Below are 137,229 nucleotides of genomic sequence, written 5' to 3' on the forward strand. Positions count from 1 at the left end.
AGGAAGGCATGGATCTTTGGGGAATCATTAGTTGCATTTGTTGTCTTCTTCGGTGTGTTCAATTGTTTCCCTGCTTGGATCACCATAAATTTGTATTTTTCACAGTGACTCCTTAAGTAATATATCACTCGTATCCTTTGTGCCACCGAGTCTTCTGCACCTCTAGATTGCAAGTAAGCCAGAGAGAACTATGTGACCCACAGGACGATAGATTATGGAGGAAGCATATCTAAAGAATGGAAGGGGAGAAGAAAACTAGATATGAGGTAGAAGATATTATTCTGGTAGCTCCTTTCGACGTAAAAATGATCACGCTCTCACTTTATTACACCTAAAGTAATGTCTAGTACAAAGCCTCCCGCGAAAAAGAAGGAATAGGTAGGTAAGAGCCCCTCAATTCAAAATATTAAAGCGAAGTCATCGTGCAATAATTCACTATAAAATTGTAGAACTACTTATCTTTTTAGAGGAAATACCCTCTTTAGACAGCTTTTGTACTAACATGTAGCTACCACTAAGTTGCTTTGCACATCCTCCATAACGGACCACAACTAAAAGATGGAAAAGCTACTTTGCATATCTTGCAACGATGATTACGACATAGACCACCTATATACTACCCCTAGATAACCTTGCTCACACTCATTTCCATCTATAAATATTCCTTCCTCCTTAAAAGAAAACCATAGGAACTACTACTACCATCATGGATGCGAAAAAGCCTTATCTAGTTGTGATCCTCATACAATTGATATATACCGGATTATATGTCATCTCAAAGGCTGCATTTGATGAGGGGATGAGTACCTTTGTTTTCATCTTCTATCGACAAGCAGCTGCTTCTATACTTTTGCTTCCACTCGCTATAATTCTTGAAAGGTAAGTCTATTTTCCTATAAACTCTTCTTTAATTCTTTTCCTTTCACTCCATTACTGTCATCATCTTTCGTTCATTTATCTAAGATAGCAAATGATATATTTATATATAGGAAAACTGCTCCACATCTATCGTTCTCAGTATTAGTAAAGGTGTTCATGCATTCACTCTTCGGGTATGTTCTCCCATTCACAAACAAATTCATTTTTTTTTGCTTCTTATTAGAAATTAACGTGTTCGAACTTTTAGGATTACATTGAGCTTTAATGTGTACAACATAGGCCTGAAATATACCTCAGCAACGGTATCTTCTGCAGTGACAAACTCAGTCCCTGTGATAACCTTCTGTTTGGCTGTTCTTCTCAGGTAGGCATCTTTCTTATTTAATTTATAACACCAAATGTATCTTGCTTTTCAAGGAGAATAAGAATAAAGTTATTCAAGAGTAACGATTCCACTATGGACTACTAAACTACGTTTAATGCTCATCGAATGTCAGTGGACCTCTGAATAAATAATCCTATTTTTTTCGACGAATGAATAGATTATTCCTATTGCTCGGTTTGTCCCACCTACCACAGTTTGCTCACATCTTTCAAGCTATGTTGGCGAATTCTTAGCCAATGCCCAATCGGGATATGAAACAATACTTGATACCATAGCGGTCTAGATTCTTAAGAAAATCACTGTAGACTGTACATTTGTGCTGAATGATTCGTCACAACATTATAGTGATCTTCCAGTGATGGTACTTTCACATGGAAGTGTTTTACGCATTCAGGTAATAATATGCGAGATTGTGGGGTGCAGTTCATCATATATATCTATATCTTGTAAAGAATGATTGGTAAACCACTAAACCTGAGCCTTTTCAATAAAAGTTCTGCTAAAACTTCCCTGGCGCAGCCCAATATAATTTTTTGCATCTAAACTGACATTCTTGAGGATATTTTCATGTTAGCATAATGACAAGATTTTTTTTTTTCCTATATGCAGAATGGAGGCTATCAAATTGAGGAGCTTGTCAGGCATGGCCAAACTCACAGGGATAATATTTTGCTCGGCAGGAATTCTTGTCATTGCTTTCTTTAAGGGACCCTCGTTGAACCCTTTAAATCATCATCAAGCTTTTGGTCAAAGTACCAACGTTACAAATCGCAGCCCGCCTCATTCAAAAGAGACGTGGATTAAAGGATCCTTTCTCTTGATTTTTGCTAACACTGCCTGGTCTCTGTGGTTAGTGCTACAGGTGAATACTCTAATGTAGCTGCAATATATAGAAACTCTAATGGGAAAAATTCTATACCATGATAAGGTTAGATACTTCCTTATGATCTTTGCTAAGACAATTTTGCTAACAGGGACCATTGCTAAAGGAGTATCCATCCAAGCTCCTTCTAACAACTCTACAGTGCATTTTCAGTACAGTTCAGTCATTCCTTGTAGCAATGGCATTTGAGAGAAAAATTTCTAGATGGAAGCTGAAGTTAGATATGGGATTGCTCGCTGTTGCATACTCCGTAAGTACACCAAAATATAGATTTTCCTTTCTGAACTGATCCTCTTACAAACAATTGCAAGTTTATAGCAATTGAATCTGAAAGATACTTCTTTTCTAGTTGTAAGTTAAGACCTTCGATATTTCTTTATTCTTGTCTTGAGTTCAAAGATATTGCTGAATGACAGGGATTTGTCGTTACCGGTGTTTCATTCTACTTACAAACTTGGTGTATCGAGAAGAAAGGTCCCGTCTTCCTTGCAATATCGACTCCGCTAGCACTTGTATTCACCATAATATGTTCCTCATTGTTCTTAGGAGAGTGGATTCACTTGGGAAGGTAATTTATGTTTCAGATTCAAGTATGTCCTTTAGATGTTTTAGTTTCATCACATCTCACTCTTTGAATGCATGCAGTGTCTTAGGTGGTGTCTTGATGGTTGGTGGTCTTTATAGTGTTCTGTGGGGAAAAGGTAAAGAGAGTAAGATGTTGGAGTCATCAGAAGGGGATGGAAAAGAGCAGGTTGCAAAGGAGCCATCATCACCATCTCACTCGGTTTAGGCCTACTTCGCATATGAAAGCAAATGTTATAGAATATCATGTAGTTTTATTTCCTCTATAGATGTTCGTAGATGAAGAGACTTTCTGCGTTATTTATATACTTCTACAAAATTATCACGATAGGAGTTATTTCACCTGATCTCTTCGGAATACATAAAAATAGACACTGCTACTTTCCTTTGACATCTTCTTCACCTATAGGTCTTAGCGCCTTACTAAACATGCAAGGGAGAAGTCCAACAGAACAAGATAAGCACAGGCATAGAGAATATGGATGTCACATTGTTGGCAACTTGGCTTAGACTATAACGTGGCACTTTGTACATAGTATAACAGTAAAACCAACAATAATGGCAATGACTATTGTAAAGCAATAAGATCAATAACTACTACGAACCATACAACGACACTGGGTGAACAGGGTTTTCTATTTGGACGAGAAAAGTGTTTTGAGATAATTGGTTTTGAGAAAGTGCGAGATCTGTCCGTGTTCTACTGCAGACTCCAGCTCAGTTTGGCAAATATACCCAGTTGATTGCATTGTGTCACAAAAGGTCAATGTATTGATGCAGTGTAAACTTTGTATCGCGCGGTAGAATTTCCAAGTATAAAGATACTAGAAATCTATAATGGTGAGGTGATGTTTGTAAGAAATGTGGTCATGAAGTTCCTTGTAAACATTCAAGAAATAGCATTGCTGCTGAAATTACTAACAGAAGAGGAGAAAGGCTTATTCGATGATGTAAACTATGTGCGACTGCAAGTAGGCACTCATCCATATGAAGCTTCCATTTGGAGAAGTCCCTCTCAAATGCCAGACCGACCAAAAAAATGCCTGAGTTATGCTAAAGAAGCAGGTAAGAGTAGTGAAGAGAAAGTTAGCAGGATACTCTGTCAGAAATATTCCCTGTTCATGTCTCCAAGTATCAGAATCTTAGTGACCATCTAAAAGAAACAGATCATAAGCCTTAAGTGACACCACCTTTTTTCTCTCTAAGATCAAGATGAATCAAAATGAATCAAACTGTAATTCTTTTACCAAATGCATGCACATAAATTTAAGGGATCTTCTAGTTTAGCACATAATTGATATATTTGTTTATTAAGGGTTATGTTAAGTCTTTCCACAATTATTAATTTGGCGATTGTATATTTTGTTAATCAAGAAGAAAAACAAAAAACGTGAGTGATTCTCGTAAAGAAATGTAACATGATAGGTTTTATTAATCCCGAGTACAGCGTTCATATAATTTACTGAAAAAAATATAATGACTTGAATAGACAGGGTGTGAAATGAAGACCTCCAATAAATTCTAATAAAGAAACAGTAACGTGATAGCTATGCACAAAGATAGAGTCGGTTGTTTTCTTATTATTTTTATCTGGATAATCCGCTTTCAAGCTTGCGCAAAAAATAAAATAAGAGTCAGTTTGTTTGTATACATTTAAGCAAGCCCGCAAGCTTAAACAAAAAATCTCTAAAGTTGATATCTATAAATAATTTTTTTATTGAGATACTTTTATTTTTTTGTGTATTTTTTTATTCGGGTCTGATTTATAATTAGTAATAAAATAATTTGGACGGCATCAACAACAAAATATATACAAACATGAAATTTAAAAGGACTTATATGTAATAAAAGAATTTTAATAAGTATAATAATTATTTTTGAGAGCTAATTTTTTTTATAATAATTATTTAGAGTTAGAGTTGATCTTATAAGGCAGAAAATTTCTGCATTTGATCCGCGCTGAGTTAGAATATATCTACTTCCATCCTTGTAGCTGGAGCAGCGAGAAATCTTAAAAGGTAAGTCTCTCGTCCACGAGGGTTAGAAACATGGTGGTGTAATATTTAGATATTGCTAACTTATTTTTAAAGATTTTTAGGTATAACATATACTTTAGAGATGTTAACCGAAAGTTATTGATTGGGCAGCAAATCTGAGTAGGATAGTTGTCAGGCAATTTCTTTTCAGGGCCGGAGGAACACTTTCCCCGAGAACTGTATACTCTATTATCCAACGACAAACTGGGGGCGAGGATTGCCTTCCAGTTGAATACAGCTCGTTTGCTCGTAAGAAAAAGAAGAAAGGATAAAAAGTATCAAAAGGTGCGGTGCGTTTATTATATGATGAAGATGCCACTTACTTGTAATCCCTTCGAGTCAGATAGATGACGAAGTGGGACACGTGGTCCGCCGTGGAGGCGACATGGTGGATCCTCCCGGCTCATGAGTCATGACTACTGTGCTGCAGCACCGTTAATAGGGACTTTTATGATGTATTGCTCCCAATAGGAGGGGGGCCTATACGTAAGAATGCTGTAGATTTATTATAAATTTTAGGAGTCATGCTGACTAGTTTCAATGGCGAGTTTTATAATTTAATCACTATGTTGCTGCCCCCAACTTGTATAGTGGTATCCGACTTGATACAATACATTATGCATGTAGCAGCAAAAAGGTTGGATTGGAAGTGCATAGATAGCAAACTAAAGTGAATAATTGAGTCTTTTGTTTGGGCATGAATATATATTTTTAGAATGTAATATTTTACCTCTATTTGTTAAGAAAATTTGAAGCAATATATAATTTATTCTGAAAACAACAATTTTAATTATTAGGTTCTTTTGGCATGTATACATAATTCATTCTGATTTTGAGCCTTTGAGGTGTGATAGGCTGATGGGCCTTTTCCTCTCGAGGCTTTTTAGAGCCTTGGAAAACTTGGCCCACTTCATAAAGGCTAAGCTCACCCACCTACCAAAGCCCTCTTCTGTGTCCATCTTGGGCCATTTCCATTGTTCTTTCGTGAAAAGTTCCGCGCAGAGATGCGTGGCGCAGTGTGGAAGAGCGTGGCCGGATTAGGAGATTCTTCTTTGCAGCGCACCCAATTTGCTCTGCTTCATTCCACCCCCTTCTCCTCCTCCAAATGGAAGTCCAAATCATCCTCCATGGTACGTTTGTTATTCTTTATCATGCCCCATTCGTGCACTCAAGGTGTTTGATGTTAGACCAAAGAGAGCAGTGTTGGAGAGAACAAGACAGGAGCAGTGTAGGAATAGGAAATGTCTTAGTCCTTTTTATGCCTCGCAGTTGTAACACTTACTGTTTGATTTATGATCTGAATATCTTTCAGGATGGAGTAGGTGGTCAAGAATCATCCAAGGTATGATGAACTTGAACTTGGACTTACTGCATTATCTATGTAGATTGATTAAATCGTTTTTATTGAGTGGGAGGTGCCACTCAATAATTTTCCTATTCCCTGTACCTTTAATGAGTGGCTGATGCAAATAGAACTGTATGATGTTACCTACCTAGTGATAAGAAAGGTTATTGAATTGATTGAGGTGAAAATTATTTTCCGGCAAAAAAAGCCGCTTGAGAGCATTTCAAATTACGTTAGTCATTGTCCAACACGCGACTCCTAGAAGAGTCCAGCTAAACTATGTCATTGTATCAATATTATTGTATCTAATAGGAGTAGGCTTTTGACAGACTTACCTCAGATATTCAGTTCGACAAAAGCGATCTGATGCAAAGAGTGCTCTTAAGAACCTACTTCTCAATGGCAAATCCTCAAAGCAGTATATTCAGGTAAAATCCTATGGTACTTCTGTCATTGTTTTACACCTCATTTTTTTGGATTGCAACTTAAAATCATGTCGTATGTGGTAATAATTAAATTTTACTTGCTTAGGTGAATAGATTGAATTTCATCCCATCATAACCCAACCGTGTGAATAGTTTCATCCCTTGTGAACATCATTGTGTTCCATGAGCCAAGCTTTCTTTTATCTTTTGTTTTATTTTTATTTTTCATCCTGACATCTGAATTTCACTTATTAGGATGATTTTGATCAACATCACCAACCAAAGCAAACAGGCAAATCAAAGTTCCATCGTTCAAGTCTTAGAAAAAGCCAGTGTAACACAAGCAAGCGTGAGTTTCCCTTAATATTCTCCAACATTGTGCTGGTTTCAGTTTCCAACTTGTATTTGATCAAATTGAATTTACAGCAGTGTTTACAACAAAGACTATGAATGTAGGCATCACTATCAACAAAATAGAATCTTATGTGAGGATACTCATCTAAAAGGAACATGAGTGAAGAAGTCCACTTTCTTATGGCAGACAACTGTACTCGTTAGAAATTTCCTCATAATTATGGTTTCAATATGTGAATCATTGTAATTAAAATTTCTGATAGCTAAGTCTAGGAGCTGGGATCTTTTATGTTTCCAACTTCATTGCTTTTACAAAATCAGATAACGAGGGAGTGTATTCTGTCCAGGTTGGCAGAACAAGAATAGCTTCAATCAAGATTATTGTGATGATCCTGGCACTCCATCCACCTTTGGTGGACGGAGATCATTTACCTGGAATTGGTCAGCAGAAAACCTTCATTTCCAGAGGTCTTGGACAGAATTTGAATGGAGAGAGAATTCACAGTGGACTAAATCTAGAGAGAAATTCTGGAATGAAAGTGATGTCGAAGAAGAATCAACCGATATAGATTTGCAAAATCATAGAGTTACTCTTGGATTGCCAGCCAGTGGCCCCATAAAGTTAGACGACCTTAAACGCGCGTAAGTCATGAGTATTTAATTATCTCGTTTTCCCTGTAAAATTAATCCTACAAATGCTTCTTGCTTCTTATATGTTTGTTTTCATCATTCTTTTTATTGTCACAGTTTTCGTGCATCTGCTTTAAAGTGGCATCCTGACAAGCATCAAAGTTCTTCACAGGTTAGTCTATTTATCTTACAGTAATTTAGTTGGTTTCTTGAAAGTAGATAGTTGGGTTTTTCTTGAAAGTAGTTTATTGTTGTAATCCTTGTCATCACTATGCACCTTCTTCCATTGATTCATTTTGGTACTACTCAAAGTTGGAAAAGTTGCGTCAAGGAAGTAACAATTAGTTTCGGTCAGCTGTTAACATGAACTTGTAGAAACTGGTACCAAGATCCTGGCCAAGTTGGATTAGGCAAGGAAATGGCCGAGTTTTTCTACTGTGTTACTTGTGAACTTATATGCCATCGACTTCTGCTCCTGAACGAGGTGTGCAAATGCAGGCCGCCCTTGCTGAGGAAAGGTTCAAGCTCTGTGTTGATGCATACAACTCCCTGTCAAGCGCCTTAAAGCCGAGCTAAGTCCTGCTAATGATATTAATATGCCTGCACCGTGAATTGAACATGTCCGAGTTTTAGCTGTTGATGGTATGGTTGGAGAGAGAGAGAGGCAAGAGAAGTATTCATACGGTGTGTTGCCTAGCAGTTGCCATTCAAGTCAGAACGTTTCATAAATGTGTTCATGAAATGAGCTTGAATTATCATGAGAAGTTCATAATTACTTGTTTCTGTGCAAGTCCCCATAGAACTCTGTCGTGTGTATTGGATTGCACGATTGTAAGCCACATAATTTTGGTGGGCCCCTTTTATCTTTTCTCCGCTGCAATAATCGCTATCAGATGTACACAATACAAGCAAAATTAGACCATACTGAAATGATTAGAAGCTTAGATATGGCTGTGTATAGAATATATATGCGCACGTCTGATGATTTTTCTTTTTGGAAATTTTATTTTACCCCAGCTTTACCTTCTAATATTATATTCAAATTGAAACTATGAATTTTCTATTATGTTTTATCAAATTAAACATTGATTTTTAAAAATTACTCATTAGAAATAAAATTACAGAGAATTTAATAAGTTTTTTAATGCATATAATATAATACCTATTGAATTTCGTAATAAAAATAAAAATTATATTTGTGTCATATTTTTGCCATTTGAACTTTGATCGATAATTTTTTTTAAAAACATTAAAAAATATATTAAATTATATATAATTTTATATTTAATGAGTATTTTAAAATTTGATCTCTTATTTAATCAAATACATAAAAAAAATAACTGTTATACTTCAATTTAGACCATAAAAATAAAGTAATATGAATGAAACAATATGTAATTACGTAAATCTAGACTTTAAACACGAGGTAAAATATATCTCATCTTGATTTTATTACTTATCTCATATTAATACTCTTTTTCCAATAACATATCTCTGTTTTCTCTCTCATTCCATCTCATTTAATAAATTATTATCTAACTCACTTTTTTTTTGTTATTTTATTTATCCTACAAACGATATCACACCTTCCTTCCTTCCCTAACTCGTTTCTATCCATCTTCACACCAAAATCCAAAATACAACTCCGCCATGGCATCACCGACGCCGACCTTCTTCCCGATGCCAGCGATCATCACCACCCTCCTCTGATCCATCTCTCTCTTTCCTCGGTAACTCCTTCTCGTTCTCCCTCCCTCTCTCAATTTCTTGCCCTCACATCTGTCATCGTTCTCCCACCTCTCTTCTCCCTCACCCTCGATTAGGATGACGCTGATGACCCGCTCTTGAACAGTCCGGCGCTAATCTCTCTCCTCTCAACCTCGTTTGAGCAACTCCAAGCTCTCAAGCTTGGCTCAGTTTACCCACCTAGGCAGCTCTGGCAATGTCACAGTTTATGATTAGATTAACGGGGTGAGCTTATAATATGCTAAAGGGGGCCATATACTCCCACCCCCGTCTTTCTTTACAAATTATACTATATAAATAAATGTAAATATTTTTCATTAATATCACCATTGGGCACATTTTAACTATAATATTATACTCTTAGTTGACCCCTTCTAATAATAATATAATATATCCTAGCTACGCCCTTACCGATATATTTTCGGCCTTTGCTTCCCGTGCATTCTTGCCTTATTTTTAGAAAGATATTTAGTTCTTTTCTCTTCATTTTGGCTACCATTAATGTTATATATAGTCCCAGAGCAATTAATCATGTGATTGTGATTGCATGAGAAAAAGACAAAGACTCTTGTTCTTCTACGGTTTATTTGGGTAACTGCTTCATAAATTTAAATTTGTAATCACGATATGAAAAGAGTTGCACACAAGGAGATTACGAAATTATTAATTACTAATGGTCATAATGCTTGGATCATTTAATTGTTTCTCCTAATGATATCATTATATCTCACAACAAAATTTTACGTATTTAATTCCATTTCAACTAAATTTTAGCTTTATTTTGCTTGACTATATAATACATTCATACTCTTTTGGATGTTCAACTAAATGTTCGATGTCACCCATGATTTACAATGAGATTTGTGAGATAAATTATTCATTTGGAATCGGTAGCAATTAAATGATTAATAGTTGATTTATTAGTGATTAGTTTCATACTATAAAATCGTCTCAATTTTGTTGATGTCTAGGAGACTTAGCCTAGGATCTCTACGTGGTCAACATGAAGATGACTTCAACTACAATTACCTCAGCCATGAGCAAACTAATTCCTGCAATCACGTATATCTTCATTCTCAGGTTTCAAATAGATTGTTTCTTTCAAAATTAATGTTCAAAATTACTTATTCATTTTCTCATTTAATGATGTATACCTTTGTGTCAATTTATCTATTTTGATCATATAATTTCATTCAAACATTACAATGATTTGTTCATAGCTTGAATGAATAATTGTGAAATATCAAACTTTCAATCTATGATTTATTTTGAACTGTTCGACAATTTACTTAGAGAAAATGCTAAATTGTTCATTTTTTTCGTGGATGCTCCAGATAAAATGCTGACTAAATCAGCAACTCAATAGAAAAATAAGATATCAAACATTTTGACATTTTTATCTTAAAGTAAAGCATCGACGAATTCAACATTTCAGTCTCGGATTGATGACATGGATGATAAGCTGGTAAAATTAGATTATTTCTTTTAATTTTTTTTTATCAAGTTTAAATTGTAGTACATTTTGATAAATAAAGTTTAAGTGAGAGTTAGTTTGGTCAAAAAACACTCAATCAATCAAATGCACAGGCCCATGCACAGGAAAGGTTCGTGCTCCGTGTTGATGCGTGGAACTCCCTGTCAAGTTCCACAAAGCACATGTAATGAGCTAAGTGCTGCTAGTGATATAAACTTACCTACTGATGAGTTGGACCAGTAGCAATATTTCTCATTAAACTTTTATAAGATGGGTGTAGTGTATGATAGTTGTGTCATGCATTCTTACATTTTATAGAAATGTATTGCTGGAATGAGTTCGAACTATCATTACAAATATATAAGAACTCTGTGTTTGTACCACAAATGCATTATTATGCTTGAACCAAGAGCAACGCAGCATAGTTGTTTGGAATGCATGGCATCGCGAATATTGCTAGGTAGATCATACAAGAAATAATGTGATGATTATTATTATTATTATTCTTATTGCTGACGGAATTGCCATACACTGATATTTTATTAAAATCCAAAGTCCAAAGTCCTAACACTTGCACAGTTTCGAATGACCATTGCCGATCTCTTCTTTATTTGTAAATGTAATTTACTTAAATTGTTTATTAAGTAATACTTCTATCTCCACCACTGCCTGCCACCTTCCTCACCGCATTAATTTAGATCACCCGGGACTCGAACGCCGATCTTCGGCTTAACGCTCCGGAACCTCCTCACGTCCTTCACCGCTGCCTTCCGGAACATTCCCACGTCCGACGCTCCGATCACCATGTGGTACCCCCTCAGCTTGAGCTGCTCGGCGTCGTCGTGCGGCTTGCCGAAGCCCCCGAGGTAGGGCCCACGGATGCCCTTCGCCGCCGGCCTGACGGCGAACACCCTACTCTCTGTCTCCCTCACCACTTCCCTCACCTTGCGGTTCCCGGGGTCAAGCAGGTATCCCATGCTCGCGCTCAGGTCCAGCGGCCCCATTTGCACCACGTCGACGCCCTCGACGGCGGAGATCTCCTCGACCTGCGCCAACCCGGACGGCGTCTCCACCTGGCACATCACCAGCAAGTCCTCCTCGCACCGCGCGAGGTAGCCATCGTCAATGCCGTAGCCGGAGGCGCGGACGATGGAGTAGGCGTTGCCGCGAACACCACGCGGGGGGAAGCGGCAGTAGGAGACGGCGAGCTGGGCGGCGCGGGGCGACTCGACCCCAGGGAACATGAGGCCGTCGGGGCCGAGGTCGAGGGCCTTCTTCGCCCAGGTGGAGGTGGACTCCGGGAGGCGGATGACGACTGGGGTCTGGGTGGCGGCGAGGGCACGGAGGCAAGGGAGGGCATCGGAGATCCCCCCGGGGCCATGCTCCATGTCGATGAGTACATAGTCGTAGCCGGCGAGGCCCGCGATCTCCGCAAAGGTCGGGGAGGAGCTCAGGAGGGAGAAGCCATATAGGGTCTCGCCGGCAGCGAGGCGGGACTTGAGCCTACGAGGGTTCAGACTCGAGCTCAGCTGCGCGGCTTCTTGAAACCGCGCGGCGGTCGCAGCAACGGGCTTGAGAGGGCGAAGAGAGGTTTTTATTTTGTTTTTGTGTGATAAGAGGAGAAATGAAGAGGGAGACTTAGAGGTAACAGTAGTTGTAGGAAAGAAGAGAAGGGAGTTGCTGTTGACGACGGCCATAGATCAGCTCTCACTCTTATTGTTCTTGCTATTGGAGAGGAGGCTGTTGACGACGTCCATCTTGTTCTGCATTCCTATTTATAACCACATTGGTAAGTCACATACGTACTCACGTTCCCTTCAATTGAAATCTCCACGTTGTTTCCTAAATGGGATATCATATTGCAGCAAGGCGGCTGGTCTTGGTTTGCTTGAAAATCGTGAGAACCAAACGTTTTAAGGGTATCCCACTGATGGCGCGGTCTTGCTCTGGCTTCTCGCTCTTCCTTTCGTAATGACTTCCAGTCTTCCACTTGTTTTCAGTCGTCGTCGATGTTGACAATGTGACGAAAACAATAAAAAAAGGTAAAGAGATCTAACTAAACGACTACAGTAGCTTCAAAATAGATCGACAGCCGTGAGTTACGTGCTTACTGCGGAGGCTTGCTGATGTCTGTCCATTTGCTTCCCATCAATCCCATCAATCCCACCAATGTTGAATATTCGACGAAAGGATTCCAGAAGCAAAAAATACTTCAAATTGAACATAAATATAACGTTTCATTGTCTTACAACATTGTTAAGGAGCGTTTTTATATAGAATAAAGTCCGTGGGACTCAAATTGCATAGAAATTTTGTTTAAAAAAAGTTTTAAAAATATATAAATTCGTATTCAGATTTTGGACATTAAATTATATTAATTGTTATATTGAATATCATTTTCTTTGTATTCTATTGTTCTCGCTCTCTTGAATCAACAATGTTTGTTAACATTTTTATTAGAAAATCAACAAGATTGAGAAGTCTCTTTACTCAAATTCTCCGGCATTCGCTCATTACATGCTTCCTGCATCACCAAGTTAGGACATATGATAGTAAAAGAAGAAGAGAGATCATTAATTTTCATTCCCTATTTTAATTTCTTCTTTTATGTATCCTCATATTTATTTTTGATAATTCTAGCTCATGTTCAAGTTGAATAGGGATTTTGACAGTCTTCTATTTTGCTGCTTCTTGTTTCCTTCCTTTGCCTTGACGTGGATGATTCTTAATTTAATATTAATTATGAGATGCCGTTTCATACTTTTTTTAGATCTCTCTTATATCTCTATAAATAGTGCACCTTTGCTCAGGTCTCTCTACTATACTACTACTCTACACATCATCATGACATCTTCTTCACTACCCTTATCATCACCTCCACCACCTTCAAGATCTGAAAAGATTAACTTTTACTTATGCTATGTTATTCTCGTTGTCAATCAGATGATGTACACTGGATTATATATTATATCCAAAGCTGCTTTTAACCACGGCATGAGCACCATTGTGTTCATCGTGTATCGGCAAGCGGCTGGATCTATCTTGTTGCTTCCATTTGCTATAGCTTTCAGAAGGTGATTAACTGCCATCTTTAATTATTTTAACAGCTGCTATATCTTTAGTACTAATTTTATTTGATAATGGTGTTAGGAAAACATTCATGAAACTCACATTCTCGGAACTGTGGAAGGTTTTCTCACTTGCACTCTTTGGGTATGTTATAAGGTCCCTTCTACCAACAAACTAATTAATTTGATGCGCTTTCACCAACTTCTTAATCTTTTTTCAGGATCACGTTAAATATAGAGTTCTCTTATGCCAGTCTGAAATACACTTCGGCAACACTGGCCTCAGCATTGACAAACTCAGTACCAGTCCTGACGTTCTGTTTCGCACTACTTTTCCGGTAAGCTATCTTTTCTATAGAAATTTTTTCTTAATAGATAATAAGCCAGTAAGCTAATCATAAAGTAGATAAAAAAACAAACTATCGTCGATATATAGAATAGATAATTAGGCTAACCATCCTAAAAAGATAGACCACAATAAATTTAAACGGTCCATCAAATATTAAACTCTAGCCCCTATGTGGCTATCGAGGCATATTACGTGAGAGGTGTTCATTTTACCCTCCATGACCCTCTCCTTTTTTATTTCTAAGTCGGCTTGTACACCTTTATACTTCAAATTAGGCAAAAGAAAGAATAACATTACTTTGACGCTTGTTTTTTGTTTTTGTTTCTTCTCTTTGCTTTATCTTTTGGTCTTCAAAAGCTGGGCTTCCAAACCGAAGCCACGGCTTAATTTTAATATCTGAAAGTTAAGCACCATGCGGGCTGTCTATTCAACTGATTTAGCCCGTGACAATTGATATAGGCTTGCTGTGGAAAACATACAGCAACTAACCTTGTATTTGGTGATTGATTTGCATATATATATATATATATGTACATGAAGAACAGAGAAGATCAAATTGAATAGCTCTTCAGGGATAGCCAAAGCTACTGGGATTGCTGTCAGCATAGCAGGGATCTTTGTCATTGCATTATATGGGGGACCTTTGATAAAGCCTTTGAGCCATCATCATGTTCTTGGCCAGAGTAGCATCTCCACCACTCACTCTCACGCATGGCTCAAGGGCTCCCTGCTTATGACCTCATCTTGCATCTGTTGGTCATTGTGGCTTGTCGTACAGGTTGTGTGGATCTACAAAACTTATTCTGATGAATTTCTACGTGTCCTTGTAATAATTTTTGCAGCTAGATCTTTTGAACTATTGTCTATTTTCATAATATTCTCTTAATATTTTTTGTGATACTTTGTCCCTCTTTTTATTATATTTTCTTTTCTAAATCAATATTCTACCTTATAAGAATTCTTTTAATTTTATTTTAAATTAAAAAAAGAAGAGAAAAGTTAAGAATAAATTAATATTATCAGAGAAATTAGATAGTTGAGGAGGACAAGGTGTGATAAAATATAAGTAAGAAAATCTATATAAAAAATAGCTGTAGTTCAGGTTCTACTTGAAATTAACCCTAATTAATACTCAAACTTGTTCATCTGCGTGCAGAGTATATACCTAACAGAGTTTCCTTCCAAACTCCTTTTGACAACTCTGCAATGTACATTTAGTGCCCTGCAGTCACTGTGTGCTGCATTGGTGCTTGAAAGAGATTTCGCCAAGTGGAAACTGGGATTTGACGTGGGATTAATTGCAGTCGTGTATTCTGTAAGCACATCAATCCCATGGATAAATAGTATGGATAAGTACATATATCTCCTTGGATTAACCATTATTTTTGCGACTTCTTTTGTGCAGGGATTCGTCCAAGCTCTTACGTTTTACTTGCAGACTTGGTGCATCGAGAAGAAAGGCGCAGTGTTCTACGCATTGTCATTCCCATTGGCTTTGGTGTTTACCATTATAGCGGAAACTTTTTTCTTAGGGGAGGCAGTTCACTTAGGAAGGTAATAAAATTTAGAAAAATTTATGTTTTACTTCTACTATCATTCGTATCTTTATCAGATTGATATGTAATATTTAACAACATTTTTGAGATATTAAAAAAACAAAATATAGGCAGTCTAATCAAAGCAAATTATAAGGTGTTTTTGATAAATTATTCTAAAAGTTTAATAATTAAGTTTCAATATTATGTTTTGGCTAACTGGACTAATACTTTTGAACATGCATGCAGCATCTTAGGTGGAATTTTTCTAACAGTTGGCCTTTACTCCGTTATGTGGGGTAAAAACAAAGACTACGTTAAAAGTCAACAGCCAGCAGAGAACCTGCGAGAATCAAGAGAAGCATCTATTGGGTGACAGTTTTGTGTGACAGAATTCATACTTGATTTAGGTAAAACAAATTCCTACGTCCGTCCAATAGACAATAGCTCAGAAGCATATCCAGTGCTGGTTTATGTTACCATTGATTCAGAACAGCTGCTCAGGATAACTGATTTAACTGTTTCGCAACTTCTTCAAATAATAATAATGCCAAATTAACAGGCAACAATATGTATTCAAGAAGAAATTACATCAAACATAGATCATGAGAGATTGATACGACTCAACATAACCACAACTGGGTGTGCATCATTTATTCATATCTATATGACCAACCCTATTTTTGCGCACTTCAATGTATGAATATAATCAAGTGTCCACTTGTAATAAACATGAAATGATATCTGTGATCACCAATGCTGCTAGAGAGATGATTGACAGAAGGATCACCAATAAGTCGAAATGTACCAGCATTGGCCTAAACAAAGCTAAATTTGAAAAGAAGGAATGGATACAAGAATTTGAGCTGAGATGGTTCAATGCCTAATTTGACCAAAAAAGAGCTGCTTTACAACGGAGCACATTATATCCAATACAATAACAGAGGTACCTTCAGTTGTGAGACAGTACAAACAAGAGGCTTAATCTTACAATACTTTCTGTTCAAGACGACAGCTTAGAATATTCTGAAGCTTGAATTTGTACAATCTGTCAAAGTATCATCCATCATTGGTTTTCTTTACTTTAAGATCAACCTCTAATTCTTTGTACTTTACTTCTAATGCTAGTCGTTCATTCCCAAGCTTTATACTTTCATTCTCCATCCTCATCTTCTGCAGTTCTCTGTCCTTCTTCTTACTGAATCGCTGCCACTTGAAACGTCGTTTTTCTAGCTCCATTATCTGAACTTCAATTTGCAAGTGCCGCTCCTCAAGCTGAAGCAAATGAGAAGTCACCAATTGCTTCTGCCTCAACATGGTATTAGATCCTTCTGGAAAAGCTTGGTTCATATCAACATTAATGCCCTGGGTATGAGACCTTCCCGTATAGTCCTGCAAACATGTTGAGTGGCCAAAACCTGCATCTTCATGGTCCCCTCCACACTTCAACCTTTTCGGGAAGCATGATCCTGCCCTATCACCGTGCAACACATGATGCTCTTCAGCATTATCTTCCTCATCATCACTATCAGCACTTTGATCATCTTCATTTGTATCTTCATTTAGACCCCTCCTAGGGTCATGCTCATCTCTACTTCTAAGAGCCAACTGCAGTGAACGCTGAAGTGCTGGATCAGCTGGTAAATTCAACCGGTTACCATTATGGTATGAGCACATCTCCTCATAGAAAAGATGCTTCGAGCTCAAAATCTTCCTTACATCATCCTTTAACTTATCAGAAAGGTGTTCCATATGATCCATAAGTGCTGGATTCTCCACAACCTTACATGATGTGCCCCTACCAAGAATATCTGTAAGCCTCTTATATCTCTTATTGAGATCATTAAACTTGTCTTCGCATTGTTGAGGCGACACATAACAGCCCCTCTTAGCCATAACTTTTGATATCGACTTCCACTTCCCTTTCTTCTGCAATATCGCATGCTTCCTCCTCCCTCCACTGTTACAATCAGATGCAACATCCTCTCCTATATAAGAAACAGCAGTTATCAAAAGTCTAACCATTCCATCAGTCCACTTCATCCGCTGCCATGGGAAACCCTTGTTCCCCTTTTCATTATGACTGTCAATGCCGTCCTCGGTGAGGCTTGGTTCATCTTCCTCACTCATATAATTCTTTCCACGCTCTCCTTTGCTGTAGTCCAAGAAAGGAACTGGTGGGTGGTGATCGCATTCATGCATGTGATTCATCGACAATGGGAAAGTATCATGCATCGGTGGATGAACCATCGAGCCCTGGTGGTGCTGGGAATGGCTTACTTGCTGCTGGGGTTGGTGAAAGTGTGGGTGTGATGGATGTGGGAGATGCATGTGCATGGATCCTTGCAAGTCCAGGGCACCATATGAAGCCCCTGGGATCATGCTTCCAGTTGGTATATTTCCCTCCATCTGATGTCCCCGAACAAATTTAGGTACCAAAACTATCAATTACTTCTTCTTCCTCTTAAGATCTCACTCTAGATATATTGACAAACTTTTTTTTTTGTGACTAATCAGGCCACAGCCCCTGTTTCATTGAAACTTAATCAGTGGTGATCTTCCACCGAGATACACCACAAAATCAGAAACAAGAAAACCTGTTACAGCAAATGGACCATCCAGCCCTGCTAACAGCTGATATATTGGCAAACTGCATTGGTTCAGGCCCTCTCAAATAAATCATTCAGCAATTTCAAGAAACTAAGTCAAGGTTTTGCATTTCTGAAGCTCCTACTGGCTCCCGACTACTCTTAGAACAGATCTTGAAGCTTAGATCAAATTCTACTCGGATATGACATCACGGAAGAAAGAACCAGACGAAGATCCCAAATTTATGCAAAATGAGAGCAAAACTACCATACCACAACAAGCACACTATGATCAAGCTCGGCAGCAAACATCCAAAAGAGATTTTCCTACTCCAACTGCAGATTTCTTCACAAAAATCTGAACCCACCTCCAAAACAGTAAACAAATTAAAGATGACTCCTAGCCGAACGGGAAAATAAACTTATCTGGGCTGGAATCCGGAGTCAAACCTTCGCAATTAGAACGAAACCCAAGTGGGGATTTGGGGATTAAGGGCAAGATTTTGGCGTAAGGTTGAGATCCGGGATCCCGCATAACACCTTCCAGTCTTCCAGTTTTGGCGTCGTTTAGCGGCCGAAAGAAAAAGGAGGGATTTTTATTTAGGGGCCGGAGGGATTCGGTTCAATGTATGAGGTGAGATGTTTGTTTGGACCCATTTTGCTTGCATAATTTTTGGGGCCACGCGACCAATCAGGTAAACAATTTGATGACGAACAAAAGCAAGTTTTTTTTGCCTGACTCTATATAAAGTTTTTAAGGAAAGAGAAAAGATCTTAGAAAAATATTCCACATTGGAGGCCTATAAATATATTATTATGTTGAAGCACCTGATCTACTTTGTTACATCTCTCAGAAATAAATTCGATTATGTTGTAGAGAGAATTGTATAATAGGTATTGCCACCATATTATAAGAGAGCAGAAAAGAAGAAATAATATAAGCTAGACACCCACAAGTCTTACACAAATACCCAACTTGTAAGAACTAGAGGCTCCCAGCTAGAGCGTGATGTCATCTGTTCAATCATTTAAGAGGCAATAGCATCATCAACTAAGTCGGCATCATAATTTTTAACTAAAACTAAAGATTCGTTAGAACAACAACTAGCTGATTCTTTTTAAAAGTAAGTTGGCAAATACTCAGTGAAGTTGGGAGATCACTTAATTCCTTAAAAATGTGTTTGCTGGTGATTCATTTCTACCTCTATAACAAAATTATCCAAACGGCTAGAATGCTTGATACCGTTGCGATCTGGATAGAGGTAATGTTCTCACTTATTGAGCTCTTAAAATGAACTCAGCAGGACGAGCTTTGTGCTTTATTGAACACTTGGGGTATGTGGGCCTTATTTGATTTGTACTTGAATTAATGTAGATTATACTAGTGATGCTGGATTAATTGAAGACGTGAAAAGGATCAATGAGGCCCACTAGAGTTCAATGGTTAGATGAAGAAGCAAGTTGATTAACTATTTGACTTAAAAAAATATGGAGCCTAATAATGTGATACTGATTTGACGCAATGACGACACTTATTTGTCAATATTAGTGGGATTTTATGCACAGCAATTTCTTTAAAGAAATAGAAGGGAACATTTATTTAACCTCCATAGTTGTAGAGCTTCTTTTGGCTCTTTGATGAGTGGGAATATGTGATAAAAAAAACCGAAAGAAAAGGAAAAATAAACAAATAAAGGTGAGGGCCCAAAATGAGCACCAAACCAGTACGAAAATCCGACTGGAAAGGGCAATTTGGGACTTGCAAGCTCTAGAAGAAATACATCCCACATCTTCTCAAAATAAAAAATACAAGAATATCTTAGAGTTCGCCAGGTGAGATATAAGTTACATCCTTTGACATCTCAACAGACAACTGTGCTTTTCTTTTACTCTTAAACAATTATTTACGCACGTCTTACACTATCGTTTTGTAGTTACTACCACGGTATGAGAGATCGATAAGAGTACAAATAATGCAACCTTGCTGCCAAACGATAGCAAACTGTTACTGAAATGATTTATGTTTTCCATAACTGTGAGCAAGTACAACTACAGAGAGATGTTCCCCAAGATCTAAAAGATATTCCAAATTTAACAACACTGGATTTTACATCACAAAAAATATACAAGTAAAAGGCTGATGTGAGCATTGCTCAACCAAATGAACATCTTACACCACCCAAAGAATCGCCCAAAATTCACTGAATATACAGGACAACAAAACAACAGTTACAACTACACCATCAAAAGAAGCCAAAAGAAAAATAAAAATAGTAACAATAATAATAACAGAAGCATGAAGATGACCAAACTCTTTTCTAGTCCCATCAAATCATCGGCGTCTTCGAGATATTGCTGGAGAACTAACAGAAGTCTGCTGCCTCCTGAAGCTTGGGGAGGAAACAGGACCCTGGATCGAAGAGTAAACAGGTTTCGACACCACAGGTACAGAAGTTGGCTGAAGTGATGATTCCATGAAACATGCTATGTTCAAGCGAGTTCTTTCCAACTCCCCCTCAAGCAGATCGTTGCTATATTGCTGTGTAAGTGCCTGGAAAAATATCACTGATGATCAATTATAATGCACACATGCATCACAAGATCCAAGAAAATGAAATAGCTTACATAAATAAAATAATGTGTCCAACTCAGTATCAGCTATCGAAGAACTCTAGTGCAAAACAGTACAAGCACACAATTATGAAGGAACCTTGGGCAACAGAAAGATGCTGTGGCCACATACATATATCAAAATCCTACAGCTAAATCTATAGGTTATCCACCAGCAAGCAACTTTGATTTTGATGAAGCAATCAAAAGCTGTCTATACATAATATAATTCTGGATGTCAACAACCACAACCATCACGGGAAAGAAATCATAGCTGAGAAATATGGAACGAGAACCTCCATTAAATCATCCCATGGAAAATATGATATAGAAAAATTGTTTAAGTGACTTCATGACTAGAAAAGATCTTACAAGCAAATCATCTGGTGAAATAGATGATCCTTGATGCCTATCATCTGTCATAGCATCTTCACTGCCACGAGTTGCTCGCCTGCGGTGCCCTGGATTCTCAGCCAACTCTGTTGTACTCTCACAGGCCTTTTCTAACAAAAGTCCTTGCAAAGACTTCAAAGCTTCATGTGCATCGGCTGAGAAATATGTGTGCAAAACTGTTTCAAAATATTCAAGCTGCAAGGTGGACAAAAGATCAATCTCAAAACTGATTATTGGGCAAATCATCACTGAGTTTTATATCAAGCAACAATCATAGTGAAAAGAGTATTGAGGGTGCACACCTCGAGCATAAGCTGACAGAAACCATTAGTATCCAGCAATCTCAGATCCTTGGTTTTGTTTTCATGGAAAAGGCTAAGAAAAGTGTCAATCAGGCCTTCTACAAGAATTCCCATTGTCTTCTCCAGCAAAGGCTTAGCACCAGAGTAGACCTGCAACAAGAAAGTATCATGCTTAGAGATGTTCAAACTGAGGTGATGATCAAGATTGTAACAGCTTCATGTACCATTTTAGAGTCCTCAAATAAGTATTAGACTTGGTGCAAACATAAGAAAGATGACGAGTCATGGAAAAGACATTGTTCACAAAGAAAAGAAAGCAAGAATTAGTAGACAGACTACCAAAATGAGATTAAACAACTGTGAGCTTCTAAACCCAATTATTTTGGTATTATCCACAGATTCAACACTGAAGTCACCAATGAACAATCACATAGAAATTATGAGCATAAGTTTAAAATTCATTAATAACAGATTACCAACCATTTTGAACTAAATCAAAAAAGTGTAAATGACAAGCCAGAGATAAGTAACACATCATGCACATTACCCTCTTACAATACAATCAAGAAATTTCAGCTATCGAAGAAAAGTAAGTGCAAAACCAAGAACAATTAAGAGTCAAAACCATGTAATATGACTCGACAATCAAGATTCAAGAGCATCCAGTCAGCAGAATAAGCAGCTCGCTACTCTGGCCTAACAAGCCTATTCTCAAATATGAACCACTTTGGAACTGTTGGAAATCTTGAAATCATATATATCAAAATAAGAGATTGTTAGAGCACATGAAGACCATTAACAAACCTCCGCATGCACAGCTACTATAATGTGCAGTAAATCAATAGTTGCATCTCGGATACCCTACAAAAAAGAGCACCAATGTTATTACTGAAATAAAACAGCTTTTCTTAAGCAAGTACCAGTTCATAAAAAAGCCATCTACCATATCCTTACAATCTTTCCTTTTTTTTAACTCTTTTACCTTCACTGCAGGTGCTCCTCCCCACTGGATCCCAGAATCCAGCAGATAATTCAAAGCAGCATTCCTGATCAAATTTGACTATAAGCAGAGAGCACAGTGTCAGCTAAGAGTACAGAAAGCCAATAACGTTAAAATATTTGAAAAAGAATATATAATTTCCAATAAGAAAGTCATGGAAAAGCCCAAGGCACAACCTTCAAAGAGTTCTATGCACAACATTGCAAATATAGTAACCACTAAGCAATTCTGCAACACCAATATTGTAGGCTCAATAAAAAACAGTATAGTTCTTGCAACATTATTCGAATCTCTAGCTTATAAAGGATATGAAACAGAAAACAAAGCAACAGAGTATTTTCAACTCTCAGACTCAGGATCATGCTTTGACCTCCCTAAAAGTCATGTACACACAAGTGCCCATCACAAAATTACAATTAGAGTGTCATGTGGAAATGCTTGTTTTCATTTGAGAAGTAATGTGACAACAAGACATGTGAATTTTTTCGGTTGCACCTTCCACCTTCCAATGCATTTCTGAAGGCTACACAATGACATGCTGTTGAATAATTCATCCTTCAGTTAGCAGATTCCAAATAAGAAGGTAAATGAAGAAATTTAGAATAGGGACCAACAAACAGATTATCATGTTGCAAGTAAATATAACTGCAGAATTATGAAGTTCTAAATTTCACTTAATTTTTGTTCTCCAAGACACTACAGCTTATATAAATAAGCAAATGTATGTATATTTCATAATGCAACAGTAACTTTAGTGGAACAATCTCTAAGATTTGATTCATACTTCATAGCATGGCGCAACAAGACCAAAGCATGTTCCCCCCAAAAAAATAAAAACATTAACATATTTGAACACTATCATATATTTCATGGATGTTCATCTCTCATACCTTTGAGTAGGTGTATTGTTCAAGAACTTTCTCTTCTAGAGCTGAAAAAGATGTCACCAAGTCTCTTATATCAGACTTCTGTTCATCGTTATCCCTGCAACAGGGAAAAGTGTAAAACAGGGAAATGATGAGAAGACATACTAGAAAGCAACACTGCAACAAGAGGAGTTTTGAATCAAAGGAAAATAGACCATTTGACAAAGTTGCAATAAGTAATTCAGTATAATATTTTTTTTCTCCCTTAAGCCCATGATATTCAATATATATGACCTGATTAGCCAGTCAAACTTTGAATGTGTCAGCTCATAGGGGAGAATTAGAAAAATTTACAGAATGAATGGCAACCTAATGTTTAAGGCTTTTAGCAAGGAAAAAATTTGAGAAGAATCAATAGTCACAGGAAATTTATATTAATGAAAGACAAATATACATGTAGCATACCTGTACTGCAGCCATATATGTTTGTACTTGTCGTACAATCCATGTGAAAGCTCATTTTTGCAGAACCCAATGTTACTTAGAACGATTAATAACTTTTTATGTGAATCAACAGCAGAACCTCCTGGGAGAGAAGATAGCTCTCCATCAACACCATTTGTATATCCATTTTGTAAGCGGTTATTCTCTTTGTTTGATCTAGTCTGAGATAGACCACCTCCAAACCGCTCAAGATAACCTGATTCACTTGCACAGATTGAAAACAATGTTTATGATAATGATCACAAATCTTATGCAAGAGAACATAGTCAATAAGCTGTTAGATTACCATTCCAGCTTTACCTGCAAAGTCCAGGAAACAGTTGAGAAATGCAAGTCTAACTGATTCTTGAATTTCATGAAATTGTTCAGGAATATCGAACGACTTAGTTGCTTCATTCCTCAGATCCTGAATCATACTGAAACAAAGACAGAAGAACCTTAAATATAAGAAAGAAATTTAGAAGCCATAGAATTAAGTGATGCGTTCTTTTTCTTCAGTCCAAAAGATGTATCAATCAGCACTCTTTCTGGAACGTGTGTTATATTGACTTCTAATAAGAATAGTAGACTGGAAATAGTTTAAACTTTAAGTCAAAATTTCAAGCATAATTTTTATTTACAAATAGATTGAATAGATCATTCATTAACTACAATGAATTATATATCATTTAAAATAAAAAAATTAAAGTTTAAAAGACAAGATAAACCGTTAAATGATCGGCACGTGCAAGTTGCAACATATATTCCTCAAATAGATATAATTTAATACTAAATCATCATACAGCCTAGACATGAAATATAGGATCCTTTCAGGGTAGTGATGTTACGAAGCTTTCTCTTCAAATTACATAATGTTTTTCAATCATGAAGATGTGCAGTGAGTAAAAACAAGTTCCTATCATATACCAGTGTTATAGATGATATATAGTCAAGTTCATTGGACATATTACACAACTACACCAAAGGTTGTCCTGCCTCCTTTTCTTTGTCAGGTTTACTGTTCCCTTTGAAAAATGACAACAGAACATGAGGCATCCCTGAGCAAGATACTATAGTAGTGCAAGCTATTAGTTTCAAAAGACAGGTGGCACTGCAACAATTTACAAATAAGTGGCAAAATATAAAGGAGTTGGACATTTAACGAAGCCGAAATAAGAAAAGAAAAGATAGGTAGAATATGAAGCTAGGTAGAATATGAAGCCCCAGGAAAAGACGCATGGACTTACAGATCAATCCGATCCATAGCTGAAATTGTCATTTCTCGAAATGCCAAGGGCAAGTAAGAAATTGCATATGGCGACTTGTTCCTCTCCAGAGTGGACAAAGTAATCCACATTTCATCTTTGGTTATTTCCTTCGTTGTTGCTCGCATCCATGAGCAAAGGCGTAGTATGTAAAACTTTGTCACTTCAAAGTGAAGGTTGCTCAAAGTTTTAACTGATAAAATAATAAAATAAATTAAATATATAGCAGAACTTGCTTTGTGCATCACTCAAGCTTTTATGAGATAGTAACAAGTACCAGCAGTTGGAGGAGCAGAATCTTTTCCTTCAAAAGCATGACATGCTTTAGCTATTTCTCTTATCGCATTACTCATGTATGGGCCAAGAATGTTCAGTTCTTCAAAATCACGAAATGTATTCTGGACCTGTCATTGGAGTAGAAACTTCAGCATCAATATCTTCCTAGGAATATTTAATATTAATATCTTCCCAGGAATTCAATGCTAAAGCAGTTTCAGAATAATGGTGTAGAACAGTTATTAGACTAGGAAGGGAGCATCTTAAAGTGGCGAGAAAAAAACAAACACTTGCTTAAAATAGAAATGAAAAATAAAGAGGTTACATTGAGAACATCTAACAGTAAAGTGAGCTAATAAAAAAGTTCTTCCTATACCTTGACCTGGTATGCAGATATAGTACCATGAACCATATTTGCAACTTCTTCAAGAGAATGACTCGAGTATCTCGCTTCACCAACTTTATCCTCATTCTTATTTGCAGAGGGTTTTGCATTTGTTTCAGAATCAAGGAGCACATTTCCAGTAGTGGCCTGCAAAAACTAGAAATTCTCAGAGATACTTAAAAAAGAGAGAAGTGACTTAAGATATATTTATACCAGTAAGCAATTGAATTTGAATCTTCTTTGCACTTTTCAGTATATCAGACCCACTATACAGTTAAATTTGTCCTACATTATGATTCACAAAGTTCTGTTATAGGTATGTCGCTGAATATGGTTCTTTTCTCCATACATGAACACAAATTAATTAAGCAGGTGATATTTGAAGAGCACATTAGTCAATATCCTTTCATAACTAGCATAACAGAATGATGGAATGAGCGTCAGAACTTTTAAAAGCCCTTGGGTTCTATCCAGTAAAAATTGTGAACCGGAGGAATTAAGGAGCACAACAAATTTGGTCATGGACTGTGGTGATTTCACTGCCAAAAATTTATTCCTTGAGAACTCCCTGAATTTGGCCTCCCTCTTTGATATCTTCTAGAGAGAATTTAAGCCTTATGAAAAACCTTCCACCTTCCACAAGGATTCAGCACTAAACTGATTGGAAAGAATAAATTGTAGAAACATACGAGAAGTTGCCATGTCAATTCACAAAAGGAAAAGAAAAAGGCTTGGTCCATTCTCATCCAAACAATAGGCTGAGATATTGTAAATTAGTAAAAAATGACAAGAAATAGAAGAGAAATTGGATTGACACATATGAAATTGCATATGGTAGATTCAAATAGCAGATTAAGTTGCCTTTGGGTATAAGGGGAGTAATGAAAGATCTCTTCTACTGTAGGACCAGAAAAAATATTGACAGATCTCTATTTGGCAAGAAGCTTAAAAGATGCTAGATCTGAATGATATTCCATATCCCTCCAATATATTTCTAGTTCCTTTAAACAATATGTACAGGTTTCAAATTTGCAAGTAATATCAACATCAGGAATTCTCACAAATGCAAAATTTAATAGAATAGATGTTGCTTTCCAAATAAACCTATAGAAAATGCATACTGATGATAACAGAATGTGAAAATAAAATGACATAGGTGATTTTTTGTTTTACCCATTTGTGGCATCCATCTCATAGTCATAAGGAAGATTCAGAGCCATTTCAATACAATGGAAAAAAGAAAAAACAATCAAATGATGCCAATAATAAAGTTCTATAAAATATTTCTCAAAAGAGGATGAAAAATAAATGACCTACTTCATCTTGAAGAAGTACTAGATATTAATCATCTAATCCTCAAATACATTTCTAATTGCTCCGTGTAAATTAATCAATTAATAAGATTAAGCTTCCAATTGTGCATCTCAACATTTACATTGATGAAACTAAACTATCCCAGCTTGCCAATTAAAAGCATAAGGAAGAAGGAAAAGGTCATCCAGTGTTAGTCAGCAGGTTGTGGTTTTCACAATTACTTTCCCTCAAACTAATTCACAAAAGCAATATATCACTTTCACTAATTCTGGAAAAGTCATACCTTTGCAAACTTTCCACTGAACACTGATAAAGCTAATCTCCAGAATGCTGGTATATACTGGATAAGTACAGCTGTTAACCTGCGTATATAGCTTCCTCTTAATGCATCCACTTCCTCAACCATGAAATTTTCAGGTTGTGAATCCACTTCAAGAACTTCACCTAAGGACGAATCAACTTCTAACTGGATAAAATACAAAGCACACTCAGCATGTCAACATATTGTAATGGCGTAGCAGAAAGAACAATAGAAACCACCTTACTTTTGCTTATTATATAAATTTAATGTGTAAAAGTGAAATATTTTCCATCATAACGTAAATGTTAATCAATCATGCATTTTCATGCTTAGACTAACAATTCACAAACCTCTCTTCTTCCTTTAGTAGTAATCACCATATTGATTTAACAATATCTTTGAAAAGAATAATAAATCACTACACAGTACTCTTACTGGCCAAATCGACATATCAAACATTTGTAGTCAATTAACTCACTAGAATGTTGACACCACAATGCTAAAGCATTTACCAATCTATTTGAATCTTTCTGGAGTTGCCTCCATCTTGCATCAGACTGCACTTTCTCTCTGATCTGGTTTTGCAGCACTTCCATCCGTGCCTCATGATCCAAGGTGCACTTTTCAAACAAACCTCGAATCCTGCGATTCTGATGAAAATATGAAGATATAATACCTTTGCACTCTAAATCAATGTTACCTTGGGATACATGGAATTTGAGCAGCTCTTGGAAACATACCTGGATATTGAGATAACGCCACACAGGATCTGAATCAGGCTCCAACTCTAATAGCAGCCTAACAATGTTCTCAAGCTGAAAGAAGCACAAGATACTAGTTAAATGTATGCTTTTATAAAAACCTCAACATGTAGATCATGAGAGGATGAGGGGTAAAGAATAAGCAAGCATGAAATATAGTGAAAAAAACAGAGATACTTGGAATAGTTGTTAAAACAATTCCTTTCACAATACCCCGATCAAGAAAACACACGAAAAACTAAGACAAGATAATGACTGCTGTTTGTCTATGCTACAATAATCAGATGGAAAAAATTAATTAATGTCAGATTACCCTAGAAATTGTAGCATATCCTTAACTCGAGGAAGCACTATGGAGCCATGACATAGCAGTGGGCAAGCCTAGTATACGACTGTTTTAATTGTTAACTAGCCAAAACTCCATTGTGTTGTTTCTTCCATAAACATTTGACAAGACTCGCCATTTTGATATCCCCTATGCTTTTGACCAACAATGGCCGTGCCACAGGTACGGAATGTGCCAACCATCGGCCAGCAAGGCACGTGCTGCGGCACTTGCCATCCACGCCTTAAGAGAGGGAGAGAAAAATATATGGGACTACTCATATTTGCCGTCGTCGTCGCCACTCGCTCCATTGCCCAAGCTCGCACCCCAGTCGGGAGCCCTAGCCCGAGGGAGGGAGGAATATACACACACACACAGGGAGGCTAGGACACCCGACGGGGGTACAAGTTCAAGCGACGATAAGCTCGATGATGAGGTCAATGGCGAGCAGCAAAACTATTAGGAGAGTGTCATATGACCTTAGATAAGTACTTGTAATTTTAACTTACAACTTGAAAACCAGCGGTACATATACATCAATACATGTAGAAAACAACATAAAGTGAAGTGATACAAAAAGTACATATCTATAGTGCAGTTTAGATAACGGTGGCGAAAATATTTCTTCCCAATTACCTGATCTTTGTTTGGCAAACAAATGGACATAAAAGATCTAAAACTGATTCCACATTAAATTGAGAGAGGGACATATAAAAAGGTCAAAAAAAAAGAAAAGTAAGAATTAGACAAAATGAGAAAATGGCCATCATTAATCATCTTTGTTACGTACAAAAAATTTCTCATTAATCATTAATCATCATTAATCCTTTTTCTAGTGATAGACAATACATATATTAGTACCAAATCCTTGGCTCTAAGGACTGCAACTCAGATTTTTAAAGCTAGTGTTTATATGGCATCATTGCATCTTGAGACTTGACTTTTATTAAATGAGCATAAATTAAACGCCCTCATGTTCTCATTTCATGTTGAATATATTGCTCTTATGAAAGTAGAATGGAAGAATTAACTTACATCCGCTAAGTCAAGCTGTGGATCCTCCATTGATTTATAAAGCATGCCCCTAAACTCCTGCATCACTTTTTCCACCTCCTCAAGAACGCGTTTCAATATTCCCACCTACAAGTGGTTTGACACAATGTAGTTAAACTGAATACATATTGGAACAAGATTTTTGGATAATGAGCACACTTGTTCCAATCAGAATGCAAGAATGCTGTAAAGCATAAGATGAAAAATTTACTAATGAAAACTAAAATCAACGGAAGGTTATATGATCAAATATTGACTTCAGCTATTACTCCACAACATTGTACATCGTTTCCTGAATTCCAAAAGGAATGAAATAAACAAATCACACCTGAAGAAGAGAAACCCAAAACAAAAATTACATCATGCTTGAGAGGATAGATCTTTTTGAAATACAAAAGGCTTCATTCTTAAGTTTCGACAAAATATGGCAGTATTTTTAGATCTTTTGTTGGTAAATATATTTTCTAAACAGACATTATCAAGATCTAAATATCTAATACTTTGAAATGTTGTAATCAGTATAAGCTTGCTATAGACCCAGTTTTTTGTCATGCTTATTGATGATGACAACAAAGCACCATGCATTCCTAACTAAACTTTTGTAGTTTTTTCCATCCTCTTAACAGCAAAATGTAAGTACTAGAACGATGTTATGACTATCCCTTCCGCCCACTTATGCCTAAGAGGAATACCATACCACAAGAAATCAGGGAAATTTAGTACTTCAGCCAGGAAACGAAAAAAAATATTAAGTATTTTCTTTTCACAAACAGATAAATTGAACAAAGATTAAAAAAAAAAGGAGCTGGAAAAGATACAGATCTTAGTATATTCTTTTAACATATATCGTGTGTGGCTAAGTCAGACCTTCGTTAGAAGAGACTCAAATGCTTCCAGAATTAGATTTTACTGTATGTGTATCATATTTTTAAGTTTATGTGCATAACCATTGGCCTTAAATGTCAATTACATTGAAATGTCAGACACAAAATTCCAAAAGCTATCAAATTACCATGCGAGACCTCAACGAGCATAGTACTGTAGCTAGAACTAAAATATTCAGAGAAAATATTAACATACATGAGACGGAAGAACAATTGACTTTGCTTTTCGGTATTCTCTAACAGCTAGATCATATTCGCCTTTGCTGATATTTCCACGAATTGCACTAGGCAGATTGAATAATGTTCGAAACCTTTGAAGCATTCCTTGAACTGATCTGATCTTCTCAGCTTGAATCTGATTTATCAAGTTTAATACACTCAAGCAGCCATAAATGAACTACAAACTTCAGGTATACAAAGAGTACAAACTAAACATTAGGTCCTCAACCTGCCGCTCAAACAGAGGTTGAAAGGCGCGGTTTGCCACAGCACTGATTTTTTCTGTGACGTCATGCAAGTGAGCAGTCCCTGCACCTTCAGGATCTTCCTCTATTTGCCTCAACTTCGACTCAATATCTGCAGATAGCATCACTAATTAGAGGAAGTAAATAGTTAATATTATATATGCAGTCAAGAAACATAGAAACAGAAGGCACAAAAATATCCAGGAAACATATAAATTCCTATCAGCTATTAGATACCATCGATCGTGGTTTTGCAAGAGACAAAGCAATCAAAATTCTCTTTCACTAGCTGCTTTTTCTGCTGAGTCCTTCCTTTTAGATCAGCTTTCAAGGTAAGGGCGCCTGATTCTAAGTCTGCAGCACTAGTCTCTTGGTGGACACGTGAAAGAAAAACCTTGGGATCAAAATCCGCGGAAGAATACATTACTTTTTCTGCAAAAGTATATATAAGAACCTATGTTAATCTAGACAACAGCACAAGAGTGAAATTGAATAATTAAAAGTAAAACAGCCCATAAATAAATAATATATCATTTTCTGTTAAAAGAAAGACTATCAGATCACAATGCGTATCTTCTGCTTATTGCGAGGTCTCTAATCATATTAGCATATTTAATACCTAATTACAAGTAATATTGAGATAAAGTTACAATGCAGCAAGGTCAAAAAGAAACATACAAAATGTCATTTCAAAAACTCCAAGCAAATAGAATGATATCCTGGAAGAGAAATGACAACAAAAACTCAGAAATCATAAAGAAATTGATTTTCTCTTGGTAAAAGATGGGAAAAAAAGACAAATGAGGAGTTTAAAACTGAAGGCATCCTACACCTCCATTAAAATCCGTTTGTAGCCAAAACATCCAAAAGAATTTCATGTTAAGGACTTGTTTGGTTGTTGACTTGTTTGATTGTTGCATAAGAGAGGAATATTTGCAAATTAGCCCTCCCTTATTCCCTAATTGTAGCTAAATGCACCTTTATATGTTTCTCTCTAAAACAGAGATGAAGGCCGGTCAATGGTGGTTTGTTCAATGAAACCATCATGCTGAATGATAACAACAAATCTCAGTTTTAGAAACTACAAGAAAGAAAGCATATAATACTGATCAAATATACCTCGAGTACTGGGATCCAGGATATCAGACTTTTCTCGTGAAATTGGAGAGCTCACTGAAGCTTCAGTAATTAGTCTCAAGGATTTGTTATCTATTACCCTGCTAGAAAATGAGATTATTAAAACAAAGAAAGGAGAGTAGTTGAATCATTCAATTTTTAACACAAACTATGTGATATATTCATCACAAACAACTTTACATCAATCATGATAACTGCCTCTGAAGGAAGAAAATATGTTATCCCACCTTCTATTGTCGAAAAAAATATGACATAGAACTCAAACAGAAGGTCAAAACATCAAAATAATTCTAGTTCAAAACATATATTTGTGGATTAACTTCTCTGCGACCGGACAAAATGGGATAAATGCAATACAAATCTAATAGAAGCAGCAATAGTCGAGATATACAGTAAGATTTTGACACTTTTTGCAGTGCAACAAATCAGAACTACAAGGGTTGAATATTCAAATAGAGGGAAAAATATGTAGCTGCCAACAAAAGAAAAAGGCAATTGGACAAGAAAAGCAATATTGGGCAGGAGAAACTATATCCCAAACAAATTTTAGAGAAAGCATTAACGACAAGATCCATGTATATGACAGGTAAAAAGAAAGAGGTTAACAGTTCTAGATTATTACCCTAGCCCTAGTGGATCTAATACTTCCACTCCTCTTGGTAAGGATTGTAGATTGGTCAGCCCCTTTCGACCCAGAGCTGCTGCTTTTTGCTCAAGGACTTGAGCACCAGGTGCTGCCTTTGTCTCGCGCATTTCTCGAACTCTACGAGCAAGCTGGACGGGAAGGGGATACAGAAATAGATCACTTATACTGAAGTAAGCTCCACCAAAATAGCACAACAAATGTCCCACAACTATGTATGAAAATTCATTCTCTTAAAAAGCTCCTAGATAAATGACGAAATAGCTAGATAGTAAGAAATTAAAAAAAAAACAGAAAGAGGACCAGAGAAGTAATAGAAGTGATTTCTTGTATTCATCCTTGTGAATACATGCTATAGAATCTAGACAATTATAGTTCGGAAGACAATGAAATAGAAATGAAGTTGACAAAAATCTACCTACTTGGAATAGTTTAAAGAACTAGCAAAATTGTGGCTAAAAACGAAACAAATTACCATGACGAATAAGGAATTACCTCTGCTTCGTCAACCTTCTTCCAGCTCCCCGGCTCATCCCCGTCCCATCCAAGATCACCATCATCCCTCGACGACCTCCGATCCCCTTTTCGGGCCCGATTAATCTGCGGAGGCCCGAGATCCTTGGACGAATCCTCATCCCCGGATGAAATGCTCAACAATTCGACCTCAGAGTCGTCGTCATCCTCTACGCTACCCCTAATCGGATTCCTCTTATTGGTGGGAGCGAGATTGGACCTGGGATTAGGGTTAGGGTTACGCTGGTTCTTGGTCACGAAGGGCGGAGGAGGAGGGGGTTGCACGAGGTTGACGACCGGCCTCGAGGCCTTCGGTTGCTTCTGATAGCTGAGATCGCGTTCAGCTTGCTCCCTTAAAGCGATCTGGAGGAGCTCGTCCTCGTCGCTATCGCTCGCCATGATCTCTTATTCCGTCTTCTTCCTCTGCTATCAACGTTGGGGTGTCGTAGACTCAGATCTGGAAATGGATTTCGATAAATGAGGGAGGAGATGGAAGGGGAGGGGTCCAGAACTCCGCTTTATATGTTCGCTTGGGTTATTTCGCCCGGCCTTGCGGTCACTGCCGTTAGATGACCGGTCTCACCAACAACATAAAATGAGCGGAGTCATAGTTCACCTATCCGTACCGTACTTACCGTCACCTCCATAATGCTAATGCGGATGGCAGCCGTAAATGATAAGCGTGTAATTTTCTGCTGTGAAAATTTTGTTTTTCTTCAATTATTACTAGAGTTACCAGAACTGGACCGCATCTGATTAGAGATTGAGTCACTCAGTCATTCAATCAGTTTCATCCGACTAGATATTGAGTCGCTAGTAGGTTAATAACCTGGTTCGATCACTGAGTCATCTTTTATTATGGACCTGCTATTTTATTTAGAATATTTATATAGTTCTAAATAATTTGAAAAACTAAAAAATATATATCTACAGAAGCAATACGATTGTATTTATTCCATTATTTGGCTGTTTTTAACTAATATATAGGTTTGATTACATCAATTATTTGCATGATTTTATTGGTTGATGAACCTTTACAATTTTTATTAGCTCAATTGCATTTCAAGTTCGATAACAAAATCAATCAGGTTTAGTGAGCAATTCACTTGTCCGACCATCTAATTCAGTCCGAGTTTGAGCATAAAAATCTTAATAGGCTAGACCTTTGAGATTCTTGCACTAACAAACTAGCCCTCATGATGCTTAAGACCTTCAATTTAGTATCTAATGAGGTGTCTTGGTGGGTTAGTCTTATGCGTCTAAAATATGATTTTATGCATATGTGAAAAAGAAATATATGCTCAAAGAAAGTGTCGTGATTCTCTTTCGAAGCAAACTGATTTAGCTCACAACAAATTATGGATAACAACAAGACAAAGTTGAACTGAATTAACTCAGTTAGCCAAGTCGAATAGGCTCAAATCCGACTAATATGCATAAGCAACAACTAATCCATCTAAGTAATGGGTAAGCCATATAAGCAATGACTCATAAGCAAATACATCAAACATTGGGTCTGGTCTGCATAGCAACTAATAAGCAAATAAACTAAAGAGTAAATAGATAACTAGCTGTGAAAAAATATAAATGCTCCTAACCACCTCTAAGCACCGAACTCAATGGGATTGAGTTCACCCTCATGGCTGGGTTATAACAAAAAACTTCTCCCATATTTAAGCCTATTATGAAGGATCCTTAGTTGTTCTCCATTCCACTTGCATGAAAGCCCTCTTACTTAAACATACATATTGCGATCGGGGCCAAGTATGTAGCCAAACTTATTGACCATGCTAGGTGAATCATAAGTAGATTGGTCTTTAGTTTGACGAGATTTCCTCCTATTTATTTTGTGTCATTCCGTTGCCGCAACATCCTTTATCCAAATCGATTGATTTGGAGACCAAATGGGAGAAAAATCTGGCCAAAACCATCATATGAGTTCCTTTATCAATTTAGTCAAAATCCCTCCCCAATCTATGTGAACAACATAGTTTTGTAGACTCTCAAGGTGGTGTCATGTATAAAGATGTGCATATGGAAAATCATCTAGGGTTGTCTCTTTACTTGGCACTGTCTTTGTTCTATCAAATTGATACATAATTTTTACTATCATTCCTGCATTGGTAAGATAGATGATAAAGTCTCATATATTCATTATTTGTATTTGTGCTAGTCAATTTTGAGATTTGAGTGTGATCACTTTGCGCATTTATTTTTTATTTTTTGAGGACCGGCTTTATCGGAGCTGGTTGATGACTGATGCACCGTGACATTCAAATGCTGTTATTTTTATTTGAGTCTTCCTTACTAACACATTCTGACAACTTGGGAAGACTTGCAATTGGCACTCTATCAGAAATAAAATGTAAGTGGTCATTGTTATCTTCAAGCACGCTATCTTTATAACCCACTCCTACATTGGGTCCAAGGACGCGCCTCCTTTCCACTTCAGCCTAACATTGAATGATTTTAAATTTCACCTCTATAAGTTGAAAACGGATGCGCATATGTCACCACTTTAAAAAAAAATGTGGTACTGGTTCTATTATTAAAGACCGCCCAAAGTCAGCTCCTTGTTAATAGGGCTAACTTTCTTGCTTGTGGCGATTTCATAACTACTAGTGTTACTTGCTCCTATAGGATCTTTGCATAATAATAGATTTACAGATTACAACATTATTGCTGCAGTAGACTCTCTTTCTTCGACAAATAATCTTTAAGCTTGAGCGATATCCATGGTGACTTGCTCATGTCTTTAAAGACATAAAACACCTCACTCGTTTGTTCCATTTTTTTTTTTACTATTCTTCATATTTATAAAGAATGTAATTGACAAACGAATTTGCTTACCTCAAATGTTCGTTGTAGCTTCACTCTTTCTAATCAACTAGGGATATTTGTAGATTGAAATGATTTAATCATTTGTAATTTTTTTTTGGCTTTATACCATAAATTTATGTATCTTTATATTTAAAAAAATCTGATATTTTAAATAAGTGGCCATCATAATATTTCAAAAAATTAAGTGGCAGTTATGTAAAATCCGTTTTTTTTTTTTTAAATTCTTTAGAACAGGAAAGAACAGCGTCACATGTTATCCGTCACTCTACCTCCTTTATCAGGTGAGTACTACATCTGGACATTGATTTGCTCAATAGAAACTTTCTTTTGATCTCCTTGAGTTATCGAGTACCCGATAAGCTACCCCGTAACGTGTGGGTTGCGCTCCCTTTTTCTTTTTTTTACCCCTGACGTGAAACGTGGGAGTCTAACGGGTACAATAAACTTTAAAACGCCATGCTTCATCGCTTGCGGGAAACAGTAATCATATTAGTGGAAACCTCATGTTAATTTACTATAATACCATCGAACAGTAACACCTGGAAACTTCCAATCAGACGGTAAAAATAGCTTCGTCAGGTGATCAATTGAAATGAAGGGTCCAGATGACTAGTAATTTATATAATTTAACTAGACTTTAAGGGCAACTTCGAAAAGGTGCAACAAAAGCTTTCTCGTCGTATCTCAGATTTGGTAATTTTAAAGCGCTCCAGTCACCTCCTTTGGCTTCTCGGCTTCTTCCCATCTCTCCTCGCGCGTTCTTTCGAATGATCCTTCGAATTCTACCTATTCTAGGGTTTCCAACATCTCAATCCCATCTATAGCGTGATGAAATATACGGTTTGATCGATTCAAGGAGCAATCTCTCAATCTATCTGTCTCTCGCGGCGCTCTTTTAATCGAAACCCTAGGTTTTGATTCGCGAGAGTTCGGATTTGATTCAAGGGATTTGGATTTATTGCATCTTTAATGGCGGATCGAGAGGATGAGGATCTCGAGATGGCCTTGCGCATGAGCCTGCAAGGGTCGCCACCTGAGGCGAAGCGGAGCAAGCCGAGGGAGAGCGCGGATGAGTCAGTGGAAGCGAGGAACCGGAGGTTGCAGAGAGAGCTCATGGCGACGGCGGCGGAGAAGAGGATTAGGGCCATGGCGGAGAGCAAGAGCGTTAGCCCTGCGCAGCCGGTGATCGCGAAGGAAGAAGTGGCGGGAAAGAGGAGCGAGGCGGTGACAGCGACTAAGGTGGTTGGATCCGTAGCGGACAGCTCGCGGCGGGAGAAGGTGGAGGAGAGAGAACGCAAGAGTCTGGATGTTGGAGTGGAGCTGTCTCCACCAGAAGCTAGTCAGTTGTTTCTGATGGTATTTGGCGATGCGGTGTCCAAGAACGTCCTGGCACAGTGGTGCAATCAGGGTATCAGGTGAGAATGTGGGATTACTCGTCACATCCGGTATCATTTTTTAGTTGCCTGTCATTTTCCAGTAACTTTTATCTTTTATTTCTACTTACTAATTTGTCTTTCTGGCACATTCAAATAACGTCTTATGTGGTGACAAAGTTTCTGGTTTAGGCCATTCAAATGACGTTTTATAATCTTACTTTCCTGGTCAATATATCTTCTTTCAAGAGATTTAAGAAAGCGGGATGGAACAAACACCTTCTCGGTTACCCTGGTTCATTAGGTATGATTAATTAGGAAAAGATGGATTTTCTCTGGAACAGATATTCAGTGAAATGAAAAAACATAAAGGGTAGTTTGGTTTCATGTGTTACAAGATGCAACGTCTATGTCTTCCCTATTTTCCTCCTATTAAAAGATGAAAAATGTGTTTTGACTTTCATTTAAGTAAAATGGATGTCAAGGTGCAGCATATAAGCCAACTTAGCCCTTGTATATAATATCTCATGGGAAAATGTAGTTTTTATACTGCACTTTATATGTGTAGATGCAGTTTTTTCAAATACATGAAGTCAAACAACCTTTAATTGTTCTGAGACATAATTAGACTAATAGCAACCTTTTGCCACCTGCAACTTCTCACCTTTAGTGAACCAGGTTGAAGTTGAAATTTTAATCCTTAAACTTAATCACGAATTCTCTGAAAGCATTGTTGCCTATTGATTCTGTTTTGTAGTTAGCAATAGATTAAAACAGCACTTCCAAATTATGATAAAATTTCCTTTTTTCAAGTCTTTAGGATGGACATATCAGAGTGGTTTTGCATTATCACCACACTTTGATTTTCACTCCTTCATAAAGCTAATTTTCATGTGAATTGATGCTTGTAGGTTTAGCTCTGATCCAGAGACATGCATGGGCCTAGTCCAACATGAAGGTGGTCCTTGTGGTGTCTTAGCAACCATTCAGGTACTACCTCTCTATTTTGCTCCTTTATCAGAACATAGATATATTGCAGATACTTTATCTGATTCTCGGGGCATCTGTATCTCTCATGAGGGCAAGATTTAGCTTGTCAAGTACTGTTTTCAGCATTGAGTTTTCTCAATCCAGTTTATGTTGGGAAATGGGAAGGAGAAACACTTTCATCCATACAAATCACTTAGACATTATTTTTATTTATTTGCTGTTTTCATTTTTTGACATTTTTAGAATACTTTTGTCTTGCTTAATTTCATGATAACGCATATGGTAGAAGGTCTAATTTTTTCCTTCTACGTAAATCTTCACATAGTTTCTCCAACTAGTCATTAATAATAGTCTTCTCTGATTTTTTTTTTCCGTGTAGCTTACCTTTACATTATTCCCTGTTCATGTTTTCCACCTGTCCAGCATTGTAATCCATAGTGCATGATTATTATCCTAATCCCAGTGAGCAAGTGAGAGAAGTTGCCACGAAAAAGCTGTTAATATTCTTGGACTTGTCTTATTTCCATGTCTCTTATATACCTTCATATGCCTATAGCGTAACTGTAGAATGCCCTTATGTCGTGTAGTAAGAAGGTTAAGCATTTAGTGATAAGAGATTGAAATCTGTTGCCGTTTTGGACTGAGTTTGCTCAAAACCTGATAAGTGTCTGGTAATTGATTGTAAAAATGTCATGTAATTATTCAAGGTTGGTCCAAATAGTGTATGAATTGATACAATGGATGAATTTAATACATGCTCAATTTCAATTACTGTGAAAGTTGTCATCTTGTATTGCTCGGCCTACTTGGCCTTCGAGCAGTATTAGTTATTGTTTAATGTTCTTATTGTCGGTCAATTATTTCTTATATTTAATTATTTGGTCATGCAGGCCTTTGTCCTCAAGTATCTTTTGTTTTTCCCGGACGATTTGGGTAAACATGGAGTTGGTAGCCCACTCTATACTTTAGGTCAAGGAGGATTTTATCAAAGTACTTATGTGGCAACTGCTGATATTGCCTCTCTAACCGAAGACAGAAAGGCAAGGTGATTTCTCTACCATATAAATGTCTGGCCAGAATGCATGTCTTTTGGCGTGTGCGAACTGAAATGTCATGTAATTGGGTATCATCTTTATTTCTACTTTGGTTAACTATCACTTGATGCCTGTCACATTGTGTATGATTTTTTAAAGACCAATCTTTTTCAATTGCATATACCAAATAATTTTTTTATTTGAGCTCTTCTTCCATATCCTTCATATCTACATATCTTTTTAGGGTAAAGATAGATCTAACCATTTGATATGCTTAAAGGTATAATAGGAGCACTTGAAAATTTAAGTGCTAAAACCAGTTCAACAGGTGGTTATTTATTTCTTAACAATAATTTCAGTTTAAGAAAATAATATTTTTTTGTATGTATATCCTTCTAAAAATATCTTGTTTGCATATATACCCTTTTGAAGTTAATATTTACACGTATACTCTTCTAATAATCTCTTATTTGTATATATATATATATATATATACCCTTCTAAGTCCTAACTACTTAACAACTTTTGCATGTAGATCCTCCAAAAATTCTTCATTTTCGTATATATATATTTTTAAATTTTATATTTAAATGTTCATGTTATTTTTTACAATTAGATTATCTTAATAATTTGTCAGAAAAAATACATATATATCATTAATTGAGAGTAATATATGTATATCAAATTAAGGGTATTTATGGCTTTTTATAGCTAACTTGATGGAAATTTAACTAACTTATTTTTTAATTACTTACATATATTTCTTTAATTAAAATTTTGATTTTAACTAAAATTTGATAACATATAGAGATAGATAATTAAATTTAAATTGAACTTTATCTTTAATAGAGATAGATAATCAAATTTAATTGAACTCTCTCCTGTAGAGATAAGGAATCAAATTTAAATTAAACTCTATCTCCTAGTATTAAGAAAAGAACGTGTCACCTAAGAATTAGATGCACGTAATCCTTTTGAAAAACTAGTATGCTATTTTGTTATGTAATGTGAGGTTGGAATTCGTAATGGATATAAAAACTCACTATTATAGCTATTATATTATGATTCTAAGTTTTAGAGGGGTATTGAAGTATTTGCCTTTTTATTTTCAATTTAACGTTGTCCCACAAGTTTTATATGCGAGTAATATCATCGCTGGTTTTAGTGGAAGATTTAATTGAGCAATTGTAATGAAACCTGAAACCTGTCATATTTACAAAGATTTTCTTTCATCGCTTTATAGTTTTCTACTCTCGAGTACCTATATGGTATCAGTAACTCTTAACTACGGCCTTCCAACTTGAACTTTGTTTCACATTAAGTAAATATGTAGACATCAACATAAAAGGAAAGGAGCAAAGAAGAAGATGTTATGAGCTGGAGTATCTAGCATTCCATACATGTATAATAGCATATGGCTGCTAAAGCAATTACTGGAGCTTATCCTGATTGTTGGCATGTATCTATGGAAGCCTTTGTGCTCAGTTCTAGATTATGCCCGTGGTACTAATTGAACTCAAATCACTCATTACACATGCACAGTGTATATGCCTAGGATTGTGGATGCCGAATGTAGTTTATCAGATAAGCCTTTCGAGTTGTCATGTGAGTGAGAATTGAGGATGCTTGTGTTTCCTGCTCAACATCTCCTGGTCTATAAACATTGGGTTGCCCGTTTTGGTTAGCTCGTGAAAAAGAAATTAAAGTAAATAGAATGAGAATATGAAAAAGAAATTCATTTGTAACATCACCTTCTAATGGAGCCATGGTTCAAAGTTTCAAAGTTTGTTTCGGCATTGGCTCCATTAAAAGATGAAATATTTCGGTCAGATTTGGTCCGCTTTGCTTCGAGTTCCATTGTGTCAATTTTGGACTTTTTTTTATAAATAGTCATATTTATCTTATTTTTCAATGCATTACACAAAATGTAACAGTAGTTTAAGCAATGATGTTGATGTTAGGTTAGGTACAAGTTGGATTAAGTCAAATCTAGCTTGGAATCTAAAAGATACTTTAAAAAAATTATTAATAGGATTGTTCCAATTGGATACTACTATTGGGGGTAGTAGTTTCGGATCCAATAGAATCGAAAAGGAAATGCTTTGGTGAAATGTCTCGGTTTCGGACGACACTTCAAACCATGAATAGAGCATAATGCCAAACTTGAAAAGGAGTAAAAATGAATAATAGAAGATTCTACAGTCATTTTGAATCAGTTATGTAGTTACCCATATGTAACATTATATTGTTTTTCTGCTCTTACCTAGTTATTGATAATGCTTCATTAGTATGCTAATTAGGATCCATGTGACCTTGCACCACATTAGCTTCACGTAAGCTTCTCAGTTAACAAAATATCTTAATCTCAGTTATCTTAGATCTTTACGTCATTGTTGTCTGCATGTCTCCCCCTCTGCATTTTCTTTTCATACCTTTGTTGATATGGGTTTCCTTGTAACTAACTGTCTATTTTTTTGTTCAACAGTGTAATTTGGTAAACAGTTCCTTGTCTATGACCAAATTTCCGTCATTTCATTTAACTTTAAGGGTTTCTCTCATTTCTTTCCTGGTTGACCTAACATTCACATGCAGTCTCTGAATTCTTCATAAGCATTATTTATTTGCCTTATTTGTATTTCCTTATAAGAGTCAACTATTTGTTACGTGCTTAGAAATCAACCATTGCTTGCATGCTAAAATTGTTTATTTAATATCCTATCCCTTGGTTGTATAAATTTATCGTATCTTACCATTTAAGCATTATTAGATTTTTTTTAGAAACTATTTAATTCCTTTTGACCTTTACATATCTATGAGAACTTAAAGAACAATCTCGTGTTGTCTGAGACTAGTAGAAATAAGTCAATAACTTGATTCCCATGATCTTCTTTACCTTTATGCTGCATTATTCTCTCATTCTCGAGAGTGAACAATGCATGCCTTGCTGGTCTGAGCCTTTCTTGCTTTCTTATTCCTACTGATTCTTGTGACCAGTTTTGTCCTCAATATCTCTAATTACTTGCTGAAATTCGCAGTACATCTTTCCTACAGAACACGAAAGTTTTTAAGAGTGTAAAAACTTTCTTGCTGCACGGATGGTAGGAAAATGGATAGAGCTATCATGATATATATTAATTAAGTCATCCATTGCCACCTATCTATGTTGGCTTTAGTAACTAAACTACCGTTATGATTGTCTTTGAGATGAGGGACTGTTTGATATTGCTAGACAACACATTGGTTGGTCATTCCCACTAGACCTGTGAAAATAATTAACTGACCAAAATTGGATGGATTCTAAGGGAGTCGATCTTTATATGGTAAGGCATTGAAAGAAGGAATATAAGAAAGTAGAGTTTTACTTGCTGATCCTTAATCCAATAAGCAACATCTTGAAGGAGCTCCTGAATAATTTTTAATTGTATATATTGACGTCAAGAAAATAAAGAAAGAATAATGACAGGAGCTGCTTGAGGCTAACCATTGGAATGTAATTTCTGATTGTTTGGTTTGCTGGAAATCTGAACATTTTGCCTCTAGCTATAAAACAAAGAAAGTGAACTGTATATGGGTGATGATTGCCATGCTACATACTATATATTCTGTATAGTTTTTGTAGCTGTTATGGTGGAGTTCACGATATAAATTTTTTCTTCGACTATCATGGGACTTGATTGTATTGCTGCCTGTAATATATGCAGCACCAGGGTTGTTCATGTATACATATTGGATGCCTCTGGTTGCTTTTCCATTTCTGAATGCCAATAACTGACTATATGTTTTGTTTCCAGAGCATTGGTTCATGCGATGGTTGAAATACTTTTTCTATGTGGAACCGGTAAAAGGGCTGTTGTTGCATCACTAGGAGGTTTAAGCCATAACACCGCAGGTGGATGTGAAGATGATCACAAAGAGGTGATAATTGTCCAGAAATCCTCTCTTGTCCATGCTATCTGGCCTTGTAGTTTACTACATCTTTAACTTATGCTGGTTAACAGGTTATCTCTAAAGTCTTGGAAGGCCTTTCAGTTGAATCAGCGACAGATTTGCAGAAAGTCCTCAGAATCAACACATATACTTCTCAGAGAACCGCTTTTGATCATCTTATGGCAGTCCTTCCTGTATTTCAAAGTCGCATGGGAGCATTGCTGTTTCTTATTTCTGCTCTACTTTCACGAGGACTGGTATGGTGTACATAATCCTCACAATACCGATACATAAGTTCTATCTTTGTTCTTTCTTTCACATTATAAGAAAAATACGATTCCAGAGTGCAGCTGAGTATTTGTGCAACACCAATTTCAAGCTATTCTGATGTTAACTAATGGCTATTTGCATGGTAGTTTGTTAAAATATCATGTCTCGAGCATGCCTATTGCTGAATCTCTTTCATACTTATGATGATGTAGGAGTCCATTCAAGCAGATAGGGACGATCCAAGTCTACCACTGGTCACAGCTCCATTTGGACATGCTTCACAGGTATGGGACACTTCCTGAGCATCTATATCATGAACTGTTTCTGACACATATCAAAAGGTTTCTTCCTTTAGTATTTGTAGTTTGTTCAAAGTGATATAGAAAATGATTGTGTCCTCTCACTCGATACAATCCGTGAATTTCTATCATTCTACCAAATTTAGCTGATGAGCCAACAGAATGTTATATACCTTTTCTACATAAACACCTCCCCCCAACCCACCCACTCCCACCCACCCCAATCACTCACCCACCCACACACAGAGGAGAGAGAAAAAAGAAGAAAAAAGAGAGTGAGAAAAACCACCTGTTTAGATCCTGTTGATCAAGTGGTTAGACAAAGCTTCCTACTCAGAAGATTACCTTTTTCATGGCAGAATATCCTGTAGGCACGTGTCATCTGATCAGTCATTATTATAAATGTTCTTTATTATTAACATCTTAATTGTTCTTTTAGGAAATTGTGAATCTACTTCTTTGTGGCGAGGCTGTTCCAAATGTATTTGATGGTAGGATGGATCTTGGCGGTGGCATGTTTCTCAAAGGCATACCCACAGGTGTCGAGGTTGGGTTCCTGACCCTCTTGGAGGCCCTAAACTTATGCAAGGTTGGCCAGAACCTGAAATGTCCAAAGTGGCCTATATGGGTGGTTGGAAGTGAATCTCATTACACTGTCATTTTTGCCCTCCATCCTAATGTCCAAGAGGAGAATGAGTTGGAAGAGCGGGAGTCAAGAATTAGGAGAGCATTTGATGCCCAGGACCAAAGTGGAGGCGGAGGATTCATAAGCGTGGAGGGATTTCATCAGGTTCTTCGGGAGACTAATATAAACTTTCCACCTGAAAAGCTTGATAACCTTTGCAGCGCAGGCTTTATAGTATGGAGTGAGTTCTGGCAGGCATTGCTAGAGCTGGACAAAAGCTTGGGAGGTATGAAAGATTCAAGTGGTTTAATGGGCAAGAAGCAGTTTGATATCTATCACTTCAATGGTATTGCTAAATCGGTCTTGAACGGGGGTATTACCACTGGAGGTGAAACTCCAGTGCAGAGGCCGCGGCTATGTAAATTGAATGTCGTGGTCCCTCCCAGGTGGACCCAGGAGGAATTTCTGGCTGATGTAGTCACTGCTGCTAGTGGTGAGTCAAGCGGAAAGGATGGAGTTGAGGTAAACCAGCCTCAATCACAGCATGCACCGCTAGTGGACTGCATTAGAACCCGGTGGCCACGTGCTATATGCAGCTGGGCTGGAGATGTACCCAGTATCGTCTGAAGAGTGTTAATTATTTTGCTCCAGAACAGCATGATATTGATGATATTGGCTCAAGCACATGTTATCGACTGCTAAGTTAACATCCGTCTACAGAGTTGCTGCTGCTGTAATCCAGCTTTTTTCGTTTATTTCCCATTTGTATGTTCTTTTAATGTGTAATTTTCAATTGCAACCGGGTGTTATATTTTTCTTGTTGCCTGCCAATTTTGTACTCAATTTAAGGAACTGCTTCCACCCTCGTCGAATCATAAGTTTGAATTCCGTATTCTGATTTACATTACAGGTGGCGTTGTAATTGTTTTCGTAGAAGAAAAGGTCTGCGGACTGAAAAAAACTGTCATCAGTTGTCTGATATGAGGCAAGAAGCCTGATAAGTGCTAGACATTTCCCTAGCACATATAATACGATAGAAAATACTGAAAATCTTTGCATCCATGGGCATTGCAGAAACAAATTATAGAACCAGCAAGAGCATAATCAAGCATGCTTGATACGTACGGAGGTGGATGTCGGTGTACTGATTGTTGTACCAGTGTATTACATACAAAGAATTACAAAGTTATATGAGCTCAATTTATCAAAAAAAAATTCAATGAATAACATCAAGAACATAACCTTCATTTCGAAAGGAACGGAGCCATAGCATCAAATACTCAAAAATCTAAAAAACTTATGACCTTCAAGAAATAGTTGCAAAACATGTTTCTCTCGACAAGTTATCTTCACTCTTAGAGTATCGTGCAGCACTGGTTGGTTTTCTTAGCCTGCTTGTAGAACATCTGTTGAGAAAGAACAATAGACTAACACATCACTGAAAAAAAAAAATTCTAACTAAATACATCATTGAACAGGTGCAGTTTATACTGCAGGAATCCACTCTGTTTTATCTCCAATAGAAGGTTGGTTTATTTACCCACTTATACTAAGGACATATCTGACTATGCATAAATCCACTAGTAATGCTGTATTGACAAGCACTAGCGCTACACTCTACTCTTCTATTTGGGATCAAAATGTGCCTTCTAATTTATCCCTTACAGAAGAAACTAAAGAAGTGAAGATGAAATTGGTCCAGACAAACACAACATAAAGTAAACCTTGCTTCTTTTTATGGAGCAACAATCTTGGAGGTGTGTCATCGAGGCAAAATCAAATAAGATCATAGGGCATCCAATTGCAAGCAGCTCAAAATGGAAAAAATTAAAAAAGATAAAAAGATAAATATACCAAAAAGTTAAAAAAATAGGGAAATTTATATATAACACCATGCTTTTTAAAAAATTATGATTTACACATTATATTTTCACTATTTATAAATTGAACTCTATGATTTAGCGAATATGTGTTTGTGAGTTAAATTTAACTAACACCGTGATAATATTTTATTAAGTAGAGTTTTTTTTTAAAAAATAACTAAAATATCTTTACTTCTAAAATGACTAAAATACTCTTAGTGCGCCTTGATCGAGAATATTTTCATAATTTTTTAGTATAGTTGACTTAACCTAGAGATTTAGTTAAATTTAACTAACAAATCTAACAGCAGGGTGTTTTTTTACACATATTCACTAAATTATATGGATCGTGCAAATAATAAAAATGTAAGGCGTAAATCACAATTTCGTTAAAAAACAGAGTGTTATATGCAAATTTTCCTACAAAATAATTCTTTAAGCTAGTGTCGTCATGCATTCTTACTTGGGAGGCAGCGCTTAGATCTGAACTTTTCTCCACGAGACTATCCAACTTCTCCCCTCTTTCAAGTACACTATCAATGGTCTTATGCTGCACAAAGCCAAACTTCATGCATAAATACAACCAGATAAAGCAAAAGGTCAAAAAGTTTAAAAGCATAAATAAATCTGGGTGTGCAAGAGCACAACTAACAATTCAAGATGCTCCATTGAGAATTCATCTTTTTTCCTAAAAAACCAGTTGTCAACCTGATAACAGTCATGATACATCATTACATCTTAGATGTGTAAACAAAAAGAAGAAAAGATACTCCTAGATGCATAATATTTGTATGGCTGACACGAAAGCATATTCTTTTACAGAGGAGATATTATAACATAATATTAGAATTTCAAGAAGGATATAGGCAACAATTTTCATCATGCCTACTTACAAGAATAATCTTCGTTTCATCCAAGTCCCTCTGAATTTTCAGCAACTTGTCAGCCTCTACCGGGTCCTAATAGAAAGATCAATGCACAGAGTAAAGACTTTGATCTATACAGATAATATTCAGAAAAAAAAAGATTGCTTATCCACTATGCATGTCTCAAAAGAAAATAACAAAAGAGAAATATATTACTATCCAATAGAAGTTGAATGTGTGATATCTTCTTTAAAAAAAGTTCACTATTTTCAAGGTGCAAAAAGGAAATAATCTTGAAGATAAAAATAGGTCATATTTGATGAATTTCTTCTGAATCTGCTTCTTTTAACTATAATGTGAAGCTTATACAAATAGCTAGAAGACTGACAACTCAGTAAGCAAACATCGTCACCATATCCAAAACAAGTGAGTGAGGAATTAAAATGGTACAGGTCCAAGTATAATATGGGAAAACAATGTTTTTCACTTTTTCTTTTTTCATGACAAATACAAGAGGCCAAACTTTGGCTGTGATTGATAGTACTGAAGTAATACTCCAACTTTAAAAAATTTAATGACAAAAAAAGTGGTAAAGTGCTCTTATATAGCAATATTTAGGCAGTCAGCTGCTTATTACAAAAGTCATAAATCAGTACGTAAAATATGATACAAACCTGAAATTTAGCTAAGGCATCATTTAAATATGGCCATGGTTGAGTGGCATCTGTTTGAGTTGCTCTCCATGACTCCCCAAAAGCCTTTTGATATTCATCTAATACCTTCAAAAGTATTTCTCCATATAAGTTGTAAGTTTAGGTCATACAACAAAGAAATGAAACAACCAGTTCCTACAAGTATCTATCTGGTCTGCACTAACCATCTGTAACTAAGGACCTGAAAGCAGTAGTCAGAGATTATCATGTGAGTGTACACCATCCAAGGAATTTATTCACCAACATTTAATATAATGCAGAGCAAGTAAAATGAATAGCTCATTACCAGCTACATCTCTTTTTCTCCTGATGAAAACTGATGGCGATGTAAATGTGATAAAGAGTGTCCGATAAGATACATAATCACACCAAATTGAATATCCCAAGAGACGCATAATACCTTGTTAAGGAGAGAAAATGCACTCCGCACAGGATAATGGTCATCCATAAATGCCACTGTACAGATGCCATTTTGGTTGTAAGAATGCACCTTATATTCTGCAAGACGGATCAAACAATACCATGTCAACAATTTATCTCTTTGATTTATCAAATTGAAGGACTTCGATGTTGAATTCTACATATGTTTATACCCATTTCTTTTCTCAAGCATAACTAATTGCAAACCAGTGGAGTCATCAAAGGTTAATACAAAAAAGTTAAAACCAGACATGGCAAAATTATGTGATCCAACTGCTGGTACTTTTCTACGCCTGTTCTTAGAATGCAAGCATTCACCCGTCAAATGAGTTGGTGTCAAAGACATCTATCTCATAAGAGAGAACAGTCAGATGCTAGTCCCATAAACACTAAATCGAACTCATCTCCAAAGGAACCAATAACTATCCTCGATCTCTCAAGATCTAAACTAACAAAACCTCCCAGAAATCCAGATCACAAGAATCGAAACCCTAGAGGGCGAAGGAACGGATTCGCTAGGGTCACCTTCGTGCTGCACGGACTGGCGTTGGCCCGGTGCCGTCCTCTTGGCGACGGTCCGGCCGACGAAGAGGATGAACTCCTTGGCGGCGTTCCTCTGGAAGTAGCCGAAGTGGCTCACGTCGGAGGCGTTGGCCAGAACTACCGGATCCGTCGATCCGCCGGAGGAGGAGTCCCCGGTGCTGGAGCATTTGAGGACCAGAAGGGCCGTAATCTTCATCGGATTTGAAGGGTGTCGTAGAGGAGACCCTAGTTAGAGATCACAGAGAGGAGAGGATTTCTTCTCTTCGATGGCTCGATTCCTTTTCGAATGAGCAAAGAGAGACAGAGAGGTGTCTCTTGGTGCGAAAGCTATGAGAACGTCGGTGGGAGGGGCATTTTGGGTAAGCTGTACCATAAAGCAACAGACTCTCTGCATTAGATAAAAAAGGAAAAGAAAATGGAAAAGAGAAACTTTACAAATTCACCACAGGTATCTGTCCCAGGTCTATTAGCATTTTCATCCTATGATTTGCAGTCCCAACCCCGCATTTTATTTAATTACCTAAAATTTAGTCCCACAAACATTAGCATTTTCATCCTATGATTTGCAATCCCACCCCCACATTAATATGTCAATGGATGCGAAATTCCGTTTATTATTCTGATGCACATTAACTTTTATTTGAACATTTCCAAATTCCAAGTTCCGGGTACCTATTTGTACGAAACGACGCAATAGATTTAGTGGAACATTATGCTTATATAGCGTTTCATTTTACTTCATTTTCTACAACCACATCGCAGAAGTAGTAGAAGAAACTCTAGTACACGTCTACTATGGAGACGAGAGGCCTCATCAAACCCAAACGCAAGCTCAAGCCCTCTCCCCACGGATCCTACGAGCGAGCTGGATGTCCTTGGGCATGATGGTAACCCTCTTCGCGTGAATCGCGCAGAGATTGGTATCCTCGAATAACCCGACAAGGTAGGCTTCCGCCGCCTCTTGGAGAGCAGCCACAGCGGAGCTCTGGAATCGCAGATCCGTCTTGAAGTCCTGGGCGATCTCGCGCACCAGCCTCTGGAACGGGAGCTTGCGGATAAGGAGTTCAGTGCTCTTCTGGTACTTGCGGATCTCTCGAAGAGCCACCGTGCCGGGACGGAATCTGTGGGGCTTCTTCACGCCACCGGTCGCGGGGGCGGACTTCCTCGCCGCCTTCGTGGCAAGCTGCTTCCGGGGTGCCTTCCCGCCGGTAGATTTGCGTGCGGTCTGCTTCGTTCTCGCCATGGTGAGATGGGGGAAATAACGAGAAGGAGTTGAGATTAGAGCCTAACTGGTTGAGGAATTGGGGATCTAAGCGATGGGAGTTTATCGTAGGAGAGGAAGGGGAGTATTTGTAGAAGGGAAAGAGGCGGGTGATGAGACACATTTCGAAAAAAAATTGGGGTTTGGAGCGGGAGCGAATTTGGAACGTCAGATGTTTCCAATACGAACGGTCCAGATTTTTATTTCAACAGAGCACACGGATCGTGATCCGTGGATATTTGGGTTGTTGTTCCGAATCAGTTACTTCCACGTCACCTAAATAGAATACCTCCGGGTTAGGCCTAAAATCAAACTCACTTTGTTTTCTTGTGATTTCAACTAACCTAAAACTTAAACTGATAAGTATTAAAAAGAAATATTAGACATAAAATTTCACCATAAAAATTAAAACGTCAAAATTATTATTCTTCTCCTTTCATCAAATATAATTATTGTATTATAACCTTCAAATTCTTCTATCTTCTGCATCTAAATTTGCAATCATCAAATATTAGTTATTATGTAATTCTAATAATGTGCATCCCTTTAATTGAAGAATAACGAATTTGCAATCATTTATAATTAATTAACTCATTTATATAGTTAAAAAATAAATATCTATATAATAATGTGTGAATAATAATTCAAGTAAAATATACAATGATTTTGATGATTTTCTCAAATAAGCGAGCTGAATTTTGTTCAATTTTGGATTAAAAATAATTTGATAGGCATATTCAAGCCTATTTTAAATTAAGTCCAAATAAAGTCTTCTAACTTGAATTGAATCTTAAAATTATCTACACCTCATATAATAAAATCAAATCATGCTCAAACTCAGCTTAAAAATAATTTAAAATTTGATAGATCAAACTTCACGTTTCAAATATGAGTAGAGCTCTAATCGGCTTTGATTATTTTTACAACCCTGTCTATGAATAAGTGACAGGACAAGTGATCTAATTTGTTGTCTTTTATATAATTAGAATCTTCATAGATAACCTCCCACTTGTATTTTGAGTGTCCCACATTACCAGTATTATAACAACTATGCCCAAGAATAAGGTAATTGGGCCGGCCTGTACTCTAGAAGGCCCAGATCTAAAGACCACTCCACGATGCACTCATTTCGTTGGACGGCTGAGATCGAAGTCCAGTCTTTTGACGAGCATTTCTCCCAAAGAAATCTCCAACCTTGCTACGTCCTAGGGTTCTTCCGCAATCCTCCATTAGCCCCGGACTCTTCTAGATCGGACCTTAATCATCCATCTAAAGAGAAGAGTAAAGTTATCTCTCGTGTCCGATTCGATTCTGTTGAGATTTTCCCTTCAAGATCGAGTAACTTTTTGCAGATTTGATTTAGGTTAATGATTTACTCTCTCTTTGCAGGAGCAAGTAGTGTTCAGATCTCAGTTTGATCTCCATGTGAGTATTTTTCCCCATGATTTGGATCTCTTTTACTTGAATTTTTTTTCCTTTGTTCAGCTTTCGCGTGGGTTGCTTCATTTGCAATCTCGTAGCGATATGCTTATTTCCTCTCGTTCGAAGATTGTAATATAAGGGATGATTGTGTTATATTGTATAAGAACCGCAAGTTATAGCCGATCTAGCTGTAAGTTATTGCAGATCCAATAGTTGAGGACCTTTCTTAATCCCGATCTATATTGAACATAGTTTGGTTACTTGACACTAGTATTTCTTTTAAGTTGATTTTGTCTTAATACGGGATCATGAATTCTTTGTTTGCTTATCCTATCGAGTACTCAACTAATTATGCTATATTTGCTGGTTGCATCACTATTCACCAATTAATGTAACTGCGTAGTAAGGCCTTTGGTCTTTTGGGCAGTCCTGTTTGAATTTGTAAGTAAATAGAAAAGAAAAAAAAAACACACTGGAAGAAAATTAAACAAAAGAAAGTCTTTATCCTTTGCTAGGGCTGTTAGACCTCCCTTAATGGGGTATTAGCAGATATGACGGTCTTTGACCTTTGGTAGAACTTTTAGCGAAAAAACAGAAGAGCTCTTTAGCCAAAAAAGAAAGCAAATAAAAGAAAAAGAAAAGGAAGAAAGAAGAAAGAAAAGAACAAGAACAATTGCTAAAAGATTGAGAGAAGATTGTCTTGGACTGGGAAATGATACTTAATTTTGTCGCTTTCAAATAAATGATTTATTGTGCTCTGCCCATGCAGAACTACTCTCTTATATGATGGCCTTTGTATTAGAATTCTTCAAGTGACTCTGTATAAAGAAAACTCTTTTTATATGATGGCCTTTGTATTTGCCCTAGATGTATGCATTTACTTGATATGCTTGATTATTTATTTGTATGTCAGGGCGGACGAGGAACTTGTTGACCCAAAGCAGTACCTTGAGGAGCGCTGCAAGCCAAAATGTGTAAAACCACTCTATGAGTACCGGGTATGTGTGGATTTTCTAAGTATGCAGTTATTAAATTAGAAACCTCATGTTCTTGGCCGGCCTTGTAGAAACATTAATAAGCATATGGAAGTACTTAGTGGCAGTTAGCATTATAAGAAATTTATTAGAAAGTGAACATATGTCTGTCATAATACATTAATCTATTTAATGCTGAGATATTTTGATAATTGTATATAAAGTAGATGGATAAGGCACAAACTTTATGCCAGTTTAGTTATATGTTATGATGTTAATCATCCTGTGTCGTGGAACTTGTTTGATATTCACCTCGTGGATTAACATGGATGTCTTACTTCCTCACATGCGAGGCACAGAAAATCTACTGAATATTGAAGGCACAGCAATTCTAGCAGTCTTTCTTCCTTTTTCTTGAATATTGAATGCAGATGTCAGCTATATAGCTCGAATTTACATCACCTGATTCTCCAGATGTTTCCTTGTCTGTCAGTTGCCTTATGTTATTTGTGATACTTATTTTTAGAAGAAGAGTAAACAGTAATGTAGTGGCTGAATTTTTGTATATTTTTTATTTTTTATTGTAATCTTAAGCTTAAAACTGTTCACCTTCTTTTGCTGGTTTGAAATGCTAATTTAAGCTGGAATGTTTCAATTGATGTAATGATTTGCAGGAATGTGTTAAGAGAGTTGAGAAGGACGAAACTGGGCACAAACATTGTACTGGCCAGTACTTTGATTATTGGTTATGCGTTGATAAATGTGTGAGTACTTATCCTTGTAATGTTTTACTTTCACCTCACCTCTTTGCTTATGAAATATCCAAGAAAGGGGATACTGACACATCATAGAGTAACAAATTGAGTATATCATGCCTCAGGTTTCTTACTTGTCCTGATTAACTTTTTGCTTGACATACAGGTTGCCGAGAAGCTCTTTGAGAAGCTAAAGTGATAAGAGGGATGCTATTTTTTGCTGAATGATGCCTCTTCTTATTGTGTAGCTTCCAATCTATCAACTTCAATAAATCCATCTTCTGATTTATTGCATGCGGAAGTGCATGTTGAGATTGTCAGACTTATTACTCAAATATTCTCACTTTGGGAATGATTTGTTTATCTTTACATTGCTTGATTAACTGTGTGCTCTTGTTCTCCCTTGCAACCCCCTCGAATAGTAGCTTGCAATACCTTGTTTTGTTCTCGTTATCCATCCTGTTCTTCTTCTTCTTCTTTTTCTTCTTCTTCTTCTTCTGTTCTTTCTTTTTGTTCTTTATTTGTTCTGGTAAATTATTCTCGTTGTCTCGGTCAGGAGTCTTTTAAATAAAGTGGTATAAAATCTAAGTCCATTTAATTATTTCCTAATGTTTCACTTGAGAAATTACACTCGTTTCAAGTTATAAGGCTCTAAGGCTTCCACTTCTTTCTGGTGTTTTTAGCAAAAACAATTCAATTATCCACGGCCTCCCTGCGTGCAAGTGATAGGTGATTAAATTCCCACGATGGCCACGAGCGTTCTATTTTTCAGGCCCATCACATGATCCAGCCTTTTGGAGTTGGGGTGAAAGTCTACTAATACTCACCTCGATTGAGCATAACCCATGGCTGTACGAATAAACCACTTACCACTCCATGCGAAGTTTCTTCGATTCCGGGCCCATCCGTAATTATTCTAAAATCACAGTAGCACATATCCAAAAAAAGCGTTGGAGAACCCGCTGCGCCAGCGCCATCTCCGCGCCGCGAAGCAATCGATCACCTGGGGTTTCCAGTTTTGCTATTTAAAAAAGGGGAAGTGGTAATGGTATCTATCAAAATCCCTAACTCTTAACGGCTTCCGAGTTCAAATTCTGCAATCCGAGCTATTACTCGGAAAGGTCGGTCTATTAATCTCGGAAGCCTTCTATTCCAATTGCTCTAATACGTGCCTACTTATTATCTCTCTCTCTATCTTCCGAATTATCTCTTTTCTTTGGATATTTTAGGGTTCTGGAGAGGAAGCGCGTTTTCTTCAAGCTTTGAATTCGAAGTTTAAAGCGCTTTGTCCTGATTTTTCTTCCATATTCTTGTTCATGAGTTCCGTTTTTTTAGTCAGTTGGACTCTTTTTTACGCATTCTGGCATCCGATGATGGATTTTAGCTGTTCGGATTCCCTTGAACCCGAGGATTCTAAGCTTGTGATGTTGATATAATGCAGTATGTTTCCTTTCCGAGTTCTGACTTGAAGAGTTCGAAGCAATCGACTTTTCCCGGCAAAGTTCTTCATCGTTGTGTTTATAGTTGGATTAGAAGCACCCGAATCGTGAGTTTATAGTAATACATGGCTTCTTCTAGAAGCAGTTCTCATCTTGAGCCTCCCATTGTCCAGCAAATCATCACCGAATTCTTTGTAAAAAGCCTCCACATCATACTTCAATCAAGGTCACCTCATTTCTCATCTCATGATCACAGTTTAAACCACTACAGTTCATCCCCTTCCTCTCCTTGTGTGCCATCGAGGAGCAGGCCGCAGGATAAGCGGTTCAATTTGGCCTTGCCTGACTGCCCTGCTGCGCTTGAGCATTTTGACATCTGGCGGCAGAGCAATTTTGAACCACTAATCATCGACATAATTTTGATGCATAGGACATTGGTTCCGGACAAAGAACAATTGCTGCCTGGTGGCTGCCTTGCACGGAACCTATCGGGAAATGATCAATACCGAAATAGTAGTGCTGAATTTGATGACTTACATCGAAGTGAAGGTGAGAGGATTGTAGAAAGATGGACTGTAGAGTATGAGAGTCGAGAGAGCAGCAGCAGCACTGGGAGGGAGGCGTATTCCGTTAGTATGAGAACTGGGAGCTGTTCTTCTCACTCTTTGGAAATCCCGAATTTTCACAAAAGCATCTACAAGAGATCAGTAGTCTTGCTTCGTACCTTGTATTCATTTGTTAGACTTTTACCTGCATACCGTCTTTTCTGGAAACTCTGTTTCTCAGGTCGGATTTACCCGCTTAGCCTCTCCTACCGGATCTCTTCTTTCGCTGAGCCTTTCACTCGGGCAGAGGATGCCAAGATGAATCACTTTGCGTTTTTGCCAATTGATACTCCTTGTGGTCGGTTGAATATATCAGTTTCATATCTTCCGACATTGGGAGATGTGAGTTTGGTGCCCTCTACAGATTTGTCCACAGATTTTATATTTGATTATGTTGGTAGTCCAACAACCCAGCCTCTTAAACGGTTTCAATCACTACCTTCGGCCGAATTGCCACCTGCTCATATTTCAGTAATCAGACGATGCAGTTTGAACAATGCTCCAGTATCATCATCTGTATCACCTACCTATTATGATTCCCATCCATTGCATCCACATCTTCCTCTTTGCAGTCGCATGCATGATAATTCTCTACCAGGATGCTCACTACCAAATAATGCAACAGCCTTGCACAAGAAAAATACTACTTTTGATGAATATCGGCCATCACCTCCATTTGCACAACAGTCTTTGCCAAACACTCTTTTACATACAAGGGATGCTCCAGTTACTATTCTCTCATCTAGGCCTGGAGGGAGTAGTATCCTGACTCCATCTCCTCCAAAGAGTACGAAGCACTCTTTTCCCTCTCAAGATGATAATCCCAGTATCCAAGTTATGATTACCTCTCCTGACAAGAAGGAATTTTTTAAGTTGGGGATGTTACAGACTGGCATGGCACTGCAGAAGGTATTCCTGAATTATCTGCAGAGGATAAGTATTGAATTGAAAATGTGTTCTATTATTACTTTGCTTTGTTAGAAGTAGGATTTTTCTGCTTTTAACTTTTGCTATTCTGTGAAATTCTTGTTCTCTGCTACAGTTGGTATATCTATGGAAGGATAATGTTGGACACTTTACTGGACTAAGAGGCATTTCACAGAGAATCATTTTTAGGACCCCCAGAAGGCTTCCTCCCTCAGATGAATTTGATGATTCTGGGGTTGTTTATCCATTTGCAGAAGATGATAGGGACGTCATAGATGCATGCAACAGGTGCTCTCCCATTTTTCTGGAAGGTTCTTGTTATTCTTGCCTGCTACTCGATGATGAAACTTGATGCGATAATATTATTTATAAGCTATATATAAGAAATCATTAACCTTTCTAGGATATATCTGATTTTGTTGTGTTTTAGATGCATGCAACAGGTGCTCTCCCATTTTGTGTTGCCCTCTCCCAATTTTCTGGAATGTTCTTGTTAATCTTGCCTGCTACTCAATGATTAAACTTGATGCTAAAATATGATTTATAAGCTCTATATAGGAAATGTTGTGTTCTAGATGCAACTTGTTAAAAGCCAAGGGTCTTACCCTATGGACCCCAAAATCGGTTGATCCGGATCGGAATGGTTTCGGCTAGTATCGGTCATATCGTCGAATCGGCTGAAAATAATAATATTAGCTGAAATTAATTTTTTTTAAGATTCAGATCAAATCTAAAATGTATCTAACCTAAAAGATATTAATAATTGATATCATCAACTGTTTTCTTTTTAAATTTTTAGTTTTTACTCTCTATCTCTCACAGACACTCTCCTCGCACTCGCACTCTCACTCTCACTCTCACACTTCACCGGGTTCATTTGGTGGCAGTTTCAGTGAGTCCCTTTGGTTAGTTCACACTTTGGTGAACTTGGATGAGTTTTTTATTTTTATTTTTTTTCTTCTTTTTTCACTCACTTTTTAACTCTTATTTTCTTACTGCTATAAAACAACAGAGAAGAAATATCTCTCTCTTCATCTTGTTATGCAGTAATAATTTACGAGTATACAAATTTATCAAATTCAAGTTAAAATTTATTATAATTTTAAGTGACTTTTTTCTTTAGTTTTAAAATTCATGTGTGACTAATTTTTATGTCTTATTTTTCTGTTATTTTTTATAAATTTTTAGAAATGTTTCTATATTTTAAATAATATTTAGAATTTTACATAATTAAAAATTGTCCGATCCGATACGAGTGGCCAATACGACCGATATAGTCAATACAGCTGATACGTATTGTTTTTTCTAATAGCCGATTCTAATCCCGATACCGAGTTTTGGAACCTTGCTTACCCCTGAATTACTGTATTGGATTAACTATTGTTGTTATTAAAAATTTAAGATAATTGTAGACCATCATGCTCTTTCTTTTTTCTTCTCTAGAAAGGATAAAATTGTTATTCCATTCCTAATCCATAACAAATATAGCATGTTAAAACTACCTTCGATTTTATTTTGCAATAATTAGATGCTGTAAGTATTTCAATTTCATTGGCTGAGCTGAGATGTATTTCTAGTTTATCATTTGTTGTATGCTACGTCCTTTTTTCAGCTTTGATGTGTTGCCCGCTACCACTATTTGGTTCTTGGATTCAAGTTTTTAGTAAGTTGTAAATGATGAATAAGTTTAATTAGTTTCAAACCATAAGCGGAATGGTGAATTAGTTTAATTACATTCATTTAATCACATAGAATGGAGTAAGGTATTATGTGGTTCCTCTTATCCTTCTTGTCTGAAGCTGTATTCTTTGCGTCCTGTAAAATGTATTACTATTATAGTTCAGTCTCCACATAATGAAGACTGGAAAGCTGCCTTTGGATCTTCATAGCTTGGGATGCTCATAAATTCTATTAACGATTGTTTTATGTGATATTGCTCTTTTAGGATTAAAATTTCTGAAGTGAAAGATCAAGAAGGTGAGAACTTGGAAGCCAGAAGCTCACTGGCAGTTAGATCTCCAGAATCTGCAATTGGTGCGCTTGTAATAATGCTTAGTACTGCCCCACCTCTGCGGCAAGACTTTTCCAGAAGATCTTCTCAAGCCCTCGGAGAAGAAACTCAGTTCCAGAGAACCAAGGAAAACAAGGACCAGGAAGTTAGGATGGAGAAGTTCGATAAACCTGTATCAAGTTTGGAAATTAAAGCTGCAGGGCTCCTCAAGTCATGGACTGCTTCAGATGCTATAGAAGTGCTGAGAAAATATAAAGAAATGAGAGACTTGTTAGTCAGGCAAGGTGGATCACAGTCAGTAATTATCAAATCTGAAGAGCCTGAAGAGAAATCTGCAGGAGGGGACCCTTCACAAACTAATGATGATTAATTGCTTCATATATCTATGTACAGCAATCCGTTATACTTACAGAAATAGAAGATACAACTGAGTTCCTTTGAGGTCCGAGTTATACCAAAGATAACATACAATAGGAAATGCATGTAATTGCTTTAAGTAGAATAGGCTACTTTATTCATTGTTGCATCCCCAGTTTCTTTACTATTACCATAATTCAATTACTAATTATTTTGCCAATGAGTTTTAGATTCTTCTAGTGATTTGTTTTGCTGTGTATCAGTTGTCAAACTGCATATCTTTTGTAATTATCATCCAATGGATTGATTCTAGAGATTAAGAAGGATACAACTTTTTCTTTTTTCCGGTAGTAGATGCTACAAGTTTAAATTTTTTTAATCTTTGGGGGGTCTTCTCCTCTTCTTTTCTTACACATTTTTTGTGTATTACACCATCTTCTGCAATCTTTCACATATTTGCAGCATCAGCTTTTCATTTTTCTGCTACTTTGTAAAAGGTTATCTAACATTTGCTGATGTTACTCTTAAAATAATATTCTTGAAATATCCTAATCCACTTCTCTCCTATCGCCTAAAAATTAGAGACATCTTAATTAAAAGATTAAATGTTATTAGAAAATTCTTTTTGAATTCACATTAGCATCGAATGACGAGCAGTTTCGGGAGATATTCAAAACCTACGACGCTACGACTCAATTTTCAAACATATCACGGAGAGCACGTCCTCAAAATATTTCACCAATATGTATATTTTATTTTATGTTGAAAAATGCTTTAATTTCATACCTTTTTTGTAGAGAGATTGATAAGTTTTTACTATTATTTAATTATTTATCATTCGATCCATATATTATGGCTTTAATGCCTAATTAAAATTAATCTAATAGTAATAGATAAAATATAAAATATAAAATATTTTGTTACTTTCATGAGTCACTTTAGCTAAAAAAACGAAAGATAAAGTAGGTGGAGTCGAGGATATAGAAGGCAAAGAAGATTGCCAGATGAAAATTATAGATAAAAGAGGGGCTAGATTACAAATAGCTATAGTGTTTTTATCGCAAAATCAGTAAAATATAGGGTGTCCTTTGAAACTTTTTTTTTTTTTTGGCAAATACTTTTTATGAAGAGACGCGCTTTCCTTTATTTTCACACCACCTTTCTTATTCTGACTCCCTCTCCTAACACGCACTCGATCCAACTCCCTTTCTAATGCCGCTTTCCTCAAACGAGTCCACCGCCACGACTCCCAGCTCTCTTCCTCCCCTTTCCACCGACCATGGACCCCACCGCGCCTCGCTTCCCTCCTCCTAACCCTAACCCTCGCTCCGCCGCCGGCCACCGCCGCGCACACTCCGAGACCTTCCTCCGCCTCCCTGACGACTTCCTCTTCGACTCCGACCCCGATTTCAACATATCCGACATCGATTTCCCCTCCCTGTCAGATGAAACCACCTCCGCCGCTGACGCCACCGCCGCCGCCGGAGAAGTCGCCGCCGGGAGGACGACGGGAGGGGCCCATTTGAGGAGCCTCTCGGTCGATGCCGCGTTCTTCGATGGTGTGGGGTTCCAGGGCGGCGGAACGAGTGATGGTGGGTCCGCGGAGAAGAGGCCGCATCATAGGAGGAGCGGATCTATGGATGGGTTGACCTCGCCGTTTGAGGGGGAATCGGGGCTCCTGGCATCGGATTATGCGAAGAAGGCGATGGCGGCTGATAAGCTCGCGGAGTTAGCCCTGCTCGATCCCAAGAGAGCGAAAAGGCCTGATTTTTTTCCCTTTACTTTTCTAATTGGATTTTTTGGGGGTGATTTGAGGGATCTTTTAGTCTTGATTACATATTTACATGTAAATGTTCGAAAAGTTTCGCTCTTTTTTTATTAAAAAAAAAAGAAAAGAAGAAGAAAATTCCTCCTTTATCGGCTTCCTATATATATGTGCTACTGTCTGTTATATACATATGTGTTTTGGTCAAATTCATCTTTGAGTCATTATAATTATGCGAATTCTTTTCTTTTAAATTGATTTTTAACTCGGAATGGATTGGATGCTCTATCTGTAAATTCTTTCGACTCTTGGAAAAATTCCCCCTCTTTTTTTTTAATTGGACTCAGTATAGTAGATCTCGTTATGCATGGACAGTTCTTTGTTTTGAGATAGCATCTGTTATCTATTTTGTGATGTAGAATTCTAGCAAATAGACAGTCTGCTGCTCGATCAAAGGAGAGGAAGATCCGCTACACGAGTGAACTTGAAAGGAAGGTGCAAACACTTCAGACAGAGGCGACAACTCTCTCTGCACAGCTTACACTTCTCCAGGTAGGATTTATGAACTGGTTTTCCTGATATCCTTTTCGTTTGAGTGGATGTTGATAGTGATCGGTAAAGCTCTATAAAAAAAATGAGTGTTTTAGTATCTCATATATCATTTGGAAATGCTTGACTGAGGTAGTTAGGTTTACTAATAGTGTTAGCTTTTCTTACCTGCTTATGTGATGTAGTAAGATCTTGTCTTGACCTTTATTCAGACCTCTTGATAGTGGCTCAGCAGTATGTCTTTGGTTATTCATATATGTAATGAAAATTCTTTCCCATAGTTTTTTCTGTGCTAGTTAGACAGAATGCGCATCTTAAAAGTTGCCAATGTGTTGCGGGAGCTTCTAATAACTGTGATCTAAGTCAATATGGAACTTAGAATGGAATCTTTCAAGTACTATAGGTTAAATCTTGGCGTACTAAGTTGCTGTTAGAGCCTTAGAGTCCAAGTGATTCTAGCAAGTATCAATAGATAATAGTATTATGGACTAAGAAGAATGTTGCAAAATATTTTGGCAATACCCGTCGATTACCATTAGTTTAGATAGTTAGTTTGGTCTAATACAATATAATCAGCAATGATGGAGTCAGCCTTGATTGCTAGAGGAACCATCAAGAGCTTTATTAACAAAATTATATATAGGGAAGGGAAGGGCTACTGACTATGATAATTTATTTCAAAGAGGAAGGAAAAAGATGCAGATGTCATGGCCCCTTTTGATCTATGTTAACTCTCCAGACAGCTGATCTTTTCATTTCTAGTATATATTTCTTTTGACCACTTTGAGGTGTAAGGAGTGGATAATCTGCATCTATTTTTAGCTTTTAGAAGGGAGAATTTTGTGCAAGGAATAGGGGGTTAGAGTTGTTAAACTTCTGATGAAGACATGGGTACACCGTAGTCATGATCATGTGCAATATAGTAAGTAGAGGGGAACCCAGAATATACTTCATATATCTTGTAACAATCCAATACTCCAAATTACTTCTAAGAGTAAGTGTTGAATCATATTCTTCTTTTAATCACTTGTTGGTAGTAGATTCTTTTTTTATTATTATTCCCATGAATGAGTGAACAAGAATAGTAATCTTAGGCCAACTTAAATCAAAATCTGTCAATATGTTTTTTTTTTCAGGATCTCAATAGTGTTACATGTCAATCTCACTGTTTCACGACCTGCTGTTCAGGTTCTTCTAGAATAGTAAAAGACAATCTGTCTTAAAGCATTGATATAGTTATATAGTTTTTGGACTCTGATTTTCTTTATGGTTAGAAAAATATCTTTTAGTACTTCATGAGATTTGTACTAATCTCCAATTTTCTATAACCACTAGAGAGACACTACTGGTTTGACTGCTGAGAACAGAGAACTCAAACTGCGGCTGCAGGCTATGGAGCAGCAGGCTCAACTTCGTGACGGTATGTATTTCTTGCGTTTAAAGTTTGTTGATTTTGGTTCTATTACCATTGATCCCTAGCACAATATAATGTTGAAGCTAGCATCGGTGGTTAGTGGTGTCACCTATTGTGCTGAATAGATGAACTTTCTATAAATAAAATTTAGAATTACATGTTTCTTTTGATCGTATGCATCTTTTGCACAATGAATACCTGGATAACTGGATATAAGAGGCACATTATGTATCTCTATACATGGTCATTGGTTTCCTGTCCCAGAAGCTTGACAAAGTTCCAGGGGCTTATGCTTATGTGAAAAGGCTTATAGTTCTTGAATTTTCTGTTATGCAAGTGTGATGTGTCAGTTATTTGCCAAGGGAAAAGAAACGTTAGGCATTTTCTTTAGCATCTAATGTTATCAAGTACTGGCCATGCTTAGCCAAATAGTTGCCATTTCCAGAAGTAATATTGGCCAGGGGTTTGCACTAGTCATTCGTTCTGTTACGCATGTCACAAATTCTAAGTGTTCATAAACTCTGTAAAAAATCTGCCATTTCATTATGATCTTTTGATCTCATACAGCTTTGAACGAGGCTTTGAGAGAGGAAGTGCAGCGGCTAAAAATAGCAACAGGACAACTTCCTAATATGAATGGGAATCTCTTTAATGGAGGCCTTCAGCACTCCATTCCATCATACTTTTCTCAACCACAACAGTTACCTCACCGAGGTGGTCATCAGGCTCAACATCTCCATCCAACTCAGTCTCAGACTTCTTCAAACGGTCAATCAATGAATGCTCAATCTCCAAATGATTCTATGGATTTCATGTGAGGACATCATCACTCATCAGTATTGGTTTCAGCTTCATGTGTACCAAATGAAGTCAAGCTAAATGAAAATAGTTTATGTGTACTATATTCATCGAGTATAGTTTGTTAGGAATTTGTTGTTCTTTGTATCATTATTTAACATTATATTTTGCAATGCAAGTTCTTGGACTGGAGCATTATTTGGGTGGTTTCACTATATGTCTGATGATCTTGTGCTTATCGTAATCCTGTGCTCTTGAAAATAGCTGAAATTTCAACATTCTAATCTTATTATCTGGCAACTGAGTCCTCAGAATAGTTTGATGCCAAATAAGACCAGCTGTCCTAATATGCATTCGATAGTTGATGCAAAAACCTTGGCTCTCAAACTTGTTTATAGCTGTCCACCTAACAATTTTCTTGAAGTGGGCCAGAGTACATGTGCTAATTGACTAACAATCTACTTGTACGTTAAAATGAGTTAAACCAAGTAGTCTACAATGGAACACAAAATAGTAGGTATGATAAATAGATTTTCCTTCATCTTTAGAATTAGAATATTTCTGATCAATGAGAGAGAAGATTAGTAAGACCTAGCTGTAATACGCAGCAAGCATAGAAACTAAACTGTTTCAACTAATGAACAAAAAGAAGGAAGTAAAAAAGCACCGCAAAGATCTGCCCAAATATCACTGCTAAAAGTACTCCTAATTAAAAGAGAAACAATCTTCATCACATTAGATTAAGCTTGTAAACAAAAAATAAAAAATAAGAAATAGAAAGTGATGCAACTATCTTCTTCTCTTATATTGCAGACAAGAAATAGTTCCCTCATAAAATTGCATCAATGGCTAGCAAGCAGCGAACATTACACTACAATACACGACCATATAAACTATGATCACCAAAAGGAAAGGTTAATTGTACTACAATTGAGCATACCAAACAAATAATTCGTCGCATCAAACAACAAGAAGCAAGCCCTTGCTCACCCGGTCAGTTATGCAGACCACAGAGGCAGTTCTCCTGGCCTACATCTGCTGCAATACAAGGAGATGGGATCTTTCCCTCCTGGTACCAGGTTGCACGCTTTTCAACCAGTTCATTTAAGAAATAATCAAGCTTCTCAATAGTGACATTGGGCATCACTACTACATGAGCAATGTTTCCCTCACAAGCAAGCTGCCACCGGCGGATAAACTCCTCGTCCTTTGGCCTCTCAAATACCACTGTGCTACTAAGCTCATTAAGCATGGCACCAATTCCTGCTCCTTTAAGACGATCTTTTAGGTAGTGTGCATTTCTCAAGCACTTTTGGACTTCCTTCTGAAACCCTCTATAGCCTTTCCTGTTCAGTGTGTACCAGAGGAAGATAGGGGCATGACCATTTCGGCTTCCCATGATGGTGGCATCCCTAGATGCAAGATACTCCACATTACTCGAGAGGGCATTGATGTGCCTCAATCTTGTTATCTGCACACCACAAGGCATAGGGCATCCAACGAACTTGTGACCTGACACACTGACACTCCCGATGGGTTTCTTAAATGTTACTTTGGGTGCCTGTCAATTATCAACAGGATAAATTAACTGTTGTTAGGGGTTAAGTACCACTGAAGGTTATCATAAACTCATTCATAATGGTCAAATGAATTGCCAATGGAGACACAATTGGAATTGCATAGCACCCTTCATTACATAAAAATCAAGTTTGGGTATTGTAATAAGAGGAGATTCAAAAATCAAAATGAAACGAGAACTTACACGTTTAACAAATGGCATCATCAGACCAAATAGAGCACCATCACAGTGAATATAAAACCGATCTTGAAAGCCATTTTCTTCAAGAGTTCTGATTACTAGGTCAAGATCATCAACTGCTCCCTTCACCGTAGTTCCTGCAGGGAAAAGATTAGAAACAAAGAATGACATATAAGGAAAAAATGAATGGTAAAATGAAGTATAGCTCACCAATATTGACATTTATGATTGCCGGTTTCTCTTTATTCTGAAGAAGTTTGGTCTGAAAGTCTGCACAATCAATCTCACCAGATACCAAAGTGTCTACCTTCACACATTCCATTCTATACATTCTTGCTGCTTTGAAAACTGAATAGTGGGACTCACGTGAGGCATATAGAATTCCATTAGGAAAGACTTCCCTCCTGCCCCCACAAATTGCAAAGCATAACTGAGATACATTCCAGATATAGTAAAGTACTACTTTATATTTATTACCATTAAATATCTACAATGTCCTTTGTCCACTAAAATTTCTAAAATGTCCTTTATATTAAGTTAAATAGCCAAGTAAGATTACTAACCCAACAAGAATACCATGCAAATTTCCTTCTGTGCCGCAATTTGTAATGTAACCCCAGTATTCATGTTTTTCTAGTTCCCAAAGACGAGCAAACCAATCTAAAACACCGACTTCAAACTGTCTGGAATGGACGCCATAGTTGCTCTCAATGAAGGGATCACCAAGGTTGTTGATGGAGAAATGCTGCAATTGGCCGAGAGCGCCGTAATCAAAGTCTAAATTGTACGGATAGCCTACAGAGATATCATGGTTAAACACAGAGAAGATTAGGCAACAGCAATGTAATATTGCACACCAAAATATTTGATGAAGCAAGGTAACCTGATCTTTGAGGTATTCAATTTTATAAGATCAATATCACCAGAAAGCATAACTAAGCAGGTTAGATTGGTAAAGTGAACACACTTCAGTTCAGATAACTACACACATGCATAACCTAAATCTTTGAGGTATCAATTTTATAAGAACAATATCACCAGGAAGTATAATTAAGCAGGCTCTTCAAAAAAATTTAGATTGGTAAAAGTAAAAACATTACAAAAAAAATTTAGTTCAGATAACTACATACATAACTAGCTCTTCAAAAAATTGCAAGTGAAATATGTTTGTGGATGTAAGTGCTTGCGACTGCCATAATAAAGCTGCCAGATGCTGAAGCATCTGTCAGCAATATTTTGTGGATGTAAATGCTGAGAGATACAGAGAACAGCAATAAACCAAACATAATTGATTCACCATCTTCACACTGTTAAAAGAGTTCACTTACACCACCAGGGTCAGATACTCACATGATAAAACTTTTTGAATGGAGATAGAAATTCTCTACCTTCTCACTGTAATTTACTTGCATGATACACGGCAGAATATATTCATCTTCTGCAATCCTTTTCCACTTATAAAGGCAGTATACGGTACTCAACAAGTCAAGTAATATCCTTACGCGAATTTAGTCATCTCTATCTACAAATTAGCTGGAAATGTAAGCATCAGTCCGAACAATGAAAGAAAAGATAGATCATCGTACCCAAATGGTGCTTGGTCCTTTCAAGGAGAGACTTCCGGTATCTCGCCAACACGCTCGCCATATACGCCTCCCTCTCTCCGGTGACCTCATCGTCGACCTCGGGCTCCTTAATTGTAAAGCACATTGTGTGCACATTCCTCCCTAAGACAATCTCACGCCTCTTCGCACTCCCCTCCTCACCTACCCCATTGGATTCGACCGGCAACGGGTCGGCAATCTCGTTCGGGTCGAAAAATTCCTCCGGCAAAGGCTCCGCTTTCTCGCCCAGATTCACGAGCCCATTCCCCACGCTTCCCACCATGATCTCTAACCTTCCAGCAAGCGATTCCACGTAAATCGATAAAGTTGGATCTTTGGAAGGGGAAACGGATCGAGATCGTATAAGCGACGGGAAAAGTCGAAAAAAAAAATAATCGAAAAAAGGGGGGAAAATTAGACCACCAGCTGCAGAGATGGAGGAGATGACTGGGCAAACTCGAGTATGCCTCGATCGCGGAGGAGAGGGGAGATGATAGAGAGGGAGAAACGGTGACGGCGCGAAAGGAGGGAGCGAGAGAGGCGGAGAGGGCTTTAGTCTCGGTTCTCTTATAGAAGAACGACGAAGAGATCCGAGACGAGCGAACACGTTCTCGATGCGAGTTATCGCTAATTTACCGGGATATCGGAGCTGAGATTTTGGTGGGATACAGAAATCCGACAAGAATAACGTGGTTATAAATTTGCAGCCGTGGGAGCCTTATCCACTTTCCAATCGTGAATAAAAACGTGGAATAGACGACCTCCGATAACGATCATCTTCGACTAGTACAAATATCTGGTCCTGTAAATTAAAGAATTATAACGAACAAAGCTTTGTGATAATATCACTTTCAATAATTTTGTATTAAAATTTAATTATATTAATAAACGAATAAGGTTTACAGCTCATTTTGGAGAAAAATATTACACATGATATGATATTAAAATAAAAAGATCTCAACTATTACTCCATTTTTATATACCTCCTTAATTATGTAAAATTTCTAAACTACCATTTTTGTTAGTTATCTTCTTAATTATTATTTTTTTTCTTTAAAAATAGATAATTATTATATGATCAATATTGATTTCTTTTTCTTAACACCTCAAAGGGTGAGAGATATTTAAATTAGTTAAATGACTGAATTTATAAATAGTGAAAATATAGGGTGTAAATTATAAATACGTGTTATATATAAATTTTTCAAAGAAGAATAATGATATTTATATTTGGGGTTTGGGCGAAGCCCAACAATAACACAATGGGCTAAAACTATTTGGGCCTTCATTAAGATAACTAGCCCGGGAAAAACGTATCAGGAGACCAATTAAACGCAGATATTATCGCGATACGCTACAGTGAAAGAGGACATATCCGCTGGGGCCCGCTTCATAAAATATGAGGACTCGGTATCTCGGGAAACGCTTTCCGACCACCAGAATCCCTCCGTGACGGCCTCACTTACGTCAATGTCACACTCCTGACCACTCATCTCCTGCCACGGTTCCCGATATTGTATATTTCTTTTCCGGCGGTGCTCATACTTGGCCGACGCCAGCGGTTAGCCCTGGAAACGGCGGAGCATCTGCATCATGCCTGCCTTTGTACTGAGTTCGAGATGAGATGTTTGATGAAATGCGTGAAAGAGTCGAGGAAGTGCTCCTTTTTCTGTTTTGTTAAGAGTTTGGGCTCTTCGAGTCCTTGGATTGGTGGGCTTGCAATGAATGACTAAGGTTCTCGTATTCTATCCTCAATTAGAGAAGGGAAAAACACTATTTTGAGCTTGTCCAGGAAAGTGTGTGATTTTGCTAAATTTTGATCACCTTGAAGGCATCATTGATTTGTTGGCTCAAGCAGATCACATGGGAAGGGGCTCATGACATGTACATCAAGCAAAGTTGGTAGTGAGAGATAGGCGCGAGCTGAAGTTTTTGTCACCATTAGCTTATTTGTTAAAAAATTTAAAAAAAATTGAAGTATATTGGATATGTTAAAGAGAAGCAAGAGAAGACTCTCATGAATTTTGTTGGTTTTTCGACTTTCTTTCTTTTTAGACTTATTTAACTTTATTTTGTAATAAGCATTTACATACGTCGTGAGATCAAATAGCAGAACTATGTTCCAGTGATCTATAGTATTTGGATCAAGCTGTACCTTATCATTTTCAATGATTAAGTGATTATTGATAATTAGATCTATCAGATTGCGTATTGATTTGGGTTTGATCAGCAGTCCAAGATAGTGCAAGAGGAATCTTGGCAACTCCCCCATTTTGAACTATTTTTGGATTTTTATTGCTGACAAGTAAGATGACCTAATACAGGCAACTTTTCTATGTTATCTTCCACTCTTCTCATTAATATAGCCTGCCTAAGCTCTGTTTTAATTACTTCATTTATAGCAGTTCTTTATTTTGCGTTCGAAGGGAATGATAACTTGTCCTAGAGTTGATCTGCTTGTTATGCTGTTCAATAACTTAACTGTTTTCAATAATCTTATACATTTTATATGTTAATGTGTTCAAATGAGGGTTATCTGTTAACAGGTCATGATGCAAAGTGATCATTTAATTACTATGTAGGAGTACTTCTCAGTGATATGTTCTTTCTCTACTCTCCATCTAATTTGGGGGCTTACACTCTATGGCGAACCCTATTTATTTAGGCTGATTTAAGCAATGAGCTTAGCAAGAAGAGAAGTTTGCTGATGTTGCAACTGGAAGTACTGCCAACAACTACAGTGACATGATGACTGCCATTATTAATTTATGCCTGGTATTTTGAAATGATGCATTGCTTTCCCACACCTCCCCACTCTCATGCTTGCATTTATTCTAAACTCTGCAACTACTTCCCAAAAGGGGGTACTGATTAATGAGTTGGACATTTTGTACTCTTCCATTAGCTTAAGAGAATATTTGTTGAACCAATGAGTAATAATTTTTTCATTGACACACTTCCATGGTGATTAGCAGGGAACAGGAGACCAAACTGGACACAGCTCCTGTGATGATGTGCCAGATAAAGAAACAGAACACGATAAAGACCTTGACTAGTGGTAAGATCTTAAACTATAGCAATTACAGCAAGCTTGCTCCAACCACCACCACATTGCAAACTGATGCATTTGGTGCTTAGTGAAGGCCATCAACATTCCCCGCTACCGACTTGTGCACTGAGAGTAAGGCAAGAGGGCAGCAGTGCCTTGAGGAAGCATCAGGATTGGTATAAGAAGCTAATGGCCATAATAAACCAAGTCGGATTCAATTATCCAGGGGCAATTTCACATGTCTGTGATTGATGATTCTATGATTCTTTGTTATCCAGCTGGTTTCGAGCTCTAAAAGGTAAGGATAGATTAACAAGCAAAATTAATGATCCCCCCCCCCCAAGGGCTAATCATCTTTGCCCTGTCATCTCTTATGCTTTGTATTAGAATAATCAGAAGGTCTCTATCTGCCGGCCTTGCTCATTCATGAGTCTCTAGTGGAGAGTGGATTGGATAAGTATTGTAACCTTGTCAAATTTAGCCCAATCGACGGAGTCAACGATGCATAATGGTGTAAGTCTTACCAAAAGAAACATCATTAGTAGTGTGTTTTTTAACATCCAACTTTGTTAATTAGTCCTATTCCATGACGTTATCCTCCGAAATAGCAATCTATTACTTGGCTGAGGTAGTACAGTCACATCTACAACTACCTCGAAACAAATTATTAATACATATTTAGTTATTCGTAGTTCTTCTACATGAAAAAAAATATTTCTTCTACATATCGACTCCTTAGGTTATTTATACACTGCTCGTCTCTTTCTTTTCCTTTGATTCGTTAATTGCTACCTACTGCTCTGTTCTCACTTTCTCTTTCTTTGTGGTTATAGCATTAAGTATTGACTTTTCACCTTTAGTCATTCTTTCACAATGATCTGGACAACCACTCACTGGCAAAATGTAGCCCGTATGTGGCCAATTGAAAGGAGAATCCAACATAAAAGTTTGCTAGTAAAACAAGGAGGAGTTGGAACCAAGAATATCTCAGTGGTCCACAACATTTTTGGTGCTTTCTTCTCAAACCTGTCGCTATGCAACAAATATCTCATGGTCTCCACTAAGCTCATAGAGATTAGTTATGTCAGTGTTTGGAGATAGTTTCCTCAGTAATAAAGATTGCAATTGCATACACCTTGCCATCCCCCGGCTCTGTTTTGCTCAACTAAGACTATGATTAAGTAAAATTTCCAAATCTTTGTACTGAATATAATTGCTTAAATGATGATCAGATATACATTTTTTCCCCCGAAATTACTCAACTCTGAACCGCAGTTGTGGGTTTCTTTGTCTTCAGATATACTAAGTATATGCTGTCTTGCTTAAGTATCAATTGTTATGCCTCTAATACTAGATGTTTAAAAATTATCATCTAGATTCATCACTTTGTCCATATCTCATATATAGTGCTTACAAATAAGTGAAGAATATACAGCAATTTCCTTGTCCTTTCTTGGTGTAATGGCTAATGTCAGCAAAAGCGAACTTTTAGGCATATACCATGTCAACATCTGCTGTCCACCTATGCTACAGGACAGCAGAATCATCAAAATCATAACGATGAAACTTTTTCATGATATTGTTTCACATACTAACTTTGATCACATTGAGTTATAAACTTTTGTTGATTTTTTCTTTTCTTGTGCAACATATAAAGCTTCCAATCCACTGCAGCATATGCCTCCACAAAAGCCAAGGTTTTTAGTGTTCGTGTGGCCCCTCCTCTGGCTTCATTAGACTTCACATCAGACACTTTACATGACATGGTCATCAGAGCCCACCTCTCAAAGTTCCCAACCAATAGGACTCCAACATTCTCTAGCTTAGTATATAAACTCACAAGCACGCAAGCTGTCCCTTGTCTCAAACTACACAAGATTCTAGCAATGGAGATCATCTCATACCCCCAGTCCCCTCTGTTCTCCTTCCAAATGGAGTATGAAGAAACCCACGCTCATCTCCAGGTCCATGAGAACACCACCATCCCCATCATCATCCATGGTGATGATTCCTCTAATGATTGTGTCTATATGGACACGACGGTGAGCTTCCCTGATATAGGCTATTGCGACGCCTCATTAGTGCATGACATGGTGTCTCATGACTCATCCCAAATGGAGAATTTGGTACCAATACAAGAGAACAGCTTGAGTGATCTATTCTTAGCAGGGGCGGAAGCTATTGAGGCCAAGAACTTGCATCTAGCCTATGCAGTGATCACAAAGCTAGATGATCTCCTCTTTGCACAAGACAATGCGGGCAACTCGTTGAACCAATCGGCTTACTACTTCACACGAGGCCTTCGCTCCAGGATCGCCGGTAACGACGCACACCGCTCGTCGTACTCCGTCAGCCATGCGTCGATGTATGACCACATGTCGGCCTACCAGATGGTGCAGGAGCTATCGCCGTACGTAAAATTCGCGCACTTCACTGCCAACCAGGCGATCTTCGAGGCAACCAGAGGTGATCGGGAGATCCACGTCATCGACTTCGACTTGATGGAGGGGATCCAGTGGCCACCATTGATGGTGGACCTCGCATGCAGGGGTGGCACGTCGCTCTGGATCACTGCCGTCGTTAAAGATGGAGACTTTGATCTCGTACGACGCACGGAGAGGCGACTGTCGGAGTTCGCCGACTCCATTAACCTCCCTCTTCGATTCGATTGGGTGTTATTAGAGAATTTAGAGGGAATCGAGCAAGGTGAAGGGTGTCTGATAGTGAACTGCATGGTTCATCAATTACAGTATCCAACTAGGAGTTACAAATCTCTCAACGCCTTGCTCTATGGTGTGATGAAGTTAAATCCAAAGATGGTAATTTTGGTAGAAGAGGAGTTGTTTAGATTTAAAAGTAGACCATTTAATTCTTTTGTGGAGTTCTTCTGTGAGGCCTTGCACCACTACTCTGCTATGATTGAGTCATTAGGGAATGGCTTTCATGGCGGCTACGAGGTGGGATTGAGGATGGTGGAGAGGGAGATGGTGGGGCCCAAGATAGAGGATTCTGTAGGGCAGTTTCCATTTAGGGAAGGTGGGTTCTTAGAATTGGAAGGGTTTAAGCCCATGGCCTTGAGTAGTTGCAATGTTGCACAGGCTAAGTTCTTGGTGGGTCTCTTCAGTAGAGGTTACAGAGTACTGCAGCAAGAGAAGGGCAGGCTGGCTCTGTGTTGGAAGTCCAGGCCTTTGACCTCAGCGTCCATTTGGGTCTCTTCTTGAAGGCTAAGAAGTGATCAAGTTGAGTTTGTAATCTATTTAAATTGCTTAGGGAAAAAAAATATTACTTTGATCTTTATTTAGATCTCCTGTCCGAGAAGTTCCAATGCAAAGTGTTGTTTTTATATATTACAGAACTTCTCTAATACAAAGTGTTATTTCTACTTTAGATCTTTTTTATTTCTTTTCACTCTAAGTGAGCACTTTATTATACTCTAAGTTTTAGTAATCAAATATATCCTAAAGAAAAGTCTCGAAAAAACTTGGCTACATAAGCTCATGCAAAGTGTGAGAACTCTGCTCATGGATCTAATTTTTCCTAGTACTTTTAACTCTTATTATTTGAACTAGGTGACCATTACATCCCCACCACTATCCAAATATTTGCTAAGTTTTCTCCTGCTATCTTCTACAATAACTTTCTCACCCACTTCCAACTAACTATTTGTATTGCAGGTCAACAAGCCTGACAAAAATTAAGCTACTAATTTCTTTAAGTAGCTTTCTTTTAAGCAAGTGCCCTGCAATGGATAGCAACTGCCCCAGCCCCTAAAGTCAAGTTGGTGTTTTTTTTTTAAGAATAAAATTATATAATTAATACCTTACATTTTAATTACATTATAAATAAATTTATCTCTATAAATAAGCCTTCGATTTGCTTAAAGGAATATCAGGATTTGACTTTTAGGATTCAGTGTTTTGATGTAATTGTTTTAGGCTTGATTAATTTGGTTATTTTGTTGAAAATTAATATTTGGCATTGTCTTTAGGCTTTTTACTAAACAAAAATAATGATTAGTTTAGCATTATATATATATATATAAATTTTAACTTAATCTTTCAGCAGTTAAGGAACAAATTAATTAAGAATAAAAATGCTGAACTGATTAGTATTTTTTTAAATGCTAATGAGTTTAATATTTTTATTAGGACTACTCTAAATTAGACCCTATTTAGTAATAAGTTTAAGAAATAGTCTATTTTTATAAACAAAAAAAAGACTAGTTTGGTCAAAAACTCGCTATTTGGGAGGTTTGATTTAGTTTTATAGTCAAAAGTAAGGTGTTATTTTATAATATATTTTTTTAACAGTAGTTGGCAGATTGGTTTAAACAAATCTAAATATCGGAATTCTCTCTCTCTCTCTCATTCACACACACATCTAAATTAGTTGATCAACAATAACAGCTAAACTTTTACTCTCATTGCTTTTGGTGTTGACTTCTCTGGACATCTTATACTCTAATAACGTAATGTAGAAGTTTTCTTTCTTTTATCTATTTTCTTTTTATGGCATGTTTATCTAGAACTCAGTCATAATAACAAGTTCATCCTTATGTTGGGATTTCTAGAATAGCTTGTCTGTTGTTCTTATTATGATAATTTTCTCATTACTTATCTGGAGTTAATTATCCTTCTACATTTCAACTTATTCTTATATATTTTAAACTTAAGTATTTAATGTAAGTTAAAATATTAGAAACAGTAACATAGCAGTAGTTTGGAGTTTGAATCCAATCAAAATAGTTTTTTTTTTTTTTGGTGAAGAAGATGATGTTACCTAATTCATACTAAACAAAGAAGTCACAGTGGCCTCAAAGTGGAGCCAATAGGAGTCGATGAAAGGGAAAGAAGGTAGAGGTAATTTGCAAGTTGGGAATGCACTAAGTGCAGTTTGATAGCTACTTCCAAGCTTATAGTGCGCAGGATATTGGTGTTCAGTTTACAAAAGTGTGGATTGTCGAATTTTGGTGTAAGATATTAATTATAGTGAATAAAATAAAGCCTCCACTGCTTGCAACTAGGTCACACACATCACCTCCTTGTATTATTTTAGACTCATTTATATATAGATAGAAGATTCGTATGAATCTTGTACATATTATGTGGGGGCAACATTTAAGAGTAGAGCTGCAGAGAAACGAGATCTTTGTACTCTATTATCTACTAACTCCTTTTCTGGATAGGATCGCCATGTCACTGGAGTAATTAGAATACATTTTTCTATGTGATAAAATTTTTGTTTTCTTTTGTGAGATAATTCAAAGAGCTGAATAGTTGGAGCATTTTAAGAAGTGTATGCTTTTGAGTGAAGAAGACAACCAAGAGTTATATATATTAATAATAAACTCTAGAAATATTAATTTTATATGAATGACAAAGGCCTGATCTCTCTGTCTACTACTGTAAATGAGGAAGAGAGAAGGCTCTGCTTTTACCCAAAAGCGAAAGGGAAATTGAGGAGAAGGGGCTAAGCTTTCCACGTCATGTGATGAGAGTACCGTCATTTTTGGACAAAATAATGTATATATATATATATTTATTTATTTATTTATGGCCGACAGCAGTGCCGCTGGATTTATCTAACAATGGCGTATCCATCACCTTAAATATTTTAGTAGAGCCATGACATGGAGGAGTACTACTACTACTACCTCTCAAGTCTCAAGTCTCAAGTCTCAAGCTCTGATAAAAAATATTGGAAGGAGTCAGTGTCCCCCATAGAAAGGCAAGCTTCTCATTGGAGAATCATGGCAAAAAGGAATCATTGCCTTTCCTCTAATGAGATTCCAACCCCCACTGATTTAGTCTTAATCCATAGATTAGACACAAATTGAAAAAGGAGAAGGAGAGAGAGAGAGAGAGAGAGAGAGAGAGAGAGAGTAAATCACCATCAGGGCTAATTTGGAATTTTTTTTCACAAAGGGGATGGCTAATGGTATCTTATTTACCAATTGATCATTTTGTGGATTTAGAAAATGAGAGGTGATATTAAATTTCTTATCTATTGCTAATTATGTAAATCTCACAACCCAACAACTTCCAGTATTTTGGAAGAAGAGATGTTACCACGCAACCTTGTACCTTAAAATGAGCTAATATGGGCATGTGACTAATAGCCAAGTATGACGTGTCGCGGTATGGAGTGAGAAGCAGCAGATCCCGCTATGCGCGGGAAGAACCCGATCCGGGTATCTCTCCTCCCGTGGTTTATCCGAACCCTATCCGATTTCTTTTCCCCTTGTCCGGACCTTTTTCTATATTTATGCCGCCTCTCTCTCTCTCTCTCTATACCCCGCGAACATTCCACAAAGGCGCAAATTTTTTTTTTTTTATGGAAATACCATTCTGCCCTCGCCGCTGCTTCTTATTTGCCTCCGATGACTCCGCGGCATTGATTCGGCGAAGATTCATCTCTCTTGCTCCTCCGATTTGGTATTGAGCTCCGTTACGCTGAGGAGAGGGAAGCCCTAACCCTAGCTCTTGGATTCGATGGGGTTTTCTTGATCGGGATTCGAAGGCGGGGGAGAGGGGGAGAGGAGGTGGATGGGGGAAGGAGGAGAGCCAGAGGAGATCGAGGAAGGAGTCGGCGAGAGCTCGTCGCCGCCGAGGGGGGTCAGCAGTCTCGGAAACATTAAGAACGAAGTCTTCGAGCGTCTTGTGGAGGATGGAAACGAGGAGGCCGTCTCGAATCCCGACTTCAGGGAACAGCTCGACGCCCATTTCACGCGGCTGCCGCCAAGGTGAGATCTCGAATGGCTTATTGGATTGGGGTCTATGCGATTGTTGGATTCTTGACAGGGAGATGGACTTGGATTGCGCTGCGAGTTAATCTCGTAGGTTTAAGATTCCGTAATTTTAAATTAGATTGCCAACTGGATATGTTCTCTTTTATTTTATGTTGCTTCTTAATGGATTTGGTCTCTCTTGCCGTTCCTGAAATCCTGAAGGTTCTAGATCGGTCTTGCATCAGTTGTGTGTCTTTTTACCTTCTCTTCAAGTTTCTTAGGATTAGTTTCCCTTCCCATGGTTGATGTCTGTCCTTTTCTCTGTGCAAGTAAGATGATTATAATTGGAAGATGTTGACTCATAGAACTAACACATATGCTCCCTTAGTTTCTTGTTCCAATTCTTCTTCTCCATCTTTGTTGTAGGTGGAAGTTAATTTTCTGTTGTTTTCTTTTAATGCAGCTACCTGCTCGACGTGAATGTTGATAGAGCAGAAGACGTTTTGCTACATCAGAAGATTTTAGCGGAAGCCAAAGATCCAGAGAAGCGGCCAGTCTTTCATGTCCGTTTCATGAGGGTACTTTATTCGACTGTTTTTCAATAGATATGGTGCAAACTTTTATTATCTGACATACTACTTGTATTGGTGCAGACTTACACTGTGGTTCTTTTTGGTATTGTCAGATTAATCTACAGGTTTTAGCATGTACAGATATCTAATATTCCATTTGATGTCTTTTACCTTTTAAGTACTTGAGATACTCTAGCTTTTCCCTTTTGTTGGTTGCAAGTTGCAGATCTTGAGACACAAAACTTGTTACTTGTCGTATATTCATGTTCTTGTGACTTTCTCTTCGAGTGAATTTATTAGATTGCTCATTACATGTGCAAATTTTTTCCTGTAGAATTGTAGCGGCCAGAAAGTTAAAGTGAGACTCCCATTTGTATCATCTTATGGAAAGTTGAATCCTTCATTTGTTTGATTCACCTTTGCCCCCTCTACTTGTATCCCCCATCTTTGTCACTTGAATTCTTCCTCCAATTCTTTGTTGTTATACTGAAAAATGTGCTTGGACTGAGATTGAGAAGTGATTCACATCAAAAGTTGTTTCTACCTCAAGAACATTAAGGAAAAGTAGCATTTAGTTTCATGCTGCTTGTCACTTTGTGCCACATTTTTCATCCCTTGTTGATTTCTTTGGATTGATCACTTGAATGAAGACCTAAATTCTTCATCAAGTTCATGCGCTTTATCAAACATCTTGTTTTATGCTAGTTCATAGCTGCTTATGCATTGCTACACTTTATGTGTATTTGTATATTTGGCTCCCATTTACGAAGAAAAAGAGATCGTGAGATTTACTTTGAAAATTTCTCAAAGTTTGAGGATGTAGACCCGGATGAGACAAGGAAAAGCGAGGAAATCGAAGATGGGACTGATGTTGCTGATGCTCTGTCGGCAAGGTAGTCATATACTCATATGCTTCATGCGAAAAATGTTGTTTTCATGTATGCTTAACATCAATCGTGTTAATGCTAGACTGTAGCCTTTTTTTTAAAACGAAGTAGCATCAAGTGTACTTTCGCTTTGCATTTCTCATTTAATAAACCATTTTAATGGAAAGACATGAGGTTGTCACGATGTTGATATGGGCGGCCCAGGATTGACATAGGGCAATATCGAGATATTGTCAGGTATTTTGCTCATTGCCTATCTGCACAGGTGTGTATTGAGCTAAGTAGCTAACACAGGCATCATGTGTTCGCATAGACAACACTAACTTTGGGCATTACATGGTACTTGGCCAAACACATGCCAAAGATGCATTTTAGAACTTTGACCCTAGATGTCCACATAAGAGAGTTTTTCTTGAGGCATCTGTTAAAGTTGGATTATTTGCACTACTGGGGCCCTGTGTAATTTATGAATGATGTGAGGAAGATCATTCGATGGATGTTAGTTGATTGAGTCAATGTGAAAGCGTTTGTGATGTTTCATCTTTAAAGTATTTAGCTTCACAAAGAAGAATTATATGATAAGAGATTCCTGCTGAGTTGGTTCCAGGTATATGGAAAGTTCGTTCCCTTTTGGTTATAATGTAAGGCTCAGGAAATTGACACTATAAAAAAAAAGAACAATTTTTTTTATGGATCGAGTACTTTTGGTCATAATACTATCCTTCAGTTTTGTAAATTTTCATGCTTTAGTGTAAGGAAGGTGCCATTTTGTTAGTTTATAACATCATAAGAATTGGAAAAATAAACAACTTCTAATTGTTTCTGAAACATATTTTTCTATGGCCGATAATTCTATAATTGTAATGCTGATTGCCATGCCAACTATCAATTAAGTTATACTAATTTGAAAATTTGTAGATTATTCAGTCTTTATGCATGCTTGGGTTGCTTGAAAAAAATATTTGAGTGTGAAATAATAAGTTGCCTTGTTCCTATTATGCAGGCATGAAGTGAGGTGCAACGCTATCTATGAAATAATATTTTCCACTCTTGACAAACCAAAGCTCCTTAGTCAGGTTGGTGGAACAATGCTGATTTTTTATTTATGACCTCAGAAACATGATAGTACGTTTTATTTTGTTCTTAGTCCCTCATTGATCTCATATTTGCTGCCAGTTATAGATGAATTACTTATTTTTTTCAGGCATAAGTCACAGAACTTTGTAGAAGGAATCTCATAATTAAGTTTCTACATATTTTTTATAATAGATAATGCTTAGTATGTCCTAATGGTAATTATTTTTTCTATTTTATTATGAAATAGATTTTGTCCCTGTTTGGTGCAGATCTCTGTTGTTAGCATATCTAATTTTGACGTGAAATGCATCTATTGATGATCTTGTAGAGACCTGAATTTTACAGTTAGACCAATTATAATCATGACTTTGTAATTGTATATTTACCGGACTACCAGAAAATAAAATAGGTGTCCTGGATAACTTTAAAGGCACAATTTCTAACTTATCGCCTTTTTCTACTTATCTTGGGGAGTACTGATATTGACTAGAATCAAGGTTCCTTTATTGTAATGGAAATGTGCTTATAAGTTGTTAATGAGGACTTGAAGGTTTGAAAATACAGATCTTTTTGCTTAATAACAGATGCAATTTCTTGATGAATTTCTGACAGTAATAAAATAGTTCATCTATTCGCAAGTGTCCAAAGTTCAGTATAACTTGCACGACGCCATTATGTACGCTGTGTGCCTTACTGGCTTATGTATTCTTGAAGAGTCTCGACTATCGATATGCTGATTTCTTTCCTAGTGCATGAAAAGTTTTGTAATGCTTATTTATTGAAAATATTTAGTTGTCCTCTGTAGGAGGTCTTACTTTTCTTTTTTCCTTTGTTGCCATTTCCTTTGGAATGTTGAGTTTCCACTAGCATCTCTGATATATATCCCTGCATCACAAGTGCCATTCACAACTGCTTTTATTGTTCATGACAACTTGTAATTCATATGTCTATTGAGGTTACACATTATTAATATGGATAGCACAGTTTGCACAAGAAGGCAAGTGTCATTTCCTACACCTAAAAGGCTAAAACACTTTCATACTATATGGGAAGCAGTTTTGCTTTGATATCTATCCTTAGCATACTGTATTCTTGTTCTTAAGGTTTGTCATATCAAAATATCTGTGTTGTGCTGCATCTGTATCCTCACTATCCTGAACTGTCCATGCTTCATAAATTTGGAAACTTTCTTGCTTTTCATCATATGGTAATATTCACATGCATATATTTATATTTCTGCTTCATTTGTTCAGTTTCTGTTTTTCATCTAGTGGGGCACTTCAAATATTCTGACAGTGTTTGTTCTCGTAGCTATCTGCTTTGCTTTCTGATATTGGGCTGAATATCAGGGAAGCTCATGTGTTTTCAACAACTGATGGCTTTTCCCTTGATGTATTTGTTGTTGATGGGTGGGAAGTTGAGGTAAGTTATTTCTTTAATTGTTCATTTACTGCCATAGGACATTCAGTAGTCTAATTTTGGTTCTGCAATCCTGGGGGGTCAAATGAGACACCTTTTGAATATATATTTTTTAACTGTTTTGCCTCAGTCTGCTTTATTCAGTGGTATCTTGTAACAAGGAGTTAACCTGATGTCAGTGAAAGAATCGTATCTATGTTTCCTAGTTTGCATTATATCTCGTACGATAGAAATGGAAAACAAAGCCTTTGGTTTCCCAGTCCGCTCATCATTTTTGGACCAGTTATATCATGAACCTGATTGTCAGTAGAACATTTATGGGCAATCATCAAACTATATTTTCAGCAAAATTGTAACGTTTACGAATATGAAAAAAATCTAATAACATTGGGATTCCACAACCTTGCAGTTTAATATTTATTCTATGACAAGGACATAAAAACACATTGAATAAGAGTAGAATTTGGAGTTCTTGATGCAAAATCAAAATATCTTCTCCCTGGGCTTGACTATATGAAAACTTATATATGAGAATGTCCCATAACACTAAAATATTCGAAAGCAAAGTTATAAAGGGCCTACTTTCGATATCTTCTATTTCAGTGCCTTGTGAGGAGTTGTGTTTGAGAGAGGTGTAAGTGGGATGTGTTAGAAGAAGCCGTGACTGAAGGGAATTCTACATTTTTTTTTATATTTCCTTGTTCCCTGGAAAACTAAATAGATATCTTCTTGAAATAATCTTACTGACCACAGAAGTAACATTTTGGAGGATGTGCAATTGGTGTTTCCCATGCAGATAATTCTGTTGATTGATGAAACATGGACTAGATACAACTTGGTTTTGGGGGAATGATAGATTCATAGAAGGACGGGAATGCATAATTTAATGGAAATGTCAAAGGTTCTAGATTCGACCACATGAATAGGAAGATAATGCATAATCAACATTGATGAGCTAAGATGCCATATTATTATAGACTTTGGGATGGTGTACCTTTGAGCCTTCAGTGTGAGTCTGCACATTTACATCATATTTAGTTTAGGCAATGTCCAATATCATTTCTAATGGCAGTATTTCAAGGTTTCCCAGTTACTCTTAGTTGTACAAAAAGAGTAATCAAAACCACTATCCAATCCACATTGGGGCAACTTTTATGGGTAAATGAACCATGTAGTATATTTAGTTATTGTGGTTAGCATCTGGGCTTTTATACAATATTAAGGAGCAATGAGATTTTATAGTTTTATGTCAGGGATCTTTGCCGCACCAAATGTTCTGACTTTGCAATTATCTGCTCAGGATACAGATTACTTGTACAAGCAGCTCGAGGCATCAATTGCAAGAAGTGAGGTAGCTTTCTTCTCATTTGATGGCATATACAAAAGTTACACTTTTCCTTCTTTGTCTAATAGTTATTTTGCTCTGTATCATACAATTTTCTTTAGTTTAAGGGTGTGAGACACTCACTTAGGACACTAAGATCAGTTATCCTTTAGCCATCATGTCTTAATCTTATGAGCAATATACTTCTCAATCCTTTTGTCATGCAAGAATGGTTGGTAGTTTGGTACTGTCTGCTTTTTCTCTTAACACATTTGTTGTAAGGTTCTTGCCTATCATACTTCAATTTTTTTTCCTCTTTTTTTCCAGTGTACCAAAGTTTTCATCCATTTAATCTTTTTGGACTATTTTCCCTAATGATTTCTTTCCAATGCAAATTTTTTAAACTTTGGTGCTTGTGACGATTTATAAATTATATGGGTCACTAAGCATTCATAGGCAATGTTTAGCATTCTGTCGTTTTGAATCCAACATGGAATCATTAAGTAGCAAAAAAAGAAAAGAAAAGAAAAGAAGATCAATAGCATATCGTAATGTCTCAAACCTAATAGTTGGGAAAAGTGTTGGAAAAGAATAAAATTTACCTTTTTCTACCAACTTAAGTTTTTAGAGTAATTAGTGAGTTAACAAGTGCATACCTGCATATGATAATTTTAATCCCTACGAATTATCCTCTCATTTTAGTTCTTGCATTTTCTTGATGATCAGTACCATTTATTTATTCTCAGGATATATTGGAGTGAATAAGTTCACAGATTAAGTTTCTTCTCTTGGTTTACTCAATTGAATCTTTTTTTGCATCTCCACTAATTCTTTCTGATTTAACTGGAACTTTGTGGTGTTCCATCATTGATGTGTTAGCTGACATGTCACTTATTGAAAATTATTAGCTTTTCCAAGAGACATATTAACATGCTTTCTTCGGAAAACCTAGGGATCTTGGTCTGGTTCATCTCACTCCTCAGCTGCTGAGAAAATATTCTTCCAACCAAAATTTGGTGATTGGGAAATCGATAAAAGATTTCTGAAGATGGGAGACAAAATTGCTTCTGGATCGTGTGGGGATCTGTAAGTTAAATAATTAGTTATCACCTTTTCTTATGCTTATCATATGTAATTTCATGTGTTGCCTCATGCTTTTAGTTGTTTACTTGAACTGACTTTTATGTGAAGGTATCATGGAAGTTACTTGGGTGAGGATGTCGCTATTAAAATTCTTAGATCTGAGCATGTAAACGAAAATCTTGTATTAGAATTTTCTCAAGAAGTATCAATCCTAAGGTAAGTTATTCTTTCTACCTCCTTTTGCTCCTGTAATATAATTTTATGATTAGCAGCTTATGTTAATCAATTGGACATCCAATATGTCATGTTTCTTTCAGGGAAGTCCATCACAGTAATGTTGTTCGATTCATCGGTGCATGCACGAAACCTCCACAATTGTCCATAGTTACCGGTAAGCTTTCTGTTGTTATTAGCTTGTCTTTTATGCTGAATAGCATAGATTAAGAATGAGTATAGAATATCTAGACCCTTATGTTAGTTCATGTTGACAATATTTTCTGAGGAAATATTGCTTGCCATGTTAAGTTCCACTTATGGTTTCACAAGCCTCTCATTGCCTGGGGAAATTTGGATTATTCTGTTTCTTGATTACAAAGCAATTATTAAAGTTCCATCTGCCTTCATGACCGGCAATGGGATGTTCTTGTATAATTGTCTGATTTCAATTTGATGGTTGTTCAACACTTACCACATTCCATAGTATGTGGACGCTGATATGAAGGAGAAATAATATGCCAGTGGAAAAATTCTTAACTTGCATATGATCCCCAGGATCTACAGCACAGTTATATTGTGGAAATACACCTTATTTGCCTCTAAAAATGATTCTGTTTTAGTGGAAGTTCCCACTGAAATTGCTAGGTTTTTTCTTGCAGGTTCCAGGCCATCAGTTTCCTTTCACCTATGCCATTTTCTGTCTGTGGAACTTACTGTTCAAATTGTGCTTTAAGTTTTGCAAGCTGTTTTGTTCATGTGACAAATATTTTATACTTTTTGTTGTTACTGCTGATTATCTCCAAGCAACGATTTGACTTGATCAATATTGGATTTTCTATCTTGCAGAGTACATGTCTGGGGGAAACCTTTACAACTTCCTGCACAAGCAACATAAAGTCTTGGAGCTCTCTCTGTTGCTGAAATTTGCACTTGATGTCTGCAGAGGGATGAGCTATTTGCATGAAAAAGGCATTATCCATAGGGACCTAAAGACTGCTAACCTGCTGATGGATAAAGAGCATGTAAGGAAACTATGACTTTTGGTGTTGTTTAGGTTATCATATATGCTGGATCATATTACCCTTGCATTATTCTTACCTCTCTGCATAAAGTAGACTTTGTATGACTGCTTGTTAATAGTTAGAAACGAGAACTATGAATTGCTTTTGGAACTTATTCTTTGTAAGGTAACTTTTCACCTTCATACTTGCATTGTGACAGGAGCTTCAATTTTATACCTGGAATGGACATGTTCACAAGTTAACTTGGATGATGAAATGATAACTTTAACAACACAAGAGTTACTATTGATTGCCATCTATTTTGACCGACCTTCCCAAATACCTCATCATACTCTTTTCCTTTTTCAATCTTTGGATTCTTGAGAACTGAGCATCTGTTATTTGAAAAGTAATGATCTTTATATTTCAAGTGTAGAAAAATCATCATGCACACTGATGATATAACTAGCTTGTGATGTGGGACAAGCTCCATACTCAACCACGTCACCTCTACTCTAATCTTGTGACTGAAGGACGTTGCAAGCAAGACGAGATAATACATTGGTTTTTCGAAGACAAGTCCGAGTCATCCCCCCACCGGACTCTCTTTTAAAGACAATGAGCTGTTTCTACTTTCTAGTTTGACTGGGTGACCAGTGCAAGAGGAATCGCCCAATAGAACATAGTAAAAGAGAAATCCCAAGAATTCTCAACAAAGAACTATTCTTATGTTTGAAATATGTAATCGATCCATAAGTTCCCTTCCTCAGCTGGTGAATTATCCTTTATCATTAAAGTACTTGATCTGGCTACCTTATTTTAGGGCAATATTTGAATATCAACAAGCAGATTGGTGAATTACCACATGCTTTGAAGTAGATAGACCTCTACAAGCAGACTATCATGGAGTGGGTTATCACAGTGCCTGCTCTTAGCTTGTTAAGGGTTAGATGCTAATCATTATACGCTAGATTCATAAGGACATATTAGTTGGACAGTTAATGCTGGTATCTGCTTGTTGCAGATATTGTCTGAATAAGGTGTTTGTGTTGTACAATGTTTTCACATTTGTATTTGTTCTGGGGTGGGGTTTCTTCAAAAGAAAGTGCCTTGAACTTTGAAACTGATAAACACTGTTGTTGCTCTTCTATGTCTAGGTTGTGAAAGTGGCTGACTTTGGTGTAGCTAGGTTTCAGAATCAAGGGGGAGTCATGACAGCGGAGACTGGAACTTACAGATGGATGGCACCTGAGGTTTTATTTCCTTCAAAATTATTGTAGAAACTTTTAGTTAATAATTTCTGGATACTGTGGATCACTGGGAGGATATATATACTAGACTAGTCATAACTTATAAGTAATGCGTACTTTGTTTCTTTGGTTTTACACTTTTACTTTTATGCTCCGAAGTTGCAGCACATGACTCTAGAATAGATCAATCTTTAGTTGCCATATATGAGAATTTAAGCTACTTTCGGGATTTTAAGCATAAGTGCAACAATCAAGGATTATGTTAAGTTTTCTGTTGGTAAGCTTACTTTATGCTCCATAGTGAGTCCTGACGATAGATTTTGTGCACTATTGCTCTTTGGTTGGCATATTGGAACATTTGAATGACATATTTAGTATGTAACTGTGGATTCTTCAATGTAGCTGGCTTGTTCTTTTCGTATCTATTGCTGTAACTGAAGGAGTTGTACTGCTGTAGGCTTGTAGCTTTCCCGATGAGCTGCGTATCTTCCATATCTCCCAACTCTTAAGTTCTTAGAAAATCTTTTTTCCCAAGAAAAATTCTTCATATTCTTATCAAGTCATATGTTAGTTTTGGGTGTATACTTACAGTCTTACACAAACACTCACACATTCAGCTTTATATATTATATTGTTCAGCCTATGAGAAAACAACACCACATTAAACATGCTGTAGGTTACATTATAAAATGGCACCAATCCCAGATTGGTGAAAATTGTCAACATCAAAGATTATAGATCTTTCATATGCTTTACTTGAGAGAGGGCAGACTCAGAAATTTGTGTTACATGATGAAGAGCATACTATATATAGTCAGCTATGCTTGCTGCTGAACACGATTCCAAGTAAAGGCAGAGTGCAACAGAAGATGTTTTTTTTTCTTTCTTTTTCAAATTCAAGCTCTCATATATGTCCGTTCATTGTAAGATCATCAGGTTCCTCGTATGTATGTTTAGATGCTTATAGGCTGAAAATTCAGATAATTATTAGAACCATTCCGGCTCCCTATCCAATTTTTGCCGTCGAGGGACTTATATCTGTCTCATATATGTCAACTAATTTTTCCATCTGTATCAGTATTTTGTATCTGAAATAAAAAGAAGTGGATATATATATATATATATATATATATATATATATATATATATATATATATATATATATATATATATATATATATATATATATATAACTATCTGATATGTATCCTATTTGTTCTCACCCCAAGGTGTTAAAACTTAAAACTTGCCATGTGATATCCCAATTTCTGGTCATGAACCAGTACAATCTGTGTGCAATTGAGAGCCATAGCTTGCAAACATCCCACGTGAATTATTATTGAATTCAATCAGGAATAGGATTAGAAACCCTAAGTATATCTTAAACTCTTTTTGAATGTCAAGGATACCTTACATTAGACATGAGATTACTATGAAATGCTGACCTCCTGCAAACTCTTCCTTATATGGTTTGGGAAACTGTCCGGCTTCTTTCCTATTGTTGGTTTGGTGCTGAGTTGTTGCATTTCTGAAAACAGATAAAGAAGACTAAACAGTATCTGGGTAGAGAGCCAAGATAAAAACATAGCTTGCAGGTTTGAGCCATTTAACTAAGTCTGCAGAAGTTGTTATAGATGTGAATAGTGCAAGAAATCATTGCATGTACTGAATATCATCTCACCTGTAGCTAAGAGAAAAAAAAACTTCTTGCAGGGAGTTGATTTTAGGGCATAATCTTTTAGTTATTTCCATGTTGTATAACCTTGAGTTCAGTGGCCGTTTCAAAATTCTTACATATATATTGTTCTATGCATTTCTAGGTTATAAATCATCAGCCTTATGATCATAAGGCTGATGTATTCAGCTTCGCTATTGTACTTTGGGAGCTTGTAACATCCAAGGTACTCTAGAGTTCTTGCCTGCTCAACTAACTTGCTTTCTGATAATGAATGTTCTCATGTCTTTTTGGCATGCAGATCCCATACGATACCATGACTCCACTGCAAGCCGCCCTAGGAGTGAGACAGGTGCATATATTACATAAACCTGTTTTTCTGTCTTTACAACTCCTCAAATATCTGCTACCAATTAGTCAAGGAGAAAGTGAAAGAAGAATGACATATACTGTAATTATGGCATTTCAGACCTTTGCAAATGAGTAGACCAACACAAGCAGATATGTGCAACAACTTATTTTGAGAAAAGGAGCTTCTCTTACAGAATGCTTTCTATTTGTTATTATATTAAACTCTCTTTAGTCGTAGTGTACTAGGCAGAACTGGGACATTAATTTTCAATCACTGCATGGAAGAGTTCATCTGGAGTGACCTAGAAACAATTCGGAATGAACCAATGCCAAACCCTACATTTGCTGTTGCATTGCATGCAATTTAACAAAGAATTAGGTGATATTTAGGATTTGTTGGAAATTTAAACATCTGGTTCTGGTACTCATCTTTTTCTAATAACTATTGGCTTCATCATGGCACCCATCCATGAAATGCTCTTTCCTAAATATGTCACCTGTTTTTATTTTGTTGTTTTCATGGGTCGATGGTAACATAGATCTCCATGAAACCATGTTATGTGATTAATTAATCTAATTTGATCTTAACCATCTAATGAATTCTCACCGAGTATATAAAATATAAAAATTACTATATTCTTTAAGCTTTTAGGTAGTTGGTGAGTTATTATAGTATCGGAGATAAGGTCCAAAGTTCAAATTCTACTGGACTTTTATAAAATATAAGGCCTCCATCTATTTAAGTCAAGTCCATAAATGAGTGCAAGTTTTAGAATATAAATATATAAATCTCCCCACTCTCTAATGGCTTAAGCTAAGTAGTTGCGAGTTAACACTCATAATGTTTTAGTAAATTTGTTATAAGTCCTTTGATCTAATGATTAAATTTGAGCGATCAATGCCATATTCCTTCTATAGCTGCAGTTCCGATGCATTGATACCCTTGGTATAACTCATGCATCGCATAAATTGAGGCTTTTTCTGGCCATATACATGTCTGACTAGACGAATACTTGAAGTTGAGAGAGGTCGATAGTGTGTAAATGTTTGTGATATGCAATTGTGCTGAGATCTATCGATCAATTAATTCAGGGTCTACAAATGTGCTTATTCATCTATCTTGTTTATTGATTTACTGCTGATTATCAGGGATTGCGACCGGTGGTTCCAGACATTACGCATCCGAGGTTATCAGACTTGATGAGTAGGTGTTGGGAGACGGTTCCGGCCAGACGCCCCTCTTTCCCAGAGATAACAGTTGAACTAGAAGAACTTTTGGAACAAGTTCAGGTGCTACACATGCAATATCTGTTTACCTTAAAAAACAATAGAACATTATTGTGAACTTGATTATCGTGTAACATGAGATTAAAAGCTGCCATTTAGATAAGCATACTATCTGCTGCTTGTTATTATCACAGGGGACGGGGGAATCAAGTCAACAACAAAAGGATGTTTGAAAGAAAGCCAAGAAACACGTAGATAATGCCATTTCTGGGATTAGCAAGGAAGCTTTGGTGCCTCGGATCTCAAGCTGAAAAAATCAGCGAGTGTAACAGTTTTTCTTTTCTTCTTTTTCTTTTTGACATGCCTTTTCCTCTCTCTTTCCAATTTATACCCTTCCGTGGGTTCTTTTCTTTACATAGAGGATCTCCTTATTCGTGCCTAGTTTGCTGGTTGGTGATTGGTCAGGAAGTCACGCTCTCTCATTGCCTACTGTTGATTCCATGCTATCTCTTATGATTAAAGTCTTCTTTTCTTTCTCACAGGAATTAGAATGCATTGCAAAAACCACAGTTACACTGTATCTGTATTTTAGTTCAAAGTGCAGACTGTAAATTAACTGTCAATCCACTTTTGTGGGTGCTTAATCTTCCTCCTTTTCAAATGTAATCAAGAGAATTCAGCTGAACCTTTTGGTATTTCATATGTGTGTGTGTGTGTGTGTGTGTGTGTGTGCATATAACTCTTCTTGTTGATACGGAAAGAAGAACAAGAGAGAGGTATGAATTTGATACCCAATCTTCATTATTTTTGTGATAAAAATATCATTTGGAGCATGAACTCCAGTGCATCTCCTCTTTGTGGATGTAAAAATGTAATCTTTCTTGCTTTCAACCCTGCTCCTGGTGTGATATTTACTATTGGATGTCAACCAACGGTAGCTTCTATTAGTTATCTGTTTCACGTTTGAACTCTGGATGAACCTTATCTGAATCAACTCCTTTCTACTCTTCCATACAAAAGCTTGGTTTATATGAGGTATGCTGTCCTTTAAGTTCTATAAACTTTAGCACAGATAGTGAGCTTGATTAGATCATGGAAAGACAGTGGAGCAAATACCCCTTTAAAAACCTTGTGCTGGGAGCAGCAACTAAAACGACGTATAGATGATAGATCTTCATTGGTTTCTGTCATAAGAAAAGGTGGGGCCTTTCATTTTTCTAGATGTACCTTTACCCTATTGCCGTATTGCCCTACGAGGACAATTTTTGTTGAGATTTCAGTGTAATATTTATGGTTCAGTCAAATTTGGCTAGCTCAATTATTTCTTTCATCTAACTTAGCTTTTTGGTCATACATGGCTTTCTAAATGGTGGAATTAAATTATTCTTTTTCTCGTTACCCCCCTTTGGCTTCTTATATTCCACTCAACCTGATGTTAATTGATATTCTTTGTGAAGCATAACATCAGTATGTAATAGAAATATTATTTAGTTGTCTACATTTTCCTTCCTATTAGCCTTTTTCGACCTGAGGGTTGTAACTTTATAAAATTTTCGTGGAGATGCACTATTGTAATAAGAAGCCAGTTTGGTTATCTAGGAGGGCCATCAAGAGTAGAATTTCTTACCTGTTGTTCATTATTTTGCTCAGGGACATCGAACAAGCTATTGGCATCTTGGAGGAAACTGCCCACCCAGCTTGACAGCGGGATTTGCTGCCCGAGCTGTGTCTGTGCCGCTGGAGGAGTTGAGACTTGTTGGTTGGTGATATGTACTGTCTCTGGTATTAGTTATGTTTTGCAAGAAACTTCATTTTCTACAATATTATGACTTTGATTTTGCATTCAATGCATCATGTGTATGGTATGAGATTGCCAGTGACTAATGCTGTGCATCTAGCATTCCTCAGACCTCAAATTGAAGACAAATGAAGAACAGTTTTCTTTCTCAAACAACCATTTCCCTTTGTGAAAGTTATACTAATTTTACAAAATTTTAAGAAGGCACTGGTGTCTTTCACCCTGTATTCCTTACTATTGTAGAGCAACGTTTGAAAATGCACATAAGTCGACCATGTATATACTTCGGTATCCTATTTTCTTCTTCTTTTTATTATTTATTTTTTATTAGAATATGCCTGTATCCTTAGTAGAGCATTCTAGATATGTGACCTACTTAAGATATCAGTCCAAGTGCGATTTACAGAAAGATTTCTAGAATAGCACAACATAACAACTCATAGCAAGTACTAACATGGAAGTCATTACATGAAAGATACTACATGAGAGTGAGCTTCTTCTTCCTCTCACTGGAAGATCCACCACTAGCAACATTTGATTTAGGTCCTGTCCTGCTCACTACCTCTATGGATCCTAACTCATAGCAGGATTCGGACAAGTGGAAGGCTCATCTTTCCTTTGAAACTTGGCGTGAGGAGGCGAAGCTTACACATAGAATGGAGGGGGCTGCGAGATGTACTTGAAAGGTTTTGGTGGTGGTGGTGGTGACTTAGACTTGTACATAGGAGGGTGTGAAGGAGACTTGTCGAGAAATGGAGGTGGAGGGTAAGTTGAGTCCAGTTCCAGCCTTGGAAGGCCTTCTCTTTCCTTTTCTTCTATTTTTACTTTATTCTATGGGGAATTTAGCCGAGCATCATGTCTTATGCCTCGTTTAAACCAAGTGGGTTTTAATAAGTTTAAGAGCTAAAGACATGATCATTTATCTTGTGGTGTTCTTTAATCCCAAGATTAGCACGTCTCATGGCTAGGAATTGAATGTTTGCTAGGCCTTGGAGAGTGGGGAGTGGTTTAAATCTATGGTTACCCTAGGTTTATAAAAATTAAAGATGCACTTCTTGTGAATCGCGTCCATCATAAGGTGGAATTGGAAAAGATCACACTAAGTAATAGTAGGGGAATCTCTCCTAGATCACTACACTATTAGTGAATAATCTCCTGCATTTTGCACTAATCATATCATCACTGTTGATATTGTTGCCATCATCGACATAGGACGACTTCTTTGATGCTATATATCAAAAACAAATTGTCGAAAAGTTCTCCTATGCTACTCAACATCTTCCAGTGGTTCTCGATGAGGACTAATTGTTATTTTAGTGCACAAACCCCGTGACCATGCTCTTTATACTTGGTTAAGTATTAGGAGTTTTTGTATGAATACCTTTAAAAAAAAACTTTCTATTTGCTTGTCTATATTTCTAAAATTGATATTCACGTCTATACCACAGATGTCTTTTATATAAGTGCTCTCCCCGTAATTTTTCAATAAATATAAGATTTATTAATTTAATAGAAAATGATAAAAATATTCTTAATTAAAAGAAATGTATAAAAACTAAAAGGAGAAAATTTTATCTTTTTATATCTAAATTGTTTAAAATTTAATCGTTAGTAGATAGCTAATATTCAAGCTTGATTGTCGGAATCAAACTTGAATTTAATTTTCAGCCGAGCTTGATCATGAGCCAGCTCGATAAGGCTCGAGAATAATACTATATTATTTAAAATATATATAATACGTACTAATATAATTAATATGAAACTTTAGATCAAGATTTAAAGGCTCTTAATATTAGTTATTCTAGGGCTATATTTTTCAGCCATGTTATAACAATAATAGAAGGAAACTACATTTAATTATATTTTTGTTATTATTCTTTTAATTTTTTGTAATCTCTATCTTTCTGTAGTTCAGATTGTTGACTCCGAACAGAATTCAAGCTTGATTCAATTCAAACTTGATCTAGGCTTAATATATGTTTGAATGTGCACTATAATTGATTGGCTCAAATTGAAGCTTAATTTTGAATTTACACTTAAAATTAATTTCAAATCAAGCTCGATTTCTCTAAGTAATGGGCCGTATGTGCCAGTGGTTCTTTGCTGGGCCCCAGTTCTAATAGATGCAATCTTTCAGGCAAAGCTGCGGCCCAATGTGAGAGGCTTATTCGCATGGCAGGCAACTCAAGGAGGAGAGAAATTAGCTTGTCTTTGTCTTCCCTATCTCTCTCTCTCTCACACACATTTCGTCGAACAGCTCTCTTGCGAGGAGGGAGTTCCAACTTCCAGCTTCCAATTTCCAATAGTTGGATCACAGTGTGCTCAAATTACTAAACTCAATTGACAACTGACTCCCCTTTGCTACTAACACTAAACAAATAGCCAACGACACTAATGATATTAGTTATGTCTCACAATCTGAAGACATACAAAAAAGAGTGTCATCAAGTGGCCCAATCTTTAGGCTAGGTGAACTCCGGACTCTCGGATCGATATCTGACGGTCAAGAAAGCACGTGGAGGCATCATATAGTGCGGGCTGGAGCCTGGAGCCTGGAGCCTGGAGCCTGGAGCCCGGCATGATAAATTAGCTTCAATGATGGCTTCAAAATTTTATAGTGGAAAAGGTAGATGAGATAGTTGATATAATTACCACATCCATAGGACTATGGACTTTTTCTAATTGAAAGTTATTAAAGAAAATAGAGGTTAGCTCCAAAGGTACGGGGATATCGCCTCCCAGAAGTGGCTGCCCAAATAATATCTTTATACTTTGCAAAGTAAAACAAAAAGAGACTTCGGGAAAGGAATTTAAGGGATTAAGTCTGATTTTTTTTTTGTTATTTATGAGCTCAAAAACTAAATATGGGTTTAGAGTTGTTAGTCGTGAGAAAGTTATCTACCAGCTCTACTAGAATTAATTGATAAATTTTATTTATTTTTTAGTTTAATATAAACTACTCTTGTTGCTCACCCAAACTTGATCTCCTCCATGCCGACAAGCACCAAATAAACAACACACTGCAACCCTCCCAGAGACAATGTCAAGCCCACACGTGCTGTCTCAACTCCCAATTCCCAAACATGCACGTGTGGGCTCCACCAAATATCCCCCCCCCCCGACCCCATCCACCAGATATCACATCGTGAGGGCAGTTTCGTCATTTTACGCGACGAAAAGACTAATTGTCTCCTGATGGAAGTCGCATAATCCCGATTCGGTCAAAGATAAAGACGACGAAATTTCCCTCTCTCGACACCTCCGGAGCAACTTTATTTAACACGATTCGCCGACGTGGCAGCCCATCTAACTCTTGACGACAGTGGAATTGGAAGCACAGTTTGGTCGACCTTAACGTGCTCTGCAGGAACAGAAACGAGATCATTCTCGTCGCAGTGCAGCTAATCGCACCGGCGGTGACGCTTACACCACGGCTTTCCTCTCTTTATCTGCGGTTTTTATATATTGTGTCGCATTTTTTAACGCCTTTACCACTTACGGACACGAATCCCGTCCTCCGCATTGCCCGTAACCTTCTCCGCCTCCGTTAATCCCCTACTCTCCCCTGTACTCCGCCGCAGCTTGGAGTCCCGACACCGCCCGCGAGAGAGCCGGAGAGCGGTCGGCAAACCGCCCCTCTACTTCCCCAATTGTTCCCCAAAATGGCGGCTCTACTGCTATAAATAACTCGCGAGGCCCTCGAGCTCTGGTTTTGGAGTTTCTTTTGCTTCTCTTTAGTATTACTCGCTTGGATTTAGTGAAGAGAAGAGAGCACGATTTCTAGGGTTTCTTCTCTTCTTCTGCACTGGAGAGATTTGATGAGAATACGAGGAAGGATCTGGACTCCATGACAATGCTGGCGGCGTTCGAGGGCGGCTCGCACATGGAATGGCGGATCTCGACCGGGATATCGGCGAAGTAAGAGGGAGATTTGCGTTCTTTTGGACTTCTACTTCATTTGATACTTTGATTGCTCTTTATTTTTACTCTTTTGTGGTTAGAATTTGGGAGAGTTCTTACTTGTGTACTGATTAGAAGTCCACGACACTTTAGGAGAGAGTTTAAAAGCTGAAGAGAAGACGATTTAGAAGGAAAATGGAGTAATGCAGGGTTTTGGTGTCATTAGATTTTGGAGTTATTGTGGTCAGCGGTCTGCATTTGTTGGTGATCACATAGTTTTAGATATGGGGAGTTGAATTAGTTGATCGCTTATCGGGATTTGAAGCCCATTGATTCTTTTGAGACAAGATTATATAAATATATCTCTTTTAGGTCTAACGTGCAATCGGTGCAACTACCAGGGCCTCTGCTATTTTGAGTCTAGCTTGCCATCTACGGCATGTTTAACCAAATTCACAACTCACAAGTAGATAAGCTTCCACCTGCAATTGGAGGGTAACTCACTTCACAAGGCAAATGTTTTGTTAATAGCCGGAAAAAGTTCCGTTATATATTTATATTCCTTTTGCTGCTTTGCTTACACTGATGTTGATGCCCTCATTTTGAAAACCATGTTTATGAACATGTGTGCCCTAACAGATTTATAATCTATTGTGTTCCTTAAAAGAACTTGTTACCTTATATAGTTTGAAGAAAAGGTACTACTCACCTAGATGGAGTCAGAAAGGGAAACCAGAGGGTTTACCCTAAAAAACTATCTAATGTATGTCTTTGCTAAGTATATTTTCTAAAAGTATGTCACTTGAAATGATTATCATAGTATTAGATTGAAATTTAGCATCTTCTAGTACAATTCTAATGCTTTGAATGTTCTTCAGGATTCATTTGTTTTATAGAACTATGTGCTGTTGTGATTTTGCAACCATTTTCCTTGCAATATCTTATATGTAAGAGACTAACACTGTTTATTTATGTTGATCCTGTCAGTATAAATCTTCATTTGTTTAGTAGTTTGTTGGCAGAGAACCAAGCTTCATTTCTAAAGTCATCCTTGAACCATGAGTTTCGTCTCTATGTGCAGCCATTATTTATTTCCTGTTTCTAGATATACTGGAATATCAGAACATGCTGCATTTCAAAATAAAATCTGCTTTTCTCCATTAAAACGTTGCTGAGGTGAAGATAGTGGAGCTTTCTATGCAACCCTACATTTGGCTACTTCATAAATGTTTTAATTAGTGACTTTCTTTCAGCCTGTCTCCGCAGTATTTACACCCAGAGAAGGACATCTGTCCTCCTTGTTGATTCTTTACTATGGAAAATAGTCTCTGATCTGGTTACTGTACTAAGTTCCTTTTACTTTCTTTTACAGTTCTGCGCTTCTGATCTTCCAAGATTCATGCACTGATAATTTGTTCCGTCTTTTCTATTACTAGATATGTAAGGATAAAGCTGAGGAAGAGGTATGCTTTGCAGTGCTCCATGGTTTGAGTTCTTCAGACCAGTGTGGTCGTTCAAAGATTGATGGGAGGAGTAACGGTGGATTTTATCTTGAGGTAAATGATCTACCTTGAACTATGATTTATTCAACTCCTTAAATCATAACATCAACTTAGTCATTTTATCAATGTAAATTGCATACAAGTCAAGTTTTGGAAATTTGAATCTAAATTTTGTGTTTCTCTAAGATCCTAGAATCACATATCTAAATCACATTAGAGTAAATGCCTTACGGCTTTTTATTGTGTTTGATTAACTCTGTAGTTGTTTATACTTGATGGCCTGTTGACTTTTCATTATAAGAATGTGTTATATTAACTTTGTGCCATTAACTTTTTAAATGTAATGCAATCACATTTTATAGTTATTTACATAGCCTCTTGGAAAATCTTTTGCAGGATAAGAGAGATTTGATATCCAATAGTCCAAGGGAGAGCTTCACTAGCACTGCAATCTCTTTTAGTTCCCCTGACACCAGCCTAAATACAAATACATTACCCGTAGTATCTTCTTCTGAAAATTTGGAGCTTTTAGAAAGATCAGATGTAACAAATATGCACATAAAAGGGATCTCCTCAGATATCACTAGGGTTAGCACTTCTAGTGCCCCTAGCACATCTAGTCACGGCTCTTCACATGATGATTGTTATTCTTTAGGGGATGTGTATGTGTGGGGTGAAGTCATATGTGATGATTCTGCAAGAAATGGAGCTGATAAATTTGTCTGTTCTTCTAGTGGTAGAGCTGATTTTCTTCTGCCTAAACCCTTGGAATCCAATTCAGTTCTAGATGTCCACCAAATGGCCTGTGGAGTTCGGCATGCTGCTCTTGTTACGAGACATGGAGAAATCTTCACATGGGGTGAAGAATCTGGAGGACGACTTGGTCATGGAGTTGGAACATATGTGCACCCTCATCAAATTGAATCTTTAGCAGTCTGTAACGTAGAGTTTGTTGCTTGTGGCGAATTCCATACATGTGCTGTAACAGTTGCCGGTGAACTTTATACCTGGGGAGATGGAACTCAAAGTGTTGGGCTTCTCGGTCATGGAACTGATGTCAGTCGCTGGATACCTAAGAGAGTCTCAGGACCATTGGAGGGACTTCAAGTTGCTTATGTCACCTGTGGAACCTGGCACACAGCCTTGATAACTTTAACTGGGCAACTATTCACCTTTGGTGATGGAACATTTGGTGTCTTAGGCCATGGCAACAGACAAAGCATGCCATCTCCAAGAGAGGTAGAATCTTTGAAGGGTTTGAAGACGATTGCAGTTGCTTGTGGTGTATGGCACACTGCTGCTGTTGTAGAGGTTATGGCTACTCAGTCTAGTGTGAGCATATCATTTGGAAAGTTGTTTACCTGGGGTGATGGGGACAAGTATCGCCTTGGTCATGGTGATAGGGAGCCACGACTTAAGCCCACTTGTGTATCTTCACTGATTGAGCATAATTTTCACAAGATTGCTTGTGGTCATAGCCTTACTATTGGCTTGACAACTTCTGGACATGTTTTTACCATGGGAAATACTGTTTATGGTCAAATTGGCAATCCCCGATCTGATGGCAAGCTTCCTTGTTTGGTTGAAGATATGCTTGCTACTGAATCTGTTGATGAAGTTGCCTGTGGTTCGTATCATGTTGCTGTTTTAACAACGAGGAATGAAGTTTTCACATGGGGAAAAGGGGCCAATGGAAGATTGGGCCATGGAGATCTTGAAGATCGAAATCTACCGACACGAGTTGAAGCTTTGAGGGATAGAGCTGTTAGACATATAGCTTGCGGTGCAAACTTCACCGCTGCCATATGTCAGCACAAATGGATGATAAGTGCAGAGCATTCTCAGTGTGCCTCATGTAGACATGCATTTGGATTTACTCGAAGAAGGCATCATTGTTACAATTGTGGGCTTGTCCTCTGCCATTCATGCAGCTCCAGGAAATCTTTAGGAGCAGCATTGTCTCCAATTCCTGGAAAACCATATCGTGTTTGTGATTCTTGCTATATAAAATTGAATAAAGTACTTGACTCTGGTGTAACTAATGATAAAAAGAATGATATACTCCACCTCTCAGGCGGAAACAAGGATAGGTTCGACAAAGTTGATATAAAATCAGCCAAGGCCATTTTGCCTGGTAACTTGGATATGATTTTACACTTGGATCTCAAGGCAGCGAAACATGGGAAGAAGGATTCCTTATCCTTTATTCGGTCGCCCCACATTACTTCATTATTGCATCTGAAAGACATTGCTTTGGCTGGTGGGCTTGACTTGAACAGAGCAGTTCACACATCCACGGTTCAATCTGTAAATCCCTCCAGAACTGTTTCACCTTTCTCTCGAAAACCTAGCCCTTTACATTCTGCAACACCTCTTCCCAAAGCTTCTGGTCTTTCTTTTTCCAAAAGTGTTGCTGAGAGTCTCAAAAAGACAAATGAGCTTCTGAATCAAGAAGTCCAAAAGTTGCATGTTCAGGTAATTACTTAATTACACCTATGGGACTATTCATGCATTATTATCTTAACTGGCCATCAAATGTGATGAATCTTGTTAGGCTCAAAATTTGAGACAGCGTTGTGATCTTCAAGAAGTCGAGTTGCAGAAATTTGCAAAGAAAGCTCAAGAAGCTATGGCGGTGGCTGCAGAGGAATCTGCAAAATCCAAAGCTGCAAAAGAAGTTATAAAATCATTAACAGCACAGGTAGGTTTGGTTTTCATGGTTTTCTTTTTGTTTTGACAGCTTGGTTCATGTTTTGGTATTTACAGTAGTTACGCAACTTAACGGTTCCTTGCTTTACAAAGTAGCAACCATTTGAATGAGATAATATTTTGAGAGATTCTTAGTGGTGAATGTCCACAATGTTAGCATTCATTCATTGTATAATTCTATACACCTGGGAAACCAAATCATAACAAAGAGGTTGTCCTTAATGATTATGGATTTGCCATTTCTGATATTTCATCTTTTTTAACATAATGTGATGTATTCTCCTTTATTTTCAGCTTTTCCTTTATTTCAGTACAGGAGCACCCTCAAAGCTCTCTGTATCCTAGCCTTGCTAGATTATAGTCTGATTTTAATGGTTGTTTCTTTCATTTCTTATCAACATTTTGATCTTCTACTGATTACATGTCTCTCCTTTGTTTACTTGATATAGCTTAAAGACATGGCGGAAAAATTACCTCAGGTTGTCCAGGAAGGCAGCGAGATGAAAACCATACACATGCCAAATGGCATCGATTCACATATTAATCACCACTCAAATTTGAATGGGATGCACCAGTCAGGAAGTAATTCAAGAAGTGACTTGAATAGACATCTAGTTAACACTACAATTGCAACTATTACAAGTGGTATCTCAGGTCAACATCGTTTGCCAGATGAAGTTCGTGAAACTGATGAAAAGAACACACACTTCCAAAATGACAGGGTTGTGATTGCCCCTGAAACAGAAGAACATATGAACAGAAGTGACCGGAATGATAATGAAGAGATGCTGACAACAAAGAGTAGAGCAGATGATAGTGTTAGTGAGGATTGTGAGTCCCTTCAAAATGGTGAAAATGGTGCCAAGTCTCGAAGCACCATGCCATGTGGTAATCAAATTGAGGCAGAGTGGATTGAACAGTATGAACCTGGTGTATATATTACTCTCACAGCTCATCGCGATGGAACTCGAGATCTGAAGAGGGTGCGCTTTAGGTATAATCTTCTTCTTTAGTGTTTTCTTCTTTTGTTTCATGGAGTTCTATTTTTCGTATCCAAACTAAACTGGGATATTAGCATGACTGCACTGAGTTGTGTGCATTCAATTTTAATGCCCATTTTTTCTTAAATATTTTCTGCAGTCGAAGAAGATTTGGAGAGCATCAAGCAGAAGCCTGGTGGTCTGAAAATCGAGAAAAGGTGTACGAGAGATATGATGTTCATGGGTCTGACTGTCCATCAGCAGCAGAAATAACCAAATCTACTCACCGAGCAGAAGAAGACTTCTAGCCTCCTAACAAATAAGTTTTAAAATGATCATGCAGAAAATTTCTTTGGGGACTTCAGATAATAATTTGAAGTCTGAGAGACTGCAACTGTGATATTTAGTGTCATGCAGAAAGCTCTCCAGTATGCAGTGTTACACCCCCCCTTTGGATAGATATAATGTATTAATAATTCATCTAATCTCTTTTGTGATTACTGATTACATCTGTGTCTGCCCTTGCCTGTTGTATTGCAGTGTAAACGATTACAGATGAAGGTTTAGTGCGGAGGTAGGTGTCTTCCTTTGTGATTACATATGAAGTTCACTTCTCCTCCTTCTTTACTAGCTTTCTTTTTTCTCTTTTTTCTACTTTCTTATGTGTCTTTTGTTGAAGTCATGATATATATTGGGTTCACTATCTGTCATAAGATTCACATCTTATTACCATTGTTTATTCACATGCAGTATTAGGAGTCTATTAACTTAATCTTTTAGGTCAACCAGTAACATTTTATTGTACGTTCATAAATTTAATATTTTTAGGGAAATTTTACCATCTACAGAAATAGCAAATAAATTGTTAAAATATAAATAGAAGATAATCCTACATTCTCTAAGTCTAATATGTTAGCATACCATTTAAGTGGTGCTTATTATAGAGAAGTTGATAAAGTGAATGATCTCATTTATGGAAGAAGTATATATTGGATAACAACGAAGTGTTAACTTCTAGTCCAATAAATATCAGCATATAAATATCTGGAAGCCTTCAAAAGTATATGGTATATGTCCGACTCTGGTTGGTTCGAATACCGACCTGACTTGCTTGAGCCCGACTTATCATAAGCAAAGCTCGAGTTAGACGCCCGAACCCGAGCACGAGTGGACGGCTCGAGCTCGGTTCCAATCTTTTGGCCGGAGCCCGGTCAATGAGCATCCTTTTAGATTCATATCACTGTGATGCATCATCGCATACCATTTTAGATTGGATCCTGATGGATACTGATAGCTAAATTTCCTTAAATATATGATTCCCTCCTAGTAAATCTGATCCGTCCATTCAGCTGACGTGTTGGTATTGCCATATCGATGCGGCCTCTTATCTTTTATAAATAAATCCCGCGACTTTTCTCTATTTTCCCGAAAAAGATACGAAAAGAACACGAGAACCCCTCCAACCCCGCCGACGATCCGAAACAAACCTCTTCTCCTGCGATTTTTTCTTTCCTCTCTCATCAGATTGCTTGCGAGAATTAGGGTTTTTGTCGTCCCCTTTCTAGGGTTTTGCTCGGGTCAGTTGCATCGTCTTCGCTGTCTGTTCGTCTTCTCATCTCTCTATCGTTCGATCGATCGATCGATTCCTTTTACCTTCTGTTCCTTCTGCTTTCCGGATTGTACGTCGCGGGTTCGGATAAGGATTAGTTTTTTTCTTATTCCAGGAATCTAGGAAATCCTCCTTTTCCTTACATAGGTATCAACCCTGCGAGGTTGGAATTCTGGGCTTCGTCTCCGCCTCTTCGCGTCTCCCAGCCGGCGGCAATGAGTCACGTGGCATCGGATGGAGGCGACGATGGTGGCGCGCAGACGGAGCCGCCCGATCCTGATGTAGTCGAGGTTGATCCCACTCGGCGCTACCTTCGCGTAAGAATTCTCTCATCAAAATCCCTATTTTTTCTTATTTTTTTCCCTTTGTCTTAACAATATTTTTATTTGAAACAGTATAAGGAAGTACTAGGGAAAGGAGCATTCAAAACTGTGTATCCTTGGTTAATTGATATTTACATTATAAACTTTAATTATAGGTTCTTTATTTGTATGTGGTATGTGGATTGGTAATCCTTAATGGGGATGTAACGATAGCTACAAGGCATTTGATGAAGTGGATGGAATTGAAGTTGCCTGGAACCAGGTTATAATTGATGATGTGCTGCAGTCGCCGGTAGAATTGGAGAGATTGTATTCGGAGATCCATCTTTTGAAATCTCTGAAACATTCAAATATTTTAAAGTTCTACACATCGTGGATTGATGATAAGGAGAAGACCGTCAATATAATTACAGAGCTGTTTACTTCCGGCAGTTTGAGACAGTATAGACTTTTAATCCCTTCTGATGGTCCCACCCCCCTCTTCAGTTATTAAGGAGAATGATTTTGTTTGTATATAATAGGTACCGCAGGAAGCACAAGAAGGTGGATATGAAGGCGGTGAAGGGATGGGCGAGGCAGATATTGACAGGGTTAAATTATCTCCACAGTCAGAAGCCGCCTGTCATACATAGGGATTTGAAGTGTGATAACGTTTTCATCAATGGGAATCATGGGGAGGTGAAGATCGGTGATCTTGGGTTGGCAACTGTTATGCAACATAGCAATGCACGGACTGTAATTGGTATAATATATTTCTTTTTCTTGTGTGTCATTTTCTATTTGATGAAGGATTCTGGGTTGCATCCTCTTTTCCTGTTAGATTTTATTTTGATCTATTGAATTGTTTTGCTGATATATCCATTTGATGTAGGGACTCCCGAGTTTATGGCGCCTGAACTTTATGACGAGGAGTATAACGAGTTGGTAGACATATACTCCTTTGGAATGTGCATGCTAGAAATGGTTACCTTTGAGTACCCTTACAGCGAATGTACCAATTCTGCTCAGATATACAAAAAAGTTTCTTCTGTAAGTTGTAGATGTGATCTAAAGATCCTCTTCATTTGCTATTTAGGGAAAATAGTAGAATGCATTTTATCTTCTTGTAGTTTGTTCAAAATTCAAAGTGCTCTCTGAACTTTCATTTGTGACACTTGATCCCCTTATAATTTTGATCTATGTGCAATCTTTAGTTTTTCTGTCCAAAGATATTAGTGAGGGTGATTTTCTATTTAGATTGTCAAACTTTTGATAATTTTGCCTTTTATCTTCTCCCTTTTTTTGAGATGCTTGCAACCTCCAAAACTTTAGAAATGAGTGTAATTTTACTTGATCATTTCTATAGGGGATTAAGCCGGCTGCGCTTTCAAAAGTAAAGGATCCACATGTGAAAGCTTTCATAGAGAAATGCCTGGTGCCAGCTCCTCAGCGGTTACCAGCAAGAGAGCTTTTAAAGGACCCTTTTCTTCAATTAGACGGAACGAGTGGAACTCATATTAATTCTCAGCATTTACCTGATATTGTCAATCACAATACAATCACCTCTCAAGAAAGTTCTGTTGCAACAGAGGAACCTACAACTTACCTAGAGGGTAGGACATCTGGTGTGGAAGTTGATGTGGAACATGAACCTACGTTTATCTCTGTAATTGAGAATTCTACAGGTATAGGCTCAGACTCTCTGACTTTTGAGGTTCGAGAGATAAGAGAAGATGATGAATTTACACTGAAGGGAAAGAGATATGACATCAACACCATCAAGTTGATATTAAGAATTGCTGATAGGAATGGTAGTGGCAATTCTTGAGCTTCTCCGTTTGTCTTATAGAAATAAATTTCGAGCATGGACATCTTTTTTCTAATGCTTAGTGTGCCTTTGCAGGTCATGCCAGGAATGTCCATTTCTCATTTGAATTGGACACTGATACTGCTCTTTTAGTTGCTAGAGAAATGGTTGTTCAACTTGAACTGGCTAGGGAGGACATATATTTTATTGCTGAGCTAATAGATTCATTATTGATAAAACTTATTCCTGGATGGACAGCATGCACTGCCATCAATCAGTTGATAGCTTCGGAGGTATCACAAACCCTTACAGATGAAATGGGGGATATCCAGTTGATTATCCACAATGACAGCTCGTCTTCTCAAAATAATTCTGAAGATGTCAATATTTCTGGCTCACATCCCTGCATTGATTCCAGCTCAACTGAAGGCTCTATTCAGCAGATACATGAGGCTTCTGGCTATGTGCAACTTGATGATATCTTTTCGCATACTGATCCCAGTTCCTTAAATATGATTGCGGCAGATGATCGTGATTATGAGTTATCATATCTTTCTGCTACCTCTTCTGAAGGAAATGGAGAGAGGTCTCCAGGTTCATGCATGTATTCCCCTCTTGGCTGTACAGATTGTAATGCATTTGTGATGGAGCGAGATGTTAATGGGGAACTTTCTGAAGCTGAAAATAGGATGCACTTTGATATGAATGACATGCATACCAACATTGCTAATCACTTGAATGGCTTCTCTGGATTTTCAAATAATGATTCTTCTGGGGTTTTATCTGAGGAAAATGAGTATGATCTGGAATTGAGATTGGAATTGGAACTTATAGAGTTGCAGTATCAGCAGGCAATAAAGGAAATATTTCTTAAAAAGCAGCAAGCAGTTGCATCAGCAAAAAGCAGGATAGCGCAGAAGAAGCAGACATGTCTTCACTGATTGCTGTTCCTATGCCTTTATGATCTCATTCTCAAAGATTAACACGTAGTGAAGTGATTATGTGTTGTATCTTTGAAATAGAGACTCCAGCTGAAGTGGAATAATGACAGCTGCATTCTTCTTACTTTGATCTTTCAATTCTGCGATTGCTTATTAATTTGCTGGATAAATTCTAAAATAGAATTGTGGTGGAACTCATGATGATTCCAGTGCAATGTTGATCTATTTCTTCTATAACTAGGGTGATATTTTCTTAGAGTGCTACGGAAGGCTGGCTTAGTAGTGGAAAGCCGATTGTGAGAAATGATTTGTGTCTGTGTCTTCAAAATTGATTGAGAAAGTTGTAATTAGCGAGTTGGTTCTCTTTTTTATTTTTGGCTTTTGCATCAATATTTGTTTGTCTATTATTGATCTTGTTATTGCTACTGCATTTCTTTTATATACTTCCAGCATGTAAAACTCCATAACAAAGTGTATTGATGTATACATATCATGCAGTTGGATAGGAAGTTAGTTAGTTCAAATTTTCTGTTCCACATTTGGAATCAGCGTTGACACTTTTAACTTTTGTATTATAGATGTAGTCTTGTTTTGCAGGAAGAGTAGACTAGTTTGTCTTGATTCTTCGGTTGTGTGATAAATAATCATGGCTAGTTTGAGGTGTATTCCAGTTTGTGCATTGTCTGTCACTTGCGCTCTCTCTTTTGGTTAAGTAAAATTAATATGGCACTACAGCATGAGGTTCGACTTGTATTTTTATCTCGTATGCTGTTAAAATATTACTTGGGCCTCCTATTTTCCTTCAGCATGCTGCTTTGTTTTCTCCCAAGGAAGAACAGGATCATTTAGGCAATTTAATCGCAATACTTTCAGACGGCATGTAAGTAAATAATTTTCCTTCTTTAAAAACTCCTTTCACAGGTTTTGAGAGTTCCCAGGCCTTTTTTTTTATATACAAACCGGCCATAGCTCTTGTTTTATTTAAATTTAAAACAAAATTAATCTCAAAAGAGATTAATCTACAAGTTTGTTAGACCCCAGTTGCAGCATTGGAATTCCAACAACCAAAACCACCTACCAACAAGTATTAGGAATTCTATTAACAGCTAAACAACAACCAGTTATAGCACCAGCAAAATAGCAACACTAGAACAACTACAAAGACATCTGCAAACAACCACAAACATAGATTCCACTCTTGGTGTTACAACACCCGAACATAAAAAGACAACTACATCAAAAGAAAAGCAATTTAATCCCATTGCTTCCAACTTCAGTCTAAATCCACTGGGTTCACTGCCGCATCTCCATGCATAAGTCGTCTAGCTCTTTTCACAGCAGTATCTCCTTGGATCTCTACCCAGCAGAGGAATAAACCAGTTACTTTATAATATAAAATCTCCAAGGACTTTGAGCAATTATTGAATATTTTAGTGTTCTGTTCAAACTAAATAGACTAATATAAGGCACTCAACCAAATCAGTCTCTAAAATATTTTTTATTTTAGTAGTTATCCCTCAATGTCTTATTATTTTAGCCTTAATATTTTTAACATAACCACACCTGAGGAACAAATAATTCATTGTTTCCTCCTAAACACAAAAAACACAGTGACTAGCACCTGCCAACCCTTTCTTCTTAAGTTATCTCTTGTCAAAAAATAATTATTATATGCTAGCCATAAAAAGCCCTCCCTTTTAAATAGGTTTTTAATTGTCAAATCTCAGCACAGCCCTTCGAAATAGAGAGTTCCCAGACTTAATTGAGCGAAGTTATAATTTGCTCACAGAATGTCGGACTATTATCCCTGCAGATCCTTGTATGTGCAGAAAATCTTTGTTTATTCCACTATAGACTATGTAAGGATCCATTATTTTGTCATCTTAAACATCAATATTTATTTGATTGTTTAGTTTTCAGAATCTCATAGTAATATTGGTTTACTTTGTTTACAGTAATATCTATTTCCCAGCAGTATTGTTGGCTGTTGCTTGCCAGATGATTATTGCTGTTATTGTACACTTAGCATCACTACCGTAATCTCAGTATTAAATGTTTACTTTCATCTCCAGGATATGGTTTGGGTGCTCATAAGTGAAAGCATGTGGATATATGCATTTGGCACTTTTTATGAGACGTTCTTACAATTCATTTACTGTGGTGGCTTAGTATGATTGCTAACCTGCAGCAATGTAAGCAAAACTTGATATAAAGTCATTGGAGCAAAAGCCCTTGTGCAGAAATGGTTTCAAAAATTCCAGTAGTCACCTTTCGCTAAGAGATTGCGGATTCTTCTGTCAGCACAAAAGAATTTCATGAAAGATGTGGAGATTATTATCATCTATCAACCACTAGAATCACTGGAGTTTTTTCATTCAGAAAATTTATTGCTTATTCTCTAGTTTGATTTCCCTTCTCCTGTTCTGAGTTTGAAGTTAGATGCAGACATAAGACATGTGTGAAGGATATGAAGAGGCATGCTTTCCAGAAGGGAAAAGATTGAAGAGCAAAATACTGCTCTGCTCTTGGCATACTGGAGAAACGAGCATAACTAGGTTACTTGTTCTTTATACACAGAATATACTGATACCCGTCTGTCCATTTTCACTGTGTGATGATTTTCTTTTTTTTTTTTGGTATATATCTAGTTAATTCCAGAGTTTTGAGGAATCATTACTCAATTACATGTTGACAGATGAAATATGTTCTAATTGAATTGCTAGATATGATTATTATTGTATGTTTACTGTTTGGACTCAATGTATCAATCATTTTCTTTTTTTTCTATCATAAGAATCTGTATCAAATGTCTTGTTCTATCTCTGTCTCTTCAACTTGCTCAGTTATAAGCAGAATGAGGAGAAGAAGCTGAATCTGTTTATGTTATTTTAGTGGTCATTTTGCAATTCTGTCATCTAAACTTGTCGATCGTGTAAGGATTTCTACTTTTTTTTCTTGCCAGTAATTATTCACCCCTCTCTCTCTCTCTCTCTCTCTCTCTCTCTCAGATTTAATTAATACTGATCTTTCTTTACTCCTCCTTCCTTTTACTGTAAGATTATATAATCTAACATAAGTACTCCATTAAATTTAAAATAATGTGATGTCTGGGCCCTTGGGGAGCTAACCAGTTAAGGGTTGTAACTTTGTAACCAGCCTTACATTCGATGTTGAGGCTGAAAGATGATGGCAACCATTAAAATATTCCTCAGGGAAAAGTCTAATATTGTCCAGAAAATTAGGGGTATTGTGGTGGGCCAGGGCTTCAAAACCATGGCATGAGATGGCAGAAACATGGGCCATGTCTGCAGACATTTATCCACATCCCCCCCATAATGATATCAATTATGTACAATGGTCCAACTGTAGTCTTGCCTGTGTGGGTCCATGAATTGAAGATGCATGTGGTTGTACTAGAATTGGCACAAGAATTTATTGAGCTTGAGCTAATTTGTCACCAGTTTCTCACTGTAGCAATGCCACTTTTTAAGTCACTGAATAGGTCCACAAAACTTTACTCATCTTGCCTGTCTACAAAATTAATCAGCTATGACACGCTGCAATGCCGTACTATAAACATATATCATTCCGAAGCATGTCTCTATGGGATGGCATTAATGCTCATAGACATACTTTAATACGTCCATACGTGCAAAGGTATGGCAGAGAATATCAAACTGAGAGAGAGAAGCCCATAATTAAAGGCCACGAGACAGGTAGTCTTGTTTGATGCTGAACAAGTAACAGTTGCCATTCCTTAGTCGGCCATTGAATTTAGTGGCCCCCTTCACTCACCTAATAGGTAGACAAAACCCCCCTTTTCCTATCACGTCTTCCCTTCTCCTACTCCTTTTGCCTCCTCTTCTCTCTTCCATTCTTTTTTTTCTTATCCCATATCCCCTCCTAAGAATCCGTTCCCTCTCACTCCACACCACCACCACTACTACTACTACTACTTACTACAACATAAGCTGCAAGGCAAAATAAGCCTTGGTTTATATATCTCTTAGCAACTTCTAAGTAGCCCAAAAGTAAATATATCTCTACCTTAAGTTACCATGTTATATATATATATATATATATATATATATATATATATATATATATATAATGATGATTGCTAGTGTCCATCCTCTCCACTCTTTGCCATTTGCTTAGGTCCCAAGCTCTTCTTTCCCACCACACCTTTTCTTTTCTCTCTCTTTCTACCAACTCCTTTTAAGGGTGGGTGACCTTCCAACCCTGTTTTTTTAAATGTCAAGCCAAATGGGTCACCTCACAAAGGGGTCAATTGTAGTATGCTGGCTTCTACTTCTATTAGTTTCAAGTTGTCATGGGTCTAGAACCATGCAGAGCTTCAATACTAGGAACTCAGGGAGGAGGAGCCCTGACAACTTTTCCGGGTTCTTGCCGAAAGGGACGCCGATACCGCCTTCTAGCCCTTCGAGGCAGCACAATTCGGTTGGACTCGAGAGTCGCAATTCGCCGTAAAGAGGTCAAGTTTGAGAAAGTGATAGAGCTAATGTACATGGTTGGATTCTTTCTTACATGCCTTTTGGAATTCATTCTCTTCTTTCTCTTTTCTTCTCCTCTCTGAGTATAGACTTTAAGATATCTCTCGTACTCTCTGGTTCTCTCTTTAATATATATTGGTGTGATCTGCAACCTTTGTTTATAACAAATGGATGATTGATTTCTCCTAGTTAGAGAGAGGGGGGGAGGGAGAGGAAAGCTTCTTACTTCTTAGTTCATGCAGCTAAAAGCTGACAACAAATTCTGAAAGGAAGTCTAAGGATGTGCAGTATAATGTATTATTGTACTTCTTCTTTATCTTCCTTTCATAAGAGTCTGTAGGAAAATAAATTGGTGTACATTTTGTTCCTTTTTCTCATGAGAAAGAATATGGTAAAGAAAATGGAGCATTAAATCACTCTGCTCTTATGAAAGGTGATCTAGCATGATGTATATCACTCTGTTGTTATGATAACATGGTATAGCATAATGAATCATCTTCTATGATGACTTTGTTTAATAAGCACTTGGAATTGAAAGAGATGGATCTGATGATGTTGATTCTTAGCTTTTGATAAAGGATGTTTGAGTTCTTTTGATGGGCTATTTGAACTAATACTGTTCCTGTTTATGCATGTGAAATGGGTGAATGGGAATTTCCTGCAGTATAAGGTACTTGGCTTGCCAACTTTTAGTCGGCATGCGAAGCAAACAAAAGTTAAAGGCAAAAGAAATTTAACTGGCCAATCGCTTCCTATAGATTTGGTTGCATTTGTGCCTTATAAGAATTGGTATAAATTTTTATAAAGAAAAGAATTAGTATAACTCGGCTGTCACACGTCATCCACCTCACTTGCAGCCTTCGTAGCCAACCAGCTCCCGCTATAATTGCTTAAGCTAAATTAGAATACTATAGTATGTTACCACCTACTAGTCCATAAGATATCGAACTTAAGAGGTATAATGAGCCTAGCGTAATAAATTGAATTTTAAAAAAATTATATTTTATCGGATCAAATATAATGAGTCTTTATAAAAAAATTTTAGTTACTTTCCATAGGAACATATATATTGTTGATATTCAGTTTACTAAGTATTGAACGGGTCAAGCTTTCAGACCAAATTAGGTCAAGCCGAAGAGACAAAAGACTTAGCTTATGCCATCCATTACTATCTCCATCTAAGATCAAATTTAGCTCAGTTAAAACTAGGCTTACTCGGGTCGGCCAATGATCATCTCTAGCCGTGGGCTACGAGGTAGCTGATTTACTCAATTCCACTTCTAAGATCTCTTCATCAAAGCCATCTCCTCTATCCCCTCTCTGCTTGGTCGCTTGTCGTTGACTCTTGTGCCAACACTAGCTGATCCCCCATCCCATGCAAGGACCTTCAGCCTGTACTATAATAATCAGCGTCATGCACTGGCTACCTAAGACTCTACTCACCGCCTTTGACTTAGATCTCGATGCCACTGCCTCATATCTCATCACTGCTGCTCTCTTTTTTTTCTCTTGTGCAGTGCCTATCTGGCTGTCTCTATCGTTGTCTTGTACTACTTTGGTGTTTAGGTTGATTAGTGTCTCAAATTCGTATTATGATTAGGAATTTCTAGAGTCAAAAAAGTTTGCTATTATCATGGAGTTGTTCTTAGCCTCCCACCATATCTCTCTCTCTCTCTCTCTCTCTCTCTCTCTCTCTCTCTCTCTCGCTTTCTTTGGTGTTGTAGTTTTGTGCGAATTAAGCATACTATGACATTGATAGAGTCCTATAGGTCATAGGACGTTGATCATTTATGCCGGTGCATGTCCTTTCAATCTTCTTGTTGTGCTCCAATGTGGCCAAGAGAGAGGCTTATGCTCTGCATCCTCCAATCTTTGCTTGAGTACTTAGTAATTTTCTTTATGTGCTTAATACCAAACTTCTTTAATTGTTCTTTTGTGTTTTAGCTAAGTGTGGAACTTGTTCAAAAGTCTATCACACTACCTCCTTTTTTTTTCTAGTGGATCGAGCTAAAATAGCTTGTTAACTTTAACGAATTGTTAATGGACAAATTTTCTCTAAAAAAAAAGAATCTATTTATGACTTCCCTGGAAAGAGGAAAGAAAAAAAAAAGGAAGAAATAGTCCAGTACTCCACAAACAGGTTGTAGGAAAGAAGTTATAAGGCCGAAGTATGTGTGCAGTTAGCTATCAAATTTGCCCCCTTTTTTCCCATCTGTATCATCATATCTGGTCACAGAGAAAATGGCTTGAACGCTACGACTACTAGTGGCAGGTTAATTAGTAAAAGCCATAGAGTAACATCTTTAACAAAGTCTGCAATATACTCTGCAGAGGCACCTCAGTCCTAAAAAATACCTCTTAACGAGAGACTAATCTCGTAGATTCCACTTCCAAATTTATTTTGGAAATGTTTATTATAATTGTAGTTATATTAATAATTGAGTAATTAGCAAGAGATACGAATGAATATATTTTGAAATTAAGATTTGGTAGGGGTGCGCCGGGCCCATGCAGTAGTGCAACGCACGGGCGACGCTCGAGGGCCCCAGTAGCAAGCTACTGTGAGGTGGACCCTCCCCCAAAAGAAATTAATTTAATATCATGGTGGGCCGATGGCCCACGTATCAGATATTAAACTGATAAGAACAGATACTACACTTGATCTTAGCCAAAAGGCCGAGAAAGGTATGAGTTCTCCATACGCTGTGCCTCCGCTTAAGTAGGCACTTCATCGACGCCCATCTCCAGGTTTGCCGATGTGGGACTAAAATAGGGGTATATCCTGACATGCGGACATGCCATGGTCCACTAAAGCTCTGGGCCATGGCCAAGGCCCACTAGGCCCCCCTTTTTTTTTGTTCCAAACTTTTGCATGTATACTTCTCTAAATCCCAAACTTATTGTATATAGTCCTCTACAGTTGATATCTATGTTAATATCCTTCCAAACACTTTTTATATATGGGTAAACGCCTTTTATTTTTGGAGGATAGTTAGACTCAATCACTTTCTACTTAGACCCTTAGTATTTGTTTTGATGATATGTTAACTCTTTTTACTACAAAAAATCCCCAAATTGCTCATTTTATTAGTTATTCGCTATATTTTTTTATTAAAAAAATATGTGAGTGTTATATGGTCAATTTTAGATTCTATAGAGACCATTTTATTCCCATTTTTAGAGGAATGAAAGAGAGAAATTTTAAATAATAAAATATTTATTTAATATTTTCTATTAACACTTTTTAGGGTGAGATTTTTTTATAATTTTAAAAACCAATGTGTAATAGGGCTTTTAGTACAATTTAATAATAATGGACAAATTTTTATTTATTTATTTATTTTTATATATATTGCTCTCGGATAAGGACATGTTTGTTATTTCATACTTTAAATGCTTAAGATTTTAACATATAGTTATTAAAATGTAATTGAAAGCGTAACCATATAAAAAGATAGTTTTGAAGGGTATTCACACAAATACAAAATTTCCAGTACTACACAAGCAAATAAATAGGGATTTATTATTACGGACCAGAATGATTCATTTGTAGGATGATTCTAATTTAGTGCTAATAGTCTCACGAGATAGGGTTTTAATAGCTTTGGTTTTATGTCAATCGGATGTCTAGATGAAAAGATATAACTAAAATAGTGGAACAAAGTCAGAATAGTAGATGAAAAGATATAACTAAAATAGTGGAACAATGTCAGAATAGTAAATATCCGACGTTGCAGCGGTCATCGGATGTCAGATGGCCAAGCGTGGTGGTGGATAAAGACCGAAAAGAGGATCTAATAACTACAATAAAATGGTAAATACGATAATAAGAAAATAACTAAACTCAATTAATTCTAAATAATTGGATTCTTAGATTCTTCCATTCTTCAATGAATAATAAAGAATCATTGCCCCTCTTCATATAGAGATGGGATATAATGAGTGATACTCAGACTTAGCCATAAATAACTTAATTAGACTTGTCTTAAGTGTTGTTATGACTTATTTGAATTTGTCGTAAGAGTTATAGTGACTTTATTTTAACTTGTCTTAATGACTCACATTACTAAACTCGCCTAAAAGACTTACATTATAAAATAATTAAAAAATAAATAGACTCGACTCAACTTAACCCACGTGGTTGGATCGTAACATATATATATATATATATATCATAAAAAAATTGTAATAAATCCAATGGTTTGAGATCAACTTATCAAAAATCTCAACATAATGAAATGTATTTCTACTTATTTCCAAACAATAATACTGTATAGAGTTTTTCTTAATCTTTATTATTTTTCAAATGAAATCAATTAAAATATTTGCAGCTGGATATATGTGAAATAAAAAAGTAAAGTTTCACAAATGCACAACTTTCAATTAGATAATAATGAAAACGTATCTTGGTAGGATATGGAGTTAACCTCTCAAAAGTAATCACAATTAGCCACGTGTCAATCATAACCGATTTAAGATGGGTCGGCGATTCGGGCTCTTTGCCTTTCCATATTCCGAAACGGCTTCCAAACGTCGCCGTATCAATCGCTTTCAAGGCGGCTCCGAATCAGAGTAGTAAGGGGATACGTTTCCCTCACTCTCTATTATTGGGAGCCGATTCCCGTACGCGTTTCGGATTCTTTCTACAAATCCCTATAAAAGGCACTCGTAGTGTTAGAGTGGGTTTTCCCATAATTAACCATCCCTTCATGTTGCGGGTTTTAGATTACCTCTCCACCTCGTCTCGCTAACTTCTCTTTTGATCTAGGGTTTGGTTCTCTACTTTGTTTTGCCTAGTCGATGCCTCCCACTTCTTTGTTGTTCTACTTGCATGTGTATGTTGAGTAGGTTTTGCCGATCCACTCTTGCTTCTCGAGGCTGAGTCTCACAGATGGTAAGTCTAGGAAGCCTTTCTTATTCTTCTACCCTACTAATTCTCGTTCTACGTTTTGGTTGTTATATTATTATACATGATATAGTTGGTCCATCAACATTTTCTTATATATATATATATGTATGTATTTTAGTCTAATACGAAGTTTTGTTGTGTTTCTTGATTATTGGACTGCGTTGGGTTTGATTAACACTGGTCATGATTTTTAGGGGTTTTGAAGTACTAAGAGAATATGCTGATTTTGGGGCAATGCGGGTCAGATTTGAGTGATTTATATGCAAGGATAATGGCCTAGAATATATTTGTCATGTGAGAACAAGTTGGTGGACCCCTAATTTGTTGTTGGCCTTCATAAAGTTGAAGTATTTGGAGATGGAGTTTGTTCTTGAGCGAAATTTGGAGGTTAAAGTGAGGTGGTACATATTGTGAAATACTTGAATTTCTTTGGTACATAAATTGTTTTCTTAAGTTCTAGTCTTGTGAGGGAAAAAGGACTTTATCTTCCTAAATGAGAAACGACTTGAAAAAGGAAAAGCTAATACATTTGTAGTAGGCCCTTCATTTGGCATAGGAAAAGTGAAGGAAGAAAAGGATAGTTTGTTGATTGAAAAGCTAGAAACTTTTTGTTGCTTTTTGGTGGTACAATTTGTTGCATCCCAGTTGTTGCTTTTTGGAGACGTGCACCAAAACAATATTGGTATGACCGGTGCTTGATGAATCATGTAACAAGAATACAAGTCATCATTTTAATGCCTAGCAAAGGCATAAGTAAAATATCCAAGAAGGTGATCTCAAACATCATAATATGAAAATACTCTCTTAGTGGGATAGTAAATAAACTGATTTGTAGTTTCAAATCAGCTTGAAAATTGAGATTATTTTGGCAAAAATTGAATAGGCAGCACAAGATGGTTGATACTTGGTAGCATGACAATAGACTATGAAACACGATTATGTTCAAATATGTTAGTTTGCCTAATGTACACGTTTTTGACACATATTGGATTGGGATATAGCTCAGATATGCCTTCAATATATATAAGATGCATTTGAGGACTATTAGATATAATTTTTTTTACAAAGTTGAATACGGTGAGATACATGAGGAAAATGTTCGAATTGCTTTTTGACCATGTATGGCGACTTGGGATCATCAGAGGCGATGCCACAATAGCAAGCGGTTGGTGTTCTTCTCCATCTCCTCTCTGTCTCTCTCTCTTTCTCTCCCTCCATGATTTTGATCTTGCTCACTAGCTAGATACTTTGTTGTCCCCTTTACTCTTATCTCTTTTGAGTGCTTTATTTTTAGATTTTGTTTATTTTAGGCTCATTGCCACAAACTTAGCTTTTTTTATTGGTTTGGCACTTCACTTTTTTTGAAGATGAGGTAAGCTTCGAAATAAAAGTAGCATAGGGCGAGGGCGCCGGAGAGGTCACGTTCTTCTTCGGCAGCGGCAAGTAGCTGCGGTGCCCTGCCTCGTCATGCCTCGCCTCCTCCTCCTTCTTTAGCTCAGCTTGGGCTCGATCTGGCTTGGTTCGGCTCGGCTTGAATGAGACTTGATGATAGGCTCATTTTAGGCTTTAGCTTGGCTCGGGCTTGGTCTGGCCCGGCTCGGGGCTCAGGCTCGGCTCGTTTACACCCCTAATTAAAACAGAAAAGAGAACTTCACAAGAAAGATTGTATTCTTTAAATTACTACAACCCATTTCCCTCATATTGCTTCGATGCTACCTTTATTTCGATTCAAATTACTACAACCCATTTCTCTCCACTTCGCCATCTGCGGCTTTTGGATCGGACAAGTTGTGCTGGCCATACTAGAAGCACTGCAACTGCACCAGAATTTACAAAAATTGTTCATTAAGGATTTCAGTGGTTTAATGTTACCTAGTTGGATGAGGAGCCACATGGAGTCATTCCTCCCAAATCTGGTCAGCATCCATCTTTCTTTTATCTCTAATATTGAACACCTGTCGTGCTAGGGCGGTCGCCAAAGCTTGAGAAGGTACTTATTAACGATATGCACAAAGTTAGAAGAATAAATGAGGAGTACTGTGGGGCCAAAAACACAGTAGGTGCATCATTCCCCGTACTAAAAACTAAGGCTTAAGAATATGGAAAATCTTGAACAATAGGTGACTGCTACACTTGTAGAAGACGGAGAAAGAGGAGCATCCATGTACCTTTGTCTTGAAGATTTAGTCATTGATTGTAGAGCAATCATCTCTCCGCCTACCACTTCAATTCCCTCCTTCACCTCAGCTCCTCCATCGAAACCTTAGACGAATCCTCCTTGCAGTGATTCGCCGCCATCGACTTCGGCTTCGCGATCTCCGATCGCATGGTCACCTTGGGATCGCCCCCACCGAAGCTACCATCACTTAGATGTACCGTATCGCTTCCCACAAGATGGACAGTGGTGGGGACCTCGCGTTCGATCTCGTGAAGACCATGGGGGAGAAGTACGGATTAGTACCGTGATTGAGGACTTATAGCCTTGCTTTCTTCTCCTTCTGCACGAACTTAGAAGCGGAGAAGGCTTATTCCATGGTGGATCATATGATTTTGATGGGTGTAACTCTAGAGGAGCCAAGGAGGCGGGGCATTGATGACGGCTTGCCGCTGCCGAAGGAGGCGGGGAATTGGGGATTGGGGTTTATCTCACCCCTTTTATCTAGCCTATCGAGCCTGAGCGAGCCGGCTCTAGCTTAGGCTCGACTCGATATTAATTTTGAGCAGATTTTTGAGCCGCTTGTCAAGCTTGACGGTCCTAGTTTCAATATTCTATCTTTAGATCTTTTTACAAGTAGAGTATTTAAACTTTTATATAGAAGCAAAAAGAAACTGAGCTACCAAAGTTCATAAATATCTTCTCTAGATATTTAAACCAAAGTTCATAAATATTTTTTCTAGATGTTTAAGAGGCTAGAGATAAGATTAAAAATCCTAAATATCTTGATTAGCCATAAGTGATGAGACACGGACACGAGACATAGACATGACACGAGATGGACATGGCGACACGACAAATTTTAAAAATATAAAAAATGGACACAACAAAATAAATAAATAAATAAATAAATAAATAAATAAAAAATATATATTATTAATACATCAAAAGTAAAAGTTTGTAATCTAATAGTGTTAAATGCACATACATCAAACTATAAAAACTTAGTATCATTCAAAGAACTATCATTACAAGACCCAAAAGTGCAAAAAATATCCGACAGATGTTTAAAAACTAATGATCATTATAAATTTGCAACATAAGGTTGATCATTCATCTCCAGCTGGCTCATTGCTTTCATTAATAAACATTATAGTCTCCAAATCTGGTTTATCAATTGAGAGACCAACAAACTCTGACATTCCTGAACTATTAAAGGAATCATAAGAATCTCCTCCGGCATCCCATATTTTGGTCCTTTCTTTGAAATAATTTGGAGACTTTCTTGATAGAAGGCGAAGATTAGTATGCACATATATTAAATTTTCAGCTCTCTGTGGAGTTATTTTGTTCCTTTTCAATGAATGGATGAAAGAATAGGTGCTCCAATTCCTCTCATAATTTGAAGAAGAGCAAGGTTCCCCAAGTAACCTAAGTGTTAAATTCTAAAGAATAGGAGCAGAAGCACCATGAGCAACCCACCACATGTTTGGATCAAAATCATTTCTATCTGCTATTGAATCATAGATCAACAAAACTTTTGGTTGATATGGAGAAACCAGTATACTCTTCGTATACCATTTTTCGTTCTGCATTTGAAAATAACATTTTTATGCATTTATTTTTCATATTAGAAAATTTTAAATCCTTATGTGGTGTACACGATTTGGATCCTCTTGAATCTATGATGAGTTGTAATATCTATTAACATAATCATCTAATTAGTAAATGGTATATAGCAATGAAAAAACAATAAAATATTTAATCATAAGAAAGAGGATTAGCCTCTTAGAACTTAGAAGAAATGAAAGTGGCTTGTGGAGGGAGGGGGAGAAAGAGAGAGAACCTCATCGTAGCAACTCGCCGTTCTTAGCAACCCATCGCCCTTGCTTAGCAGTCCGTTGCGATTGTCGCCTTGGACTGGCTCAGCCAATCGTCGTCCTTGCCGCATTGCCTTCTTTAGCTCGAGATTTTCAGGTGAGGTGAGGGTTTAAGTGCGTGAAGATTTGAGGATTTTTTTTTGGCGTGTTGATCGAGGCTGAGAGATGAGGGGGTCTGATTATTTAGTTTTGGGTTTGGATCCGAGTTAATAAAAACGATTTAAACCTGACCAGTTTTGCCCAGTAACACACGTCATGTCTATGCCAAGGCCAAGTTGGGCGCAGGCTGGGCTTAGCCCATTACACTTTGGGCTGGTTCGTGCTGGACTTGGATGGGCCAAGCAATTTGATTGCCTCTACTTCCAAACCAATGACATATATGTGAAATGAAGTTTTGGATGATATACTCTGAGAACATAGTGATACGTAGATAGAACTGAAAAATATTTGTTCTTTACAACTAAAGAGCTATTGAATGAAGTGCTGAAATTTATATTATTTCGGGATTGCAGGCTGCTGTTTGTCAGAAATGTGGTGTTACAGGTTATGCAGACCTATTGATTTTCTGCAACATATGCAAGACTTCTGCCGAGCACCAGTATGCATCTTTTATTTATGTTTTTCATGCTACAGTCAAATTCCCATGTACTTTTATTTTGTTTATATAGCTCTTGATAGTTTTGTTGCTAAATACTGTATCAACTTCAAATAATAATGCAGATACTGCTTGGATGAGATGGCAGATTTTGATGTAGTAATACATTGGGCATGTCAGGAATGCAAGCCTAGAAGGTTTGCTTCTGTCAACAAGCTTAATATTGATGAACGGAAAAATGCAAGGTTATTAAATCATCAACTTGCCCTAGTCAGTGATGTTGTCGATCCTTGGGTGAGAAAACAATATCAAAGGATACCAAGTGGTGTACAAAGTGCTCAGGGTGCGAAGTGGCTAGGTGACATTACTAATGGCCAAGAAGATACGGTTTCGAATGGCTCTAATGTTGCGAAGGCAAAAACTTATAGTAAGGAAAGTATTGGTTTTTCGCAAGAGGAGAAGGAAAATAAATTGGGTTTACTTTGGAAAGGTGATAATGATAAAAAGTTGAAAATGAATAGGAAGAGGCTAATATTACAAGAGGAGAAGCAATCATCAGAATATGCACAAGATATTTCTAATCCGTTATCATTACAAACCAAGTCTGGTTTCGACAAAGATAAGAAAATGTACCATACCAGAAATATCGAATCATCTCATCATCACAAGCATTTGCCGAAGTATAATGCGCATTTTGTTGATGAGAAACCAAAACGTAAAAGGAGAAGATTAATATTGGATGAGGAGGATCAATCTGATGATGAAGCTCACATTAGTCTTTTGGACAAAAACTATGACACAAGAGATCATCAGCAACCAAATAAGCACCCTTCAACCTCAGAAGATTATGCTCAGAAAGCAACTACCATATTAACAACGCAAATCATTGTTCCTAATGAAGTCATGTGTAGGGTTCAGGCTTCATCTGTCAAGACACTCAATATTCAACCAATAGTGCAGGCAAAAAATCATGATGCTCGATTGAGCATGTCTTGTTATTTAGAGTCTGTTAATTGGCCCCACTACTTTCCTGTGCAACCTATTAGCCAATGTATTTGGAGGTTAGTTCTTTTTAAAGGTTCTAGTGTGCTTTTTGATATTTTTAAGGATTTTTATAAATCACACTCTACATTTTACTTATCTTATAATTCACACTCCGTCTTTGAGGATTTTGTAACCCAACTCTTCTGACATTATTTTAACTAACTTACGTTGAGTTACTAAAATACTCTCATCATTTTCTCTTATTTTCTATATCTTTTCACCATCTTCTTTACCTATCTTCGTCGTCGCCACCTTCCGCTCATCCTCTTCTTCTTTTTCTTTGGGAAGAGAAAAAAAGGGTAAAGAAGACGGATAATTTAAGTATTTATAAATTATTTTGTATATTATAACGGAATACTCTTTATTTAGTACCATCTAATTTAACTTAGGGTGTTAAATAAGAATCATAGAGAAAAAGGAGGTGTCAGATTATAAAATTCTTAAAGACGAAGTGTGAATCACAAAATAAGTAAAATATAGGGTATGATTTGTAAATATCCTTATTTTTATCATTTTTTATTTCTCAAATTTATGGCATTTGTATTATTTTACCTATTTTTTTCCTTATTGAGGGAAGACTTACAGTTGAATTTTCATTTATAGGGGATACTTTATGATCTGCAACAAAGAGTATGGTCCACTGACTGCACACTTCTCAACCACAGCATGTGAGAAAGTGTGGCACGTTTCAAAAACATTGCCAACAGTAGTAAATTTGATCAAGCTACCAAGGTTGGAGGCATGGCCAAAAGGTTTTGAGACTTCACCACCGAGTGATGACAACATTGCTCTTTTTTTCTTCCCATTTGATATGGAGTATAAATGGTATGCTTTCATATCTCTTCATCAATTGTCAGTGTTATGCCTCCGGTATAAATTCCTCTCTTACGATGAGATTATATTTGATGTATGAGTTTAGGCTTCATGGGTTGTTTGATCAACTGCTGGAAGAGGTAATTGATAATGATCTAGTGCTGAAGTTTGTATTAGAAGAAGCTGAGCTGCTTATCTTCCCCTCTGTCATATTGCCAAAAGATTCTCACAGTAAGTGCCCTATTAGCATGCATATGCAAGATTACAGCTATATTACTAAAAGGTTAATCACTCTTTCTGCACATAGTATTGAATTGTGATATAGGATATCAAGGAAGATAAAATATCAAATATGTTAAGGGAGAAATAGCCCTTTCTTCAGCCTGGTGTTTTCCCACGTTCCAAGCATTTTATCATTTACTTGAAGCATTGTGTTCTGATGTAGGATTTCAAGGACGATACTATCTATGGGGAGTTTTCAAGGCAAGGCAATTTGTCTCTTGCAAGGTGGTGGAAGAGGAACAAGATCAACAAGTCTCTGAATATATAGATGAGGGAAAGGTTGAAACTTGTAAAGACAGATTGTTTTCTGATGTTGTTGAAAGCAGCAGAATCACAAAGGAGCGAAAAGAAGTAGAAATTAATGAAGACAGCTCCACTTGTGACAAAATGAGCAAACGAAATGCAGTATCATCCAACGTCTCTTTTAGCTCTCAGATCAGTGAAGGTTCCACCTTTTTTCTATCTGCTGGGAGTCAAATCCCGTTTGTTCCTAAGCTGGTTGAGTCTTCTTCTAGAGAAAAGAAAGGAAGTAGACAACTTGCTCAAGACTGCTTTTTGAGAGAAGGGGAAACCTTGGAGCATGCGTGGGAGACCGGAGGCGAGCAGTTAGAAGTCTCTGATCATTCACAAGTGACCGAAGACTCATACTCTCATGATCAAGAGCTCGAGGTGGGACGAAAGGATGATGATGCTGGCATGGATGGATGCTTGAGTTTGTTCCCAGTACGGGTGGAGGACTTGGGGTTCATATCTAGAGCAAAGTATGTCAAAGAATTGAATCTTGACCTGGGCCTCAGCTAACATGCTGATTTCCTAGAAAATTAATCCTTCTAACAATCGTTTGGGTCTTGTTGGTGTCTGTATCAATCAAGTCAGGTTTTTGCTGTTAATATTTCGTGTCTTAACCCACTGTACTACGGATCGTCTCTTTGTGGTTTTGTGTTGACTATTCCTTGTATTTTATCATAAATTCTAATTTTTACATCAGGGCATTTGGTCTAGTGGTATGATTCTCGCTTAGGGTGCGAGAGGTCCCGAGTTCAATTCTCGGAATGCCCCTATTATATTTGGTGTTTTTAACACTATGCTTCAATAACTCTAGGCCACAAATAAATACAAGATATTCTCAGAGTAATGCTGTAGTTTCTTTTATACTCCTAACAAGAACAAACTGAGTACATAGATGCTCATCTCTTTATAAATGTGCAAGATGGCAAACGTTTCTTTCCTTTGCCAAGAGCAAAGAATGATGAATGAGACTACAAGAATGCATCCAGCAAAGAAACAACTCTACGCATTGCATGCACAAGAAATCGAAATGTGACCAATTAAATATTGGAAAGATAAAAGAAGTTGTTGCCTCTAATCCACCTGTACGTAGCTAGCTTCACCACTGCGTTCCATCCTCCCCCTCCCCCCTTTCCTTTCCTTGGTCCCTGGACGGCGACGCCTGCGGCGGCGATGATTTTCTTGAACTGGCCCAGGACGACGAGCTACCGCTGCCGCCGTCGTTCTTCTCCTCTTGCTCGTAGGCGATGAAACTCTGATACAATTCATCATCGTCCGGGAACTCGAGTTCAACACCACCGAAGTCACCGATGGACCCAATGCTACTCGCGCCGCTCCAATCATGCAACATCGCCGGATAAGAAGTGGATCTATGCAAAGGCATCAGACGGAAGCCCGTGGATTGCCCACCCAAGAAACCGGACCCAGGGAAGAACTGGGGCCGTCCCATGGCGCTCCGGCCCTCCACGTGGCACGTGTCGGGCGGGGGACGAGGAGGAGTTCTTGGGCATTCCTGGTAGCTCGAATTGCGCCGGGCCACGTAGTGGCGGGCAAGAATGTGAGGTTCCGTATTCGTGTTGAGGTCTACCGTCTACGCTGGGGAGGAGGAGATGGATGGGCCGTCAATGGGCCTTGGTATTCTTGCACACCACACCGTGGGCTATAGAAGATGACGTGGGCTGTGGAGGTGGCGAAATCTCTTCGGGTTCCGAGAGTTTGGAGGGATCCATTAGGGGGCCCGTATTGAGGTTTGAGAGAGAGAGAGAGAGAGATAAAAGAGAAGAACCCAAGAAAAGCTTGGATTTTCTAGACATGAGAATAAAATAGCTAATCCAACTTACTTATAGATGTTGTTGGTGCCAATTTCTTAATGCTGGTGCTTATATATTACTGAGCGGAGCACTACCACTACAATCACATTACATGTGTGAGAGATTAGGAATATATCTGGAATTACGAAAGTAACCCTGTAAAAGATGGGGAGAAAATGATAAGAATGTGAGAGATGTGTCATTTGGATACAATATGATCTGTATGCACGTCGTGACGGTTTAACTTTCGCGCTACAAACACACAGAGGTCTCGCGATAGGGCCGTCGCATCATCGATGCTACGCCGATCGGAAATTAATTTAGAGTTCATATACCAGCCAGGATACGGCTTTTGCCAGTAAGAAACTTCCACGTGTCCCCGAGCTTTGGTCCATCCTATTTCCATCGGGGGGCAATTTGGTCCTTTTCGCCGTACAAAAAGTCCGACGAGTTCATCTCCACCACCATCCTCTCTCCTATATGCCGTACAGAAAGAAACTGGCGCTCATAGCTCTGTGGGAGAGGCCCTCCCACCTAGGGTTTTCAAAGTAGGGGATCCATCCTTCTCTGCTCTCATCGATCTATTCCTAGGTCTCGGCGAGGGAGCGATTCGCCGCACCGAACCCTAGAAGTTGGTCGGACTCGACTCGCGGGAACCCTAGGGTTGGATCTCGTGAGCTCGGATGCCATGAGGCCGATGAACACGTTGCAAGACTTGATCGAGGAAGCCAAGGTGCGAACCGTTTGGTGGGCCATATGCGTCTTCGCCATCACCTACTTCTTGTCACGTAAGTGCCTCTCTTGGCTATCTCTCGTTCGATTTATAGAAGAATGAAGGTATTCGCTGGTTAAATTAAGTTTAGATGAAAGGAATTTTGTATAATTTTAACAAGTCAAAGTGGAAAGACTCGGATCTTTCTTGCTCCGGCTATCCTTTTATTTTGCATATATTTCTGCGTTGACTGCACCATACTATGATTCTTGAGAATCGAAGATATTATTTTGATCATTTGATATGAATTTGCAATGTGCTAGACACAGGAGAAGGGGAAAATGAAAGAGAAGTTTGGAATTACTTCTCCACGGTTTTCCTTTGCCAAGATTAGAATGACGGCGTACCAGGAAGGTGTTGACTAGAGTAGAAAGGATTGAGAATGCACTTGTCTTTTTGCTGTCAATATTTTGCTTTGCATTTTAATTTGTGGCTAACTACCAATAAGTTGAGACGACACATATAAGAAGATTATAAGTATTATAAATAGGCCAAGTCCATGTCATAAATGTTGATTCATGACTCTCTTTCTTGATTTCTGTTAGTATTTTAGGTTATGCAGCCCAACAAAGTAGTTTTGGGCTACCTTAAGTGGACTAAAATTAAAATCTTTCATGCTAAGTAGTATTATAGTTAATATCATCTGATCTTCAGCAACCTAATACAAAATTTGCTCCATATTATGGGCTACATTTGAAATGCCATAGCAGATTTTAGACTTATAGGTATAAGCAAGTTGGTGTGTAATTTTGTATGTCATTCCAACAAAATGTGTAAACTGTCTTTAGTCGTGTACGTACCTGTCTGTGGTTGTCTTATGCAAATCACTTAACAGATTTGAGTTATGTTGCTATATAGGCATGCAGCTGACTTACGTCGAGCTAGTTCATGCTGAATTTAGTTTCAATCAAGTAGTTGATAATATGGATGTAATAGGTTGCTTAATTTACTTAATGTTTTTTTGTATTATGAATTTTGTCATTTTTCTCATGTAATGCTTATCATCTTTTTTTATTTCAGATACAAGTAAATCAATGTGGACAAATATCCCCATGTCAATTCTTATACTCTCAGTCTTCCGTTACCTCTCCTATAATGTGGAGCTCCGCTGGAAGGTGCAGCCAACCCGTAAGCTGACATATTTATATCATTTGGCTAAAAATCAGTTATCTGTGAATGACTATCGTCTTTCAACTGTGCTACCCACTTCAAGATGGAGGAGGAAAATTGACTCACCTTCTGTTGAGGCTGCTATTGAGGATTTTATTAACAAGATTCTGCAGGACTTTGTTGTAGATCTATGGTATTCATCTATAAGTCCTGACAAAGAGGCCCCAGAATTAATACGTGCCTTAATACTTGATGTGCTTGGTGAAATATCAGAGAGGGTCAAAGATATCAACCTTGTCGACTTGCTAACAAGGTGATTTTGGGTCACTTATTTGAGTCAACAACAAGCTTTTTGTTAAGCTGTCAGCATAGTCAAGTTCTGTCATAATCAATTGCATTTGTTCCAGGGATATGGTTGACTTGATAACGAACCAGCTGGAACTTTACAGAAGAAATCAATCCGAGATAGGTGTCAATGTCATGGCAACACTATCTTTTGAGGAAAGAGATGACAGGTTGAAGCGCCATCTAATAGCATCCAGGGAACTTCATCCTGCTTTGTTATCTGCAGAATCTGAGCACAAGGTTTGGCAAAGCATTCATTCCTTGGTTGTCCTTATTTTCTTATAATGTAATCTTCGTAGTACATGGGTTTCAGTATCTTTATTTTGCAGGTTCTTCAACGAATTGTTAGCGGAATTCTGGCCATAGTCTTGAAACCTCAAGAAGCTCAATGCCCATTGGTTCGCTGTTTTGGCAGAGAGTTGTTAACCTGCTTAGTTTTGCAACCTGTCATGAACTTGGCATGCCCTGGGTAAAATCTTAAATTGCATTAATTATTTATGATTTGCTATTCTTTTTATTTTCAAATTTTATTTAAATTTCTCATGTTTTGCTAATAAATTTAGAGCCTTTGTAGTGTTATCTATTAATTAATGTGATCCAAACTCCAAAGGATGTAATTAACCAAAATTCTCCCTATAAGCTGAATTTTTTTAATTGTCTTTCTATTCATTATGGTCAAAAAGGATTTATGCAGCAAAACCACATTTTAAGATACTTTCCAGTACAAGAATATACAGTTGGTGAGCAGCAAGAAACTAGAGTAGAAAAGCATAACCTTAGTCCTTAGCTAAAAGCTGAAGGCTTGTTGTTAAATCCTTAGCTGTAAGAACACATTGATTTTCTTGTACATGGTCTTATCTCCAATTTAATAAAGATTCTTCAAATTTGAGTAAGTCAATTATTTTGGGTTGGTCAATCATTTCACAGATCTTTATGGTACCAATTTAGTACAAAATGGTGTAAAGGAAGAATGCAAAATGAACTGTAATCTTCTGTTATATGGTCCAGTTGGTATTCAATTGCCATTGATTTTCTAAATGCCTATTGGTAATCAAATTTCAACTTCATGAAAAGAATTTCTTCATTTTAGGTACATAAATGAGTTAATCGAGTACATCTTCCTAGCCAATAAGGATGACAGCAGCAGAGATGCTGACCCTGATAGGTCAAGTAATGCAGCTAGTCCTGCTCATAATCATTCTGTTCAGAGTTGTCAACCTGAACAAAGATTTACAACTTCTAATCTGTCAAGTGATTTGACCGTGGTTAAAAGTAGCGAAGAAAGAAGTCTTGGTAGTGAACATGGCAACTTGGAAACAGTAAAGGATGTCTCAGAGATTCATAGTCAGGCTCGGCCAGCAGATTGGGCAACAACATTTGAGGCTGTTAACAAAAGGAGATCTGAAGTACTTGCCCCTGAGAATCTTGAAAACATGTGGACAAAAGGAAGGAACTACAAAAAGAAGAGTGCCAATCTCTCTAAAGCAGGACTTCCAACCGGACTAGTAAAAAGTTCTTTCCGAGGTGTGGATGACACTATAAATACAGGAGCCACAAGGAAGGAATTATCAACCAGTTTAAATGAAAGAATTACCCGCATAGATGATAAATATATGGTTAATTTAATGCATCTATCTGATAACAATACGCGGTCAAAAGTAGTGACAAATAACAGGCCACATGATTCCATAGATCTTATCAGTGAGAAATCTACGGAGGGGCCTTATTTTTGTGATGATGGTCGAGAAAGTTCGTCAAAGATATCAAAAAGCAGGAAAGGTCAGATAAAGCGATCAAGCAGCACCTCTGATATTAACACGACATTTATGAGCAAAAGTGGTGAAACTATTGCTTCCCTGGAAAACACGAATCTTAGCAAGCATAAAGAAGAGCATATTTCTGAATTTGCTTCACATAGTGAGGGTTCCTTGCATATTCCAAAGATTAGGTGCCGGGTGAGAATTTCTTACAATATGCCATGTTGTTTATGACTTTGTTTCTGTGAATGCATTTGAATCCTCTTGTAATTTCTGTATAATAAAAGTTTAACTATTGTGCTTAAAATTTCTTTGCAGGTTGTTGGAGCATATTTTGAGAAGCTTGGATCGAAATCTTTTGCAGTTTATTCAATTGCTGTAACTGATGTAACTAACGCAGATAACGAGACCTGGTTTGTGAAAAGAAGGCATGCTTTCTCTAGACATCCTTCAAGGCTTTACATAAATTTGCCATCCATTCTTTAATTCTTATGCTGGAGAGAAACTTACTCATCACATACTACAAACTAAATTTTTTGCTTACACTGTGTATTGGCACAAGATTGACTTCTTGGTAATCGAGTTTCAGGCCTGAAGCGTTAATCTTGTTTTATATGAAGGACATACATAAATCTCTTCTGTGATGCATTCTTAGAGAATGAAGGCCAATGATATCTGATATTATTAGTTAACGTGAATGTTGTATGAAGTAACAAAAAACTCAAAAAAGTATCACAAAACTATATTTCATTGTCTGCTGTGTATTTAGCAACTTATTATATCTTATATGTTGGTAACCCTTAACTTCGATTTGCAGATATCGAAATTTTGAGCGTTTGCATCGTCAGCTAAAAGAGATACCTAATTATTCATTACATTTGCCTCCAAAGAGGTTTCTTTCGTCCAGTATTGATGATTATTTTGTGCATCAGCGGTGTATTCTTCTAGACAAATATCTCCAAGTATGCTTGGACTGTCTCTCACATAATTTTGGAATAAATTTGGGCAAGCTTGACATTATTCTGATTCATTTTGCAGGACCTCTTGTCTATAGCGAATTTAGCAGAGCAGCATGAAGTCTGGGACTTTTTAAGTGCTTCTTCAAAGGTATGAACTTGATTTTATGTCAGAGGAGTTAGCGAAAGGACAGTTTTATCTTCAGACAGCTTTTACTTTCTTCAGATAGTTATCCCTTTTCTCTGTTTGCAGAATTACTCATTTGGAAAATCTACCTCAGTTATGAAAACATTGGCAGGTAAGCATGTAGTTTTTTAATTCTCTTGTACCTAGATGCACTAATTAATAAGTTCCTTCATCAATTTTATAATAAGGAGATGGCTCTGGCCATATTACTAGTTTCAGCCTTTATTTAATCTGCTGTGGTGATAGGAAACTTGGGTTATGCTATAAAAGTCATTGCCTTGTCCATTGGGTATTTTATTTTTTTATTTATTTGAAAAGATCCATTGTTTATTTACTTATTTATCTTTTATATGTCTAGTTGCTTTGAGAAAGCTGATATCCTCTAGTAGACCATTGTTTTTATGCTACAAGAATTTGGGACCTGCTTGGCTTAATATGGAGGGGTCTTTCCTTTTCCTTCTCAATCTGCAATCAGAAATAAATGGACTCAAGTAAAGGATATGAGTATAGCAGCAATAGTCAATTTCCTGCAACTGTGCCTTTTAATACAGGCTACAGCTAATAATCTTTTATGGCTTTATCTCCTTAATATATGTTTGTTCACCGCAGGTCCATTTCCTCTTGTGCTTGTTTGTGCCTTAGAGATAACATAACTTCCTGTTAAATGAATTCTCTTCCTCACTCGCTAGAGACTTTTCATGTCTAGATAATTTGAGAGGCTTCCTTTGTTAGCATGTGCCTAATCAGTACAATTAGGTTTATCACCAATATAGTTATCTAACATACTATGTTTTTTAAGAGGCCCATATATTGTTGCTTAAATTTGCCTCCTTTCGGAGTATTTCTAGAAGGTTTTGACTCAGATAGACAAGCTGTTGTGTGTTTGTCTTCAGCCCATCAATTGTGCTTTTTCAATCAAAAATTGTGCTCTATTATATATCCCTTGGATGGCACTGATGCTACTTTCTCAATTTTATCTGTTTTTAGGTTTGGATGACACTGATGCTATTTTCTCAATTTTATCTGTTTTTGGCAAGTTAAAAAAGTTGTGCATGGTATACTTCAGAGTCTAATATTCGAATCTGTCATTCTGCTTAAACAAAAATTCTTGTCAATTGTCTTTTAAGGAGTGCTATCTCTTATTTCTACATTGATACTTGTGGAATTTTAAACGATTCATCTTCTTTTTCTAAAATAAAATATTGATGCAACAGTTAATGTAGATGATGCTATGGACGATATTGTTCGCCAGTTTAAAGGTGTTTCAGATGGTCTCAAGCGTAAAGTTGTTGGCTCATCACCATCTCAGTTATCTTCTTCCCCATCAGTGGAGAAGAGCTTGGCACTCTCCTGGAATGAGGAGGACCTAAATAAGCACAGTCCAGTTTTTAGTAATATTGAAACTTCTCGTAGCTTGTCTGATGATGAAAGCCATTATGAAGACCGTCCTTTGGCAGTAAACAACGGGTGGCATTCAGATAATGAGTTGAACTCCAAAGAGTTTCCACCACGTATTGTCAAACGTATTGAGGAATCTTCTAGTTTGGAATCTCAGAGAAGCCAACAATTAGACAAATTTGATAGGACCAATTTGGATGCTCCAAAAGCATTTTTATCTCTGGGTTCAAATGAAGATCCTACTGGAATGCCACCTGGGGTACTACTTGCTCATAACTTTATCAATTTAGGTTTTCTTCCTGATTTCATGTCACTTGCCTTCTCTTTCACTCATTTCATATACTTAACCACACTTAGTTAAGCTTGTAAATTCTGTTATAGAAGATTTGTACTTGAGGCGGTGTATTTGCTTAACTTCACTAGTCATCCACTCGTATAAGGTAATAATGTCTGACAAAGTAAACAAATTACATGGGAAGTTCAAACATGCCTTAACATTCTGTCCTGAAACTTGATATTTTTGTACTAAGGAGTATGATATATCTAGATGTGTTTCTCTTGGATATTCCATACTTCCATGGATCAATTTGTGATCATTTATCTTAGCAAACAAAACTAATCAAGTTTTATGTAATTTTGCGCTTGGAGTCCAAGCTAGTAGTGAAAGGGAATTGTTTATGAATTTAAGATGGATAAATAAATCTAATTCCTATTTGGTCAGATGGATAATATCTCATCCTTCCTAGTCCAAACTCACAACTTATTTGTTGAACTAAAAGGGTCCAGCTTTGAGAACTCCATCGGTCCCATTGTATCCTTCTAAAACTGAAGTGAAAATTACTGCAATAGTTTCTGAACAGGAAGCATACTTTATATATTTTGCCTTACTTCCCAAGGATATATCCAGTCCGTAATAAAACATATAATATTTCATGGATCATCTGAACTCTTTTTATGCCAATATTTATTATGTAATCGCTTGGGCACTTATATCATTCCTTATGCTTTACCTTGGTTTTCTGCAGTGGACGCCTCCAAATGTTAGTGTGCCATTGTTGAATCTCGTTGACAAGATATTCCAACTGAAACGGAGAGGTTGGCTGAGGTCTGCTACATATCTAATTTACTATATCATATTTTCTCAGATTTGCTCATCTACTCAAGTCATATCATGACATTGACTCTTAACATTTCCTGTAAAGTACTATATGAGATATTTATAACTGTAATGAGTTTTATTTGATGAACCTTGATTCTGCATAATGTCTTTTATTGATCTGAGCATTTAGGAAGCTTCTGCTAATTTCTTTTAGTACCTTGAACTGTGAAGATTAGAAGTTCATATGAACTTTGTATGCCTTGCAGAAGACAGGTTTTTTGGATCTCAAAACAAATTTTGCAGTTGATGATGGAAGATGCAATTGATGATTGGATTATAAGGCATATCCATTGGCTTCGAAGGGGTGATATCATTGCACAAGGAATTCGTTGGATTCAAGATGTAAGGAGAAATTTATTCCATGCTTACCGTTTAGGCAGAAGAATATTTAATTTTTCAAAATCAATACCTCTGTAAATTCTTGTTATGTTCTAGCTACTACAAATATAAGCACAATTCATTTTCCATTGTTTCCTGTGGACCGTTGGTGGTTAACCTAACATATTGTGGTTCTAAGAGTTTTTTCAGGTGTAATTAAGTTGTCCAAAAAATCTCTTTTATGCATCAAAGACCCATTTTTCATACATGGATGCTAACAGAACTTGGCATGAAACGGACTACACTTATGCACGTATGTTTTCCCTTTCTAAATTTTTAGAATATCAGGGATGTTGTATGACATTTCTGATACATCACTCATAAACTTGAGGTGTGCGCAATTACATAAGCATTTTAAATCTGTTGTATATCTAGCATTTGTTAATTCTATTGCATGCATTTTTCTAGGATTGTTTTAGCTCGGTACTCATTTGTTGCATGTATACCACATGGACAAGTCTAATTCTATATTGATAGTATATGTGGCTGCTTTTGAATATTTAGTTTGTTTCTATTTTGTGCTATTTCTGTGTCACTTATCACATTTTCTGTACTCTGCTGCAAACTTTGCAATATTATTTTGTACTTCCATGATTCTTTACCATCCATCTGTCTTGGGATAAACATTGGTCCATATTTACATCTCTGTCTAAATTAAAATTGTTTTTATTCCTAGTATTATACGCCACATCTCGTTGTGAAAATAGTGATTGTCTGATGAGCTTTTATGTAGATATGGAACTATTGTGTCATTTCTGTGTAAACCAAGCTATACTATGATATAGTAAATTTGCTATAGTATCCACAGATCTGTTTTCTCTCTCCATATGCGAAATGAACAAATGTTGACATTCCCTTTTTAATATGGTCCTTTCTATAATTCAATTTCACAGGTTCTCTGGCCTAATGGCACATTCTTTACAAGGTTAGAGAGCTTTCAAGGGAGGACAGAAAAAAATCAATTCAATGAGAAACAAAGTGTAAATATATATGATGATAAGGCCAGTAGGCCGAGCTCTTTCGAGCTGCAGCTTGAGGCATCTCGTAGAGCAAGTGATGTTAAGAAAATGTTACTTGGTGAGACAATCTTCTTCCATGGTTTTTCGGTGCTTTCTATTTTTACATATCAGTTCCAACACTTATTACCTTCATTGACAGGCATGTTGTTAAGCATCATGTGTTTTCTGGTCTATCTGATAACACTTGATTTGATAAGGAATGTTACACTTAAAAAAGCTGAATGCAGGAAAACAATCTATGTAGCAAATGCAAATAGATGAAGCTGTAGATTAAGGTGTCATATGGCTTGGTGAGTATTGGAGAACCACCTCAGTCTGGCTATACACTAAGCACACCACATTCTGGCTGGAATTATTCATAGGCAGAGTAGTATGCCACCAAGCACATATTATGCCATTAAGCTATCTAGATGGGGTGTGTGAGTTGCAATTGAGACCTTGGTTAGGAGTAACAGCTTTGCTTATCTTGTTGCATTATCATAGGCCAGAATTGGGTTCTGCTAGTTTGGATGTGGTATGAGATCATAGATATGCTAATTAGACGTGTTTTTTTTCCCATATCCATATTTTGTTTTCATAGGGAATCAGTCCATGACTATCTTGCTATGTTAGTATGACAAGTTTAACTGACATGAACAGCCGTTTCCAGATGGAGCCCCAACTGCATTAGTCAGCTTAATTGGGCATAATCAGTACCGACGCTGCGCAAGGGACATCTATTACTTTCTCCAGGTAAGCCATCTAATATTTTTCAGTATATATATGATACTAGGAATCCTAGAGTGTAACCTGTTCAATAGTTGTCTCTGAGAGAATATATGTTGTGATGCAGTCTACTGTCTGTGTCAAGCAGCTTGCATACACTACGCTGGAACTGGTGCTTGTTTCTGTGTTCCCAGAGCTACGTGAACTAATTACAGAAATTCATGAAAAGGCACGTACTCAAGTCAGTTTAAAAGAATGAACAGAGTTCAGTTGGAATTTGTAGATATTGGCATCGCTCAGACAGATTACCAGCTATTAAAGAGCACATAAACATGCACAAACTTCGAAGGCTGTCCGCTTAGTTAGCAGTTGTAGACTCCCACTACTGGTCCACATTTTCGGTTACTTACTGTGCATAAATGAAAGTTGAGGCGATTCTTGGATTTGGGATGGTACTGTTTATCCCTTTCAAAACTGTACAGTTGTGTATAAAAGTCCTGTATTTATTTCTTCTTTCTCCCAGCTGCAGAAGATGAATGAGGATAGTTGATATGGAAGCAAAGGCATAGAGTTATCTAGGTATTGAGTTGTCATAGGTGTTGGATGTTGTCACATTCTTTTATTTAAATTTGTTTCTTGAGGTTTCCATGTGTGAAGTGCAAGTAGTGAGTTTTCATATGGATACTATTAACAAACCAATTGCATACATAGTTCAATGAACAAGTAGGCAGTCTATTCATATATCAATTTTTCTTTGCTCCAGTTCTTTTCTTTTCTTTTGTTTTATTTTTTGTTGAGAAAATTCTTTGCTCCAGTTCGGCAGTTCCATTCGCTCCGATGTGGAGTTATCTTTAAGCTGCAGTCGTACTGTTTCTTATTTCCTTTCTGCTACTATGAGTCATCCACGACAGCTGCCACTAATTTTGATAGCTTATAGTTTCAATGCATCAATGTTTGTCCATAATTTTATATGACAGGATACCAATTTTGTTGTTGAACTTTGAAGAGTCTACAAAGGCGAACAGGATGGATGTGCCTTGGCCACCGACTGCATTTACGTTGGTCGTCTCTACCTTATCAATTCAGTCAAATATATAAGCTGGGGTTTCGGTTTTAGACTAAATAAACTTGTGGTTTGAGTTTAAGACAACTGGTGCATTTGACATACTTGGCTTCTCTGATTAAAATAAGAGTCTGAATTCCTTGTTGCTTTCACACACTCTGTCGTATCTCAGGCATCAGTTTTCTTAGGAGATCGAATTGGGAAGTGTACCGTCTCATTAGTCTCATTCCATTGTACTGGTACAAAGATTTCAATCCAAACCACAAAAAAAAAGGGCCTCATGGTACGTTTAGTGGTGGATTAAAAATAATTTTGGCCTTAGTGAAATCTAAGATTCTTTTTAATAGTACGAGCTCTTACGTTAATCATATACAAGACAAAAAGGTCAAGTCTCCCCGATATATAAATTAGATAATTAATCTTTTTTAAGAAATGGATTACAATGAACTGTCATCAAATACCAACGTTGTCCACCGAGAAATCGATCTCTTTTTCCTCACCCACGTGGTCAATTCTGCAATGGTGCTGCGTAAGACTGGCCAAATCGGGAAAGAAATCTACGAGGCAACCCAATGAACAATAATATCCAATGAAATAAATCTAGAACTAGAAGAAGTCATATCTCTCGTTATAAAATATGGCTAATAAGAATAGCTTTTTGGTCCAGTATAAAACAAACTTCTACCGAGTAGGGAATTTTGGTTTGAAACTAAGCCTTAAACTCAATTAGTCAGTATTTTTTTAGTTTTAATTTATTAAAAAATAAACTTAATTAGATATAAAAAAATAAAAAATAATAATTATTATATCAATTTAGGAGTCTATAAATTAGTTAAGGAGCGATCCCTAAACTCAAAGCAAACACGGCCTAAATTTCTGCCTCATTCCCAGTTGTTCTGACCAACACGAAAGAACCGTTCTTATCGTTCTCACTAATAACTTTTGTTTAAAGAGTTCACAAGAATCTCCTGATTACAATCACTTATGTGACAATGTAATTATTACATCTAAGTCTCCAATCTCTTCAAAGTACAATTACTTTGGAATTCTAAATTTCTACATCAAGGATACCTTGTTAACAAATAAGCATTAATACATGGTGAATTCTTCCACACCCCAGAGTGCAATCTGAGAACCCACCTAGCCTTTTCTTTCACACTTGTAGAACAATTAGCCTGCATCACAAAGCACAGCTTAGACACAGCCCCCACCCTCACCATCTCCTGCAACACCTCGCCTGTCGCCGAGTACCGGCAAATCGACAATAAGATCCTGACAGCCCGATCATCAGCGGACGGCGATGCACGCAGTATCCTCTTCGCCACCACGGCGATTCCCGCCGCATGCCCGACCAGCTCAGCCCTCCCATCTGCACATGAGCATAGATGGTCCAGTATGGCTAAGTCTAGCTCGGTTGTCCTCTTATCTGGTGAGGCTAATTCGAGCTCGATCACCTCCTTCATCGCGCCGGATTCGATGATCTTGTCTCGGTTCCTTCCCCATGGACATGCATGCAATATCACATGTAATGCTGCCTTTGTCACTTGGTTAGATATCCGATCATGGATAAGAGAACTAACTGCTTTGAAGAAATCTAGCTTTAATCATTCTAATACCGCATCACTAGTGACCTCAATTATAGACTTCAACACAAGAGCAGCAGCAGCAGCAGTATTAGTAGTAGTAGTAGTAGTAGTAGTAGTAATCATCTCACTGTTATTGTTCGATCCATGCAGTAACACCCACGTGAGTTCATCGATTAGGTCAGAGTTGTTTGCTACTAGTATGGGCTTGAGTTCGTCCGGAGTGAGTCGAAGCGAGTGTAAAATACTTAGGCATAGCTCAACTCGATCGATATGGTTACTCCTGCGGCATGAAATGATCAATTCAGCCATGCATTCCGCTACGCCATGTTGCACCATGCAACGTCGGTTGCTCTCGCTCTCACCGACGAGAGCCGCCGCCGTTTTGAGGGAATTGAGCTGCTGCTGAGGGTCACAGAGGCCGCGGAGGAGATCGAGGACGGCACGGTTATCGAGGGGGGCCCTCGGGGTCGGGATGCGGTCGACGCCTCGAGATGCATTGGTGGTGCACCAGCTCTGGATCAGGCGGCGGAGGGTGTGGTTCGGGGTGACGCCGGAGGAGTTGGGGAAGAGCGGCTGGTTGGTGACCGGGCACGTCGTGTTGTGCTCGACGAAGATCCACCGTTCGATGCTGCGGCGGTCGTAGGTGATGCCGGTGATGGTGGTGACTGGGTCCTCCATGATTTGGAGAGAGATGGGGCAGATGAAGTAGTGAGGGATTTCAATTGAATCCATTACTCTTGGAATAGTGATCAAGAGAAGAGGGAGTGGGGTTTGTTAACTGTATTAGTATATATGGGTGCACGAGAAAGAGGAAGAGGAAATTAAGAAGGATTAATGGGTTATACGATAGGATCAATGCATGGAAACTTAGGAAGAATAAGAAGAAGAAGAGAGAAAAGGAGAGGAGACAAAATTCTGTTTGGCTAGGAAGTAGGAATCCAATACTTTGATCCTTCTTTGAATGGTCAAATAATTTGGCAGTTGCTTCCTTTGACTTCAAATTCATCTTGCCGACTAATTTATTTAAGCCCCATACACCAAGATTAGGTGACATTTTCTCATTCACTATTAATTTTAAATCGTTTTTTATCAATTAACAATATGCCTGGCATCGGCCACTTTAGATATCGTCTATTACGCTTCATTGACACTAATTTTCCATGTGTTAGAATTTCTATAGAGAATAGAAAAGTTTAAATATTTATAAACCAAGTTATCAAATATTTAGAAGAACAAATAATTTTAAGTTAACACTAACATAAAAATAGGGGTAAAATTTAAAGTGAGTTCTTCTTCTTCTTCTTCTTCTTCTTCTTCTTCATCTTTATTTTCTATTCTCCTACTATCTCCTGAAATGCATCATTTCATCTTGGGTGGGTTAGAAAAGATAAAAGAAGTTGGATATAACATATAATTTTTGGGTTATAAATTAGTTCGCCGTAATATTTTCTATAAATATTTGATAAAATATAGGGCTTAATTTGTATATTTAAATTTTTTATTGGTAATATTATAAAAGGACTACTTGGAGGACCAATAATTCTCTAATCTACCAATTAATTTGACAGTTATTTTCACAGAGGAAGTCTTAAACCGGTCAACTCCTTTCAGAAGGCTTACGTGGCATCCTTTCTCATAGTCATAGATAGCCTTTTTCGTTTATACGAGAGAAATTCAATTTATCTTAACGAAGAGACGAGAATATCGTCAATATATCGCATTAATAGGAGGTAGACGTCGTGCGCTTCACGTGGGTTGCTTTCTTCTTGATTCCGCACTTTAGAAGTCGAGTCCGATGCGCGTCTCTTTCGCTCCGTCGGCGGCGAAATTAATTAATATTTTTTCTTTTTCAAATAACACCTTATGTTTTAGTTATTTTCACATTAACACTTCGGTCTTTTAAGCTATTTGCAATTCGATTCCTTTTTCTTGTCTATAATTTTTATAGCACACTGTATGACTGACTACCTTTAACTCTACAAAAATAAACCTAAGGGCAAGAGTAAGAGTATTTTAAGTTAAATGAAAGGGGAAAAAAATTTGACTAAATTTTTTGGCATTTTTAAAAAGTATTAGTTAGTTTAATTACTCTCTCATCTTTCTCACTCTCGTATTTCATTTTCTTTTTCTTTTCATATTAAATACTCTCTCTCTCTCATATTCATCTCATCATCGCAACAATTTTCCTTTGTCATTGCTTGTTAGAGCCGTTGCCCTCGATATAATCCGCACCGTTTTTGTAACCCCACACCACAATCACAACAATCCTTGTACAAGTACTTTGACTATTCAAACTCATTAAGAGTGAGGCGAATTAACATTTCACACCATATTTTTAGGGTTTTTATATTAAAGCCATTAGCTGCCGTTTTAATTGTTACAACTGGGGCAGGTGACAACTGCGTAGGTAAGGAAAAGAAAGAGGATGCAGTGACGACAC

General features: G+C 37.3%; 19 protein-coding genes, 2 non-coding genes and 1 pseudogene across 38 annotated transcripts; 14 read left to right on the forward strand and 8 right to left on the reverse strand.

The window, feature by feature from the left end:
• Positions 1–683: 683 nt before the first annotated feature.
• On the forward strand, positions 684–3,054 carry LOC140801952 (WAT1-related protein At5g64700-like). The gene is made up of 7 exons (XM_073157348.1): positions 684–879; positions 990–1,052; positions 1,127–1,243; positions 1,874–2,126; positions 2,239–2,397; positions 2,564–2,715; positions 2,793–3,054. The coding sequence occupies exons 1-7, from the start codon at positions 707–709 to the stop codon at positions 2,935–2,937; spliced, it is 1,062 nt and encodes a 353-aa protein (XP_073013449.1). The 5' UTR covers positions 684–706; the 3' UTR covers positions 2,938–3,054.
• Positions 3,055–5,710: 2,656 nt separating this feature from the next.
• LOC140801948 (uncharacterized) lies at positions 5,711–8,463 on the forward strand. The gene is made up of 7 exons (XM_073157345.1): positions 5,711–5,895; positions 6,078–6,107; positions 6,440–6,538; positions 6,791–6,884; positions 7,237–7,531; positions 7,637–7,691; positions 8,018–8,463. The coding sequence occupies exons 1-7, from the start codon at positions 5,770–5,772 to the stop codon at positions 8,093–8,095; spliced, it is 777 nt and encodes a 258-aa protein (XP_073013446.1). The 5' UTR covers positions 5,711–5,769; the 3' UTR covers positions 8,096–8,463.
• Positions 8,464–11,207: 2,744 nt separating this feature from the next.
• Positions 11,208–12,689, reverse strand: LOC140801831 (uncharacterized). Its single transcript, XM_073157148.1, has one exon. It carries the CDS (start codon positions 12,434–12,436, stop codon positions 11,429–11,431), a length of 1,008 nt encoding a protein of 335 aa, XP_073013249.1. The 5' UTR covers positions 12,437–12,689; the 3' UTR covers positions 11,208–11,428.
• An 874-nt stretch (positions 12,690–13,563) lies between these two features.
• Positions 13,564–16,302, forward strand: LOC140802312 (WAT1-related protein At5g64700-like). Its single transcript, XM_073157796.1, has 7 exons — positions 13,564–13,813; positions 13,890–13,952; positions 14,029–14,145; positions 14,697–14,934; positions 15,313–15,471; positions 15,562–15,710; positions 15,941–16,302. Exons 1-7 carry the CDS (start codon positions 13,584–13,586, stop codon positions 16,065–16,067), a joined length of 1,083 nt encoding a protein of 360 aa, XP_073013897.1. The 5' UTR covers positions 13,564–13,583; the 3' UTR covers positions 16,068–16,302.
• A 202-nt stretch (positions 16,303–16,504) lies between these two features.
• Positions 16,505–18,867, reverse strand: LOC140802311 (uncharacterized). Its single transcript, XM_073157795.1, has one exon. It carries the CDS (start codon positions 18,098–18,100, stop codon positions 16,751–16,753), a length of 1,350 nt encoding a protein of 449 aa, XP_073013896.1. The 5' UTR covers positions 18,101–18,867; the 3' UTR covers positions 16,505–16,750.
• A 1,417-nt stretch (positions 18,868–20,284) lies between these two features.
• Positions 20,285–33,806, reverse strand: LOC140802030 (exocyst complex component SEC5B-like). Its single transcript, XM_073157439.1, has 21 exons — positions 33,237–33,806; positions 32,721–32,872; positions 32,081–32,178; positions 31,199–31,393; positions 30,946–31,073; positions 30,694–30,852; positions 29,596–29,700; positions 28,215–28,289; positions 27,987–28,124; positions 27,457–27,639; positions 25,851–26,006; positions 25,476–25,602; positions 25,181–25,391; positions 24,255–24,370; positions 23,916–24,150; positions 23,475–23,568; positions 22,567–22,644; positions 22,389–22,445; positions 21,585–21,734; positions 21,262–21,477; positions 20,285–20,830 (listed from the first exon to the last, which is right to left on the reverse strand). The coding sequence occupies exons 1-21, from the start codon at positions 33,651–33,653 to the stop codon at positions 20,612–20,614; spliced, it is 3,309 nt and encodes a 1,102-aa protein (XP_073013540.1). The 5' UTR covers positions 33,654–33,806; the 3' UTR covers positions 20,285–20,611.
• Positions 33,807–36,785: 2,979 nt separating this feature from the next.
• On the forward strand, positions 36,786–45,491 carry LOC140801753 (uncharacterized). 2 transcript variants are annotated; one of them, XM_073157025.1, is made up of 7 exons: positions 36,786–37,510; positions 38,380–38,458; positions 39,349–39,503; positions 43,284–43,407; positions 43,491–43,676; positions 43,902–43,973; positions 44,428–45,491. In XM_073157025.1, the coding sequence occupies exons 1-7, from the start codon at positions 37,065–37,067 to the stop codon at positions 45,238–45,240; spliced, it is 1,875 nt and encodes a 624-aa protein (XP_073013126.1). In that variant the 5' UTR covers positions 36,786–37,064; the 3' UTR covers positions 45,241–45,491. The 2 variants fall into 2 exon arrangements, with proteins under 2 accessions (XP_073013126.1, XP_073013127.1); XM_073157026.1 differs by having other exon boundaries at positions 36,828–37,772.
• Positions 45,492–45,699: 208 nt separating this feature from the next.
• On the reverse strand, positions 45,700–49,390 carry LOC140801755 (VAMP-like protein YKT61). Of its 2 annotated transcripts, XM_073157028.1 has the most exons (7): positions 49,000–49,355; positions 48,455–48,552; positions 48,016–48,120; positions 47,369–47,434; positions 47,128–47,183; positions 46,939–47,025; positions 45,700–46,019 (listed from the first exon to the last, which is right to left on the reverse strand). In XM_073157028.1, the coding sequence occupies exons 1-6, from the start codon at positions 49,211–49,213 to the stop codon at positions 46,953–46,955; spliced, it is 612 nt and encodes a 203-aa protein (XP_073013129.1). In that variant the 5' UTR covers positions 49,214–49,355; the 3' UTR covers positions 45,700–46,019; positions 46,939–46,952. The 2 variants fall into 2 exon arrangements, with proteins under 2 accessions (XP_073013129.1, XP_073013128.1); XM_073157027.1 differs by lacking the exon at positions 47,128–47,183 and having other exon boundaries at positions 49,000–49,390.
• Positions 49,391–49,715: 325 nt separating this feature from the next.
• LOC140801756 (histone H3.2) lies at positions 49,716–50,348 on the reverse strand. Its single transcript, XM_073157029.1, has one exon. It carries the CDS (start codon positions 50,258–50,260, stop codon positions 49,850–49,852), a length of 411 nt encoding a protein of 136 aa, XP_073013130.1. The 5' UTR covers positions 50,261–50,348; the 3' UTR covers positions 49,716–49,849.
• Positions 50,349–51,349: 1,001 nt separating this feature from the next.
• LOC140801887 (cytochrome b-c1 complex subunit 6-1, mitochondrial-like) lies at positions 51,350–53,882 on the forward strand. 2 transcript variants are annotated; one of them, XM_073157247.1, is made up of 5 exons: positions 51,350–51,564; positions 51,668–51,703; positions 52,614–52,698; positions 53,349–53,438; positions 53,596–53,882. In XM_073157247.1, coding segments are annotated over exons 2-5 (210 nt in total). In that variant the 5' UTR covers positions 51,350–51,564; positions 51,668–51,701; the 3' UTR covers positions 53,629–53,882. The 2 variants fall into 2 exon arrangements, with proteins under 2 accessions (XP_073013348.1, XP_073013349.1); XM_073157248.1 differs by having other exon boundaries at positions 51,350–51,559.
• Positions 53,883–54,320: 438 nt separating this feature from the next.
• On the forward strand, positions 54,321–59,138 carry LOC140801886 (autophagy-related protein 13b-like). 3 transcript variants are annotated; one of them, XM_073157244.1, is made up of 4 exons: positions 54,321–54,550; positions 54,659–56,382; positions 56,516–56,688; positions 58,346–59,138. In XM_073157244.1, exons 2-4 carry the CDS (start codon positions 54,994–54,996, stop codon positions 58,779–58,781), a joined length of 1,998 nt encoding a protein of 665 aa, XP_073013345.1. In that variant the 5' UTR covers positions 54,321–54,550; positions 54,659–54,993; the 3' UTR covers positions 58,782–59,138. The 3 variants fall into 3 exon arrangements, with proteins under 3 accessions (XP_073013345.1, XP_073013346.1, XP_073013347.1); XM_073157245.1 differs by having other exon boundaries at positions 54,871–56,382; XM_073157246.1 differs by having other exon boundaries at positions 54,327–56,382; positions 56,516–56,711; positions 58,346–58,988.
• Positions 59,139–59,901: 763 nt separating this feature from the next.
• On the forward strand, positions 59,902–63,506 carry LOC140801570 (transcription factor VIP1-like). The gene is made up of 4 exons (XM_073156737.1): positions 59,902–60,529; positions 60,953–61,085; positions 62,418–62,502; positions 63,064–63,506. The coding sequence occupies exons 1-4, from the start codon at positions 60,048–60,050 to the stop codon at positions 63,312–63,314; spliced, it is 951 nt and encodes a 316-aa protein (XP_073012838.1). The 5' UTR covers positions 59,902–60,047; the 3' UTR covers positions 63,315–63,506.
• A 569-nt stretch (positions 63,507–64,075) lies between these two features.
• Positions 64,076–67,294, reverse strand: LOC140801568 (serine decarboxylase 1). 2 transcript variants are annotated; one of them, XM_073156735.1, is made up of 6 exons: positions 67,081–67,215; positions 66,640–66,990; positions 65,617–65,848; positions 65,264–65,457; positions 65,057–65,190; positions 64,076–64,855 (listed from the first exon to the last, which is right to left on the reverse strand). In XM_073156735.1, the coding sequence occupies exons 2-6, from the start codon at positions 66,938–66,940 to the stop codon at positions 64,289–64,291; spliced, it is 1,428 nt and encodes a 475-aa protein (XP_073012836.1). In that variant the 5' UTR covers positions 66,941–66,990; positions 67,081–67,215; the 3' UTR covers positions 64,076–64,288. The 2 variants fall into 2 exon arrangements, with proteins under 2 accessions (XP_073012836.1, XP_073012837.1); XM_073156736.1 differs by having other exon boundaries at positions 66,640–67,294.
• A 4,298-nt stretch (positions 67,295–71,592) lies between these two features.
• Positions 71,593–72,927, forward strand: LOC140802207 (protein NODULATION SIGNALING PATHWAY 2-like). Its single transcript, XM_073157650.1, has one exon. The coding sequence runs from the start codon at positions 71,593–71,595 to the stop codon at positions 72,925–72,927; it is 1,335 nt and encodes a 444-aa protein (XP_073013751.1).
• A 3,026-nt stretch (positions 72,928–75,953) lies between these two features.
• Positions 75,954–89,200, forward strand: LOC140801732 (serine/threonine-protein kinase STY46-like). 4 transcript variants are annotated; one of them, XR_012111508.1, is made up of 17 exons: positions 75,954–76,448; positions 76,897–77,011; positions 77,087–77,130; positions 77,776–77,898; positions 78,896–78,968; positions 80,281–80,391; positions 81,689–81,739; positions 82,665–82,798; positions 82,904–83,011; positions 83,113–83,186; positions 83,858–84,033; positions 85,170–85,265; positions 86,801–86,857; positions 87,083–87,163; positions 87,239–87,289; positions 88,438–88,578; positions 88,710–89,200. XR_012111508.1 is itself a non-coding variant. In XM_073156997.1 (16 exons), exons 1-16 carry the CDS (start codon positions 76,252–76,254, stop codon positions 88,746–88,748), a joined length of 1,614 nt encoding a protein of 537 aa, XP_073013098.1. In that variant the 5' UTR covers positions 75,954–76,251; the 3' UTR covers positions 88,749–89,200. The 4 variants fall into 4 exon arrangements, 3 of the variants coding, with proteins under 3 accessions (XP_073013098.1, XP_073013099.1, XP_073013100.1); XM_073156997.1 differs by lacking the exon at positions 86,801–86,857; XM_073156998.1 differs by lacking the exon at positions 86,801–86,857 and having other exon boundaries at positions 85,170–85,260; positions 87,114–87,163.
• Positions 89,201–93,811: 4,611 nt separating this feature from the next.
• Positions 93,812–100,109, forward strand: LOC140801733 (PH, RCC1 and FYVE domains-containing protein 1-like). Its single transcript, XM_073157000.1, has 6 exons — positions 93,812–94,231; positions 95,650–95,769; positions 96,112–98,190; positions 98,270–98,416; positions 98,874–99,418; positions 99,565–100,109. The coding sequence occupies exons 1-6, from the start codon at positions 94,202–94,204 to the stop codon at positions 99,710–99,712; spliced, it is 3,069 nt and encodes a 1,022-aa protein (XP_073013101.1). The 5' UTR covers positions 93,812–94,201; the 3' UTR covers positions 99,713–100,109.
• A 719-nt stretch (positions 100,110–100,828) lies between these two features.
• Positions 100,829–104,506, forward strand: LOC140802358 (probable serine/threonine-protein kinase WNK6). Of its 2 annotated transcripts, XM_073157869.1 has the most exons (8): positions 100,832–100,981; positions 101,129–101,330; positions 101,409–101,446; positions 101,550–101,777; positions 101,858–102,078; positions 102,208–102,365; positions 102,682–103,126; positions 103,219–104,506. In XM_073157869.1, exons 2-8 carry the CDS (start codon positions 101,229–101,231, stop codon positions 104,061–104,063), a joined length of 2,037 nt encoding a protein of 678 aa, XP_073013970.1. In that variant the 5' UTR covers positions 100,832–100,981; positions 101,129–101,228; the 3' UTR covers positions 104,064–104,506. The 2 variants fall into 2 exon arrangements, with proteins under 2 accessions (XP_073013971.1, XP_073013970.1); XM_073157870.1 differs by having other exon boundaries at positions 100,829–101,330.
• Positions 104,507–111,067: 6,561 nt separating this feature from the next.
• LOC140802470 (U2 spliceosomal RNA) lies at positions 111,068–111,266 on the reverse strand. The gene has a single exon (XR_012111658.1). It is a non-coding gene; the product is annotated as a U2 spliceosomal RNA (small nuclear RNA).
• Positions 111,267–113,268: 2,002 nt separating this feature from the next.
• LOC140801624 (uncharacterized) lies at positions 113,269–121,256 on the forward strand. Of its 3 annotated transcripts, XM_073156826.1 has the most exons (7): positions 113,269–113,471; positions 113,681–113,884; positions 118,034–118,119; positions 118,242–119,177; positions 119,764–119,985; positions 120,080–120,204; positions 120,419–121,256. In XM_073156826.1, the coding sequence occupies exons 4-7, from the start codon at positions 118,258–118,260 to the stop codon at positions 121,054–121,056; spliced, it is 1,905 nt and encodes a 634-aa protein (XP_073012927.1). In that variant the 5' UTR covers positions 113,269–113,471; positions 113,681–113,884; positions 118,034–118,119; positions 118,242–118,257; the 3' UTR covers positions 121,057–121,256. The 3 variants fall into 3 exon arrangements, with proteins under 3 accessions (XP_073012927.1, XP_073012928.1, XP_073012926.1); XM_073156827.1 differs by lacking the exon at positions 113,681–113,884 and having other exon boundaries at positions 118,242–118,313; XM_073156825.1 differs by lacking the exon at positions 113,681–113,884 and having other exon boundaries at positions 113,275–113,471.
• On the forward strand, positions 121,243–121,314 carry TRNAP-AGG (transfer RNA proline (anticodon AGG)). The gene has a single exon. It is a non-coding gene; the product is annotated as a tRNA-Pro (tRNA).
• Positions 121,315–122,783: 1,469 nt separating this feature from the next.
• On the forward strand, positions 122,784–132,887 carry LOC140802069 (uncharacterized). Of its 6 annotated transcripts, XM_073157493.1 has the most exons (16): positions 123,003–123,142; positions 124,147–124,241; positions 124,340–124,549; positions 124,644–124,821; positions 124,911–125,050; positions 125,672–126,536; positions 126,657–126,766; positions 127,156–127,300; positions 127,377–127,445; positions 127,548–127,593; positions 128,696–129,138; positions 129,905–129,984; positions 130,245–130,380; positions 131,310–131,493; positions 132,085–132,167; positions 132,268–132,887. In XM_073157493.1, the coding sequence occupies exons 2-16, from the start codon at positions 124,222–124,224 to the stop codon at positions 132,397–132,399; spliced, it is 2,841 nt and encodes a 946-aa protein (XP_073013594.1). In that variant the 5' UTR covers positions 123,003–123,142; positions 124,147–124,221; the 3' UTR covers positions 132,400–132,887. The 6 variants fall into 6 exon arrangements, with proteins under 6 accessions (XP_073013592.1, XP_073013590.1, XP_073013591.1 ...); XM_073157491.1 differs by having other exon boundaries at positions 122,784–123,142; positions 124,147–124,549; positions 132,075–132,167; XM_073157489.1 differs by having other exon boundaries at positions 122,784–123,142; positions 124,147–124,549.
• A 1,233-nt stretch (positions 132,888–134,120) lies between these two features.
• LOC140802208 (E3 ubiquitin-protein ligase PUB23-like) lies at positions 134,121–135,521 on the reverse strand (annotated as a pseudogene).
• Positions 135,522–137,229: the final 1,708 nt, after the last annotated feature.

The sequence above is a fragment of the Typha latifolia genome, chromosome 15 (genome assembly GCF_019914945.1).
Source record: "Typha latifolia isolate L0001 chromosome 15, TyphaL0001v2, whole genome shotgun sequence".
Lineage (NCBI taxonomy): Eukaryota > Viridiplantae > Streptophyta > Magnoliopsida > Poales > Typhaceae > Typha > Typha latifolia.

Bases quoted from the DNA above. Each gene is read 5' to 3' on its own strand.
- LOC140802311 (XM_073157795.1), bottom strand. From the start codon at position 18,100: ATGGAGGGAAATATACCAACTGGAAGCATGATCCCAGGGGCTTCATAT.
- LOC140802312 (XM_073157796.1), top strand. From the start codon at position 13,584: ATGACATCTTCTTCACTACCCTTATCATCACCTCCACCACCTTCAAGA. The intron at 13,953-14,028 runs GTATGTTATAAG...ATCTTTTTTCAG, and splicing joins TTCTCACTTGCACTCTTTGG to GATCACGTTAAATATAGAGT. The intron at 15,472-15,561 runs GTAAGCACATCA...TCTTTTGTGCAG, and splicing joins TAATTGCAGTCGTGTATTCT to GGATTCGTCCAAGCTCTTAC.
- LOC140801756 (XM_073157029.1), bottom strand. From the start codon at position 50,260: ATGGCGAGAACGAAGCAGACCGCACGCAAATCTACCGGCGGGAAGGCA.
- LOC140801887 (XM_073157247.1), top strand. The intron at 52,699-53,348 runs GTATGTGTGGAT...AATGATTTGCAG, and splicing joins AACCACTCTATGAGTACCGG to GAATGTGTTAAGAGAGTTGA. The intron at 53,439-53,595 runs GTGAGTACTTAT...CTTGACATACAG, and splicing joins GGTTATGCGTTGATAAATGT to GTTGCCGAGAAGCTCTTTGA.
- LOC140801732 (XM_073156997.1), top strand. From the start codon at position 76,252: ATGGGGGAAGGAGGAGAGCCAGAGGAGATCGAGGAAGGAGTCGGCGAG. The intron at 77,012-77,086 runs GTACTTTATTCG...GTATTGGTGCAG, and splicing joins TTCATGTCCGTTTCATGAGG to ACTTACACTGTGGTTCTTTT. The intron at 84,034-85,169 runs GTAAGGAAACTA...TTCTATGTCTAG, and splicing joins TGCTGATGGATAAAGAGCAT to GTTGTGAAAGTGGCTGACTT.
- LOC140802030 (XM_073157439.1), bottom strand. From the start codon at position 33,653: ATGGCGAGCGATAGCGACGAGGACGAGCTCCTCCAGATCGCTTTAAGG. The intron at 29,701-30,693 runs GTATGTTAATAT...AACCACTTGTAG, and splicing joins CAATTGTTCTTCCGTCTCAT to GTGGGAATATTGAAACGCGT. The intron at 25,392-25,475 runs GTACTTGTTACT...TTATTTTATCAG, and splicing joins TTCTGCTCCTCCAACTGCTG to TTAAAACTTTGAGCAACCTT.
- LOC140801568 (XM_073156736.1), bottom strand. From the start codon at position 66,940: ATGGTGGGAAGCGTGGGGAATGGGCTCGTGAATCTGGGCGAGAAAGCG. The intron at 65,191-65,263 runs GTGAGCTATACT...TTTTCCCTGCAG, and splicing joins AATCATAAATGTCAATATTG to GAACTACGGTGAAGGGAGCA. The intron at 64,856-65,056 runs GTAAGTTCTCGT...GATAATTGACAG, and splicing joins TGATGCCATTTGTTAAACGT to GCACCCAAAGTAACATTTAA.
- LOC140802069 (XM_073157489.1), top strand. From the start codon at position 123,043: ATGAGGCCGATGAACACGTTGCAAGACTTGATCGAGGAAGCCAAGGTG. The intron at 124,822-124,910 runs GTTTGGCAAAGC...TTTATTTTGCAG, and splicing joins CTGCAGAATCTGAGCACAAG to GTTCTTCAACGAATTGTTAG. The intron at 129,139-129,904 runs GTACTACTTGCT...GGTTTTCTGCAG, and splicing joins CTACTGGAATGCCACCTGGG to TGGACGCCTCCAAATGTTAG.
- LOC140801831 (XM_073157148.1), bottom strand. From the start codon at position 12,436: ATGGCCGTCGTCAACAGCAACTCCCTTCTCTTCTTTCCTACAACTACT.
- LOC140801753 (XM_073157025.1), top strand. From the start codon at position 37,065: ATGGCGGATCGAGAGGATGAGGATCTCGAGATGGCCTTGCGCATGAGC. The intron at 43,677-43,901 runs GTATGGTGTACA...ATGATGATGTAG, and splicing joins CTCTACTTTCACGAGGACTG to GAGTCCATTCAAGCAGATAG. The intron at 43,974-44,427 runs GTATGGGACACT...TTGTTCTTTTAG, and splicing joins CATTTGGACATGCTTCACAG to GAAATTGTGAATCTACTTCT.
- LOC140801733 (XM_073157000.1), top strand. From the start codon at position 94,202: ATGGCGGATCTCGACCGGGATATCGGCGAA. The intron at 94,232-95,649 runs GTAAGAGGGAGA...TTCTATTACTAG, and splicing joins TCGACCGGGATATCGGCGAA to ATATGTAAGGATAAAGCTGA. The intron at 99,419-99,564 runs GTATAATCTTCT...TATTTTCTGCAG, and splicing joins CTGAAGAGGGTGCGCTTTAG to TCGAAGAAGATTTGGAGAGC.
- LOC140801755 (XM_073157027.1), bottom strand. From the start codon at position 49,213: ATGAAGATTACGGCCCTTCTGGTCCTCAAATGCTCCAGCACCGGGGAC. The intron at 48,121-48,454 runs GTATTATGCGTC...ATACTTTTGAAG, and splicing joins CATTTTCTCTCCTTAACAAG to GTATTAGATGAATATCAAAA. The intron at 47,026-47,368 runs GTAAGTAGGCAT...GGCTTTGTGCAG, and splicing joins ATGAAACGAAGATTATTCTT to CATAAGACCATTGATAGTGT.
- LOC140801952 (XM_073157348.1), top strand. From the start codon at position 707: ATGGATGCGAAAAAGCCTTATCTAGTTGTGATCCTCATACAATTGATA. The intron at 2,127-2,238 runs GTGAATACTCTA...TTTTGCTAACAG, and splicing joins CTCTGTGGTTAGTGCTACAG to GGACCATTGCTAAAGGAGTA. The intron at 2,716-2,792 runs GTAATTTATGTT...GAATGCATGCAG, and splicing joins GAGTGGATTCACTTGGGAAG to TGTCTTAGGTGGTGTCTTGA.
- LOC140801886 (XM_073157244.1), top strand. From the start codon at position 54,994: ATGGCTTCTTCTAGAAGCAGTTCTCATCTTGAGCCTCCCATTGTCCAG. The intron at 56,383-56,515 runs GTATTCCTGAAT...TCTCTGCTACAG, and splicing joins CTGGCATGGCACTGCAGAAG to TTGGTATATCTATGGAAGGA. The intron at 56,689-58,345 runs GTGCTCTCCCAT...TTGCTCTTTTAG, and splicing joins GTCATAGATGCATGCAACAG to GATTAAAATTTCTGAAGTGA.
- LOC140802207 (XM_073157650.1), top strand. From the start codon at position 71,593: ATGGAGATCATCTCATACCCCCAGTCCCCTCTGTTCTCCTTCCAAATG.
- LOC140801624 (XM_073156825.1), top strand. The intron at 119,178-119,763 runs GTTAGTTCTTTT...TTTCATTTATAG, and splicing joins ATTAGCCAATGTATTTGGAG to GGGATACTTTATGATCTGCA. The intron at 119,986-120,079 runs GTATGCTTTCAT...GTATGAGTTTAG, and splicing joins TTTGATATGGAGTATAAATG to GCTTCATGGGTTGTTTGATC.
- LOC140801948 (XM_073157345.1), top strand. From the start codon at position 5,770: ATGCGTGGCGCAGTGTGGAAGAGCGTGGCCGGATTAGGAGATTCTTCT. The intron at 6,108-6,439 runs GTATGATGAACT...GGCTTTTGACAG, and splicing joins GTGGTCAAGAATCATCCAAG to ACTTACCTCAGATATTCAGT. The intron at 6,885-7,236 runs GTGAGTTTCCCT...TATTCTGTCCAG, and splicing joins CCAGTGTAACACAAGCAAGC to GTTGGCAGAACAAGAATAGC.
- LOC140801570 (XM_073156737.1), top strand. From the start codon at position 60,048: ATGGACCCCACCGCGCCTCGCTTCCCTCCTCCTAACCCTAACCCTCGC. The intron at 60,530-60,952 runs GCCTGATTTTTT...TTTGTGATGTAG, and splicing joins GATCCCAAGAGAGCGAAAAG to AATTCTAGCAAATAGACAGT. The intron at 61,086-62,417 runs GTAGGATTTATG...TATAACCACTAG, and splicing joins CACAGCTTACACTTCTCCAG to AGAGACACTACTGGTTTGAC.
- LOC140802358 (XM_073157870.1), top strand. From the start codon at position 101,229: ATGAGTCACGTGGCATCGGATGGAGGCGACGATGGTGGCGCGCAGACG. The intron at 101,331-101,408 runs GTAAGAATTCTC...TATTTGAAACAG, and splicing joins CCACTCGGCGCTACCTTCGC to TATAAGGAAGTACTAGGGAA. The intron at 103,127-103,218 runs GTAGTGGCAATT...GTGCCTTTGCAG, and splicing joins AAGAATTGCTGATAGGAATG to GTCATGCCAGGAATGTCCAT.